The sequence below is a fragment of the Ochotona curzoniae genome, unplaced genomic scaffold (genome assembly GCF_017591425.1).
Source record: "Ochotona curzoniae isolate NIBS_2020 unplaced genomic scaffold, NIBS_Ocur_1.0 contig_1302, whole genome shotgun sequence".
In the NCBI taxonomy this organism is placed as follows: Eukaryota; Metazoa; Chordata; class Mammalia; order Lagomorpha; family Ochotonidae; genus Ochotona; species Ochotona curzoniae.
The window spans coordinates 7,181,813-7,325,991 of record NW_024465035.1 but is presented as its reverse complement, the minus strand read 5'-3'; the positions used below and the strand labels follow the sequence as shown (position 1 = coordinate 7,325,991).

At 39.9% G+C, this 144,179-nt stretch overlaps 1 protein-coding gene and 1 long non-coding RNA gene across 6 annotated transcripts in view; both read left to right on the top strand.

The window, feature by feature from the left end:
* Positions 1-20,631, top strand: part of LOC121146013 — a 23,329-nt gene extending 2,698 nt beyond the window's left edge. The window contains exon 3 of the long non-coding RNA XR_005882141.1: positions 20,601-20,631. This is a non-coding gene — a long non-coding RNA (uncharacterized LOC121146013). The remainder of the gene's footprint in view (positions 1-20,600) is intronic.
* A 19,837-nt stretch (positions 20,632-40,468) lies between these two features.
* SATB1 (SATB homeobox 1) lies at positions 40,469-133,521 on the top strand. Of its 5 annotated transcripts, none has more exons than XM_040963439.1 (13): positions 40,469-40,626; positions 63,757-63,991; positions 67,641-67,817; positions 68,567-68,693; positions 69,422-69,545; positions 86,707-86,818; positions 88,775-88,816; positions 88,966-89,420; positions 96,111-96,323; positions 103,853-104,008; positions 130,096-130,299; positions 130,879-130,974; positions 132,412-133,521. In XM_040963439.1, the coding sequence occupies exons 2-13, from the start codon at positions 63,781-63,783 to the stop codon at positions 132,913-132,915; spliced, it is 2,421 nt and encodes an 806-aa protein (XP_040819373.1). In that variant the 5' UTR covers positions 40,469-40,626; positions 63,757-63,780; the 3' UTR covers positions 132,916-133,521. The 5 variants fall into 5 exon arrangements, with proteins under 5 accessions (XP_040819373.1, XP_040819363.1, XP_040819400.1 ...); XM_040963429.1 differs by lacking the exon at positions 40,469-40,626 and adding an exon at positions 61,060-61,230; XM_040963466.1 differs by lacking the exons at positions 40,469-40,626; positions 88,775-88,816; positions 130,879-130,974 and adding an exon at position 64,278 and having other exon boundaries at positions 61,264-63,942; positions 132,418-133,521.
* Positions 133,522-144,179: the final 10,658 nt, after the last annotated feature.

Below are 144,179 nucleotides of genomic sequence, written 5' to 3'. Positions count from 1 at the left end.
ACATCATAAGAGTGGGAAAGCCTGGAAGCATGAAACCCCCAGAAGAACGCAGTAGTTCTCCAAAACCAGATAGCGATCTTTACGTTTCTTTCAGGAAATCTAAGAAATGCCTAAAAATACTTCAAAATAAGGATTGCAAGGCAGGCTAAGCAGATGTGAAAGAACACAGGCAGACAGCTTAAATAAGTGAAAAAAGCATACAATGACATGAATGAGGAATAAAGATAGAAATCACTGAAAAGAAGCAAAATGAAATTTGGGAGCTGAAAACTTCAGTCAATGAAAAAGAAAATATCTTTGAGAACAGAACAAAAGCAGAACAGACCAAGCAGAGGAAAGAACTTCTGCTCTAGAAGGTAAGACTTTGGCAACAACCCACCTCAGACAAAAATGAAACAAATTAAAAAGAATGAAGAAAGCCTACCTGGCATATATTGGATACTATTAATTGGAAAAAAAATCCCCTATCATAAGGACACCTTACATAGAATAAAAAAAGATGATGTGGGACATTGAGAGCCTACCAAAAAGATATAATGGTTGAAAACCTCTGAAATTCTGATATAAACAGTTCGGAGAAGGCCGAAAGGATCCCAACCAGAAGAAGAAAATGTAAGGAAAACATTTCAAGAAACTGTCATGGGTGACAATTTCTTGGGCAAGATCCTCAAAGCACAGACAACACAGGAAAATGAGACAAACCGAATTGTTCAAAACTCAGGAACTTCTTCCCAACAAAGGAAGCAATCAGCAGAGTCAGAAGAAATCAAACAGGAAAAACATTTGCAAGCGACCTATCCGATGACAAATTAATATTCAGGCTATATCAGCAAGTTGGAATGCTCAAAAATAAAACAAGCAACCAATCTAGGTAAGACATAGGCAAAGGACCTGAGTGAATTCTCAAAAGAAGAAATACAAACGGCCCACAAATACATGCAATATGAGCTCGGTATCACTAACTGTGAGGGAAATGCAAATCAAAAAACCACACTGAGATTTTGCCTCATTCCTGTCGTACTAGTATTGAAAAGACAGAGAGTAACAACTGCTGGTGAGAACGTGAAGACAGGGGAACTCTTACACATTGTTGATGGGAATGTACATTAGTACAGTGATCGCAGGAAACAGCACCATGGTGTCTGCAAGAACTAGGGAGTCGGCGTGGGTGGAAGCTCTCTCCCTCTGCTTCCGTGGCTCTGAGTTTCAAGTAAATAAGAAATCTTTAAAAAGCAAAAATGGTTTTGTTTATTAAAAGGCATTAACATGAGATACTAACAAGGGGAATGGGAAGTATATAAAAATTTTTATATTACCAACACAATTTTGGTTTGCAAAAGTAAACCTGTTTTGAAATAAAATGTTGTAAAATGACAAGAAGATTTATAAAACATTAGCAATCTGTTAAAATGTTGTTTGCCTGTGTCCCTTGTTCAATAAGGATTTCCAATGTTGCTTTCAAAACGTAAGTCCAATTATTTTCACTGTCATCTTTTGGTATTAACTGGAGGATATTCTATCCATTGTGAATTAAGGAAAGAATTCAGCAGGAGGTTGTGCAAACCTGGAGCGGACAGAAAGTGAAAATTTCACAGTATTGGTGAAAACTTTATTCACGAAATAAATTTCATACATCATGATATTCATCGATTTCCCCGTCAGAAAGCAACAGATTACATTGTGAGGTATACTACTTACAATGAATCAAACTTCTCTTCAAGTCCCACTTTTTCTCAAGTTTTCTCAGTGAATTTATAAAAGGAGTAGGAAGAGCTTGTGGTCAGTATCAGTAGAAAACAAAAGGCACGTGGTGCGAGAATAAGGCATGCTGGGTTCCTTTGCTTTCCCTGGTGGCCCTCTAACACAGCCCACATTTTGTTGATGCATTCCAGTAAAAGATACTGGCACATCATTTTTTAAATCTGTCCTATTTTTTAAATGCTCAAGGACAGCTTATTATTTAAAGGACTCCCCTTAGTTCATCATATATGTCTAAGTTCTAATTTTAGCATTTACAACTTTCCTAAAGCGTAGCACGTCAGAGCAGTATTCCGTCTCAGTATCAGTGAATGAGTTTGCTCCACCAGCATGTCAGGTTTCAGCATCTTGGTTTTGTATTTTGTTCTACATCACAATTTCAGAGCCTTTTTTTGCAACTACCTATTCAATTCTAATTTGAATTTTGCTGGGTGGGTTAAAGCTTTCAAGTCCTTTCTCAACTCTTCTTTAAGATGCTTAGTTTAGCACCTTACATCCCCCCCTCCCCGCCCCAACCCACCGCCACCACAGTTTTATTTGTGCATAATTCTTCGGCACCCCAGGCGGCAGGCTCTGAAACAGTTGTCGGGCTCTCTGTGGCCCCCAAACCAGCCCAAGGAATGAAGGAATATTGGCAATTTGGGAGCATCATGAAGGATTTGGTGCCTGGGGTAATGTGTGTTGTTTGTTGAGTGAATTAGCACCTCAGAAAAAAGATCGTAAAAAAGGTGTTCCGGATGGCATGGAGTGCAAAAACTGGGAGGTTTGTTCAATCTGTCTCAGCATTATCTGGTGCTCTGTCAGCACTATCCAAATTTCAGACTGTGGTTAGAAATTGATAATCTGGAAAAGCTCTTATAACCGGTATTCATAGTAAATAAAGATAGAATTTTCAAAGAATGTCAGCTGGAATCCACGGTCTTGGGGGCTCTTTTAATGTAAATATAGCTTGCTTGCTCATGGAGCGTTCACACGCCTATCTTGTTCTTTTGTGCTCTCTCGCTGTAGTGTGGAGCAAATTTCCCAGGCACCTCAGTTCCGGTAATTTTATTATTCTGCACTTTCACGATAAATCTACAGTGACTATTTCAGGATCTAAATAAATAAAGCAGGTGAAAGGACATCTGCGTTATTACGGTAGTAGCAATAATAGCCCAGTTATGTGAAAACTGGGACGCAGTCACAGTCTAAGCCATTTACATACATCTTGCCTTTATAATAACGCTACAACTTAAGTACTATTATCTGTAATTTACAAATAAAGAAAGTGAGCCTTTACACGCCTGAAAATACCATGTCACTTTGACTCCAAAGTCTAATTGTTTAACCTTACCCTACATGGCCTCTCTCCACAATGAATTTAAATTTATTTTACAAATACAGAACACTCTTTAAATGTTAGATGATACTTGTATCTTGGCTGCTTGGAAAAGGAGTCCCATTGAAAGCAAGCAGTTCCTCGGGAGCGGCAGGTGGATGCTGTTCTCACTTGGGAAACGAGGGCAGCAGAACTTCACAATCAGTGTTTCATAATGGCAACAACTCAGAATGTGGACTAGGGCCATGGAAGCGGCTTCTACCGTTTCCAAGATGGAAGAGCCCTGACTGAAAACAGCAAAGTAACTACTTCCAGGTGGATGAAGCCGCGCCTCGGCTCCTGCAGTGTCCAGCGGCAGCGGCAAAGAGATCGCAGGTGCTCAGCGAGCACTGCAAAGTGACTCAACCTTCTCGCTCCTTGGCAGATACCAGACTGGGCCTCCATGGCAGGTGTCTTGTTTCCGTGACACCACAAGTTACAGACAACGGCTTCCGTTATCCATCGCTATTATTCTGAAGTGAGATATTGACTGAAGGTCAAAGGTCAAAACTCCTGGAGCAGAAAACGCACTGTATTTAGGACTTCAGTTCACGCAGCCAGGGCATTTCAGTTCAAAGCTCATTGTTTTCTGGTACGTCTTCATGAAAAGAATTACCATCTGTCCGTCTTCCCTGAAACAGACGTAGCACATCATTTTTCCTAACAAGTGAGTGATTTGGGCAGCAGTAATAGCAAGTTACCAGTAATTGCTTTCTTAAGCAGAGATTTCAGCAATTTCTCTCCAGCAAAATGTTACTTTCATGGCAAGACCCTTTAGCTGAAAAGAAGAATTAATCTGTCGTTGAGGCAACCGAAGTGATCCTACTTACTGTTGTGGTTTTGGTCTCATCTATAGATTTGGAGAACTATTTTACTGATCTCAATGGATTCTTACATTTCAAGAATTCTCTCTGTCTCTCTCTGGGTGTCTCTCTCTCTCTCTCTCTCTCTCAGTTATGCATGAATCCTAAGGCCTAACCTAATGCAATAAACTTCTACTTAAGAATTCGCATGATGTATTCCTTCAACTATCATTAGTAAACATTGTTTTGGAGCAGGCACAAAGCAAGCAGCCTCTCGCTCAGCCAAGGAGTGTCAGGACACCCTGTGCCACAGGTAAGATACTGTGATCACGCACCTGCAGGAGGAACAGATGGGGTGTGTTGGGGCGAGAAAGGTGAATGCACAGACTTGGTGACCATCCAAGCCCAAAGGAACTCACTCAGGAATTGGAACGGGGATTGAGACAGGACTATCAAGCAAAGCCAGTCTGTCCCATTGCCGCCTCCCTAAGTCCTAGTTAGAAACAACAGGGAGGGGCGGGGGGACTCCCCAATGCTTATAAAACTGTTTCACATAATACAATGTTAATAAAGAAACAACAGGGAAGCTGTCCAGAGAGCCCTCTCTTAGCACTTGGTGTTTCATTTTTATTTTTTCCCCCCCAAAATCTATCAATATTCTTTTGGAAAGGCAGATTTACAGAGAAATAGAAAGCAAGCACCTCCATCCACTGGCCCACTCCCCAGCGGCCAACGCAGAGCCAATCCGAAGCCAGGATCCAGGATCCAGGAGCCTCCTCTGGGTCTCCCGCATGGATACAGGGTCTCACTGCCCTGGCCACCCTCTACTGCCCCCTCCAGGCCATAAGCTGAGAGTTGGATAGGAAGTGGAGCAGTTGGGACATGAACCGGCACCAAGAGGATTCATTCCACTAGGCTACTGCACCCGGCCCATTTGGTGTTTTCTGTTCCCCCATGGAAATCTAATTTTTATTGTATACAATTCTGGTTTGGTTTTTGTTACCATCAGTTTATCCCAATTTCTTTTGAATTATACTGTTTTGCTCTAAAGGGGAACCTTGAAAATTTCAGCTGCTGCTGAGGTTAATATGATAGAGAATCCATCAAAGATCTCATAACCTCCATCAGAACTGTGCCCAATAATGCAACGAGAGGAATCACAGGGTTCTGCAGGACACGCTGTATTTCTCTCATACATTCTCATGACGGGAATATAACTTCAACCAGTTAATATACATTTATCAGCTGTAAAACAAGGTGGGAAAGTCCCTAAACCATTTGTGACCAAAATAGTTAAAACCGAATTGCCTGGGCACCTTTGGCTTCGTACCCAGGCACATGCGGGCACATCCCCTAGGTCTGAGTAAGAAGGCAGAATGAGAGTTGAAAATTAAAACTGATAGGCAACATCTCAACAATGTAAGTGTTGCTTTTGCTTTGAATCTTAAAGCAGGTTTGAGTGGTTCCTTCTCTGTTGAAAGTGGTTTGCTCATAAATAATGAAGGATGGAACACAGCTCCCTTAGCTAAAGTCCCTTTCCATCCAAAAGGAAATTTATGCTGACTTCAAAACTCTAAATCATTTCAAACTGTGTAAAAAAAAGAATATCTTTACGAGTTATTCTTGATCGAAATTCCCTTCAGCCGGTAGAAGCATATTCGCTGTGAGGAAGGGTTATTCCTCAGCACATTTTCAATCAGATGATTTGCGTTGCAGGGGACTGCCCCATGAGCTTCAGCACACAGAGTACCATTCCTGACTTCTGTCCACTAGATGCTCCCAGCAGTCCCCACAACGGAGGTTCAAAAATGTAGCCAGGGGCCAGTGCCCTGGCCTCTAAGCTTCCAACGGCAGCACCACCATGCCATACGGGTTCCAATTCGAATCCCCGCTTCCAGCTCCCTGCTAATGACCTGGGTAAGCAACAGAGGATGGCTCAAGTCCTTGGGTCCCTGCACCCGTGTGGGAGACCGGGAAGAAGCTCCTGGCTTCAGATCTCGGGATTGAACCAGCAGAATAAAGACCTCTCTCCCTGTCTCTCCTTCTCTCAGTAACTCTGCCTTGAAGATGAAAAGAAACATAAATATTTTAAAAGGCATGTCCTTTTAGTGCCAACTGTCCTGTGATGGAGAAGAAAACAGCCCACCTCTTCGGATCTAAGAGTTTAATTGTGGTGTGTGTGTTAGGGAATGAAGAGAGAGGGTATGGTAGAGTTTCTTACTAGCGCAAACTAATTTAAGGGCAATTTCACCTTTAAGATGTCATTGTATTGTCACAACCTTGAGCTTCTCTCACAAGGAGTGAAGTGTGTTTCCCCTCCTGACAAAAGCTGGCCCTGGGAAGAACTGTGACACACAGGGTATGTTAGTGATGGCTACAGTGGGACGAGGCAAACGGCTACAACTGGAGTCATGCAAACAGGCTTCCTAGTGTCCCAAGCGATCCCACAGAGCACCCCAAGCGTGGATTTGCACACAAGTTCTTAGGATCTCATTCAGCTCAAATAGGAAAACAAAGCATTTACAGAGTAGCCACAGTGTACGAATTACAAAAGTGGAGAAGAGAGGGCTGTAGGTCTCTACGTGCTTTTCTTAAAATTATTTTTATTATTTTCCATGATACATTTTTGTAGGTATAGGGATTCCCCCGTTTTTCTTCCCCCACTTCCATCTAACCCTCCCCTCCCACTCTGCTCTCTGTATTATTTCTGCCTTTTGGTCCTCCAGCAACAGTTAGAGGTTCAGCATTCTTGTACCCATGTACGCCATGGCATTGTTCTACGTGTGTTTAAAGCAGGTTAGAACAAAATCTTGCCTATTGTCAAAAGAAACAAAACATGGTGCCCTAGAAAATACAGAAATATGGGCCTACCACGATAGCATAACAGCTAAAATCCTCGCCTTGAATGCACTGGGATCCCATATGGGCGCCAGTTCTAATCCCGGCAGCTCCACTTCCCACACAGCTCCCTGCCTGTGGCCTGGGAAAGCAGTCGAGGGCAGCACAGAGCTTTGGGACCCTGCACCTGCATGGGAGACCTGGAGGAAGCTCCTGGCTCCCAGGTTCGGATTGGCTCAGCTCCGGCCATTGACCACTTGGGGACTGAATCATGGAACGGAAGATCTTCCTCTCTGTCTCTTCTCCTCTCTGTATATCTGCCTTTCCAATAAAAATAAATAAATAAATCTTTTAAAAAATAGAGAAATATAATGAAGGAAATAGCCTTACATTTTTAGAACTGTATATATAAGTCACATTCAATCTGTTAAAAAAAATTAAAAATTGAAGTATTTGAGAAAAAAGAACTACATGTGGTACTTGGGTATCTGCCACTTAATTGTTAGACCTGGACTGGGCTCTGGCTTGAGTACTTGATCCATCACTTGCTCCCATCCTGTATGCGCAGAATCAGGAGCAGGGCTGGGATCCAAAGTCAGGCACTCTGACATGAGATGTTGGCATCCCAAGTGGCATCCTCAGTGCTGTACCAAATGCCAGCTTCTTCGTATGAATCAAAAACAGTTTTTGTACCAAAATTAATTTGGTACAAAAAAACTCCTATTCTCCATGAACCTGTTAAATGTCCCCTTATGTATGTGGATGTGCAGAAAAGGGCTGCAAAGAAACATGCCAAATTGTTTAGCCATGGCTATCTCTGCAAATTTCTTTTTGTTTGTTTTACTTTTTAAAAATATATTTTTATGATACAGTTCCTTAGGCTCAGGGAGTTCCCCTTCTACCCACCCACACCCTTTCCCTTCATTTTTATTTTTAAGACTTTCATTTTATTTGACATGTAATAGTCAGGGACTTCTATTTATGTATTAGTTTATCAATAAAATATTTATTGTACTTAAAAAAAAGAACTACGTGTGATAAACTGATAAAAACTTGTGGAAGTTTTTGAGTTGGCTACTGGAAGAATTTCCCCCAAATTTCCTGTCACTTACAGTTCCAGATTAGGGCTGATCAAAGGGGGAATTACCATGAGGCACTTGACAGGTAGATGTGAAACCACAACCATTCTACTCTGAAGATAGTTGGTTTTTGTCCTCCCCACCCCACCTTTGCTCACGTTTGCTTCCCAGTGGCTGAGTGGCTCACCCATGGCCACTCCAGGCCCAACAGCTCAGGCAGAGACAGCAGCTTTTCATGGGCATCTCTGCCAGCTCTCCTTGCTCATGCAACTTCAGCCCTTGGCTGTGTTCAGGTGTCATGGCAATACTGTAAGCTATTGTTTCTGTCTATCAGTAGTTTGGAAGATGGTTCAGTTCCTCATTCTGACCTTTCTGTAACTTCTCCCACAAGCATTTTCTAGGGTGGATTATGCATATCATGATACCCAGTGTGGCTTTTCTTCTCACTTGGACTCCGAAGGACACCAGGACACAGCAGTTCAGCAAGGAGAGGTGCAGAACAGGTGTTCTGTGAGATCACGATGAGCATCTCACCTTTGATTGTCTAGAGTCAATGATGATGGAAGAGCTCTTCCACGGCAACATACACACAGTACACTCATTCCACATCGAGTCACAAAGGCATAGGAAACTGTGATGCTCAGTCCTCCCGCTGGGTAACCGCCACTGTGGATGCAGACTTCAGACAAAGCAGAATGTTACACTGACAAAGCAGAAAGTTACAATGACAAAGCAGAACTAAGACACTTTCTGAAGAGATGAATATCTCATAGATCATATCAATATTAAAGAACAATAGCCAGCAACTTTTTTTAATCAGAAGTAGAGAAAAGGTAACAGTGAGCATTGTGCTGAAAATGTTTATGACATTTGAAAGAAAATACATCTTGGCAATCATTTAAATACGTTTCCATGCTCGTCATAAATGTCAAAATGCCACAAGAAAAATCTATAGGCAAATGTAACCTTGAGAGGTATAAATCAGTAAAGAGTAGAGAACTTTCTGTAAGACGAATTGAAATGTGTCAGGGAGAAATAGATGCTGTGCTGTTCCATACTTGCTAAAACTGAGCTTTGGACTTCTCAAAGTAGTATGAATGAAAAACATTAGATCCATGGTATACTCCAAAATGATTATAAGGAGGTCTGAAGTTATAAAAAATGAGGGTGCAAAACTGTAATTTTGAACTGTAAAAAAAAAAGTTAACCTCAATGGAACAAGTCAAGCAAATGTAGGCTGCTGATGTTCACTTACTTTTGTCTCTAAATGATTAACCCTGAGTCAAAGCAGCAGCTGCAAGCAGAAGTTAAGACCTATCCCAGTGCTTTCCAAATGTTAGAGTGCACTAGCAATCTCCCAGCAGAGCCCAGCGCCCTGGCCCAGCGGCTGAAGTCCTCGCCTTGCACACACTCGGATCCCATGTGGTGCTAATTTGAGTTCCAGCTGCTCCACTTCTCATCCAGCTCCCTGCTTGTGGCCTAGAAAAGCAGTCAAGGACACCTTTTTCTAGACCTAACAGAGTGAGCTCCTCTCTACTTTGAGAACATCAAATTAAATCTGTAAAATTTTAAAAGCATAACATGCTGTACTTTCCTGATGGACCGTTTGTGTTTTCCCCCAAGGAAAACGCAGGTACATTCATTGCATGCAGGCACGCACATGTACATGTGTGTATGTGTGTGTGAGAGAGAACGCCCTGTACTGGCTTCAAGTGTACTCTCAGACTCCTGGCCTTGGGGGCTTTGTTTCCCCTGCATGAAAAGTCTTCCCATGCCTTCTTCCATGAATTCAATCCTGCTCTCCCTGGAGACTCGGCTCGCCCTCCGTCTCATCCAGAGGCATCTTTCTGAAGTGCCACACTCCCAACTCCCGACCCTGCAATTTGCCATTTCTTCCTGTATGACCTTAGGGTGTTGGACATTCTTCTCCCTCAGTACACTCTGACACGGATCTCTGCAGCCCCTCTGCCTCCACCAATAACGTGAGAGTTCAATGAGGTCAAATGCCTCCTCCTATCTGATTCTATACGTTTCTGCAGCTGAGCAAATAATAGGGGTAAGACATATCTACGTAATGAGTGGACTTTAAAAACTGAATGTTGTTTACCATGCAGTAAATTCTACTACAGCATAACATTAGTGATTAAGTATTAGTTTCATGTATTTTTTTAAAAAGCCATTAGTTGTAAGCTATGGAACCGTGTCAAGAAAAGCAAACATCCTAATATTTCACACAATCATAGCAGCAAATGTGGACATCAACCCATAACTAACAGAGACGAGTTATATATAGTCAGTTGTGGCTAAGTCATAATGTGATTAGATGTTTTTCCCATTATACTGCAAGGTTCACACACACACACACACGCACACGCACGCACGCACGTGCAGACAGCGACGTCTTCTGACCCTTTCGTTGCCTCCTTACAGCACCGAGCCCAGAGTTAAACATCATCTCCATATTTCTCTTTGTATTATTAATAGGCACAATCTAGCACTATTCTTTGAGATAAGTGTACAGATTCTCCAAACTAAAATAAAAACACAAATAAGTGCTTGATTTCCAAAGATAAGGCAAAAATGTTTCCTTTCATTGACTCATTTATTTAAAATACATCTCCACTCCTTAATCAGCACTGCTTCTTGGGGGGGGGGGGTTACATTTGGTTTTTCTGCTTAAAACTTTTTCTAATTGTCTATTTTTTTTTCCCCAAAAAAGATCTATTTGTTTATTTGAAAGCCAGAGGCACACACAGGGAGAGGAGAGTGAGAGAAACAGAGAGATCATCCATCTACCGGTTTACTCCCCAGATGGCTACACTGGGCCAGATTGAAGCCAGAAGATTCTTTCAGTTCTCAAGTGTAAGTAAAGGGACCCAAACACCTGGCCATCTTCTGCTGCTTCCCCAGGCACAACAGCAGGCAGCTGGATTGAAAGTAGAGCAGTCAAGTTTTGAAGCCAGTTACAAGCAATGGCTTTATCCACTATAGCACAATGCCAGAGTCTTAGATTGTTTTTTTTTGTGTGTGTGTGTGTTTGTTTAGATTGCTTGTTTGTTTAATATTCCTTTCTCCCACTGCAAGTTGAGCTGTGCCACACCAATCAGACTATGATTATGAACACGAGTTTTTATCCCGGATGCCCCTCAAAAGAGAAATTAATAAAGAAACTGTGGTACATCTGCTCTATGGAATTCTACACAGCCATAAAAGGAACGAACTATCATTTGCAACCAAATGATCCCAACTGGAGAGCATTATGCTCAGTGAAAAAAGCCAGCCCAAAAAGGATAAATAGCATATCTTCCCTGATAGAAGACAACATTCATGTGAAACACAAAGGAAATAAATATACATGTGACCAAGCACATACGTATATTCCCATCAATGAACTGTATAATGGAGACTAGCATGCTGCAAAGTGAAGATACATTGCAGTATGCGTCTCTACTCCCCAGTAAAAGGAAGACTCCTATTGAAGGTTAAATATACCTTGGCTGTATGATTCTAGGTTTTCTACTATTGCCTATAGCTACAATGCCATGATACACTTAAATAGTAGGATATTAAATTTGTAAGTGTTGCTAAAGGACTAAACTATTGTGATAACATGGGGAGACTGGTGGAAGGGGAAAATGAGGCAGGAAGGAGAGAAAGGAGGAGGGAGGAATCTCCATATATAAAAACCGTTATCATAATGATAGTAATAAAAATTTTAAAGTGAAACTGGAAAAAAAAATAAAGAATTTGAGCTTCGCTTTTAGCTGACTTAAAACTCAGGAATTAGCTCAGGAAACTTGTACCTTCTTAAAAAATGACCAAATAATGACAAAGTAGAAGTATTCTTAGCACAGTGAGATAATAACCAGAAGTAATAAAAACAGATATCTTTAAATAAATAAAAGTGACAAATTATGTATTGTGTGGGGAGGGCTTATTCCAACAACTCCCAAATGAATATCCTAGGAAAGAGAGAATACAAGCTATTGTGCCTTGTCTGGTGCAATCAGACTGAATCTGTCATTCGTCCAGGCAACATTGAGGCTGCACTTATACCTTCAGAAAATAAATATTGTTCAAATAAAAGGAAACATACAGAAGGGGAAAGCATGTCTATGTTTCAAATGGAAAAAAAAGTTCATTAAACTAAAAAATAAGGACTTCAAAAATATTGAACCCCACGTTCATTAAGGAATCGCAGTCCTGGTTGAGAGCTGAGTAAATGCATTTAATCTTTTTGGAGGCATAATATCTGATTTGCTGGGATACATACAAGAAAAATTTTTTTGGAAAGAGGAACACTCACATCACAGACTCTCAAATGGGCATGAACTAATATGTCAATATAAATTATTCATAAACAAGTAGTTAGACTGATGTGACAAGAAGTTCAGACTATTTCAGGGAAGGTGCTGGAATAATGTTCATTTTGGACTTTGAGTAATAAAAATGATTTGCTAATTTAAGTAGGAGATACAATCAAATTTTCCTGTGAAAACAAACATCTTTTAGTAGGCTACTTGGGGCAATATTGTATAATCCCACTCCATTAATTTGCCTTCTTCATGTTTTCACTCAACTGTTTCTTGCTCAATGAGGCTCATTCTAAAAACTTACTTAAAATTTAAAATTGAAATATCCTCCCATCACCTTTTTTTTTCGCTTTTTTTCTTAATATTTCTTTCTATTTAAGTATATGCAATGCTTACTGCTTAGCCTGTCTTCCCATACAAGAATGCAAGTTCCTTAAGACTAGGATGTTGTACGTGATCTGTTCAGTATTATATCACAAGTGTCCAAAGGAGAGGTTGGCACAGTTGGTAAAATGAAAGATATGTTTTAGTAAAGTCTTCTTTCTCAGCTTCTAAAAATAAACACGAATATTGTTTGGTATCCATTCTGATACAAGTTTCAAGCACTTGCTAAATGGTATTGTAAATAGAATACTATTTTGAAGTATATTTTTGTTAATATAAGTATTCCTGAAACTTCCCTACATTAATCTGTGGAGCTACTTTGTCAGCTTACAGACTTACATACACGCACGATGAGAAAAATTGTTTTTGCAAGAATAACTTAACATAACATACAAGTTTGAAAAGACTGAAGTCAGAGGTTCCCTTTAGAGTCAGAATTTTTAATCTCAAATACTTTATATTAAACGTGGCATTAGGAAATTCCTGAAGAAAATAACTGAAAAAGTGTTTTCCATAATACATTGTTTTACACCCACTTCCTTGATAATCCAATCTATCCCCCTAAGGAGGAAGTTGGTGAATTGTTCTGCCTGTCCATCAGAATAATTAGAATATCAAGTCTAAGAAAAGCATGATGCGTACAGGGAAACTATTAATGTTACAGATAAATATGTGTGCGATTTTAAAATACCATAACAAGAAAGCCAATAAATTCCATCCAGGGTAGCAGGATGAAAGAAGATGAAATACTATGACTCAGTTTGTAGTGAGAAAGTGTGACAGTTTTTACTTCTTTTTTCTGTGGTTTGAGGTTTCTACATCTATGCTTCTAATTTTAAATATATTTTTAAATGGGACCAGAATGTGGCACAAAGGATTAAGCCATCGCTTGTGAGGCCAGCATCCCATAGTGGAGTATTGGTTACAGTCGCATCTGCTCCACTGCTGCTGTAGAGTCTTGCTAATGTGCATGAAGTCAAACAGTGACAGCCCAAGCACGTGAGCCCCCAGCACACATGGGAGTCTCCTGGGTAAAGTTCCTGAATCCTGGCTTCAGTTTGGCCAAACTCTGGCTACGCTGGCCAATTTGAGAGTGAACCAGCAGATGGAAAAGTGCCCTATCCCCCTCACTCTCTCTTTCTCTAACTTTCAAATAAATAAACATTTCCAAATTAAAAATCTAAAGGTACTTTCTTAAAAAAAAAAAAAAGATTTATCGTATTTACTTAAGATATAGATAGGGAGAGGCAAAGGCAGAAAAAGAGAGATCTTCCATCCACTGATTCACTCCCCAGATGGTCACAATGGCCAACAGTTGTCCACTTGAAAACCAAAATCCAGGAGCTTCTTCTGGGACTCCCGAGTGGGTGCAGGGGCCGAACCACTTGGGCCATCATCTACTGCTTTCTGAGACACATCAGCAGAAAACTGAATAGGAAGTTGAACAGCTGGTACTTGAACTGATGCCCATATGGGATGCTGGCATGACAGGCAGAGATTTAATCAGCTATATCTCAACACAAGCCCCAAAAGCTATTTTGATATTGCAAAAACAATAGCATGCATAATTCCATTATATAGATTCTGTTAACATTGCTATTTGATTTGGTCCAATATTTTTTATACAAATACTTTTTTGTAGAAAGAGAATCACCTCATTTTTAATCAGTTTCTCCCACCTTTTCTATGGCATTAAGTATTTCTCTAATATCACTTGTATAAGTAAGTATAACGTAGGCTTATTTTTATTCTCTTCTTGTCTCTACCAAAAACATTTCTACCAGAATCTTATAGTTACAATTTTCCAAATTATCAATGACTGTTTTTTTTTGCATAAATTCCCCCAAAGTAAAAATGCTGATTTTAAGGGTTTATGCAAAATTTCAAAGCATTCGACAGATAAGACCAAACTGCCTTGCAGAGAGATTTCTAACACTTACAGTCTCACCAACAGCGTATGACAGTGCCTCTTTCCTTACCATTTGGCCAACACAAAATATACTTTTTTACTCTTAACAAAATTAGTTTTCTAGATATCAGGTCTCTAAAACTAGATTTATCATGGAGCTAAGAATTTTTCCATTTTACCTACCTATTCATTTGTGTTTGATAAATGCCTAAACGCAGTCGGTTTGACTCCGTGAGAGGTAGAAATCAGAAAAATATTTATCTTCCTACTGAAGATTTTTTTTTCCCAAAGCTTTCGTTCTTTGCAAATCAGTTGCACTAAGAGAGAATTGTGTTTTGAAAATCTTGTTCCAACTGCCTCCAATGAATCAAATTATTAAAATTTAAATATAACTAAAAACTGCGCATTGGACCTTTGTGCCTTGGAGGAAGGTCAAGTTCAAGGCCCTTATTTAAAAAGACCTCTTCCTAAGAGATCACAAAGGAAACCTATTAACATTACATCTTGCCCCTTTCTTACTTTCTTTGTTCCTTTTGAAACAGAGCTAATACTAACTGGAAGCGAAAATTGTAGAAAACAACATCATGGCTTATGATATGTTGATGTGACATCCAAATTGAATGTGCTGCTAGTAAATTCACTTGACACAATTATTAGTGGGAATCCTTGATGAATTCTCCTTTCAACAAAGCCTCGCTGTGTTATTTCCTAAACAATACAGGAAAGGCCCCACTAAATATTGCTATCTTGGGCGTTTTGTGGTTTTGTTTTCAAATGAAAAACTCAAGAGTTTGGCATATAGCTGGAATTTAGTTACTGAATCTTCTATTATTCTTATAAAAGACAATGATAGATTTTCATTCAGGAATGCACTCAACTCCACACCTACGGAATGGTCTAAAGTTAAACAAAAGATATTTCTTGTGGAAAGACAAGAAGATGTTTGTTTGCCATCATTACAGTTGAGTAGAATACACGCAAATAAAATAATAATCTACTGAGGAAAAAGATGAAGATGGTGGTTGCAAATGGCTTTGCTGTGTAAACATAGCCATACTCTTCAAATTAATTATAATGACAGTGTTAACTCTCATTGTTCATTCTCATATAAAAATTTCAAAAATGTTACAATGATAAAAAAAAAGGGAGCTGAGCGAGATCAAAGAGGATCAAAAACAATTGAAACCTCTGGTGTCTTAGCAGTTATCAAAGGAAATCACGCTGCTCTCAAGACATCCAATACTTCTTCATTTCATTAAAAACACACCACTGCAACAAGCAACAAGAAAACAAAGCGCCACAGTAGCATGCTACTTTTTTTTTTTTTTTGCTCTGTAGTTTCATCCAGGATCTTTTCAAATATATAAAGACCTACCTACGTTGTTTGAAAAATAATTTTAATCTCTGAAACTAAATTTATATATTTTTCTACTATTTACCTGCACACTGAGCTCCAGTTACAAAAACTCCACATCAACTGTATCTGCTTCATTCTGTTTCCAGATCAGCTCTGTCAAAATATGATGATGTTGGTAGCTTCACCGGAGCGTCCCTCCTTGGAGTAGCGCCACGTGACAAAGCAGATGATCAGCCGTATGGAAATGTACAAAGGAAATGTGCGGCATCCTGATGAGAGATGTCCTGGACCCCCTCACCCATCACAAAGAGATACAAGTGTCAAGTTTGGGAGATGAAAGAGGAGTGTGTGAACAGCATAGCTTTAAAGAGAACTGCACTCAAGTCCAATTCCCAGGAGGGAGGGAGAGACACTCTACCTCTTTGCCCAAACCTGGGCAGACAGACTTAACTAGGATCTCTGCCTGACATGGGGTGGGAGACAGGACTCCTGAGCACTTTCCTACCTCGGGAAAGGAACATGCCAATGAAGCAGGGTGGGAGGGTGCGTTGCTGCCCTGGGAGCTAACGGTGCTTTCTCCTGACAGCGGGGGAAAAAGGCATCTGAATCCCAGAGCAGCAAGGTCACATCAGAGTAAATTTCAACTTCTTCCCCAAAGGACCTCAAAGCGAACCTGGGGACCTTGAGGGCGGAACACACCACCAGAGAGCCTGGGCGGAGGGGGTGTTGCTGCCCTGGGAGATGCCACCACATCAAAGGAGTTTCAGTCAGGGCGGCCCAGGGGAGGAAATACAGCTCCCCACCCAAGTGTCTGCAAGAGAAAGTGTCGCAGCTACATGTCTGCTAGAGCTAGAAAGGGCATCACCCTGTTAGCATGGCGCCTGTTAAGCAGGTTTTGTGAGTCCCCTCTGCTTCTCTGCTCCAACCCTTGATAAGAGGAGTGAGGACGGTTACTGTCTTGGTGTAAAGTCGGGATAGGGACAGGAACAGGCACAAAGTTGCTGGTAAGGATTGCGTCCCAAGTGTCTCCAAGGCCGCACTGATCTAGTGAGCTTCCTTTCCCAACAACTGCCAGTAATTTTTAGTGCAGTGAGAAAATGAATGGATTTGTAATCTCGGGATCTGAAACTCAATTCGGAATTCACACTAACCAGTTGAGTCACATCTTTTAAGTCCTTAAAACTCTTTGAATCTGTTTTTTTTTTAATCTATAAACTTAAGGAGCTAGAATAGTTGATTTCTAAAACTCTTTCCTGTTCTTACTCTTATTTTTCTGGTTTGAGTTCTGCAGAAACCACACCCGAGAAAAGGATTCTAATACAATCATGGAGGTGATCACAGGAAACTTAATGGAGAAGGAACAGGAGCCAATCAAGAACGTGCTATCACACCAGGTACCAGAGAGCAACAGGAACTCGGGGAGACCGTGCAAGACAGGGCTGTCCCAAGGCTGGATGGAAGTCTGCCTAACCGACAGCACTAAATCTTCAGTAGTCACACTTAAAATGGTTAGGAGGAACAGACCAAACTAATTTTAAGGCTGTATTTAACTCCTTAAATCCAGTATCTCACAATTCGACGTACAGTGAATGTAGAAATCACTTGCAAGCTTCATAACAACGTCTCAGCCATCCACATCAGGTGTATGCTTTGTGCTTGTGCTACAACTTATGTGGACACGCAATTTTTTATTAGTTTGTATTTATAGTTCATAAAATTGCAACTAAAAAATTTACATTTACACAGCCAAGTTTTCCCCAAACATGTTTAAAAGTTTTCTAAAAACCGAAGTGACTTCCATTTAGAAATTTTGGGTCGATTAAAGTCAAATAAAATGTAAAAATTCACTCCACCATCACACTGGTTACATACAACAGCGTGAAAAGCCTCACGCAGGTAGCGATTACCGCATCGCGCAGCACAGATGCAGAAGCAGTTTGGAGGAGGTACGACTGAGGGGCAAAGAAAAAAAAACTGGGGTGTTTATGCCTTTATGGACCATCCCAGGCTAACGACACTGCTGGCAGCTGTGCGTGTGAACATGCTTGCTAACCACACCAAGCCGCACGCAGTTGGCACAGGTGTTCAGAGCCCAGAGCCTTCTGCACACACGCATGGACAGAAATAGGGCGCTGGCTGTGGCTTTGTACCGCCTTCTCCTTCTCATCCAGTCCCTTCTCCTGGTCTCTTGAAAGCATGGGGCAAGTCAATTTCTTCTTTAAACACCTCTCATAATTAACATTTTCTCTTCGTTTCCATGAGGATGCTCCATCAGAGGTCCTGCCTTCTGATAGAACACACAGGTACTCAATTTACCACATTTACAGCAATTGCCCTATCATTTTTGTCCAATCATTTTGGCATGCTGTCACATTTAGGGGGCTGTCGTATTTGTGGTGTAGATACCCCTTCCCTATTATCTAGAACCTATTATCTGATTTTAGGAAGAAAGAACTAAGCCTCCACTGAAATTCTGTAGGATTTGACATTTAAGCATCTCGGCACTAGCTCAGCTCCGAGTTTGATCCTCACATCCTTATGCCCGAGAGACACATTGAAACTTGCTTAACTGCCATGATTTATCTGATTCTCTGGTCTCTTCCTCTGAATCCCAGCTTTATTATTATTATCTGTTTCCTAGTCATATGCAGACCACAGTCCAGGCAGCTGACTCGCCAGTCAGTAGAGGCTTTACTGCTTGTTCTAGAGCATTCAGATGCCATGGGGTCCTCCCTTTACCTCAGTGTCCCTAGGGATTTACTACCCACTGCCTTGGAATCATATAAAGCTAAACTCTTATATATTACGTTTTGTCTGCCAGAATAAACCTCCTCCTATCTTCTCCCTCCTGCCTCCTGCCATCTAACTGGGAGGTCATTGTCCTCGTTCTTTGCATCTGTCACCCTACTCTATACCAGTGCACTTAACCAGGCCACATCGTATCACAGCCTCAAAATAGGCTAGCATTTGCCTTTAAGACAAAATTAATGCACACCAGCTATTACCATTCTTCTTTCTAATCCATTCTGCACTATGTAGTCAGATTCATTTCTTCCAATCCTGTACTTGACATGTCAAAATTTGCTAAAGAAATAATTCATAACTGTCCTAGATGGAGTCAGGTGCCAGGGAGACAAAAGACGTATATGACAATGTTCCCAGCTTCAAGTAGTTTTCAAGCAAATTTGAGAGGCAAGATTCATATGCATGCTGGAGTTCACAAAGTATATGGCATGAAGATCAGCGAACTTCTTCTGTAAAGGGCCAGTTAGGAAATATTTCAATCACTCTAGATTGTATGTTCCTTATTCCAATGATTTGACCCTGCTGTTGTAGCACAGAAGTAGCTATAGACACTGTATAAGCAAATAAAATATACAGGATTTGTTTCAATAAAATATACGTGACACTGTCAGGGCACCAAAATTTGGATTTCACACCATTTTCAATGTCATAAAATGTTATTCTTCTTTTGATCTTTTTCAACCACTTAAAAAATGCGTGTATTCTCCACTTCCTGGTCATTAAAAAAAAAAAAAAACAAGCAGTGGGCAGTATTTGCCCGATTTTCACAGTTTCACAGCTCTTGTTGCAGCACAAAATTTATTGTGTAGTGAAACAGACCTAATAATAGAGAAGAGAAAGGAAGAGACAAATCATTGAAATCCTTCAGGGAGAATCCAAAACTAACTCAACACGGAAGACTTCAAAGGAATGTGGAAATGAAAGGAAAAAAGAATGTTACCGACCCACCAACCACATAATCCAAGAGAGGTGAGTGGAATGCAGTGGTTAACTAGTGTTACAATTACAAATGAAACAAAATTGCAAAGCTGCAAGGTGAACATTATTTCTCTTCTTCTCTATTCTACCCTATAGGATTTTTGAAAGCTTTATGTATTTTTTATTGGAAATTCAGATTTACAGAGAAAAGGAGAGACAGAGAGAAAGATGGAATGGTTCACTTTCTAAGTGGCCGTATGGCCAGAGGCCGCAGTTGAGCCAATCCGAAGCCAGGAGCTAACAGCTTCCTCCAGGTCTCCCGCATAGGAGACTCAAGGCCTTGAGCCGTTCTCTACTGCCTTCCTAGGCCACAAGCAGGGAGCTGGAAGGGAAGTGGAGCAGCCAGGATATGAACCAGCACCCATATGGAATTCCGATGCATGCAAGGTGAGGACTTTTGCCAATAGGCTACCACACCGGGCCCCTATAGAATTTATTTTAAAAAGTTAGTGAGGCTTCTTCTTCCAGTCTCCCAGGCTCTTAAACCATTCTCCAATTTTTTCCTCTCTATATTAATCTGTTTGTTTGTACAAAAGGAACTTTACTGAACCCCAAGGAGACATCAAGAAATACATAAGCAGTTTGTTGGACCTGGGCAAAAACACAAGGAAAACTTATTACTAAACATGACCACGACGCAGGGTTCTCCACACAGAACCTCCTTTTGCCATTTCTAATATTATTTATAATTTCTGAAAGTTGTAGAATATGTGCTTGATAAGACAAGCAATACTGCTTCTTAAAGAAATAATAAGTAGAAGAACTGATAAGTAATTAGTGAAGTCGGGTCTATATTTATTTATTTTTATTGGAAAGTCAGACTTACAGAGATGAGGACAGAGAGGAAGATCTTCTATCTGTTGATTCACTCCCCAATGGCTACAACTGCTGGAGCTAAGACGATGTGAAGCCAGGAGCCAGGAGCTTCTTCTAGGTATCCCACGTGAGTGTCCCAAGATCTTAGACCATCCTCAACTACTTTCCCAGGCCACGAGCAGAGAGCTGGACGGGAAGAGGAGCTGTCAGGACTAGAATCGACACCCATACGGGTTCCAGGCATGTTCAAGACGAGGACTTTAGCCACTAGTATTTTGTAGATACAATGACTTTTATTGGGAACTGAAACGTCACAAGCAGCTTTGTTTACATTTTGAAAATGCCTGCGTAGTCCATCTTTCATTCCATCTCAAAGTGTGCAACTACGCCTTCTTTGGATTAACATTTTCTTTTTTCTTTAATCTACCTGCTTCTGTCTGTATGGAGGTAGTGCGTTGGGAAAGCTGAGACACTACGTCCCTATCAGAATACACGGGCTTGATAACTGCCTGCGGCTCCTAACCCCTACTGATGCCGATCCTGGGAGGCAGTAGTCATGGCTCAAGCAATTGGATTCGTGCTTCCCCAGGGAAGAGAGGGACTGAATTCCTGGCTCCTAGCTAAGCCAAGCTCACTCTAAGCCACTGCGGGTATTTAGAGTAAAACTGAATGTAAAAATACTCTCTCTGCTTCTCGAATAAAGAAAGCAAAAAAAAAAAAAAAAAGTCCTGTGTTTTCCACTATCTCAACTATCCTTTGTATACTGATGTCACAAATTATTTTGGGGTATATCCTCCTCTTTCATTATCCTAGAAATATGTTTCTAGGTCTATCACACATTGTAAAACCTTTATAAGCATTAGATTTACAGAAGAATAATTTCTCAGCTTCACATCTTAGTTCAAAGTCATGATTTTCAAAAAACTTTACTATACCCCAGAACAACCTAGAGAGATCGTTAAAAACACAGATTGCTGAGCCCCACCCTGAGTTCCAGATTCAGCAGTTCTGGGCAAAGCCCAGGATTTTGCATTTCCAATACTACCACTGCTGGCCCATAGATCATACTAGAGAATTATTGGTGCATTGGCCCCATTCCAACCAGCTGCATCCACATTCCTGACCCGCAGTTCTACTTCATGCTGTCGAAGAGAAGTCCTTGCTTGCTCTTCATTCTGCATTCTTTCCTTCTCCACACCTTTGTTTCATTCTGTCAACTTATTCACTCTTTCATAATTCATTTATTCAACCAATAGTTCACTTTCATCAAATAGTTTAAAAGTTGAAATGGCCGGCTTTATTAAGTACCATCATGAAGTTTATGGTATCAGAGAAGAAAGAAAATAAGCTTGCTATTTCAGTTACAGAGTGTGTTATGATTTTCAAAGAGCTTCCATATGCAAACTGTCATTTGATCTTCTCCATCACTGCTAGCAAGGGAGAAAGCCAGGAAGGAGAAACAAGTGAATTCCAGCTTCCCTTGCTGTCCAAACTGAATCCTGTCTCTGAATCCCAGGCAAACAGCACTTCTTCCACAAAGCATTATTTGCTAGCCCTAGCTAAAAAAAAAAAAAAAAAAAAAAAAAATGTTGACCTCGGTCTAGAATTGTGGCGTAGCAAGTAAAGACACCACCTGCAATGTAAGGACCCATATGTAGAAGCTGGTTCAGATCCCAGCTGCCTCATTTCCAAACCAGCTCCCTGTTTTTGGCTTGGGAAAAGCAGTGGAAGATATTCCAAGTCCTTGGAACACTGCCCACCTGGAAGACCCAGATGAATCCCCTGGATCCTGGTTTCAGTATAGTTCTCTCCTGGCCCTTGTAGCCAGTAGATGAAAGACCTCTCTCCCTGTCTCTCCCCTCACCATGCAAGCACATGAAATAGATAAGTATTAAAATCACCATCTTTTCCCACTTATAACTAAGACAGTATTTTTTTCTCTACTAACTTTTCAAAAATAACACCTCCTCTCTAGAGACTCTGATTTCCATGAGAAATAATCAATACTGGGCTATCACTTTTGTTTCCTGGATGCACCCTTCTTAGTTTAATGACCTGTAGAGAAATGAATGAAAGAATAAAAGATGAAAAGATAAAGAATTTCATGACTTTTCTGAGCCAGTAGTTTTACTCGTGTGATAATTAATGAAGGATTATTTGGAGATAAACCTGGAGTTGTGTATTAATCTTTTTATCTATAAATAGGGGTGCATTAAGTGCTCACTGGGTATCGAGTGCTTGATATTTTGATGTTTTGCTCTCATAGCCAATACATGAATACCATTATTAGGTTTCTCAAGTGCAGGTCCTGGAGCCAGAGCTGTTTCGAAGCTCAAACACTGAAGGTTTTTTATAGAGGTTAAAATCCTATTTAACCTCATGTGGCAACATAAGACACATAAATCCACACCTAATTATACTATGACAAGAAGACATTGTCAAGTATCTACATAACAAAGTAATTCATGTATAATAAGAATGATCTTAAGATCACCTTTTGGCAATACTGTTTTGCACTTTGTCCCTTTTGGTCATTGATTCACTACTTGCTAAGTCAATCTTTGATCCATTATTTCAAGAGGGGGGAGGGATTTCATATTACCATATGCTTTTCTCATTCTTTAAGTGATCAATTATCACTGGGATTTACGTGGTAAATCTGTTTTAACAGGTCGAATTGTGCAAGCATATGCCTGTTAGAAATGACTGGAGGGGGCAGTTACCTGGTGCATTGGCTCAACTGGCTAATCCTCCACCTCCAAGTGCCGGGATTCCATATGGGCTCCAGTTTGTGTCCCAGCTGCTCCACTTCCCACCCAGCTACATATTTATGGCCTGAGAAAGCAGTAGATAGAGGATGGCCCAAAGATTTGACCCCTAGTACCCATATGGGAGACCCAGAGGAAACCCCTGGCTCTCAACTTCATATAGACTCAGCTCTGGTTATTGTGGCCATTTCGGGAGTGAACTAGTGCATAGAAGGTCTCTTTTTGTCTCTCCTTAACGCTGAAAATCTGCCTTTCTAATAAAAATAAATAAATTTTAAAAAAATGATTGTGTGGTGACCAGTACTATGGCTCAACTGGCTAATCCTCTGCCTGCAAGTGCCAGCATTCCATATGGGCACTGGTTTGAGCTCAGGCTGCTGTAGTTTTCATCCAGCTCCCTGCTTGTGGCCTGGAAAAGCAGTAGAGGATGACCCAAAGCCTTGGGACCCTGTATCATGTGAGAGAAAATGCTCTTGGCTTGTGGCTTCAGATCAGCTCAGCTCTGGCGGTTGCAGCCATTTGTGGAGTAAGCAAGCAGATGGAAGATCTCTTTCTTTGTCTCTCCTTCTCCGTAACATCTGTCTTTCCATCAAAAATAAATAAATCCTTTGAAAAATGACGATGGAAGGTGGGAATAAAATCTTGTGCTGGTTCATGGGGAGAAGAGGTTGATGGCCAGAAATGCTGCCAGGAGTAAGTCTGAAAGGGATAATAACTTCAACAAAAAGGGAAAACTCAAACATTCAAGCAATGTGTCGAACATTTAAGGAATCGTAGAGATGATACTTAGGGAGTTCAGTCTGAGGACTTTGTCAATTCATGTTGGGTAGTCTCGACACAGGCAGCTGAGGGGCAGACAGCATTGATGAAATGATGGACTCACTGCCGACTGTTCACAGGTGGGATCCACAGCTAAACTCCAACAACAGCTGAGAGCAGCAATATCCTGAAAGCGAATAGATACATCAATGATGATTGTTCCCGTAAAAATATGACCTTCCAACTCCTTATCTGACTGCTATTACGTTATTTTTCCCCATTAACACCTGTCAATTTAATTGGTGGGGGTTGTTGTAAGATCTTATTTTATTAACCATTAAGCAGCTAATTTTAAAATGTGTCACTTAAAATGTTTATTTATTTGAGAGGGAGAGAGAGACAGTGTGTGTGTTAGTTTCCATCTGGTTGTTCTCTCGCCAAATGAGAGAGGTCTTCCATTGGTTAACTCCTCAAGGAACCATAACAGCCAGGGTAATACAGGCTGAAATGAGGAGCTTGGAACACCGTCAGGGTCTTCCGCACGTGTGGCAGGGCCCAGGTAGTTGACCCGCCCTTGCTGCTTTCCCAAGCACATCAGCAGCTAGATAGATCACAGAGTTACTGGGACTCCAGTACAGGATGTTGTAAATTGCCAGCAGTGGCTCAACGGGCTGAGCCACACCACCAGTCCTTTCGCTGCATTTTCACTCCTCATAATTATCTTATTAGTTGCTATTATTATCTGGTAAATAGAACCAAAATGTCAATAGCGTGCCCAAGGTCACATGCCTAATAAGGGGTAATAAAAACTCTTTTGAGATCGCAGTCTTACCCAATTATACTCCACTACTTCTTAAATCTATAGATAATGATATATTTTTTCAATTTAACAAACACATACTACTAAAATTTTGAGCAATAAGAAAAGAAACTACAGTTACTAACTTATAATTGCTCCTATCCTTTTGGGATATTTTATTTCAATAATGTTTTATGTATATTTTTCATTTTGCTGTACTTCTATGGCTTTTATTTTTTTCCTTTACACATTATAGAACAAATATCTCCCAACTTGCAAAAAGTGTCCAGAATGCTCATTTTTAGTACCTGTAAACCATTATACATTTTGCTTATTTGGGAAAAAAAATTTCAACTTGTTAGATATTCAGTTTGCTTCTAAAAGGCTAGAGTAGATTATAAGTAGATGTGCAATGTCAGGCATTATGGCATAGTAGGCTAAGCTACCATTTGAGACACTCGTACATCGGAGCAGAGTGCCTGTGCTTGAGTCCCAGTTCCGCTTCCGATCCAAGTTCCTGCTGATATGAACCCTGGAAGATACCAGATGATGGCTCAAGTACCTGGGTCCCTGCCACCGACAGGGAAGACCTGCCTGGATGGAGTTCCTGGATCTTGGTTTTGCCTGCTGCAGCTCTGGCTACTGCAGACATTTAGAGTGATCTCTCTCCTTTTCTATTTCTTTCTCCCTTCCGTCCCCTCTTTCAAATACATCAAACTAAGAAAAAAAAAAAAACCTTAAAAATAGTTCTTTACATATCTTTTTTTTTTTTTGCCATAAGCATCCTTTCTTTTACATATCTTTTTGATTTGAAAAAAAGACAAAAGGTGAATACAGAAGCAGAAAGCCTGGTTCATATCCTTGTTTCTACACTTATTAGCTTTGTAATCCTTAGGAAGTTACTTGATCCATTGGTAACCTTGGGTTGTGATGAGAAATACAGACATTAATTGAAATAAAGCATTTGAAACATTGCCTGCAAGGAGTTTATTAATGTCATAAATGAGTCTGTTAAGACTGTCTCTGTGTGAGGCGATGTGCATTTAAACAAAATCACCTTCTTATGATCCATTCCTGGAGGTAAGATACAGATACACATCTTTTTTGCTTAAATTATTGATTCACGTTGCCAAAATGTTTCCCCAAAGTATAATATAGATTTGTATATTAAGAGAGAACCATTTTTCAATGACCATCCTGACTTCGGGGATTAACCTTAAATTCTTATTGCTTTGTTTTCCAGTTCTTCAACTATCTCTTCAACTATCTCTAATCCACTCATAAAGCCAAAGAACAGTACTCTTAACTTCTGTCAGTTTCTCAATTTTGCAATTTCCATTTGACACTTTTCAAAGTGATCAGTGATCAGCTGACATTTTCTATCCTCTGCGATTTCTTTATTGATCACAGATATTTTAATGTCCATTACCCCCATACATTGATCTCCTCTAGGTATGTTTTTGGTCATTGTATCTAGTCTATTGGAATGATGGTACTCCTACTGAATGCCAGACATCATTTACGAAATATTGCAGAGATAATTTGAGCGTCTGGAAGATCCTATCTTTGCCAAGTGATGGTTTATTTTAGTTTCTGATGGGCACTTAGGAGGTGAGATCTCTCAGGTACTCTTGCCCTTGGGAGTTTTGACCTCTCAAATTGTCTCCAAACTCCCTTTAAAGAAACAACCGGGTAGGCTTTATCCAGCTTTCCTACTTATCCTTGGAGAGTGAGTTGATCTAATTCCAACTGAAGTGTAAGTCTTTGACATTAATTTTAAATTAGTCAAACTTATTATAAATTATTTTATTTCAGTGTACATTTATTGAGTACTAAGACTGGGTATTCTTACATATGTGGATATATTACAGTTTGTCATTTGTAAAAAGTAATTTTGCGCTTACCTCAGGTATTAGATGTGTTTCTATTTTTACCTTAGGTATTGCTATTGTGAAATAATCATATTCGCACTATATTAGTTATTAAATTCAAATAATTGCACGTAGGCTATTGTTTGCTAGTTACATAGTTGTTTTAATATAACTGAATCTATTTTAGTGTTCATTTTGCAATTGATTACAATAGTCTAAGTCAATAAAACAAAATCCCGTTAGACTTTGAATGATTTGAGTTTTCGTCATTTATTATACATGTATGATAAGTGTAAAAGTTAATTTTTTTCCAAATTGTTAAACAGCTCATGTATTATAAAATGTTTTTCTTTGCCATTGATTTGTGCTCTGCCAGTATTAGCTATTTCATTCTAATATATAATTTATTTTGGTCACATATTTTGCCTCATTAATCTATCTATTTTGGTGCCAGCATCACATGGTTTTAATTATTATAACTTTATAATATATTTTAATATTTGATAAGACTAGTCTTTCCTCATTACTCTTTTTCTTCAAAACTCAGTTTCGCTATTCTTGCCTACTTTCTCTTACAGATTTCTTATGTCAGAATCACGTTTCCTTCACCGCTATCTGAAAAATCTAAAAAGAGAAAGACTGCTGTTAGATTTCCACTAAATCTATTTTCTGGAAGAATTGATGATATAAAAATGTTATCTTGTCGCATTAGCTTCTCATCACTATAACTTTAGGCAGCTAAATTTTATTTCCATGAGAAAGCAAAGAAACAGAGACAGATGGAAATAGATCCCCTATTTGTGGTATCACCCCTGAATAGCTCAGAACAGACACTGCTAGGCTAGACCCAAAGCCAACAGGTCTATGCATGAGGGCATCCATTGACTCACTGGGGTAACATCAGCAGGAACATGCATCAGAATTAGAATATCATGTCTCCCAAGAGCACTATAACAAGGCATGCAAGCATCCTGAGTGGTAACTTGAACCACTGCACCAAACACCTGCCCTGCAACTAACTTCATAAAGAGGAAAATGTCATTTGGCTCACCTTGTTGCAGCCAAGTCCAAGATCAGGCATCTGATGGAATGTGATAGAGTAGGATCTCATGGCAGAGCCAGTGTGTGGAAGAGCTTACATCACCAAATAGAAAGAGACCCCACGATCCCTTTCTGCCAGCATGCCCCTTAGGGACCAAGGGTCTCCCATTGGGCTTTTACAGACTGAGGGTTCCCCCAACCCCAATTACACCACTCTGAAAAACCCTTAATCATGGACTTTTAGGGGATATCCAAATGACAGCATTAAAAAAAAATTAAGTCAGTCTGAGTCCAGCATGGTGACTCAGTTGGCTAACACTCCCCTTGCAAGTACTGGGATTGTGACGGTGCCAGTTTGTGCTGTGGCTGTTCCACTTCCCATCCAGTTTCCTGCCGTGACATAGGAGAGCAGCAGAGGACAGCCCAAAGTCTTGGGACCCTGCACCCACATGGGAGACTTGGAAGAAGCTCTTGGCTTCAATGGGCTAAGCTCTGACAGTTGTGGTCATTTCAGGAGTGAATCGGTGGATGGAAGAACTTTTTTTCCTGTCTCTTCTTCATTTGTAATTCTGTTTTTCCAATAAAAATAAATTTTTAAAAAAAATAGCAAAACTTGAAGTCTAAGTTTATACATTGTAATTTGTCTAATTTCCTCCTTCAGGAGTTTAGATTAATTGTGAAGTTTTTCCTCTCTAACCTGATATTTATTTCTACAAAACACAAACTTTTATTATATTTTTGATTTCTTAGGTTTGTCTATTCTAGCTTTATAAAAACAATATCATCTCTCCTGCTGTATAGTTATAACTTTATCCTATGGAGGAATATTATAAGACAAAGTTTTTAAAAATACAGTTACTTCAGGGGAAATTGGATAGGAGCTAAGGAGTTTCAAATGCATAATACTAAGAAACTTTTCACTATTGTAATCTTAATAATACGTATATTTTTATATGTCTAAATGTTTTTAATTTAATTTAAAGATAAATCAGTCTATCAGGAGCAAGCACTTAGATTAGGGAAACAGCTACATTCTATAGCCTATAAAAGTGTACCTGGGATTGATTTCTTACTCCAGTTTCTAGTCAAGGCAGAGACTATGAGTCAGTGGGGATGGCTGAAGCTGTTGTATTCCTTCCATCCACAAGGCAGACTCAGATTGAGTTCCTGGCAACTGGCTCCAACCCAGGCCCAGTGTGAGATATTGAAGGCTTCTACGGAGTGAGCAGAGAGCACATCCTCCTTCTCCATCTACCTCCCTACTTTGCTACCTCTAAGACTCATCTTTTTTAAGTGTACTTTAAAAATTCATCCATGAATGAGCCAGCACATGAACTAAGCTGCTGCCTGTAGCCCTGGCATACCAGAGGGCATGAATTCATGTACCTGCTGGTCCACTTTTGGTCCAGCTCCCTGCTTATGGCTTGGGAAAGCAGCAGAGGATGGCTTAAGTCCTGGGGCCCCTGTGCCCCTGTGGGAGACTTGGAAGAAGCTCCTGGCTCTGGGCTTCGGATGGGCTCAGCTGCAGCCATTGTGGCCATTTGGGGAGTGAACCAGCAGATGGAAGACTTCTGTCCTTGTGTGTCTTTATCTCTGCAACTCTTTATTTCAAATAAATCAAAATCTTAAAGAAAATTTCATCCATGAAAACCAGTATATACTACACTACACATTACTGACCAACTAATGCAATACAGACAGGATCATAAATAAGGAGTTTCTAGGACCATAAAACAAATTGAATTACAGTTTAAAACTATCTATGGTAAAGAAAAGACTATCATGCTAATTGAACCACCAGCCATTGAAACAAATCCATTTTAAGATTTTTTATGAAATAAGTTGATTTTATATAAATAGATCCAGTTCTAAATAACCCATCATGTTAAAACTAATAAGAACATTGCAATGCAAATGAAGTGTCTTCATGTATTATGTTATTATCTCCAATTGTATTCATAAAACTTCAGGAAGTAGGAGACATGACTGATCTCCTGTGGATGCAAGCAGATTCTCCAGCGCACTTTATGCAACAGGGAATTCCAAAAGCTGCAAGGAGACCCAGCTAATCAGAAGCCCAATAGGAAAAGCAACTGTTTTCTTCCGTGTGCTTCCACCAAGTTTACTTTTCTGAAAGCCTACAAAGTCAGCTCCTGGTACTCAGAATTAGCAAAGGGAAAACAAGCAAACAAAAAGTCTACAAAGAACATCTTTGTGAGGAAAATGTATTTCAAGTCACCAGTGCACAAGGCTCAAAATGGCTTTAGAAAAGGAGCTTTATGTGTTTGAGGAAGTGTGGAAAAACGGTTTGGATCTAGAGTAACTTTCCCTCTGTTGGCACAGGAAATAGCCAAGCCTCGCCAGGGCCAGCACAGCTCAGAAGACTACAGGAGTTAGAGATGCAATGGTTAGATAAGCACATCCCCTCTTCTTCCATCACCACAATGTATTTTCTTCTTGCATTTCCATTGTTGAACTGAAAATTATTCCTCAGATGGTTCTGAAGATTTAAAAAAAAAATAAAAATAAAACAATTCAATGGAATGATGTTCTTAGACTACAACCCATTTGGTGTCTTTCCAGCAGTCCCTTAAATTGGAATCTTAAAATATGCTTATTGGGATGAAAACCAGCCTAAAAACGGTTTCTTCTTTTCCGAGAGTCTTTTTTTAATTCAATGAATGATTTTAAAAATTAACTTCATTGTTTTTTAATTTACCATCTGCTAACTCAATAAATACAAGTTCTTAAAGTTAACCTAATTGTCTTGGAATTTGCTGTTTTCGAAGTTGATTAAAGTTATTTAAATTAATTTTATTGTACATCCAGACTAGAACAAAGCATGTTTGCATTTGGATAGATCTTGGCTAATAATTTACAAATAAATGTGCCCATCTGTAAAATGAACCACTTTCGTTTATGGTCTTTTTATTATTTTTATTATTACTCACCATGTAAACAGACAGAGACGCTGATATTGGACAAAGAGCTAGCATATCAATACACCAAAACTTGAAGCCATCAAAAACAGTGACCAAGAAAAAAAAAATTCACAAATTTTATTTCATGCCTCATGAAAACATAGACATTAATTGTAATGCAATTTCTTTTCACTCCTCATCCCCATGGATGAAAAGAACAACTATGCTTCTGTAAATGTTGTTCCTTGGTCAGTTCACTGGACACAGTATGGTCACAGGACTCAAGTAGCCCAAGTGGGTTCTCCATACTTTGTTCTCTGGGTGGCTTGCCTGGGACAACCTGAGGTGCCGGAACAACGGACAACTGGAATTCACCGTGGAATCTGAGAAGAGAAAGAGCAAAAACCATCTTGAGGAAGGAGAAAGCAAAGGAGCTCTGGAGAGAAACAACTGAGCAGGTTCCTATAGCACTTCAGTGCTTTTGTTCTTCAGGCCCTAGCACAGCTCTTTATTGAATTTATTTTTAAGACTGACTTACTGATCTGAAAGAAAGAGTTACAAAGAGAGATGGAGAGATCTTCCATCTATTGGTTCACTACCCCAGATGGCCACAAAAACCCAGGACTGGCCCAGGCTGAAGCTAGGAGCCAGGAACTCCATCTGGGTCACTCAGGTGGATGGCAGAACTCGTCACGTGGGTCACTGTCGCTGTCCTGCAGTGATGGACTTGGTGCACGGAGCTGATAATAACACGCGTGGACTCTGACTGATGGTCAAAAGCCGAAGTTTATTAGGGGCATCAGACTTTATACTCTGAAAGTCCATATGGGGTAGGGGAGGAAGTATTGAGCTCATAAACAAAACCATCAACTAGATTGGAATTCCTTTTGTCTTGTATATCGTGCTAGGTGTTCTCATTTACATGCTGTTTACTGGACCCGTAGGAACTATCTCCCAATAGGTATACAAAAGGTAGCCATTTGGTTGTTTTCATGCAAATACTGCCCAATGAACTACAATCCTGTGCTGCTGGCCTTCCAGGACACAATGTCCTCCTACAGGTCACCTACTAGTTTCAGAGGCACATTAGTAGAGGACTGGATCTGAAGCGAAGCAGTGGAGACTCAAAATCAAGTTCATCTCATATGATGACATCACGGGCAAAAGTTTATACCACTGCAGCACATTGTGACTCCACATTCCTTACTTCATATTGCATGAAAACCCCTGTTTTAGCCTAAGCTTCTCATTCTCACACTGGTTTCCTTTAGACAAATGTTAAGGTTTTTGTTCTAAGATGTTATGTACCTTTTGTTTTCTCTTATGGCTATTGCAGTCTATGGCTTATCTAAGCAAACTCTATTTCTCTTCTGGTTATAATTCATTCTCTGAAAGCATTATGGCTTTAGCTTCTTTTAGATCAATGGAGAGTAGTTTATAAAGTTGGTAGAAATTTTGGTACAAAACTGAAATTCCCAAAAGTGAATTTCCTAATACACTGTGTCCATAATTTTTTTCTGAAGGCTCCTGCTGTCCATGGATTTGAATTTTTTGCATGAAGATAAAGCTACATTTTTACTCCATTTTTCAACAACTTTTTGGATTTCCTTATGTAAAACACTAAAATGAATTTGTATATCATGTTAGGGATGGATGAATGTTTGATCTTTTTTCCCCCCCACATGATAACTATTCACTGAGAACTTTTTTTTTCCCTCATTGAATTGCTCTCATGAAGATGAAATTTAGTTGGGGAAGGGGAACTGGGAAGTCACCTGAAACTAATAACTAGATACAAAAATAAAGAAATTTATTTTACTACTGTACTTCTCTGAACTCAAATGTAATGTACCTAAGACATTGCTGGTAACCAATAGCAATTGAATTTTGCTCAACATTTTTGCCTGCTTACTCTTTCATTGTCAACAGAATGCACATTCATTTATGCTCCAAGGACTTAACGCCATCAGTCAGCCTGAAATCTAGGCTGGAGCTTCCATCCATTCAACAGACTAGTCTTCTTTTGCTCAAGATGATTAAATAAGTCCAAACTGATAACCAAGTTGAGAAGTCAACTGATCACCTAGCTGGATAACCAAGTCAACGATTGGTCCTGTCCGTTTATCCCCCTTTTTTGGTACCATATCTGGAAATGGAAGTGTATAAAGCAACCCTGAGGTTATCTTATGAAGTTCCATTGGGAAAGAGGAATGCTTTTTTGTGCATTTGGAATTTCTACAGCAGATGAAGCCTAAGAAGGAAGTTCTGAAGGGGGAAGTCAGATTAAGAATGAAACGAAAACAGAAGGCAGCACAGAATAGAACAGAATCCAGAGAGTACTGCTGACATCACTGGGCAGCTAGATCTAAGTATGCCTGAAGCAGTCCTTTTACTGTATTTCCAATGTATGTGGGTGAAGGGGAGGGACAATAAATGAAACAAAACCAAAAATAAAGTCTTCCTTTGTGAGCTGGATTTCTGGCTCTGCCAAAATTGAATTTCTGGGCACACAGTCAAGGAATCTGCATTTTAAACAAGTACTACTTTTAATACCCATACACACTGAAGATTGAGATCTACTGATCCAACCTCTTCAGTTTGTTGCTGAGGAAACCGAGACTTACAAAGATTAAGTGTCTTTCCCAAGATCATTCAACAACACCTATTCATTCTAGCTTTACAGGAATTATCACTGAAAACAAAAAAAGATCCCTACCCTCATGGACATTAACTAACCACTTGATTAGTAGCAGGACAAGAACCAGAATTCATTTTAGTTTTTTATGACTTGGTGATCTGATTTCCCCAACGTCATGGCTTAATATCTTTTTCTTTATTCCAACACATTTTTGGTTTAAAATGTGAGCAATCACCTACGGCCAAGATCTAGGTAGGACTCACAGTATATAAAAATAAGAGTTGCTTTCAAAATGTTAAGGCAAATGTTACGTGTCGGCCTACTTCACTTTTGCAAGCATTTCGACTGGTGACAGAGAAGGCAGAGGAAGTCGACATAGTACCCGCTCCTACCCCAAAGTGGAAATCAGCGCGAGGTCTTTGATAAGTTTATTTTCTCTCAAAAATTCAAAGTGTTTCATTCAATTCCACTATATGTGTAGCTAATTCAACAGAAAAGCTGCTTCTAACATTTTTAAGAAAAAAAAAAAACAGCCAGGAATAATTATTTTTAAAAAAGGCCACGATTATTGTTTGACTTGTATAATCCCACACACACCATAAAGTCATCCAAGAAGTTCTTACTCAAATACTTCTAAGTGAATTCAATTTTTTATTCTTATTTATATCCCAAGATTTCTTTTCTACTAGCATCACAATGACAGAGATACCATTAACAGTAAGAATCAAAGCCGTTGAACACCTAAGGCTGCTTTACTTACACAAATTCATTTCCTCCAAAGTCCACTTTAATTTGCTCATGCTTCTTCACTGTGTTGAAATTCATAAAACACATCAACGAATTTATTGTATGTATAACAGACAATATGTCAAGAAAGTTGACTTTAAAAAAAGTTGATTTTTAAAATTTGTTTTTAAAGCAGAATTACAAAGCGAAGACCAATGACAGAGAGCTCAAAATTACAAAGCGAAGACCAATGACAGAGAGCTCTTCCATTTGTTTCCCTACTCTACCAGTGGCCGGATAGCAGCTGGACAGGGCCAGGCAGCAGCAGAAGTGCATGGCTTCTTCAGGGACTCCTGTGTGGGTGCAGTAGCCTCAGAACTGGAGTCCGCTTCCCTTGCTTTCCCAACTGCATCATCAGGGATATGATGGGAAGTGGAACATCTGGGACAGGAACCAGCACCCATATGCCATTCTGGGGTTTAACATGCTGTGCTACAATGTTGGCCCCAGGTTGAATGCTTTGTCAAGAAAGTTGAATTTTAAAAAAATAATCATGGAGCCAAAACGCTCAAGAAATTGAATGGTCTTAAAAATATGGATGTGCCCATGGCAGCAGGTCTTAAAGAAACCAGATTCCAAGGTTTGGGAATGGACATCCGGTGCTCCACATTTTAAAGTTTATTGAACGTGTGTGGGTGACGTAGAGAGACGAGTTGCTGCATTTCCAACTTTTGAGTGGCGAATAATGGCTTCAAAAGCAAGAGAGGACCTAGGGAAAAAAGTGATGAATGGACAGAAATTTTAAAATAATAAAAATCAAGTAGTCTCAAGATAGCATCATGCGATAGATTGGGCTAAAATATACTCTGATGGCTATTAATAAAGAGCCCTTTCTTGACTAAAACAAACATCTAACAAGCTACACAAAAGCTGGGTGCAGGTCAAATCAGTGTGTTACCAGAGCACTCTAAAATATAAGAAAGTTGTCAGCATCTAATATTTCAAATTTCCAGCTTGAGAAACTGGAATATTTGCTATTTGGCACCCTTGCTCCATACTATCTCATTTACACGGAGAGCATAGCCGTACCCTTGTCAATATCTCCACTCTCATTCACGGGTTAACCTTGATCTGTTTTGCTCACCTACCTCCACATTCCGCTGCTTCAGATACCAGGGCTCACAATATCTGATAGACAGAACAGCGTCCAAACCCGGATGGACACGTGCAAGGTCCATCACAAGTTACAGCTGTTCGGTTTCGGTCTTCACAAAGCTCCATGCTACTGAACTCATGTCTCATTAAATTCCTTCTCTTTCCCCAAACAGCTTGTTTGGTCTTCCTCGGTGTCTCTGTACAGGTTAGTCTCTCTTGGAGCAGCCTGCAACTTCCACTGCTGCCTAGAAGCCTCATTTTTCCTCGAAACTAAGTTCAAGTGCCAATTCTTCTATGGAACTTTATAAATCCTGCCAACTAGTTATCCGCTTCTTCCTCAATGTTCTCCTAACACTTTGTGCCTTTATGAGTACTGTAGTAGATTTTTATGTCTGTGTGCCCAATTGGAAAATGCACATTTTGAAAGGGAAAATTCTCGATCATCTCTACATCTGCATTCCTTAACAAAGCTCCTGACCTGTGAAACTCTAGCTGTGCAATGGATATTTAGTGAATGAACACAAAGTGGGATAAATGAATGAATCAGCACATCTTTCCACAAGAACTGCTTCTTTGCAGCATCATCACAGGAAGCATCTGTCGTTTACAATAAGGGAAGTAACAAACTGAGGACCAAGGTGTGGATTGTTGTTTGAAGACTAATTCTATTGGGAGAGGTAAAGTGATGCCGAGAAAGGGAGAGAAGGGCGGAACGAGAGGATAGAGTTCTTCCATCTACTATTGATTCACTCTCTAAATGACTGCAATAGCCCAGAGGCAGGTCAAGCCAAAAGCAGGTGACAGCAGCTCCATCTGCGTCTTCCGTTGAGTGTGTCAGGATCACAAGGACTCGGACTACCACCTGCTGCCTCTTAGGCACAGTAACGAGAAGCTGAGTCCAAAGTGTGAAACAGCGGACTTGAACCATCACCCTGATACAATATGCGCAGGTTCCAAGTGACAGTTTAAGACCCTGCACCGCATGCCTGCCCCAAATTTTTGAATTTTGATAATGATCACGACCTTTTCAGACAACAATTGTATAAAGTTCCTGCTTATTGTTACCCTTGCCAGAAAAAAATTTTGAAAAAATTAAATGTCTTTGTAAGTAAAAAAGATGGACTTAAATTGATAGGATGCCACAGTTTGGTGGGGGCTGAGAGTGGCTGTAGCTCTTCCAAGCAGTAGTGGTAAACCGGTTTGCAACTTTCCTCCCTATAAGCTGGAGGCCTGTCCGGCAGTACTTACCCTGAACAATGGAGGACTTGGGCCACATAGCAGCAGGAACGGACTGTTTAGCCAGGGTTCCTCCCTTATGGTAGTTTTTAGAGCTCTGCACCCCTGGTTCTCTGCTCTTGGGCACAAGACAAGTTGTTCTATCTGGACTCCTTGCAATGATCATATGGAACCATGCAACTAGTTCTGGTTAATTAGTTGTGGGGCCAAAAGCTATATGTCGTTTATGTGTCTTAGCACTTAAATGTCTGTGTAAAATTGCTTACAGTGATCTTAAGCTTTGCCATAGCAACATGTAACATTCAAGACAATGACTGTTCCTTAGTCTGGGAGTGAAAACGAAAACAAAAACAAAAAACCAAAAAACACAGAGCCGATCAGCTGATCTGCAACAGACTCGTAGTACAACCAAAAAAAAAACACAACCTACACTGTCATGGCCCACTGAAGACTAGAACCATTTTTTACTCCAGCAGAACATTATCTGCTCTGACTGAACACAACAGGTTTGTTCAGTTTTGCTGCAGACTAACAGTTGGAAGTTTCATGAATTCCATGGAACACAAGAAAAAAAAAACAATCTCTATAATGCAGTACAGAAAGATGCAATGAACTAATTTAGAAATTATGGTAAGTAATGTATAGCTAAAATCCTATCCACAGAAAAACTGTGAGTTCCCCCTTGCCTAAGATTGGTATTTTGGTTCCCAAAGATTCGATTGAATAAATTAACCCAGAGTTTTAGGAGTTCTCCTTTGTCTAAACAACACAAAATAAATCCGGAATCTATGTTGTCAAGGATTCCTTGGATTCAACCCTGTCACTGACGCACTGAGCCATCCTACTTTTTAATGTGGTCTCCCAGCTAAGAGCTTCCTTGAAGGCCAACACTACCCCATCTCTCTCTTCGCTTCTTTCTCATATCACTTAGCAGGCAGCAGTTTATTTCTTATTCCCCTAAGGAAATAATTTGTATAGTTTTTTTTTTTTGATACTGACATCATTTGTCTTTGGTGTTTCAGATTTACATGACAACTTGATTCAGATTTGGACTTGGGATTTATAAGCTGCAGAAATCCACTGCTCTCAGTTCTGAAGGCTGGGAGGGCCACAGTGAGGGTGCCAGGAGGATCCTGCCTCCTGGGTGGCACCAGCTGCTGTGACCTCATGGCCGAGGACGCAAGGGTGCTCCCGTGTGCCTTTCTATAGGGGAAGTGATCCCATTCGTGAGGGTGAGATCTGCACGAGCTCATCACTTCCCCTACTTTTAATAGTGTAATTTGTAGCCAATCTTAATATCTCATTAAGATCTTAACTCAGCAGTTATTGAATGAATCCCTACTACGTGTCAGATGAAGACTTTTACAAGTGCTTATGAAGCTGTATTCCTTAATGCACTATGCCTAGAATTACATAATTCTGTATTGTAATGGAGTTTATAATCTCTGTACTAGACCGCAATTCATGACAGGAAGCAAAGCGCTTGCCCTGTGTAACTCAGGAGCATGTTGCCCCTTCAATCCTAGAGGCTTTGCTGATTGGAGCAGTCAGATGAATTCTGAAGTGTTAAAGATAGAAAAAAAAAACCCTTTATAAAAATGTCCAATGTCTGTCATGCTCCATTTTAGGCTTCCAAGGCGTGGAATCTGGTGCCTACTATGACACACTACTACTCAGGATTAAAGGCCGAGAACATACTTCTTTCCCCCCCATCCCCCCTAACCATGGCAGACTTATTGCATTTGTTAGGCCACTCAGCATTTTGGAAGATTAAGGCAGAAGTATTTGAGCTCTTTTGGAAACAAGTGGTCCAGGAGGGAAAATGCTATTTTTTTTTTTTGTCAACTTCAATCATTCTTTCGACTTGACAGAACTAAGTATGGAGGTGAATGCTCCCTTAAAGGGGGTGTGTGTGACTATTTCCTTAAAGGACACTAATGCATGAAATTTTCATATTCCCTGGTATTGTCTCTGCATAAACTGATGAGTAACTGAAAAAAAATGGATACACATTCCTGATGAATTCAATATCCATTGATAGAAAAAAAGGGGGGGCATATCAGGAAGCAGCATGAATACACGAGCTATTCTGCTTTATTTAGAAAAACACACAGAATTACAGCACAGTTGATGTGTTTGTCACTAGGGCTTGAGAGCAGAATCAACCACTACGTACAAGATAAAACCAGACTGCACGGAGATCAGGATTTTCCCAGCGTGCTTTATTCACAGGCATTTGACAGCAGAGGATCCGGCAGAGCTTTTAGGAAACACTGACTTCTGAGCCCACAGTCACTTTCCAGGAACTTCCCTGTGAGCAGCACTCCGAGCAGGCGGGATGGAAGTCTGAGCACTCCTCTTGCTTTCCATCGCTGCCTTCTCTCCAAACACAGTTATTTATGAGGACTTGATGAGAGAGCAAGCCTGTGTGAAGGGAACCGAACAGAGTGCAGCTTCCAAAAATACGCCCAGGCAGCTCTCCAGTCATTGTTACAGTCCGACCGTTCGGCAGCGCGTGTCGGGAATCTAACAACTCCACTTCTTGCCCGACACACAGGTAGAAAGAAAAGTAGAAAGTATTTCACTTTCCCCCGCAATCCCCTTAACTCTGAGTAAACAGTGCTATGTTTTGCCGTCCTCCTCAGGGCAAATTTCCCAAAGACGACACACAGGAATAACAAAAGACTCGTTAGCTGCCTTAAAGCTAGGGGTGAGAGGTGGGGTGAGGGGGGAGGAATGCCCGCAGCAGGAGGGAAAAGTTGCTGCAGTTCCAGTTTTCCCTTAGCCCGGGGTCTTGAGCCCCCAGGCACTCTGAATTCGCCCAGCTCTTAAAGCTGTCAGAGTTTCCGCCTCCTCTCTTCTAGACCCAGCCCCCCAGTTCATGAAATCTTCATCCCTGCCCTCTTTGCCCCCACACGTTTGGAGGGAATCGAACCGCAGTTTAGGCGTCTTATTCTAGGGGGCTGAAAACTACAGGTGCTGACACAAGGTCAAATATTGAAGCACTTGGGCTGGGGTACACGGTGGGGGGGGGGTCTGTAAGACAACCCCTCCCCACGCGACAGACACCCTCCCCACGCGCCTCCTCCCGCCACGTGCTCCTCACTCGGGGTGCAGCGCTCCAGGATGGGGGGTCGAGTGGGACGAGGGTGGGAAAAAGAAAAATGCACAGGCCAGGCTGTAAGGGAAAGAGACCCTATAGAAAAGAAAATCTCAAAAGAACACTGACGGGGGAAAAAAAAAAAGAAAAGAAAAGAAAAGAAAAGAAAAGACAAAATCGGCCCACAAGCCTCTGGTGGGGAGCGAGCCACCCCACGTAGGCTGGAGGGGGCTGCGTCGGGGCCTCTCACCTGACTTCCTCCTCCAGCGGCACCCACACCACTGACACCCCCCTCTGTACCCTCCCCAAAGCCCAGGCAAACAACGAACAAGAGGAAGCCGCAGGCGGCAGAGGAGGGGTGCGCGTGGTGGGGCCCGGAGAGGTGAGGGGGCAGGGGCGGCGGGCGTCGGGATTCGTGCCGCGCACCCCGCGGCGCCCACTTACCCTCGCGGCCGAGGGTCCGGTCTTCGCCGCCCACCCCGGCCCGCCGGCCGCCGCCCCCACCCGGGCCGGCGTGCAGGGAGGGGGGCCCGGGAGCCGTGCGCCGCGGTGGCGGTGGCGCTGGTGGCGGCGGCGGCTCGGGCTCGGGCTCGGGCTCGGCTCGGGCTCGGGCTCCCGTGCCACCGGGGACTGGCAAGCGGCGGCCGGCCGCCGCCAGGGGGAGAAGCCGGGGCGGCTGCCGGGGAGGCGGGCCGGCACCCTCCCCACGCCCCAGCCCCGCCGGGCAGCTCCGGAGCGGCGCGGGGTCCGCCGGGCGCCCCGGGGCGCAGCGCGAGCGGGGCTGGGTGCGCGCCCGGGTGGCGGTGGCCTCCCGCGGGGGCGCCCGGCCGCCGTGCCGTGCCTGCAGGCTGCGGGCGCGGCGATCGCCGGCCCCTTCCCCCGCCCGCCCCCGCCGCCCCCTCCCCCTCCCCCGTTAACATCTTCTCCCTCCCCCCCCCCCCGCTCTCTCTTCCTTCCCTCGGCCCCGCGCGCTCGCTCGCTCGCTCGCTCTTTCCTCGCCTCGCTCTCCCCTTTAAACGCCCACTTCGGAGGGGGGGGGGGCGGGAAAGAAGGCAACTTGAAGTCAAGTTGCAATTAACTTCCGCGGCAGCCGCAGCTCGGCGGCGGAGGAGGCAGAGCCGCCGCCTCGGAGTCGGACGCGGGCGCGCCCGCCCGGAGCCGTTCCTGCGCCCGGCCGCACTCGACGCCACCGCCGCCCCCAGCACCCATGCCTGAGTGAGTTCTGCCCCTTTGCCTCTCTACCCCGTCACTCCCGCTCCTTCACGCCGGTGCCTGCGCTCTCTTTCCGGCAGCGACCCAAACTTCTCGGTAGCACGCGCCCCCCCACGGCCCCCCGCGCGCCCCTGGCCGGGCGGCTGCACTCACTCGCCGCTCGCGGCCGGCGGCCGGTCGGGGTCTGGCGAGCCCCTTTTCTCGGACCGACCCCCGGAGGGGTGGGCCGCCCAGGGGAGGGAGGGCAGAGAGGGAGGGCGGCGGGCTGGGCACTGGCAGTGGCCGTTCGTCCTCTCCCGGGGTGTGGACACGCGCGCACACACCTGCCCGGCAAACTCCTTCAGGTCCTCGGCACAGCCCCTGGAACGAGAGGACGCGGTCATGGAAGAGACCAGAGGACGCACACGGGGAAAGGTGCTGGCTCTCCGTGCGCCCCGGGCTGGCCGGGCAGAGCGCGCTGGGGAGGGGAAGTGTCCCCCGCCGGCCAGCGCAGCATCCCTGGCCGGTCCATCCCCGCCTCCCCAGCTCCGGCCGGCGCGGCTGGCCGGGAGCGGCGGCGGCGCGGGGCCTGCGAAGTTTGTGGCAACTTCTCCAGCCCGGGAGCCGCTCGGGCGGCCCTGCGCTCGCGTCGGGGTCGGGAGTTTGGAAGCCGCCACGCTCCGCACGTCCCGAGCCTTCGCGGGCCGTGGCGAGGCCAGTCCCCTGGGGCTGCGGCGCGGATGCAAGGTTAGAAGTTCGCTTGGATACAAGCGAGGAAGTGCCGGCCTCTGAGCGGAGATCGGGACGCTGGCACAGGTGCGTCCCTCTTCTGCGGCCAGGACGTGAGAGCGGCGGCCTTCTCGGATCCTGCCGAGACCCCCGGGGCGGAGGACCCCGGGCTTGGGAAACCCGGAGGATGAGAGGCGATAAACAGGCAGGTGGCCGGCCCGAGCAGTGACACACGTGCGTGCGGGAAAGTGGGGTGGGGGACATGGAGTGGAATTCCTTTGAGGTGACCCCAGAAGACCGGGAGGGTTAGAAGCGCGTGGCGTCCAGGCTGGTAGCTTTGGCTCTGGGGTCCACTAAGGCTTCGCAGATTTCCCCGTGGAGGTTCCTGAATGTCAACCACTTGGTCATGTCTTAGAGTGCTCTAGTGGGTGGCTACTCTGACCCCTGGGTGCATCCTGGGAGAACTTTGTCAGCCACATTCCGGGTTTCCGGACAAACGTTCCAGCTGGAACTCCCGCAGAAGAGTTTAACAAGACAAAAATCAGGGAAAACGGGAATATCCCCTGAGGCTGGGAGAGAGAGAACCTTTCAGACCTGACTCACTGGGCTAACAGGCTTGCAACCTTGGAGGCCTAGAGACCAGACATTCCCCAGGGGACAGAGCAGAGGGGAAGAAGTCACAAAGGGCCTCTGGTGGGCAGGTCCCTGAAGTTGGCACTGTTTGTGCTGCTGACAGAGTAACTTCATTGACATGTATACCCTATCAGAAGTGGATTCTTTTCTGAGATGTCAGGAGTGTGATGTTTATTGCATATTCAAAGGTAGCTGCAAGATATAAATAAATAAGTGAACCCAAGCTTTAACTCGGGAGAAAGCCGAGGCTGAAGGATTTGCTCTTAAAAACCTTTAGTCCCCTACGTGGTATTAGCGCTATGATTTAGCAGCCGTCCTTTATTTCTATTGCATATTATTTTAGTGAAACAGTAGTACATTCATATACTGGCTGCTCCAGCCGGCTGGCAAACATTAGCGTTCAAGCTTACATTTTTGACAAATGTGCAGACAGGAATAGCATGAATAGGCATCTTAAATATTAACAAGCTAAGCATCTGTTGTGAAACAAATTTAATATATTTACTCTGTTTTTCTCACATTGTTAGGAAAGGTTATAATAAGTGCAGAATTTCAACTTTAGTTAGCAGAAGTAACTGGCTGTATCTTTCACTACCTCTCCAAGTGTTTAATACAGCCACCAGACATAAATACTTTAATTAACTTGGCTAAGCACTTTATTAAATACACTTTAGACAATGTGCATGTCACGTATAATGTAACTGTAGCAAAATATGTATCCTATTTGTGCACATTTTAAATGACTAGACATTTTATAAATATACTTAAATATGTGTCTTTTTCATCTCTATTTGACACATCACTTCATATTTTTCTAATGGAAACAATATTTTAAATGTAGAGTTATTCGGTCCTATGCAATTCATAATATGTAAATAGTAGCTATAAAGTCCAAAGCATTGTTAAATTTGAATATGGCTACATATAACAAGATTATACAAGAGAAATAAAATCATTGCTCAATTTTGTATTCCTTTCTGAATAATAAATACAAATGATGGATGAGAAAGAAGAGGCTTCCCTCCCAAAGTACAAACTCCTTAAAATGTGTGTGCTGTGGGGGTGGGGGAGGGAAGAAGAGAGATAAAGACCTAAACAACTTCCAAAAGCCTGAATAGTTACTTCAGAACCAATGCATTCCTCACTTTCCCACAAGCTGAAATATGTAATAAATAATAGTTCTTTGTATGGAAAAGTATTCGAAAGGAATGCCTTTTGTCCAGTTGTTGTAATAAATTAATATATTCCTTGGTTAATAATCTACAAAACTAGCTCTTTTGTCTCCTTGCTAGCATCTTAAGCAAGAACCAGCAACACAGTGATTCCTGGCTTATGTTTGCAAAGAAGTCTGTTGTCAGCTGTGTGAACCTCTGTGTCACTATGATATGATCTGCTGGGTGATGACTAGGAACTCGTACATTGCATTAGCCAAGACTGAGCTCTCTGGAGGAGAATTTCAGTTATTTTTTTTTTTAATGTGACAGGTTGTGGATTATAAATTAGGCCTGAAAGGTCAGGTGACAGGCACCTGTTCCTCATTATTGTAAAAATCTTTTGGTTACAAACACTGTTAAGCTAAACACAACATGGATATACAGCAGGGACTCTGCAAGGCACACTAGTGATGTTTCATTTGCTCTGTAAATCTCCAGAAGGGCCATATATAGATATGCCCTTTATGCAAATACGTCGCTTCTTCCATACATGTTGTCTTGGATGACTGTAATTAATGTTATATTAGTACTTAGGATTGATGAAGTATATAAAATAAATGCACATGACTGAATCAATCTTCGGATTATGTCTAGGCATAGTCAAAAAGCATATTATAAAACTCCCCCTCCTTTTTTTTTTTTCACAAGCTATTGATTAATTATAAGCATTTTTGTTCTTGTTTTACATAGGAACCTCCCCAAATTGTCTGTTGTACCTTTTAGATGAGATGTACTCCTGTTTTTGCTGGGCAGTCATACTTAAGGATGAAATCAGTTACTCTGTATCTTCATAGCTAAGTGGCAGACACAGGAAGAAAGCCACATTTTACATGAAAGCTGCTAGAAAGGGTAGAGAGGATATCATCATTGTATCTTCAAGCCCCTGCCTCCGTCAGGGGTGTTCGTTTGGCAACATTTCCACTGGAATCAAGGAGAGTGGTTGGATTTTCATGAATGGTTTGCCCTTGGATATTTCAGAGAGTATAGTTAGCAATGCATGTTGGAAAGACCAGAGTAGCATAAGGTTGCCAAATATTCAAGGTGCCAGTTGCTTTTAATTAGTAAAGGAGAAGAATTCGGAGTGAATTAGATCACTTGGGTTATTAAACTCGGTGTTATTTAAATATGTTCTTTGTCTTTCTTGGTTTTGTGAGTTTATGGTTATTATGTGAAGCATTCATTTTTAGCATTTGTGATCAGATTACAGAGCATTCATTACTCTTGCTGTTGAAATTGATTCCGTTTTCAAACTCCAAAACTCTGTGATGATTTTTGCAAATTGGTTTACATTCTGACAGAACAGAGTTAAGTTAATTAATAGATCAGGCACGAAGAATCATCCACGGTGGGGTATATGTTCTGCTAAAATGATGAGCATCAGGCTTCAGTAATCTGTTCTTCGTGTGGAATGAACACTTCCTCCTTCGAGCTAGCAGGCACCTACTGTTTATTTACGCTGCATTAAACTGACAGCTCAGCAATCAGAGGAAAAATATTACTTACCTTCCTGAAGTAAATACCAGTTTATAGGTTAGTACATGTATTTATATTCCTGTCACCACTAAATAACGGCTCTGTCTATGTTTTAATATCTACCTGTGCTGTAATCCAGGGCTTCGGGCTCTTCCTGGTTGGGGGTAGGAGTCCAGAGGAGTTGTGAGCATTTTCCAGTAGCAACATTTTAGAGGAGAATAATCTCCTCTCCTTGTTTCTGTCGTGTGAGAACCAGTTGAGAGAAATGCTATGTTTTTACTGTGCATACGTCAAGTATAACATCAAACTCTGAGAGCGTCTAGATGCCACTTAAAATAGTCATCTTCCAGCAACCTCAGGACACGTATGTTCAGACTCGTTCAAGTGCGTGTGTGTGTGTGTGTGTGTGTGTGTGTGTGTGTGTGTGTTCCGCTAACTTTCTGCAAAGTTCCACATAGGCGAAGCTATTTGATTTCTTAGGTAATAACTTTGACAAAAAGTGCCCTCCTTGCCAGTTCTTGCATGGGTTGTTTCAGTATCTGATGGAGGTTTGCACAGAGGAAGAGAGTGTGAAGTGGGGCTCAAGGATTGATTCCTCCTCCTGCTTTTCCACAGAAAATACACCTGCCCCTCTCCAGGACTTGCCTGTTTATTAGTCTGTCATCCTTGAGATTTCTGATGTCTAAATGCATTTGTCGCTTTCTTTTATATTGAAAGTCCTTTCTCTTTCAAGAACCCCCCTTCGAACATCAAAATACTGATAAGGCTGAATTTCAGAAATCAGGATTGACTTGAGAAAATGACTATTTTCCTTTGGATTATCTGGGAAGCTCTTACACACATGGTCTACACACGCTTGTCAATCTCTAATCACATATTCTGCTGACATCAGAGTGGAATATGGTTTTAATACAGCATAGAAATCAAATCTGTTACACAAGGTTCTTCACTATACCAAAGAAAAAATGTCTACTATGGCAATTTACATATCGCTCCTAACTGCTGTTCTCAATGGTAAGTCTATTTAAACTTGATGTCTTCATAGAGCAAGATCAGCACATTAATACACATTAGTTCATACTTTTGAACCTATGCCAACTGTACCTTTTGCTGTTTATTTTTTAAAGTCTTTTTTAAGATTGGATATTTCATTTTAGAGTAAATAGATACAGATTGTGTGTATATATATATTCAGGGTGAGAGTTAGTAGTGAAGTGTTTTTCCAGCATATTGGCCTATTTTTACTCTTTCAAGTTGCACTGTGTCACTTGCATAGTTGTTGCTGTCTGGGGTTTTGTAAGATATTCTAATCTCTTCTTTCAATGGACTTTCAACGATGCATTTCTGTCTATATGGTAGTGATCTAGTGAAGAGAGATGAGAATGAGTTAACTGGTACCCCCCCCCCCCAAGGATTTATGTCCCTAGTTTCTGCTGAAATTTATTCATTCCAGTGATTTGACAATTGGTGGAGATGAGAAGTGTCTTGTAATCAAAAATTAAAAGTTGATTCAGCTTTCGGTGAAGGAAGGCTCTTGCGGGATTAAACATTTAACTGTACAATATTGTATTATAGTCGTCACTCATCCTAGAGCTGGCTTATTGTTGTATGTAGTTTTCGGGTACTTGGGGTTGCAGGTCCCCAAAACAAGGCTCGCAGAAGCTGATGCCAGGCTACACCTGGTTGAACCGTAGTTTGATTGTCTGTAGACCTATGTGGGCCCCCTCCTCTGCACCCCTTCCTCCCCCCCAGGTGTGCAGGAAGTGGAGGGCGGTGTACCCGGTGAAGTGGGTGGACTCAACCCAGAGCTGTGACCTGATTTGTCACGCACCCTCCGAACTGCAGTAATGGTCCAGCTGCTTCACAGGCAACTGGTTCCCACCTCATTTGGGGATGTTTCTGCCTTGCTAGCAGTGCCAGAGAGCACTTCATCACTGTCACCTCATCAGAGGCTACTGTTACCCTAGCCCTCTGCGGTAGGGCTAGATTCGAGGATCAGCCTTTGGTGTTTGGAGGGTAAGTGCCAGAAAAGTCCCTATAGTAAGCTGCCTATAGAGAATTGGGACTACAGCCACAGCGAGAGACAATTTAGTGACCAGGGGAGGTTCCTGTTGGGATTTTACTTTTTCTCAGGGATAGATGATTTGGGATTTGATAACCAATGAAAAGTCTTCAGTGGACATTCCTCTTTGAGGGGTGAAATGCAGGCTCCTAGGAGGGGAATTATTAGACATTCTTTCTTTGAGATGTTTAGAAAGAAGGCAGCCAGTCATCTGTGTGATGGGGAATTCTCTAGATGTGATTTTCCTGGAAGCTAGGCATGTAGTAGAGTTGATTGCTAGAGATTTCTCTCTAGTCTTACTCATTGATTTCTGATATTCTGTTAAGAGCATGTACATGACAAGTTTGCCTTTTATTGTTTATAATATTAAGGACTGTAACATAAGAGGTTTTATGTTATAAAAATTTTATTGTAATACTTATGATAAATAAAATGAAACCTAGTGTGGGCAGATGCCTTCTCAAATGGAGATAGACTTGAAGATAGTATACCCATAATTAGCTGTTTGATGTTGAATGTAATGAGTTTTCCTGTTTCAGTGTTCCAGACAATGGAAATCCATTTGGGATTAACAATCGGGCGATGGAATTCTTGATGTAACAAGTCTTTTTCCAGAGGACATTTCATCAACATATGGAGATCTAATATAAAATACTTGGAGTTTTAATTTTCAAAGTATCTATGGAGTTGATAAGATCATCTTAAGTGCTTTCTATTGTATTTTTACCAACTGACATGCTCCTGAGATGTGTTGAATGTTAGAGCGATTTCTGCAGACAGTGAGGAAGGAACGGTATTTTAATAACTGTGCTTTAAAGAAAAAAAAATTCTTGGAGGTGGGCTCCCTTTTGGGTGGTTTAAGAAGACTCAAAAAACAATTTAGAATGTTCTCTTAAAAGTTTAAAAATGACAGCTTTAGTTTGTATGGAGTCATTGTATTTTAATAATACTGTATGCTTATTAGTGTTATTAAAGCAGTAGACAGTTAATTACAGCCTTTTCTGAGACATGTTAACTGTATATTAACAATCATGCGAAAGAAGAATGATGTATACTGTTAACATGCAAGCTGATGCTTGCTCAGTTCTTAAAAAAAAAATTCTTTTAGAATGTATAGAGTCAGGTAGTTTTTGTCCAGAATCATCAAAGGTGCTTTACTAAAACATCTCAATTTAAATACTTTTCACTGGCTTAGACAGTTTTTCTCTCCTGCGTTTCTCTCGCTTGTATTTTTCTTTCTACAATTCATGTTGGCATGACAGCTTTTGCCAGTGGCACGAGGAATTGTCACCCCTCTCCGTTTGAGATTTCTCATATTGTATTTTGAGACACCCACATTTTCTCCGTGTTGACTACTTTGGCCAATATAAATGGTTCAAAGCTTATTGAGTATTGCTTTATAAAGCACCTCTTGCTACTACTTTTGCAGAAACCTGTCAGTTACAGTATAGAGACACGTTAGCCAAATTGTTTTCTTTGAATTCTCTATAACCAATTATTTAAAATACATTTGAGCATTTGTTCACAGTGGTAGTTCTAAGATTGTTTCATTGTCCAAATCTCAAGCCTGGTTTTAGCATTGGCTTCTGGCATGCCAAAACAGCGGGGGGACGGAACTAGCGGAGTTTGAGGCTGGACCTACCCCTACTTAGAGAATTCTATCAAATTGCGTGATTCCCTTGGCTAATTTGAATTTGTAGACCTTGTAACCTTGTAATATGGCATGTAGAATGTACTAGCATTCTTATTTTATGAGGGATTTAGGTGCTGTTATTTATTTCTGCTAAACACTAAACTGTGAAAGAAAATCGTGTAAGGTTCATACTTGTGTTACCTGAACTGGGAGGAACTACATAGATAGCATTCTGTGCCTTGTGCATAGTCAATATTGATTAAAGAATTGCTAAATTAAAAGTAAAATATTGAATGTAGTTTGTGCTGATAAAGATTTATTGGCAAAAGAGAATTGAACTGTCTGTTTTTAGTGGGGTTATCTGAATACTTACTCTACATATTGCCCTGTTTGATGAATAATTTGATGTCTTTCTCCACTAACTCCACGCTTTTGCTTTTTTCCCCCCAGAGTACCTCCAGGGTCTCTGTTTTATCTTCAATGTCTGACCTTCAGATTTAGGCTAAGTATCTCTACTAAGATTCATGGTTCTTTGGTGTTTGGGTGTTGTAACAAACCATCCTGGAGTCAACACAGGGCATGCCCCTGAATTCTTGGCAGTTAGGCTGCCATGCACTAGTCTTTTCCATATTCCAGGAGCAGAAACACTGGGCGAGTGGCCCAATTCTGGTTGACTTTTACCTGTTCTTTCCTACTGTGATTTCTTTTTCAGTATGCCATTAGGTAAATAAAAAGACATTTTTTTTTTTCAGTGTAGCTCTCTGCTTTACAGTATTCTTCAATTGGGGTTATGTATATTAACGAAGATTTCATTGCATTTCTTAAAATGTTTGCACAGCACACTGCATCACATTTTGGAAAGTTACCATCCTTTGCTTTAAAATTTGTTCTCTGTTAAAAATGTGTGCAAGCCTATTTCAAGGCAGTCCTATTTCATTACACAAAAGAAGTCTTCCCCAAGTGGTGTACTGCTGTGTGACCTATTACATTATCATGCACATTCTGTCTCTTTAAAAACAGTCTCCTCTATTTGCCCTATTAATTGTTGATATGTTGCCATCCACGAGACAAAAATTAGAGCTGTAATTAAATAATCATGTGATGCTCCTTAGTGCCAGTGAGAGCAAACTCATTTTTCCAGGCCCTGATGGTCACTGATTATTGTATTACTACTGGCTGGCTTTATTTTTTCAAATGGTTTTCTATCTGTAGATTACCTCACTACTGTCGTTTTTAAAATGAAAGAAAATAGAGAACATTCAGCCAGTTAATTGGTTGAAAGTCCTCAGGGATTTAAGGTAGACGTACCTTTTTTTTGCTCTTGGTCACCTGGTAGGCTCTTTGGGGGTGCTACATCAGTGGTGTGGTTGCCTGCCATTTAATTTACACTGGTGTTTTGGCTGGGATGGAGGCATATGGGGAATGCCAGGAGAATTACAAAAGGAGCTGGGTATTAAAATTCAGAAATGATTAAAATTGAAATAAAAGGATGCTGCTTCTTTGCCAGTCCTCTGGCAGTCATAATGACACCCAGAGATTAGTTTCCACCTTCGTCTTTTCCTTCTTTCTCATTTCCTCTTGTTTATTGTTGACACATTTTCCTTGTGTCTGTCTCCGTATCTTTCTGCACCATTATGCATGCCTACTTCTCCTTCCTTAAGCTTGGAGAAGCATACTTAACCTTATTATAACAATAACAGAATAGGTTATTAATATTTAATATGCACATGATTAAAATTTCTCTCTCTTAAACATAGGTCAGCTGTATTATTATTAACCGGCATGTAATTTTTCATTTAAAATATTCTCATTCTGCCCCTCGCTGTTTCTGAAATGCAGTGTACTTTACTAGTGATTTAACATGTAATGTTTAGAAAACTGTGGTCGGCTAGTGAGAAAAGAACTTACCAGTCATGGATAATCAATTATGCATGAATTCAAATGTAACAGATGGAATCCGGTGAGTTAAAGTTCCTCTTTGCCTTAGTGGTTTTTTTTTTTTAAATTTGTTTGTTTGACACCTGTCTCTTATATATAGATAAACATCTAACATAGCATGTGAGAAATGTTCTTCTGTGTTTTCTCTTAAGTGGACTTTATATTTAAATTCAATTTAAAAGGCAGAAGGTTTTTTTTTTTAATCAGGTCTAAAGAGACTGAGATTCTGTTCCATCCTGTGATGGATGCGGGACTCAAGGCTGCCTTTCTGATGAAGGCTCTCAACGTGACAAGTAGGGAAAGGGCAAAACTCAAATCCAGTTTATCCTTTTCCTACTATGTGATTTATCCTCTTGTTTATTTATTTGCCTATTTTGGGGGGTGGGAGTTGCTTAATAAGGGGAGTTACACCTTTATTAAGGTGTATGACTCTGTAACTGAATCCTTTAAAGGAGTTCTGATGAAAATTGTCACAAAGACTAATTTAAAATTTTATAAGATTCCCTTGCATAGCATGTAAATTTTACCTTTGTATGTGTATCATGCTATGCTCTGTGTATATTGCATACACATGTATTCATACTTGGCTATTGGCCAAACAATTCCAAGTCTCAAATCTATTGATAATGCCACAATTTTTTTTTTTGGTTTTATATCCTGAATTGTGGCACATGCCAGTCTTGAAGATTCATTTACACTTGCTTACGGTGTCATAAATTTTTGGTGACAAGAAAACCTTTGTGCAAAGTGAAATAAAATTTATTTTTGAGAACCTTGTAACTTCCTAGAAGAGATAGAAAGTTGAATCTTGATTAGGCATAATAGGAATATGTAAGATGTTTTCAATCCTAGGAGTAAAGGGAGAACAGGGGATATTGACTATGTTTAAGGAAATACAGTCTCAACAGTTACAGGCTGGTCTCAGTCAAAATGAACCATAAATATGTTTGTGTTTCTTTCCCAAATATATTTCTGTATGTGTATGTATATGACTATTTTATTTTGTATTATATCTATATTAATACAATACAAATTTAAAAGTATATAATATATTTATATATAATACAAGTTAAAAAGATATATATTACATATAATACAAATTAAAAATATATATAAAATACAAATTTAAAATAGTCTTTACAGAATGAATAACAATAAATGATTAAAAAATAGCATCTAGGCTCACTGGTTCTTTTTTTAAAAGTTACACTGCAGCATTATTTATCAACTTTTTGCTTCATATCAGATGAGATTTGTGTGTATATTTGTAGGTCATGTTAGTTACCTACTGAATTACATTTTACAATAGACACAGTAATAAAGGCGACACCTGCAAGAAGCTAACATGACATGCTTTGGCTACAACTGTCCAGGAAGCTGTTTTATAATTCTGTATATAATGCTTTCCTGTATAGTAAATATATTTTTTTGGTTGGCTTCACTTTGTAACAATAATCTGTAGTCTGGCTTATCAGAAACAGTACATTTGATTATATAGATATGAATATCAGTAATAGAATTTGTACATGAATTTCTAAGACATTAAAAAGTCCATCATTAACATAAAAGAAATTAATATAAAATTAGAAACAGATGATATGAAACAAATTGGACAGTATTTTATAGGCAAGGAAGATATTTCTAATTGTATGCAGAAATAAATGGTCATTGTTAAGTAACTGAACAAATTAAATTTGAAAGCCTGTATTATTTTTCTAAAAAACCATTTTCTTTTGTCTAAAAAAGATTCTAAAGGTTTCATTTACAGGCCACTTATAAACTGACATGAGTTACCGTAAACTACAACAGTTGAAGGTAACTCAAGTGTCATTGAGCTGTTATAATTCCTGTTTTGTTTATTTTGTGAAGAAAGCTAATCTTTACTCTTTTAAAAAGCATTTCAAACTATTTGCAAGTTTTCAGATTTCTTGTTTTTGTTTATGCTGTTTTCTCTTTTGCTAAGATATTGAATTGACCATAAACTAAAAGAGAACCAGCTTCTTATATTGGAGGAGCCTCAAATTGGGTGAGATGTTGGTCTCTAAGTATTAATACACATTCATTAATCTATGCCAAGCATTCATCATATGAACTAATTATCAGACATAGACTGGGCTGTGGTGGTTTTTGAGTATGTTCTAGCTTATTATTTTTGTGACTTTTACCATGGTATTTTCATAATATGTATCTACGGATGTGAGGAATACGTTAAAAATCATTTCATATTAGAATTTTTTTTAAAAAAATCTTTATTCCAGTAAATACATATAGTACAAAATGTACCATTTTGATGATTTTTGAGTTTTTAATTCAGTGGCATTATTGATACTCTGATTGTTTTGTATCCATTCACCACAATCTACTCCTAGCTCTTTCCCACGAACCCAAATAGAGTATGCTTGGGTTCTGCATTAAAGTCCTTCAATTCAGTAAATTTGAAGCATTATGGTAGTGTGATATCATTGTCCAGGAGTGGAGCATTTGTTGCTGTTGGTGGCTTTCTTTCCTACTGGGTATTCGCTGGTCCAGCACCCGCGACAGTGGACACAGCACTGCCATATCAGGTATTCCTTTTGGCTGGATTCAGGCCCATTGTAACCTCATCTCTTTCTCCCTCCGTGATGGCTGGAGAGAAAGATTAGCAAGAGGATTTTCATACTAAGGGAATTTGGTTGGAATCGCAGATTGATCGGGAATGGTTGTTGAACTTCATGGGAATAAGAATCCCTGTGCTTCCTGAAGTGATCAAAGGCAGGTGTGGCTGAGATGCTCTGCTCCTGGTGGCGCCCTCGGAAAGTACAACTAAAATACTTGGGTTCTGATCAAGTGCCATGTCTTAGCTGAAAATAAGTTGAATAGTTTCAACCTGTTAATGGAGAAGCCTACTTAAAGCTGAACTTTTTTTAGGGAGAGAAAACTCACATTCAATTATGCTGAAAAAAAAAAATTAGAGGAAGCTTGAATGGTTCTGGCTCCAGTAAATAATAGACTGGTTTTAGAACTATGCTTCCATGTGTAATTTTGTGGTTAGTTGCTTGTCTGTGATGATAAATCACGTTCCTGCACAGGATCTCTGGCACCCTGGTAAATCTCAAACAAGTGCCCAAATGCTAATTTATCATGGCTCCTCAAATTCACCAAATCAATGATTTAATGGTTTGCCTCTCCCTTTCTGAAACCCCTTCCTTCTTTCTTCTTTTTGGTTTTGTGACATTTTAGTTGTTCGAAACAAGTGACTTGTCTGCAGCATTTTAAAATTTAGGACTATTGCTAGTCCCTAGAATAGTCTTAACTTTGATCTCAGGAATGGGTTAAAAACCTCAACATGGGATATTCTAACAGGAATATCCTAATAGGAAATCCTATCTGATTTTCTGTCTCCTAAACATTTCCCAATTCAATAGATGTCAAACCTAGCTGTACATTAGCGTCACCTCAGGAGTTCTTCCAAGTGGTGCGCCTGGTGGCCAGCCTCAGCCATTCTGCGTTAATTGCAGTGGGCACAGTCTGGACACCTGGCTTTGCTTCCTCAGTTTGCCAAGCAGTGTTCCTAGAAGGACACACTCACATTACCGGTTTTGTGATTCCTTCGCTGTGGTGGCAGGCACAGTGAGTCTCTAGGAATATGTACTTCAGTGGTCCCTCAGGATGCTTACAGTCTTGCAGTTGGGAGGGGCAGACACACTACCAGGGAATGCGGCATTGCTGGCAGAACATAACATGTGGTGAAGCATTGGGAGGGAAGCTGGAAGAGGTTTTTGGATAGAAGTACAGTCAAGGCGTAGCTGCATGGGGTGGGCAGAAAGGAGATCTGTGCCCTCCCCGCCACCTGCGCCAGCCTCCAGCGGGGACTCAAGGTGCCTTGGGTAACAGTGAGGCATCCTAGAACTATGTTGGTGCGTTCTTTGCATCATAGATGCGGCCACGGCAGGAACCCTTCCGGTGTCGTCCCACTCAGTTTCGGGTCTAGGCCAGGGGTGCCACTTGTCATTGAAATGATGTATACTGACACCCGTGCAGGAAAGACAGCTTTTTAAAACGTTTTGTCTAGTACTTTTTATTTTTTTTAAGCCCCAGATACTTTGTCAGTTCCCAGATGCCAACTGCAGTGGCTACTCAATGGCAGATCTGGAAACTCCACTAGAGTAATAGGCTTTGGCTGGGAATATTATGTCCTAAATTACCAGTGGGTATTTATATCTACCCCAAAGTAATTAGGAAGCCACTGTGATGACCAGCATCCTGGCTATAACTGAAACCTAACGTAGTAGGGAAAAAAAAACCAAAACAGATAAAACCCCTTTAAACTTTGTATTTAGCGTTCATTGTCACCACTCCTTTATCTCCCCTGCAACATGTTCAAGCTTGTTGCCATATTTTTCCACAGTTCACTGTTGTTTAGGACCTGGATGCTTCCCACTTGACCTAAGCATGAGAGAACTTCCAAAAGTTCATGGGAAAATCGAATTAAGGGTTAAAGATATAAGGCCATGCACAGCCTTTTTTTAAAATTTATGTTATATTTTTCATGAAATTTTTCAAGACCCCTCACCTGTACGTGAAAGCCTCCAAAAGAGCCATTCATATGGGCAGCTACACCTGTGAAGTCTGGAGGCCGAGGGAGTGTGGGAATGACGCTATAGGATACTTAGATGCTCATGGAAAGAAGTGTTTGTTGTAAATGTATATTACTTCCAATGTGTTATGGGACTCTTTCGAGATGATATACGTCCAGAAATTTGTCTTAAATTTGTATCCAGCAGTACAGAAATCAGTCCACACAGCCTTACATCAGACTGTCTTCCCATCTGGGTCCTGCCAGCACTTAATCACGTTTTACAGGAGTTCTCCAGGTGGGAGCTGTCCAGAGAACTCTGCAAAGAGTAAGTTTCAAGAGTTCGCACTGTGACTAAGTCAATTGTAAATTTAATTTTAATTAGTCGAATTTAAATTCTATAACTACCCTCTCTAATCTTCCCTCTTCCTTTGGCAATCGCTAAAAAGAATTGCCAATGATTAGTACTGGAAATCTGCTGCGACCCTGTGAACTTTTTGCTCTTATTTGTACATTCATTAATGTAAATATCATAACGACACTACAGACGTTTCAAATAATACGACAGCAAGCAAGACACAGTCTCTGTTCTCGAAGGACCTACAGTCTAGTGAAGCGAACACTTATTAAATCAGTAACTATCCAAATTGTTAGCACTGTGATGACTGAAAATAAAGACAAAGACAAGATGCGGTGACAGTTACCAAAGAGAATGCAGGATGCTGGAAGAGTACATAATGGGGGCCAGGACTCTAGTAGGATAGGATTAGTCATAGAGTTGCAACAGTATTCTAATTATTAACTAAAAAAGGCAGAATGCAGTTGCCCTGCTGTAGGGCCGGCTGGGTCAGACTGGTAGCAGGACTGAGACCTCTCCAAGGAGGGAGCTAGCATGTACATGGCATGGCCTCCAAAGACACGGGCTCTGTCAGGTTAAGCTACTTGTACATACATAACTGGATATTTCTGGTCTTGAGCAAGTACCAATAAGCTCCTTACTAAAGTATATATGCAGCTGTGATACTGGTCACAGATAGGATGTGATAAGATGAGTGCAAGTGTTTACAGGATATTGCATTTCCTCTCCAGTGTGTTTTCACAAAGTTGTTTGGCCTGCAGCCCCGGCTTTTCCTCCCTGTTCTTAGAAATTGGTATTTCGTCCATTGATGAAACTATGTGGAAATCAGCTCTGACATCCCAGACAGACAAAATGATAAAAATCTATATATATATGGCTCAAATAGACATCCTTATATGGCCAACACAGACCATATTTCCAGAAATTCATGTAAGGAAAACGCCACCTGCAGCTAAAGCCAAAAACAAAAGAGTTGACATGACAAAAAGAGCAATATGCTACATAAACGTGCTGAGTGCAGAGATAACCAAACTCTATTTGAAATTTAAAAAGAAAAGAAAAAAAAAATCATGTCCTTAGAAAGTGATATGATGGTAGGCATTGCTTTGCTAACACTGTCACTGGCACAGACTTGGTATGTCTTAAAAGCATTTGGATTCTAAATGCTTTCTCTGTTTGAAATGTATGTGTTATGCAGAACTCTGAATGTGCTTTAAGGCTTTCGGATACCTGCCTGCATATTTATCTGTAATACGTGGCCATCTGAAACATGCAGTAATACTTTCATTAAGTTTTTAAAAATCTTACGTATCTGTTACAGTGTTTTGTCTTTGCTGCTTTTGCGCAGCAGGTAGGAAAGCCTTCTCATAGGACAGAAAATTGATTTTAACCTTACATCCACATGGTAAATAGTTCCTGTGTGTTGGTTGCAATATTTCATGCTCCTGGGATTTTGTATTTTACTAGTCAGATTTACAAAGTTTACCTTTTTCACCTCTTGCCTTCATCTCTGTGGCTGACTGTAAGATGCCTGGATAGAATCAGTCAGTGTTTGTCACCCATCACGGTAATCTAAACTCACAACTCGCATATGCCTAAGAAGCTGATGATATTCTCCTGCTTTGTTTTTTTTTTTTATATGGGTTTATAAAATGGGTAATGCGCATGGTTATAATGTATACTCTAGAGGGGTATGAATTATATATAAATACATATAGCGCTTTACATTAATAAGTGCAGTATACCTCTAAGACACAAAGCTCTGTGCCATTTCATAATTTGCTAACTTCTTACATAGAATTTTGGAATAAAGAATGTCTTGAGGGAAAATTAGTAGGTATGATTAATACATTTGTTGTACTATATATTAACTTGCTAATAAAGTCATTGTTAGATGTCTGTATGTTCACTTACTCTGTGTGTCATTTTCCAAGCTATATCCTTAGATGCTTTCATGTTTTATATTTATGAATATAGCTTTGTGATTCCTGGGTAAAAGGTGCTATTCACATTTAAAACCTGCTGTTTCAGTTCCCATGTTAATATGACCATTGACCAGGTCATTAAGGATCTAAGACAGCCAGGAACCATTCTTATTTATAGCCATATTAAAGGATGAGATAAATATATTTACAGGATTTTGTTAGAGTGTGTTTCTAATACTGTTCTCACTAACCTTTGTTAGTTTTTCTCTTAAATTGAAGCTGTTTTGCCCAATAGCTTTCTGTCCTAAGATAGTCAAAGTGAAGTTGCACGGGCAAATTCCATGCTCTTCTGTAGTCCACTTAATTTTCCTTTTATACTTTGCTGTTTAAATTTGTGCAGTATGAGGCTAGAATACACTCTCCTTACTTAAGTTTCAAAGAAAAACGTCACGCAATCCAAGTTTGCAGTAACTATGAAATTACCCTTATCAGAAAATTTAAATGTAAGAACCAACATTTCAAATGTAACGTAATATTGCCAAGTCTCAATCATTATATAGGTGATTATTGGTTTTAAAATCAAATGTCATTTTTGGTAAATTTGTTCCTTCACAATGAAAACTGCCCAAAGTACTCCATTCTGTGACTATTTGCATATTCTTACTGATTACATTTTGTATACTTTACTTCAACTGGCTTCCCTCCTAGGTCCCCACACTTCCCCCTTTTTAAAAAACGTGGTCTCGGTTGTGCTTTTAAGACAAGATTGCCTGAAATTTCTTGCTTTTGATGGGTGTTTTATTGTCACAGTCTTTGTTTTGCTCAAGGCATGGGTTTTTGTGTGCCAAGATTCATGGTCGCCTTCCTCGATTTTGACTAACCTTTCCGGTTTGTGGGTGAAACTTGGGTGCTATTAGGGTGACAAATTTTCACTGTGTTTCTCCTAAACTTGTCTTCCCCCAGGAGGCCATCGTTTCCTACACACTTCAACTTCCGCTTTACCTTCTGCTTTTCTTAGGTTTCTAATGTAAACAGTGTGTGTGACTGGACTGGTAGCTTTAAGGAGCTCGATTTGCATATTTCCCTCTCATTTCAGTACTTGTGCTAACTTGTTGCTTTTTAAAAATCTGCAACAAAATGTTTGATTTTTCTGTTTCCTACAAGTGTATTCTGAGAAATAATCCTTGTAACTTTTTTTTTTTTGCTTAATAATTAGCTGTCTTTCAGGGTGCTAGGGGGGTGCTATTGAAACCCATGCGAGAAATGATGCTTTTGTATTTTGTTCGAGATTGTACTATTCTTCGTCTTCATAGAAACCATATGTAATAGATTCTCTAAGTAAGGGGATTATCCTTACGTGATCATGACTGTTTACCAAATTCGGGGAATTTACCCTGGATTACAGCACAAGTATTTCTTGCCATAGCAGATGTAGCAACCCAAACTTTTCTGTCTTGCGCCCCGATTTTTTTTTAACAATGATGGCCATCTTAATAAGTCAGGATGTCTTTCTGGTGACCCAGTTTTAATTCGGACACTTACGGGCCACGTATTTTCTTCCTACAAAGCGGCGAGAAAGTTTTGAGCCCCCCTCGGACCTGTGTCCAAAGCTCTGAGTCCTCTCTCACGGTGTCTCCTGACAGTGAAGGGGCCACCCAGTTTGCGAACAGACTTAGGATGGAGCAACTCGGGACTAGTGGCCCTCGTGGCTCTGCAAATAATCCTGCGGTGGGGACACTTCCAGAAGTGTCTCCAACTTTCAGTGCCCTGTGCGCCCGTCTCCTGGGGTCCCGGGCATCTCCCCCACCCCTCGGGCCCCACCTGCCCCAGCTCCCCAAGTCCCCCCGGAGCCCGGCCGCGATGCTCCCCGGCGTACTCCTCCTTGCTGTGGCTTTTGCGGCGTGTGGGTGGTTCGTCCTCTGGCCGGCCCCCGCCCCGGGCCGCGCGCCCCGCACACCTGCCCGCCCGCGCGCGCTCTCCCGCCGGCCGGCCCCGGAGCATCCCTCCCCTCCCGCCGGCGCTCCCCTCGCGCGCGGCGCCCTGTTATTCCGGGTATTGTGTGTGTAATAAATGTCGGGCCGCCTCACTCTAATCAAGCTCATTACAAATTCCTGCGCGCCCGGGGCCGGAAATGGTGCGCTCCCCCCCCCCCCCGCCCGCCCGCTCGCTCGCTCACTCATTCACTAGTTACTTGTCTTCAGGCTTTTTTTTTTTTCCCCTTGCTCGCCGCCCCCGCCCCCTCCCCCAGTCCCGGCCCTCCAGCCCGGGTTTTAATCCCCATCCCTTTTCCGCCTTCTCCGTGCACCCTGCCCCCGCCGCCTTCCTCCTCCTCCCCCCCTCCGCCCGCCGCCGCTCGTCGCTCGCTCCCGCTCTCCGGACGCGGCGGAGGAGCCGGCCCCGCTGGGGAAGGCTGCGGGCGGCCGGGAGGAGGCTGCGTGCTCGGGGCTGGGGCAGCGAGCGGGTGCCGTGTATTAAAATGAGGAGGAGGAAGAGGAGGCAGCCAGAGCGGCGGCGGCGGCGGCGGCGAGCGGCGGCGGCGTGGAGGGCTGCAGCCCGGGCGGACGCGCGGGGCCGAGCTGGGCACGGCGGCGGCGGCGGCGGCGGCGGCGGCCGGGATGAGTCACTCCTGATCGTTTCATGGGGGCAGAGACGGCGGCGAGGGGGAGAGCGAAGGAGCGAGCGAGCGCGAGCGAGGAGCGGCCCCGTCCGGGGGCTCGACTCACACGCACACAAACACGCGCGCACGCCTCCCCTGGGCCGCCCGGCGAGCCGCGGCCTCGCCACCTCGGCGGCCGCCCTCGGACCCGGAGCCGGCCGGGCGACCCCGGAGCCGCCCCCCGCGCAGCCCGGAGCAGCTCGGGAAACTCCTCCTCAGTTTTGTTGCGGCTCCCGGGCTGCTTCTCCACCCCCCCCCCTCACCTCACCCCCTTCTCCTCCACCCCCACCCCCCCAAGTCCTAGTCCATTGTGGTGCTCGTTGTTTACCTCAGACTCTGGCTGAGTGAGAGCTCGGAGACTTTCGGGGAGGGGGCGGGGAGTTGGTGGCTGCCGAGACGGTGAGGTGGTCGGGGGGTGCCTTCAGAGCCCCCCTCCCCGCGCTCTTCCCCCCCTCCTCTCTCTCTCTCCCCCCCCTCCGTCGCTCACTCCGGGCTCCCCTGACGCTCCAGCCTCCCCCTCACCCCACTCTCCCCCGGTGTCCATGGGCAGGGACAGCGGGGTCCTCGGGGCTGTGGTCGGTGAGGGCTGAAGCCAAAGTGGCCTTGTGGTGCCTTCGGGGAGGGGGCTGCGCTTGCGACCCCTCTGGCCACCCCCACCCCCACCGCCGCCGTCCCCTGGTGGCTGCCCCGGGCCGGGGAGGGTGCGAGGCTGTGGGGAAAAGTTTGGCATTTGTTCCTCTCAGTCGCAGTTGCTGGGGGCGGGGGGCCAGGGGCCTCCCTCCGCGTCCCCGGGGCCGGGGAGGACGACGCTGCTAGTGACAGCCCCGAGTGGCCCTGGGCTCCCGCCGGCCGCCCTAGCGCGCAGGAGGGAGGCGCACGGACGCCCGGGGACCTCGCGGGGAGCCCTTCTCCGCAGTCATCCCCCCCCACCCTGGTTTTTCAAGAGAATCCTGTCACCACCTCGCCTCCCCAGTACCACCGTGCCGTGTTCGGCTCCAAACGGATTTTGCTTTGTTTTTTACGATTTCCCCCCAACGAATCACTTGTCAGATCAATTTTATCTTCTCCCTCCTCCCTCTTTCCCACTTTCCCCTCCTCCCTTTCGGAAACCCCATTCTCTGAGGTTAGACATTGTACAAACCATATATGTTGTTTTTCGAATTGTGATTTTTCTTTTTAGCCGCCCCCCTCCTCCCATGGCTACTCCTCTGGACGTTTTTTTCTGCCCTTCCCCCGCTTAGGGGGGCGGGGGTAGGGGAAGAGAAAATAATACAATTTCAGGGGAAGTCGCCTTCAGGTCTGCTGCTGGTTTTTTTTTTTTAATTTTTTTTTTTTTGTAATAAAAAAAAAAGGACATAGAAAACATCAGTCTTGAACTTCTCTTCAAGAAACCAGGCTGCAAAGGAAATCTCCTTTGTTTTTGTTATTTATATGCTGTCAAGTTTTGAAGTGGTGAGTTTCAGGTCGGTTTTGCTAATTTCACTCAGTAAAACTGCAGTGTTTCTGTTTCTAGATAGTACTTTGCTTCTTTGTCTCTTTAAAAGGCCACAGTGAAAGCTTGGCCTGGATCGTGCCGGCCCTATGGAATGGATAAGGGCATAATCTCTTCAAATGTGATCCTGGGGTTCTGTGGGGGCAAGGGAGGTGATCCGGTCAGGATGTGATGGAAGACATTGCAAAAGAAAAAGATTCTTAGAAGCAGAACCCTGGATTTGTCGTCCTTTTCAAAGGGAAATAATTGCTGTAGTTGAGTTCACTGTTTCAGATTTGGTGTTAGTTCATGCACAGGGACATGGGATTTGGAGAAAGTAGTTTGGTTTCTGTGTGCCAACTAGCCGTGACAATAAAAGGGGCCTGAAAATGCCTAACTCAAGAGAAAGTCTTGAGCCTGGCATCTGTTGAGACTGAAGTTTTTAGTCCCGCAGCTGACAGTGGAGCCAGGCCTGCTGGAGGTTGTTCTTTTCCATTCTAAACTGAGGTCTGGTGAACTTTAGCCTTGGGCATAGAGTTTAAAGGAGTAAATTGGGTGTTTTATGTGCATATAATTTTGCTTTATAATATAAGGCTTTTTACAGGATGGCAACGTTTAATAGACACTTATATGTGGGTATTCAGAAGATAGTTTTTGCATGACCTATATGATGTTTTCATTGTCAATACATTAACTAAATTATAATTTGTCACTTTCATTTGCTGTAAGTTTAAAGTGCTGTTAAGCCTCATGATTACTTAATATGTTTTGCGGCATTAACTTTTGATACTGTTGTCTACCCCCCTTTTTTTCCCTTCTTAGATTGCCCCAGGGTTCAAAGATTTTCTTTTTAAATACTATTTTGAAATTTGCCTTTTGCTGTAGGGTAAGGCAGTTTCAGGAAAGGCAGGTCCACATTATTATCCACATGAAACATTAAAATCAAGAGTTTTTAAAGTGAATAAATATCGTTAACTCTGGTTTTAGACTGCAGCTTAATATAATGGAGAAGAGTAATCTTGATAGAAAAAAAAGTGGTTGAAAACTGCACATTTATTGTTAATGAACCTAATAACCAAAAACAGATGGGGCCTCGATCAACGGTAAACCTTAGTCCTCAGCCTGCCACCCTGGAGTACAAAGATAAATAGCCTTTATTATTTTTCAAACTTTATATTTTTACAGTTGTCCTTCTTAAGGTTGCTTTTAAACCCCTAGATTATCAGTTATTCCCCCCCCCCATATGCAGAATGGAGCAGCAGTCTAATTACACAGAAGAATAAAATGCTTATAGAAAAGCCATACTTTCAACAATCACTACAGACTGGCTTTCCAATCCAGGTTGAGTGATTTAATATAGTGCATTTTTGGAAAAATACGGTGTTTGTCAAATTAGTAGACACTGGCATAAGTTTTCAGTTATCTTGGTCTGTATCTCTCCAACTATGATCCCCTTCGTTGCTGGTAGCCACAATCCTTTCACGTATTCTGCAAGTTCATGAAATAATTCCACTCACCTGTTCTTATCAGTTCTAGTTAAAGTTATATTTTGAAAGTAACTGATAATGCACTTATTTATTATAAATAGTATGACAGTGATGTCTAATATATAACTGAAGATGATTATATTTTCTAAGTTAATTATGATGTTAATTCCATTCCATATTGAGATTACGTTTGACTGTTGGACCTTGCGTTTTATCAATATCATCAAGATTTTTTAAAGTGAGCCTGGCATGTGAATATAGTGTGTAAATCAGCTTTTTGCTGCTTAAACCATTCTCCATTAAGAGCGTTCACAGACTAATTCTGAAACAGGAGTTTGAATGGTTTGGTATGGAATGTTTGAAGAGCCCCTCGAGTTTTCTTGTTTGCTTAGGGGTGAAGTGGTCCTGTCACCTGTTTGACACAAAACTGGACGGGGTATTTGACAGGTCATGTAACTCTTGAAACCTTGATTGTAGAAAACTTTCTCTACCCATTAGTTTCTAACCCCAGTGTGGAGTGTAAATAGCCATCTGCTTCTAAAATGTATTATTTTCCTTTCATGGAACAAAAATATATGTAAAGTATAAAAACTTATTTAACTGATATTTTAGTCTGTCACCATTGCATCATTTTAAAATGCTGCTGTTGATTCTGTAATGAGTTTCTAATTTTTAAAAGTTACAAAGACATAAACAATTTGCTGTTTTCTTTTTGGCTACATATTGTAAAAGAAAACCCATTTTCCCCCCATTTAGTTTTGCTTGTAGATGACAGATCACCTTTTTATTCATGTGTGTTGATACAGTTTCCGCAGATTATTCTGTTAATTTGAATGGAAATGTAATGCTGTTATCTAGACATACAGAAATGTCTGTATTATGTTATATCTAGGTAAGCAGTTCTCCAAATGTGTTTGTGGAGAGAAATGTTTAGCAGTAACCTTTAACATGGGGCACATACAGATATAGACCCCCCCCCAACTCAATTATAACATATCTTCTTTTTTTAAATTCTGGCAGGTGATCTTTAGACAGTGACTGAGTATGGATCATTTGAACGAGGCAACTCAGGGGAAAGAACATTCAGAAATGTCTAACAATGTGACTGATCCGAAGGGCCCACCAGCCAAGATTGCCCGCCTGGAGCAGAACGGGAGCCCGCTAGGAAGAGGAAGGCTTGGGAGTACAGGTGCAAAAATGCAGGGAGTGCCTTTGAAACACTCGGGCCATCTGATGAAAACCAACCTCAGAAAAGGTAAATCCTGGAGAGCCACGAGCTCTGGTGTGTACCCAAGTCCACCTTGTGTGGGGGTGGGGTGCCTGAACATGTCTGGTCTCCTTTCTTTGATTCTCTTTCTGATATGAAATAGCTGCATTCTGAATAGTAATGTCAGTCTGGTTTGAAGGTGTTGGCTCTGTGGCTTGGGTGGATTATCTTACCTGGCTATGGAATCATGGGACATTTAGGTGGTCAAGACTGAGTTGGCTTACTGTGGTCTTAGTTTGCACGAGGGACATTCCGGAAGGCCATTGTAGCCGAGGGTGTGTAGGTGGCTGTTGCTTCACTGACTCTGATCAAGAAGAGGAGATTTAGCTGGTTGGACAGCCACCCTAGCGTTTTCATAAGATTGTCAGTTGGTTAGGCAGTTTCAGAGAGCATAGAAATCTTAGGTAAAACAATGTGAAAGTTTTATGCTATCATTTTTTGTGATTTATTAAAAGCAAGCATGTTATTGAGTAGTGAAAAACCTGACTCCTCGATTTTAATTGTTGCTAACATGAGTTTATTTTTGATAAGGACACAGTCGGGTAGGTGTGTAAGAGGAGGATATGTAATAGTGTTGACTCTTTTCTACTGGTGTTGAAGTGCTCAAGTTCAGCAGCTCGGGCTGTGTCTGACTCTGCTGTTACTGCAACGCTGTGCCTGTGCTGGTATAATGTATGTGCGTCACAAGTGTCTTTATTTTATGTCTGAATAGGATGCCCAAGAATCAGATTTTCCGTATATTTACTAGGCAAAGTATAAAAATGCCTTCTTTTAGCAACCAAGAATATTAAGTAGGTAAAGTTAGAAGGCAGAGGAATTTCATTGTGTTTGATGCATAGCATTTATCATACAATCATTTATTTTTTCCTTGGTTTGGCGAAAACAAAGAATATATTGATCCTGAAATGAACAGACACAGCAGTCCGTATTGTTAGATCTTTATCTATTAAAAATGGAAAAACAGCACTTCAGCAAATTCTTTGGCCTCTACTTGTGATTACCCTATTTATTGATTGTTTGCCAAGAATGTATGCATCTTAAGAAAGCCAGGGTAAGAGCATTAAAAATATAATTTATTACAGCTTTTCAAACAGAGTGCATTAATATTGTACTGTGAAGCAGTGGGGCTGTATAAAAAAGACTTTCTGACGCCTGCAAACATATAAGTTCCATAAATTCCTAAATAGGAGATTTCAGCTGTCTCTGGTATTATGTGATATTTGCACAGCAAACTTTAATGCCAGGACAGTTTTAGACAAGGATTCTACAGACTTCACTGCTCCTTACAGCAGACGTGCTGTTTACACAGGCTCATAAACCTTCAGCAAAAGCTTCTCAGACTGCCTTCAGGTTTAAATCATGTGGTATTTTTAGCCTTGAGCAGTGACCAGTGCTCTCCCCTTTGGATGCAGGGAGGTTCTGAAGTTGCTGCAGTTGGAAGTCTTGCAAACACTACAGGAAGAATCGGTTCAGAGAAGGCTGCTCTGCAGCATTACTCCCCATTAATAGGAGGATCACCAAGACAGTTCGCTACCAGATTCAGCAGCTAGATTTGTATGTGGGTGAGCCTGCTGCTACTTTGTTTATAACCACGGTTCTTCTACCTGGAACACCTCAGAATTGGCTCCCTGAAGTCTGAAGTGTGAATGCAGTGTTTTCTGGTCATTTAGAAAGCCTACAGCATGCGGTGGGTCTGCGGAGCAGTTTGCAGGTGTGAGAAGTGGCATCAAGCACTGCACATGTTTCATCCTCTAGGAGGGAAAACGCATGTTTTTGTTGTACTAACACAACTCTTTGAAGACCTGAGGACAGGAGGAGAAACCAAAGCATAGTAATTTCACTTCCGTTTTTCTTTTTTTTTTTTAATAACATTGCATTCATAATGTCATTTTAAAAATGTGGTTTAAATGGAGAAGGATCTCTGTTTACTCCAGACAACAAATTACTGAAGCCTTTTGGTGGATTTTTTTTTCATCTTTTTTTTTTTCCATGTGCATAGTTTCTGTTTGACAGGTGCTAGATAAAAATTGTGGCTGAGATGAGAAAGCACGCCTAAGAAAAAAGGGGCTGAATATTTTTGTTTGTTTAGGAGATTTTGCCAAAATACCTTCAAGCCAAGGAAGAAATCACCAGTTTGCATATTGCTATTTTTGCTGTGGTCTCCCCAAGTCCTCCTCAGATCCCTGACGGCTTCTCTCTGGTATAAAACAGCTGAATGAATGACAAGAATATTGGCAAGCTCAGCAGCTTGCTTTTCATGCCTCGCCTATTGGTGCTTCCGAATGAGTTTATGCGCTTCTCCAAGTAAACCTGAAGGGGTTTATTTGTCAGGGCTAGGATCCCCTGTGAACAGTTCGCTAAAGCTTTGGTGAAGACGCACATGTAGAAAATGTAGCTCTTTTCCTGCCAGCTTTTGTTCAGCAGCAACAAGCAAATAGAGACTTTTTAAAGGGCCTCTCTGGTGTCAGTAGGAAATCCTAAATTTTAGTCATGGTTACGATTGCACCAGGCATCTTCGGCACTTGGTAGAATTCAGTAAGTCCGGAGAAAGGAGCATCCAGAGGCAATAATGATGTAGGACTAATTGGGGATCCTCGGTGCCCTGTTAAAGTAACCCTTGTCATCATTTATGCTGAAGATGATACCCTCTTGGCATTTTGCCATGGCAGAGTTCAGATGCATTTGCTTTTAACCCTTCTCTGTTGTCATTGGAAGTCTGGCAGTATAGTATATAAACACCTAGAGAATCGCAACATTTCATTCAGTTTCTAGAAGCAGCTTCTCTCTGATAGTAGTGGGTCCTGTGCTTCTTGGTCGTCAGACTTGTGGGTTTTTGTATTGGGTTAAAGGAAAGAGACTGTGTGAAATGTGTGTAGGTTCTGTTATCCCAGGTTATCTTGGTGAGGTCACTTTCCTGTTCGCTTGCTCTCTCTCTCTTTTTTATCATATTTACCGTAACAAAGATTGTTTATTCTAAAGACTTGCGGTTACCGTGTTATCTTTTTAATCAGGTTGATTAAATGAGTAGTCATAAAAAGAAATGTTATTTATTATGCACATATTGAAATGGTGTGTATTATGTAGCTTCGGTTTTGTGTTTCTTTTATGGAACCAGTTAGGATAAATGTCTCAAACAGGGAGAAAAATCATGGTTTTGCAGTTAAAGATCATTTGTTTGGACACAAACAGGGAGTTCATTATTACCAGAAGCCTGTGGGCGGCTGGAAGGTGGGCTTTCTGAAGACAGCTGCAGTGTTCCGTTCCAGGGCTGTGTTCTCCTCACGGCAGAGCAGAGGACACGTGCTGATGGTCAGCATTCTGAGCTGATCGAAAAGCTAACTCTACCTTCATTGCTTTCGCAAGATGCACCATTCAGAATGCAACAAGAGCCCAGATTACCTTAGGACCAAGTTCACATTCTGTGTATTTCTCTAAAAACTTTAGAAAACAAAAGAAGATGTATTTGTGTGTGTGGTGTGTGTGTGCACACCTGTGTTTCTGGACTCAGTCTGCCGCGGAAGCAGTCCTCCATTCTCTCACTGATGTATGGATTTATTTTCGTGATTGAGTTTTCCCTCCCCCACGCCTGTGTTTCTGAAGATTGTTGGTTTTCTGTCTTTTTCCCGTCCCTCGATAGGAACCATGCTTCCAGTTTTCTGTGTAGTGGAACATTATGAAAACGCCATTGAATATGATTGCAAGGAGGAGCATGCGGAATTTGTGTTGGTGAGAAAGGACATGCTTTTCAACCAGCTGATAGAAATGGCATTGCTGTCTCTAGGTTACTCTCATAGCTCTGCTGCCCAGGCCAAAGGTAAATAAGGCGTGTGTGGGGTTGGAAAAATTGCTTGGCATCCTTTGTTTACCTCGTGGAGAAAGCACTGACTATTTCTGTTCAAAGAACTGTGTTACATTGGTTCCTTATAGACTGTGGCTTTAAAAAATTGACTTAATTCAGTTTGGTTTAGTTAACACACATTTTGCTCATGTGGAATGTCGAGGTAGATTTTTTTTTTAAATTACTTCAGCTGAATCATTAGTATGCTTATTGACCTTAATAATCTGCTCCACTGAGGACCCACAAGGAAGTGAGGAGCGTATTTGAGCAGATGGACTGTTGAGAGTCAATTTGCATTTATGACTGAATATCTAGTTCTGTTTCTTTTATTCTGTTTCTGATGGTTTTATGGGCTGTAAAGTATTTTTCAATGCTGATTCCCACTGCAGTAGAGAATCTTATCTAAATCGTAAAGCCATTTAGAACTGGTTCAGCTATGTCTTATTAGAACTTCCTGTAAGTTAGGAAAATGTGGCCTTATGCAGAGATTTTATTGATGGGGTTTTATTTCCAAAATAATAAACAACCCTACAGTCATTTACATAATTTCACAATTTGGAAAGCTAAGCTGCGAATATTTTCATTGACCTGCCTTTTAGAGGGAAGGGAATCATTCAAACAGAAATAACAATATTGTTTGTGGAGGGGGTAAGGAGGAAAAATCTCCTAGGTGTATTATCGGAGGGGTGAAGGACTTAGTCACATATTCCGTTTATCTGTGCTAGGGCTCATCCAGGTTGGAAAGTGGAATCCGGTTCCACTGTCTTATGTGACAGACGCCCCTGATGCTACGGTGGCAGACATGCTCCAAGATGTGTATCATGTGGTCACGTTGAAAATTCAGTTACACAGGTGAGTCAAGATAGCAGGGCCAGGGAGCACGCTGCTTAGCTTGTGTTTTGAAACCTTCAGTGTTTCTTCAGAACAATTAACCCGAATCGATTTTGCTACCCTATCCCTTCTGCTTTTTTCCCTGACTTCAGTGTATAATTCAAAAGCAGCTCCACCCCCCCTCCTCAATTCTGTGGCTTTGCGCAGGTCATCAGAAGATGTTACGTTTAGTTGATTATGTGATGCTCTGAAAGAAGGCATTTTACATAAAGTTTACTTAAGAAAAAAATATTTTTGCATATCGTGAACAGTGCCATCTGTGTACATTTGTGAAAGATGCCTTTCTTGCTATTACTGCAATCTTATTTGGTTATATATACATATATTTTTTACCATCTTCGTTCATATGAACAGAGTAATGAGAGGAAATCAGTTAATAAGTTAATGTTTTTCACGGTGGCTCATGAGAAAGCAGTACACCTTAAATTGTCTTCCCGAGCGCATCAGAGCAGGAAGGTAGAAGTAACATGGAAAAATAGCCACCACAGGCAGCTGATGTATAATTCATGCATCGATACAGCAGATGTGTTGTATAAAGTAATTAACTAATCGGAACAATCAGGAGACCGAGAGCAATCTCCAGATGCATCTGTTTGATGCGCAAAATGAAATCTGTCTGTCTTAAAGGAATGTTCTGCAGCGGGATGCAATCTTGTAATAATCCCCTTTCTAATCTATGTCTCAAATAGTTGCCCCAAACTAGAAGACTTGCCTCCTGAACAATGGTCGCACACCACAGTAAGGAATGCTCTGAAGGACTTACTGAAAGATATGAATCAGAGTTCGTTGGCCAAGGAGTGTCCCCTTTCACAGGTACTTAGCATAGCATGTAAGAAATACGAAGACATCCTGGGCAGCCCCTTTCTGAGATCTGATTGGGCTTCAAAGCAACTGGTATCTGAAGCAAGAATCTGCAAAATGCAGAGTGGCTTGACCACTGGTGACCTTTTCAAATATGCCTGATTCATTCTGAACTGAGCCTTTGCACTTTTTCTCCCTTGGGGAAAAGAACGAATGACTATTTACAGGAAAAACAGACTAGCAGAGGGCTGTTGTGCTTGCTTTTTAGATTGGCCTTCAGCATGCTCTGAGCACGCTGTTGCATCTCCTGTGTGCCCTGTTGGGCAAAGTGTCTGGGGACCCAGCGTCCACAGAGCTCTGTTGAGTGGCAGTGGCAGTGTTAGAGTTAATGCACGAAACTTCAGCCTGTTCCCTGAGTAAGAGAACAGTATAGTTCTTGGATGCTTTGCTCAGACTGAAAAATCAAAAAGAAAACATTCAGTAAAAATAACTATAAAAGTAAGAACAGAAATCTTTCCTGCATACCTGACAGCTGAACAGTGGTTAGGATTTTGTAACCAGTTTTGTGGGATTACTTTGCTGCTGGTTTTTTTTTTTGTTCCTAAGATCTTTCTTTCTCTTCTGAGAGATGCTTGTTTAAACCACTGAAATGAAAGATAGATTCATTATTACTGCATTTAAACTTTTACAATGAACACCGAAAGAGGACAACTAAAACTCTAGAGACTGTCTTTCTCCAGAGATTTAATACAAAATGTCATTTTTGGGTAGTACCTAGTTGATTTCAAATAAGAAAGGAAAAGGAATGTTGTGAACCTGCTGTTACTGGGCTGCCCCTGTGGTCACTACATGAATGTGTTGTAACACTGTCTCAGTACCAGCCCCATGTTAGGGTTGTTCATGGCACAGTATCATTTAAGTGCTGCTCTAACTAGATTTTCGCTAAGCTTTTCAGGTTTTCTTTTATTGCATGTTTACAATGTTAAGTCTGGTTGTTAGTCTGCTGGTTGTTTGAACTTGAACTGTAGAACTCTGTTGTATGCCTGTGTGCAGTCGAGAGATTCTTAAAGTGTTAGTTCTACTGTTTTCTGAGTGGCCCACGTTTTATAGTACAGAGCAAACTTTTTGTCAATTCAGTTATACCTTCAGCTAATCTCTCTTACCTCTCATCCTTGGAATTGAGATGATATAAGTGCATAATCTTTGGATAAAAGTTATTTAAAATAATTAACCAGTGCAGTGAATAGGATGACATCATAAAGCAGGGTGATCCTTGTGCTGGGCTTTTATATTTGTACACAATTCCAGATCATATATCATTTGATCAGTAGCATTTGAAGGTTTGAAATAATCTTAAAGTTGTCATAGAAAATGAATTGAATACAGACTGTTAAAAGATTAAATAGAATGAAGGAATGAAATGCAGGACTTGGTTTTGTAGTCATACATTGAAGAATTTCTATAGTAAGGTCTGGTTTGACTGGATATCCCACTGTAGTTGCTAGCTAATGATGGACTATAATATCACCTTCAGTTATAATCTCTATTTTTAAAAAATACTTCTGCAAAAATTTTTTGGATAGCCTAGCAGTGGTAGCAAATATTTGAAAATCAATTTAGTTTTGATATTTTGAAAAATTTAACTGGTTCTCTACGTTTTATATTTGGCTATGCCATCATTTCTCTAGCATGAATCCATAAGTCTGATACTGAACTCAAAATGCTTTGATTATAAATTACTTTTCCCTTTATTTTTTTCTCGTTAAAGTTATTAAAACGAAGAGATATACTCTCCCTAAGTTAGGCCTTTGTCCACAATGCATGCTCTGTGAAAGCTTTCCTTTTCCGGTGAAGTTTTCCTTTGTTTCTGTAAGAACTTTAGCCTGCAGTTTGATAGACACATTTTTCTGTACATGAAGGGTTTTTGGTGCTTTATAATATATTCAAGTTTCAGGTGTGGCCCCTGTCCTTGTCTATCCTGCGGGCAAGCACATCTCTGTGTAGCTTAGAGATTAGCAAGAAACGGGAAGCCACCAGGAATTTGCCAGAGATGTTTGATAATGCCTACTCCTAGGGTTGTCTAACACTAATCAAATGTACGCTTAGACTTGGCTTTTAGAAGGGATTCTTCCCAGTTTCCTCCTTTGACAGAAAAGGAACCCGTGTCTTAGAGATTAAATTCAAGGTTAATGACTGATCCAAAAGTTCTGAGGGACTAAGCCTCGGTTGTTGCCCAGTGACAATTTTAAAGTAAGTTTTGGTTTAAAACTGAAAGCTAAAATCTGGGGGCAATAATGTTTTACTTGTTATTTGCCAAGTGTTCTTCAGCTGCAGAAATTTCCATAGGTGGCCCTGTGATTTAATTTACAGCTCCTATCTTTATTTGTGTAACTGCGTTCTTGTCATAAACTTGGCCAAGTATTTTGTTTGTTTTTGCAAAATGTTCTATGTTCTACTAAGGTCATACTAGATCTGAGGTTTAGTGTTTTGTTGTTGGCTTTTGTTTTTTTCGGTGGATGTGGTTAGGTAAGTTGGGTATTGCATTCTAAACTGCAACCAAAAAGGAAAGAATAAAACCAGGCCTGGGTACAAGAAGGTCTACAGGCTTGAGATGTTTGAGGTTGAGGATTTGGGAAATAAATTGGAAATTAAAAGGGTGAAGATTTTGATGTACAGTAAAATACTGGATTTTTACGCTAGTTTTCCCTGAAGCTTTAAAACATTTTATTTCCCTCACTTCCCCATTTATTTGAAAGGTAAAGATTCAGGTAGATCTCATACCTGAACTCCCTAACTGCCTGCAAGTGTGCAGCTGCTGTTGCCTCGGAGCCAGGAGCCAGGGTGGTAGCTCAGGTCTGCTCTGGGTGCAGGCATTCCATTGGAGCCATCCTCACTGTCTCCTGGGTCTGCGTAGAAGGAAATGGAATTGGTACTTGAACCAGGTATTCGAGGCAGATGCTTAGAGGTGAGATGCAGGCGATATAACCAGTGTCTTCTCCACTGTTGGGTCAAGTGTTTATTCCAGAAGTTGAGTATAAACACTGGATAAATATATGCCTTCTGCTTCATGGATACATTCATCTTCTTAAAAGGGCAAGTGTTGTCCTGGTGATCCTGGGGTGATTTCCATGTGCTGTGTGTGTTTTTACCTTTGCTCCACCACCACAGCCATGGACGTATGCACATGTGCACGCATCACACCTGTCATATTTTTTGTTTTCTATCTCGTTTCTCACCTGGGGAAAAGGTATCTCCAAGCCAAGTTCTACATAAAGTGAGAATCATTTTTATTTTAACGTAGCAAAAATACATATGTAGTAAACTTAAGCTTGTATATTTCATTTGGACATAGATAATTTCTTAATTTTTATTTGCCTGAAACATCTGAGACTCTAACATTTGTTGAAGTTATTATTGGCGAAAGAGATAAGCCCTGCGCTGCTGCAGCCTAGCCTTGGAAAACCAGGCTGATTCTGAACCTTCACAGTCATTTCTGTAGATGTTTGCTGAGGTGAAGTATTCACTTTAGTATTTAACGCTCAGGTTAAGTTTTTCAGTATGTTGTATCATTGACACTGGACTATCAAAAGTAAAATGACATCTTGAGATTTTTAATAAATCAATGTTTCTATATTTTATGTGGAAGAATATAATATTAAATTGATTCACATGCTCATGTATTTACTCGTTGAATTGACAGGCTGTTAGGTGCCAGGTAGGCCAGTTTCTGTGTAGTACCTCTTAATGGTTGAAAAAAAATAATAGTTAGCTTTCATTTAGAGCTTTTGCTGTATGAAGAAGGGTAGTTCAGTCACCATAAGCAGTAGATGTTTATTTTCAAATTAGGAGCCTGAGGCACAGAATTTTTAGATGAGTGCCAGTGGAAGTGTAGCCGCTGACGGGGAAGGAAGCCTTTCCTGTCATGGGAGTTGTACCACGTGCTGTTCTCGGTTGCAATCTGAGATAAAAGAAGCTTAACAAGAATATTTTCTCAGATTAATTTAATGTATATTCCTCTTAAGTACTTGTAGATTTCCAATTATCTTTGTGTTTTCCTACATCTAACATGTATTTTAATTCTGTGTCTTGTGTTGTTTATATGTTGACTTGTTTTTAAAGTGTCTTCGTTGCATGGCTCTAATTTAGAACAAGAGGGTGTGATTTACACCACTGGGACCGACTTCTGGGATAATCTGGCATTTGGGAACTTTCAGAAGATTTGAATAGGTGGCTCTGTGCAGTCATTTCTTTTCTGCACCCTCAAGATCAGTAGATATAATTGAGCTAATAGTCCTTTGTTTTAGGCCCTAAGGTAATGTTAGGTACTTTTATTAGAATTAGCAGGCAGTTGGATATCTTAGGTCTACTTGAAAGTAGAGACCTTGGTCATCAGACTGGCCTGATGTGATGGACAGGAGTGTAACTGGGAGCTCCATTTAAAAATAGAAGTTTATCATTTGAAATGTGCTTGGAGGATTTTGTATGTGCCACTTTCCAACATGAAGCTAACACATCTCGTGCCTAAACATGATATATTTTAAGGAAAATTTCGATGAAGGATTCTTACCCTACTGACCTTGGAAATCCAAGGTAATGAATATCTGCTTTGTCAGACAGTGAAGTACTTTGTACAAACTGGATGATGTGATGATTTTCAGCAGTTGTGTTAATGACAGATCTATAAAGAAAATGGCAAGCCAAACTTTTCTACAAGTAGTTAATGTGAATTATAAAACCTACACCAGATAATTTCTCTGCCTCTTTTTTAACCAATTATGACATCATTTTTGTTCCTGTTGAAACTTAGTCTGTTCTGTGTCAATATTATGATATATCTAATCTACAATAGAAGTGTCCTCCAAATTGCAAGTTTTCCTTTTGGAATCTAATATATCAAGCTCATTTTTAGCTGATTTAGATACATAAGGATTTTACAGTAGTTGGATATGAGCTCTCTGTAACCTTTCAGATATATTAATCAAAAAAAGCCAAACTTAATAATGCATCTAACTTAAAATGGATTGAACTCAAATATTTTATAGCTACCATATTTTCACAATAATAAAACATAAGAGTTTAAACCATGCCAATTTAAAGAGTACTTAGCAATGTATAAGTGCCCATTTTCACTTAATAGATTTTAGCCTTTGCCTTGTTTTAGATCTGAACAGGTTTCCTTTGACCTCAAAATCATTAACTCAATGAGAATTACCAAATTGTGAGAGCCATTCCTTTTCCTTTTTCTTTCTTTCTTTCTCTCTCTCTTTTTTTTTTTTTTGTCAGATGCATGGAATAGTAAACATTCCCAAGATTTAGGAGTGGACATGATCTGAAAGAAAGCCTATTAAATGCCGATTTCCAGTTTTGTAAAGAAACTCAATCAAATAATCCTAATCAAACTAATTTTTATTTATTTATTTATTTATTTATTGCTAAAGCAGAGCTGGTTTTAAAGTGTTTGAGATTTTTTTCTCAGTTACCACTTGAATTTCAAGTTAGACTCTGCTTTTTTAAAAAATTTGTTTTATTTCATGCCAGACACGGGCCCTATAACCCATAAACAACAACCCCAAAATAAGAATCCTAAATCCAGAATAATTCAAAATGGATACATACATCCAGTTTTTCCTTCTTTCATTGGAAACTGCTTGATTATAACATGCTCTGAGTATGAAAGACACGAGAGCCTTTAGCATAACAGGGGAGAGCCCCAGCCTTGGTTCTGCAGCTCATTGTCAATTCAAGTACGGAACGCTCTGGCTGTTGGGACTGTTAAATCTAGACTTAAAAGTTATTTGTTCTGTTTAGCATTTTTAGAATGATTCTATTAGGAATTGTATGTGCTTCAGTTTTAATTTTAACTCATAATGATTGTAAAGCACCCTGGGATGCTTGCATGAAAGGCGCTATAGAAATATAAGATTGTATTGTGTTCTAATATGTGGTATTATGGGGTGCTGGGTTCCATCATGGACAGTTGATAAGCTTGCAGGATTCTGCTTTGTGGAGAAGGTGGCTAACTTGAAGTCTTTATTTTGCCCTTCCCTCATTCTTTTTTCCTCATCAGTCGCCATCTTTTTCTTAAAAAAATATTGATTCTTTTGCGTTGTAACATTTTACTGTAGAAATGATAATGTGAATTAGTTTACCCAGAGGGGTTAAAGATGCAAACCAGATGATACATTGGAAGTTAAGAAGAGATTAAAGCTTTAATTCCAAGTACCATTTGAGATCACATTCTTATATGGATAACAAGACATGGTACTTCATTACAGGTTATCTCTGACAGTGCCAAGCTTGTCACATCTCACCAGAAAATCAGTATTTATTCCTAGGTAGGTAAGAAATACAGAGTTAACTGGAAATGAGTGTTAATGGGAATTTTTCCTGTGTTGAAACTCCTGAGTTGTGTTAACATTTGACAGAACTTGCTTTTACTTTCTAAGGAGACTTTGCAGTGCTGTGTGTGTTCAGTGACTTCAATTTGCCACTGTCTGTGTCTTGCTGTGTCATTGGGTGTTAGCAACATTGTAATTAGTAAGCTCCTGACCTCAAGTGAGTCAGGAATATGAGCTCTGCCATGAACTGCCTGACTTTTCTTCAATTTCATCATCTGTACTGTAGGAAGATACTGGTACTGATTTCTTAGTGTTGTGAAAATTACATGAGTAATACTTAAAAGCATCTGGCATGGGATGCGATAACTTCAGTCGCTTTCTAAAGTGTGGCCAGTGTGTGCCATGTGATCTGAGAAATTGTGTTGCTGCATAGGAGGTTTTAATGCAGTCTTCATTTTTAGTGGAAACTAAAAAATTATGAAAGAATGAAAGGATTGTGTTTTAAATTATTCTCACCGTTATGGGATTGTCTTAGTACCATTCCTAGAGTCATTAAAAGTTGTGTTATATTGTTTTAAAGTAGAGGGAAATTCAAGGCTTTTCCTTTAAATAAGTCAATTGGCAACTTAATCAAATCTGATTGCTTAGACTAGCAAATGTCAAGGGACATAAAGATGCTTCATGCAACTGTCATCAGGATAGAAACTTTTTCTTGATCTTCACCTCCTGCTCCCAGTACCCAAAGATCCATCCCCCCGATCTGCACCCGTAGTGGACACCGTTTTCCATGTTGCTTTCAAATTCTCCGTGTGATAACTAGACAGGTACACTGTAATTGTTGTCCCAAAGTGATTACATTTTGTTCATCGTCACACATAAAGATCCTAGAATGAAAAAGGAACTCGGGAGTATTTGATACACAGAGACAACTTTGTTGAATTTACACCATGCTGATTTCATGAACACAGGTCAGCAGTTTTGCTAGTATTGCTTTATGGATACTTGTTTTAGCATCTTCCCTGTGTTAATACTTTTCTATTAACACTTAATGCTGTGGTTTTCGGTTTCCCTAGCCAAGAGAAAATTCCGTTTTTTTTTTCCTACCAAAAAACCATAAGAACTAAACTTTCTGGTGCTTTTGCATATTTTATAATGTTTTTGGATACATGTTAAAAACTCACATTTGTAAACAGAACAGTAAACTGGGACCCACCATTTGAAAATTGATAGCAAAGACTGCATTTTATGTCACAGTTAAATGCCAGTTTTAATTATCCACTTATGGCCTTTCTATGCATGTAAAAAATTTTTTTTTCTGCTATTAAACATGTATTTCAGCCTGGCTGTTGATTATATTTTATCTCAATTCAATTAAATTTGAGACCTACACTTTTTGACTATCAGTTCTGCTTTCCCATTTTGTTTCTCATTTAAGAGAAAAATTAAGAGGGAACATTCAGAATGATTTTATAGACCAAGATCCTGATATTGTCAGCATCCCAAGCTCGCTCAGCTCACTCATACATAGTGCCTATTCCTCAGTTTCTGTTCCAAAAGCCACGTTGACATCGGATGCTCCATCTAGAGCTATCACCTGCGGTATTTTCTATCTGCTGTGTATAAAGGTCCTGAGTCACTTGAATCAGAGAGTGGCAAGTGCAGCTTGCCACCGTCCAGCTCTTCCAAAACAGGCTTTGAGCACTTGATTTGGGTACTCAGCCCCCACCTGCCCATCACGTGTATCCCGGGATGCATTGAGCTCTTTGGGAAGGACATTCTTGTCATTCCACTCTAACTTCTAAAGGGCTCCTTCCCAGAGGATGATATTTTCCTGGGCTGTGAAGGATTTTCATGATGCTAATTGAGGTGAAGACAGATTCATCTGAGTTTTTCCTTATAACTCAGTCTGGAGGTGACGTTATTTTATGTACAGTTTTCTAGTATTCTTGGAATTCTTGGTTAGAAGGTAACAGTGGCAGTATCACAGAAATCAAGACTAGGAGTTAGCTCAGGACTTCCCTGAAATCTTGGAACAGATCTGAGTGTAGTCCATGGACCCTCTGCTGGGCTTGCTAAGGCTTATGTAGACCCTGAAGATGAGGGCCAGCCGCTCTGTGGAGTACATCAGGCCATGGCCTACGTGGATTCTGTGGCTTTCTGTGCCACTGTACAAAGCCACGAACCAACACCTCACTTCTCTTCTACGCCACACTCCCCTGATTTGAGGCAACATTGCTTAAAACCTGATAGTGTTCATTCACACAGAGGTAGCAAAATGGGAAAAAGTGGCTACTGTTCAGAGTTGCAGAGCCTACTTCTAGTATTTGTTTTAGGAAAATTGAATTTTCAGTAGTTCTTGCGTAGTTCTTGTTTTTACCCTGGTATAAAATTTATTCAAAATGCTATTCTTTGGACATCTACAACATCACATAAATTTTTTTTCTTCTACTACTTCTAAGCAGATACAAGAAATTTTAGATTCTGTAGAAATGAGAGATGTAACTACACAAGGGCATCTGAGAGTTAGCATTCCTCAGATGTCTAAGTTGGAACAGTGTGCTTAACATGTTCTTTGGACATATTGCTGTAAAATCAAATGAAGGCCGTGTAATTCAGATTTATAGGATGAGCAACTTCTCAAATGTTTATATTGGCATGTTTAATTTAAGCATATTTTTAATGATAATATTTATAAACAAGGTAGCTAAGGACTGTCACTTACCTATAAGTGCCTACACAGTGAGTGTCTGGAGAGGAATGATATGTATATATCATAATTGAATCTCCATTAGTTAATTTCATCGACTCTAAAGCTGTTGAAAAAGTTGGTGGGGATCAATCGTATAGTTGCATTCTCTTTGAGTATTATGTTACAGCCTTTGTATGCATTAATTTGAAATACTCTGTTGTTAACAAGTTCCTACTAACATTTTTTGTTTGAATTTGTGAGAAGAGATTTACATGTAGAAAAATCTAGATAGCTATTTACAAATGATGAAACCTGGTCAAAAAACACTATCAGGACATTAGATAAGATTACCTTAGAGAACTAACGTGTCGCTTTAGAAGTTATGAATTGGATATTTAATAAAAGTAAAAATCTGTGCTTTGAAGACACTTTTTCTTGACTTCCCCTTCTCCCCCCACGTTTCATATTTAGGAAATATAGCAGAAAAATTGGAAGAGTTGGAAATGTCTCTTTGTACTTGGTTTTGTATTCCTTCATTGGGTTTTGTACTGAGTTTCCGTCTCAGTGGTGTGCCCCTTTTCAGGCCCTGGAATTGATCAAGATGACCAGTCATAGCTAGGACAGCTGGAGTTTAAGTAAAATTTAGAAGTGATTAGTCTGTTCTCAACAAATTGAGATTCGGAGTATGCTGCAATTGTATTTCTCAAGAGAATAGCTTAGAAAACGAGAGTCCAGAGTGAAAGACTTGGGGAACATAAGCTAGCAGGAGCAAACCGAGTATTACGCTTTGAAATCCTGCCATGCACGTTTATCAGTTGACGCCCATTCCCATCCTTCCTACCTGTTAATTTTCAACCTCAAATGCAGCATTTGATGCCTTTCAATATCTCATATGTAGTAATTGATGTCTTTGGGGATTAAAAGAACGCTTCATTTATGGAGAATCTCTATTAAAACTGTATTTGAATGTGGGGGTTTACTCAGTTGTATTTGAATCTGAAGTTGATCCAAAGTTAAACTTTGACACTTGACTTTCCTTGCCGCCTATGAAAAACTGCCTGAAAAAGTCAGGTCTTACGCAAACAGGTCTTGCATAGAGGTGAGAGAGGTCAAAGTGTGTGATATACTTCCCAAAAAAAATCAAGATACAAAATGATAAAAAGCCAGTCTTTTGACAGATTGCTCAGTAAATGCTTATTTTATTGAAAATTATTCATAAGTACTTAACGCTCTGTGCCGTTTAGCAGAGTCCATGTGGAGGGAACTGGTGAGGTTACTTTGAGCGCTTGATCTTAACGGTGGGACTTCCTAGGTCAGGCTGCAGCAACTGAGAAGTTAAACGTTTTCTTAATTCACATTTTGTGTGTGCAGGCATTTGTTTCAGAGTAGTTATTTTAGATTTTATGCCAGTGACATTAGCAGCAATACACTTTCGGTTAAAACATGGACATCACAGGTATGCAAACATACCACAAGCAGGTAGAATCATGACATTTGCCTTATAGACTAAAACCTGTGCGAGATGATTCCCTTCGCTGCCTTAGGGTGTTCGAATTCAAAACATACATTCCTTCCTACAGGAAAAGATATTCGGATTCCTTAGTTGAAATTAATTAGCATTCAGAAACCGGATAGCATGTTTTTGGGTATTCATGAGATCTCTGTTTGAAAAAAAATGTTTTTAACTTGTAGAAATGTGTTGCAACACACAGATGGGAAGAAAAAGAAAAAAAAAAATCTCTTTAGCAAGCACTGTGTGTAAAAGGAATATTACATTTTGCACGCTCCTGATTGCTCTGTGTAAACAGTTTTTGACATCTGTCTTTATAGTTTTCGAGGAGAGGAAGACTTTGTTAAAAGAATCATTTTTATACAGCAGTCACCATTTCAGTCTTGCTTTACCTGTATTATGAAAGCAGATGGTCTGCATGTCTTTTGAATATTTATAACTATCAAAAACAATCTCTTGCTATTCACCCTTAGGCTTATGAGATGTCAGGACTGTTCTGGTTGAAAAAAAAAATCATCTTGGGTGTTTACAGAAAGAGGATTACATTAAGCTGAAATGACTATACATTTTCCAGTTTAATATTTGTCCATCAGCTGTTTAATCGTATTTAGATAATTGTGTAAATAAGATGTTGTAGCCCTTGCCCCCTCTGCTGAGGGAGTCTTCAGGCTTTGAATATGGGTGAGCCACCATTTTGTAGATCTCTTCCTACCTGCTCCTGCTTGAAGTTCCCCTGCCAGCAAGGCCTTAGCAAGTTGGACCATGGTACTACAGTTCTGTTATTCAAAACAATCAAAAATAAAAAGTAATGCGCAAAAAGCAAGCCAGGGAGCTGCTGGCTTCTCGTGCAGGCTGTTTAGTTTACTGGAGTATATTGTACTATGCAAATAGAGTGCAGCACTCCAGTCCTCCTTCAAAGATGGCATGGCTTTCCCTTTATCCTCTGTGAGCATGCAAAGCTCGGAGGGCATTTTGGAAAACTTTTGGTATAGTGGGGGTTAACTGGTTTTTGACTGGAAGCTGAGCAATCAGAGATAACAGATTTTGCTGTGGTTGGTTGATTTGGCAGAAAAGCATGAACAGTTTTGGTTTAAATGATTGAATAACCTGATTAGCATTGTTTTGGGGTGGGTTTTTTTTTTTTGGTTGTTGTTAAAGGCACAACAAAGCAATTTTAAGAGTAATCAGATCACTGCCTTTTCCCAGTGGAAGAATTCATTTTGAGATAGTATCACCCCTCCCAAAACCTGTGTATTCATTGGTTAGAGATGACCAGCTTAAAAAACCCAAACTCTCATTTTCTAAATATGTTATGAATGTATATTTCCACTGCATATGATATTGCATTGGGGGTTTGAAAAAATATAACATTTTAAAAATTATATAACAACCAATTCCTTGTATTTTTTGTTTGTTTTTTTTCATATTTAGGGACGTGGCAGATTTTAGAGCAAAGATTCAGAATGTTCTAACTATATCTAAGTCAGGCTTTAGGGAAAAAAAAAACCCTACCCTTACCTTTTTGCAATTAGAAAGGTTATAAATAATGTATCTGGCTGAGAAGGAAGCTCAGCCTGTGGCAGATGGTACCACTCCAGAGTACTGGGGTTTCTGTGAAGATGGCGTTGGTTCAGATCGGAACTTGAGCAGACTCGGAGAGAACTGAAGCTCCTCCCAGGGACGAGATACTTGCTTTATGGATCTTAGAAGCGCTTACAACTTGGCTCCTGGGATGAGAATATTGTGTCACAGCGGGGTTAGGAGATCCACAGCCAATTTCTGCCTACTTTCCCATTGTAGTTCCCAACATGGAAAGCCATGGCCTTGTTGATTGGTGAGTGTGCTGTACAGTATTTGAACTTGGAATTTCAGCCACTTGGGTTTTGTCAGTTTGATTGTTTTATCCCTGAACATTGATTTTTGTTCAGACCGACCGCTGAATAGGAAACTCACCATACAAGTTGTGTCTTTTTTTGAAGTGCTTTGAAGAGCCCATATAAATAGACACAGAGAAAACTGGAATAACAAGAGCACTGCAGCTCAGACATCTGTGTGGATATATTTTGAAAAACCTGGGAAGGGAACTCTAGCAAATTACTGAACACAGGTTCTTGAAACTGGTTTCTGTCATCATGACAGCCAAAAGTGATGGGTTTTAAAGATTCATGTGACAATTAAACTGCCATTACCCTTCGCCTTTAAAGAAAAAAAGAGGTATATGTTCTGGCCTGCAGTGATTTTCAGTGCGGCTGTATCCATCACCTGCCCTGTGCGCTGGGCTGTGCAGAGTCCAGTCCGGTGAGAACGCTTGACAGGTGCTATGGTGGCTCTGTCTGCAGGGTGTTGAGGAAGTTAGGAAAGGCATGGCAGATGAGGGATAGGCAACTGCTGGTGAGAAAGAGCTCGCCGCCTAGCCTCCGCATTAGAGGAGTGGTACCTGCCTTCCTGGTGTCAGACACACGCGTGGGCCGGCTTCAGAAAATGCCACTTCCTTGGAATATGAGAACAAACGGGAATATTTTCCCTTGATAGTTTCTGTTGCCATCCCTTGACTCGACTTGTGACTTAATAATTTAATTAGCGCACTCTTCCTATGGAAATTTGTGGCTTAAAGTATAACATTTGAAAATGTTATTTGCTGTTCTTATTTGAAGCATAGTTGACTGATCTGAAATGTGATCATACAGCGAAAAGCCCATGAAGAGGAGGCAGAGGGTTGTCATACTAATTAACATCCTTTAAGTTTATATTTGATAGATTCCAGGTCTGTGCTAATTGCATCACATCCATTATTATTGTCTGTCCAAGGATAGATAGTGTGTCTCTTCAAGTCATTATTTTCCTTCTGACTTGTCCAGTGCTTAGTAGGAGTTCAATGGATATATATTGAATTAATTTTTAGAAAGGCTTAAATGAGTAGAATCCCAAAACAACCCTGTGAGGCAAATACTGTTGTGTTTGCCATATAGCATAGTGAATTGTTATCAACTGATGTGTCACAAAGTGACCCTTTCTGCTTTGATTCTTCAGATAAACATTTAGTGTATGTTTATATATGGCAGGCATCGGGCTGGAAAATAACACAAGCTCCAGACCTACATAAAGTAGTGCTGCTTTTTTACTGGCCTGAGAATCACAAGGCTGTCTTTCTCTGTTTTTGAAGATTTTTTTTTTTCTTGGAAAGGCAGATTTACAGAGAAGGAGAGACAGAAAAATCTTCTTTTCATTTGTTCACTCCAGGTGGCCACAACAGCCAGAGCTGAGCTGATCCGAAGCCAGGAGCTTCCAGATCTCCCACATGGTGCAGGGCCTCAAGGCTTTCCCAGGCCACAGGCAGGGAGCTGGATGGGAAGCGGGAGCAGCTGGGATATAACCAGCGCCCATAAGGGATTCCAGCCAATGCAAGGCGAGGACTTTAGACACTAGACAACCGTGCTGGGTCCCAAGCCTTTCTCTTTTAAAATATAGAAATTGGTCTACCCTTTCTACACACATCACCTTAAAAAAATGAGCAAATCTTCTCTTTGTCCTTTTTGTAGTACCAACATCATGAGTTTTTCTCAAATTTCTGATTACAACATAGAATGCGATCTTTCCAAGCTCTGTGCACTATGGGATTCAAGAATGCATCTTCACTGTTGTACACTAGTGTGCCCAGTTGCCATGCACAAGCCTTCAGTAGAAGCTGCAGCATGAAGGTGCATAAAGGACTGTGTGAGCAATGCCATTTGCATACTACTGAGTATTCCAATAGAAATACAGGTGATCCCAGGTTACCTGAGTTGTGGGAATATTTCCCAATCTCCCAAAGCACAGGAAGATAGGGAACCCAGAAAGTTAGTTTGGCATGCGTTGTAACCTGTTGGATAGCCTTTTAAGTTATGTCTTGTTTAGGCTAATGTTTACATTAACCAGAGATTCCTAACTACATAATGGTTGACAGAGTAGAAGATATTCAAAAAACTCAGGGGGCGAGAGCCTACCCATTTAGGGTTAAGCTAGGGCAGGGTTATAATGAACTATATGTAGCACTATTACATATGGGCTCCAGTTTTATAAAAATATTTCAGACGTTTTGTTCACATAAACTGTGAGTCCCCCAGCCCACATGCTCCTGGCATTGGGAAGCACACGTATTGCAATGATATGTGCAGGTAGCCATCCTGTGGATAGGTTAGCAAGCTTCCTTTAGGCAGAGGTGGTCTAACCATCCTTGTATCCTTTATCCCAGTGAGTCCTGTAGCACATGTGGAATAAAAAGCAAATGATAGCTCATATAGCTGTGGGCAGACTGAAGTAAGTGAATACTTGTCACAAAAGCTCAAGTTTTGTCCTCTAAGAAGGAGGACCTGTACTGTGAACAATTCTTACATAAGGTCCTTGGAGCATTAAATTAAAAATAATCATTGTGTTCCAAAAAAATTGAAATTCATGCAGTGGATCTTTAAAAAGTTTAAGGAAAAGTGCATATTAAGAAAAATGTGAAATATTTTAATATATATTAAATACATTGAAATAGATATACAAATTAGGTGAATTTCAAAATATTTGGGAACCAATAAGCTTAACTTGCATTTTTCTTCTCTTTAAGCTTTTTGAAGTACCCTGGTATATGCTTTTATATTAACACTTAAGAAACTGTCAGAAAGTCTAGCTAAAGATGAATAATTTTTTTTTTAAATTGGACCAAAGTGGGAGAACACCAACTGTCATCCATTTGCAGAATCACCATTATCTATCAGCAATCTTAGTAGTTTTATTAGTGTCTTACCTTATTGATCCATTATTACAGTATGGTAAGTGAGATTGGAGCTGAAAGATTGTTAACTGGATCAAGTAATCTCACTCTGGCTTTGGCAACCTTGCTGAGTGTCTTTTTGCACTGTGGACTGGGGAGGCTCTTAGTGAAATTGCCAGCTATTGGATTAATGGCAGAGTCAGGAACACATTAAGAATGTCTTTTTAGGGAAATAAAAGGTGAAAATGAGTATAAAGATGAAAGTGTCAGTGTTCTCGCCACAGTACCTTGTAGGAAAGATAGCTGTGTTTCCTATAAATAATACAGTTCCAGCTATCCTCCATTCGAATTCCTTCAGCGAGCCCTCAGATGTATGTTTATAGAAAGGGGTACATGATAACCAAAAAGAGCTCTATCAGAAGATGTAAAATTACTCCTGTCTCCATACGTTTTATTATTTCCCCTACAAATTCAGCCTTCTATAAACTCTTTCCCCTAAGAGCACCTGAGGTCTGAAATGGAAGATTGCTTATTTTTACATGTATGATGATGGGTGGATTGGTGTTATAATGTCTGGTTATTTCTAAGATTCTATAGGAAAATATTTAGCTATAAGAGAGTATGGGTATTATGATTTAAAAAAAAAAGCAAAAAATAATGCCACTGAAATTACCCACGACCAAAATTTATTGGGAATAAAACATTTCCTGTTGAAAATGACTTTGAAAAAAACTTTCTCCCAGTAATACACTGAAATCATTTTATTTTTCATTTTTATATGTTAAACGCATCAGTGTTTTCAAGGCTAGAATAAAGAAAAGTGACAATGTGTTATTTTCTGTGGTATCCTGGAAATATTTAGTAGGCAAGAAATGTCTATGTTTAAAAATTTGTATGATCCGTTTAACATTCAGAACTGAAGCTTTACTGTAGAAGAAGCCAACAGTAAGGTTCTAGAATGTTCTTCTTGCTGTGTGAATAAGTTATTTCTTCTCACATGCGGAGATGTGTAACCTTCGTACGGTTTTGCACACCTCTGTTGAAGTCCAGGTAGATTGGAAAGTGCCAATGATATTTCTTAAACTTGCATGTACATATGGAATCTTGGTAAAATCTAGACACCTAGGTTTGGGCTCAGACCTAAGATTCTCTTTGTTTTCTTTTAAAAGATTTATTTGTTTGAAAGCATTAGAGAGAGAGAGAGACAGAGACATCTTCTGTGTACTGGTTTCCTTCCAGAAGGCCGCAGTGACCAGGAGCTTCATGTCAGTCTCTGTCCTGCCTCTTTCCCTAGGCCATTAACAGGGAGCTGGATGGGAAGTATGGCATCTGGGACATGAACCAATGGCCAGATGGCATGCTTGTGCCACAGGCGGCTTAGCTGGCTATGCCACAGCACTGGCCCCAGTGTCCACTGTTTCTGTCCAGTGTCTAGGTGATGCCCATGTTACTAATCCCCCGTGCATACTTTGGGCAGCAAGGTTGTAGAGTTCAGTCACCAAACCAGGAAGTAGTAGGTGTTTTTAAAATATATCAAAGTCATCTTCAAAAGTCTGGATTTATTGGAGTTAGAGAAAGTTTGTCAGCCTAGGAATAGATGACATTGATGGAGATTTGATAAATGTTTAGCACAAAATCTGTGGCTTGATAGCTTTTCCTGGTCTCAGTGGACTATTAGCTCTCGACTTAAGTCAGTGACTCATGGTGTGTGTAATGAGTTTTGAGTAGTCAGAGCTTTAGGCTGAAGAGTGAAACAAATGTGTTAGTACTCACTTGATTCCAAAAATCTATGGTTGGATTTAAAGAAAATACAATGTATGATTCTGTGTTCCAGCTTGTGTTTCTAAGTATTACAAATGTCCTCCCTTCCTCCCCGCCCCCGCCCGGCCTTCATGCAGAGCATGATCTCGTCCATTGTCAACAGTACTTACTATGCAAATGTCTCAGCCGCAAAATGTCAAGAATTTGGAAGGTGGTACAAACATTTCAAGAAGACAAAAGACATGATGGGTAAGCAAAAAACTATTGCACTGGTGGCTACATACCATTACATGTCATTTGGGGTTTTATCAAAGTCACATCTAAAGCCAGGTCTTTTGATTGCCCAATTAGAGATCAATTTAGAATGTTTCTTTGGGGGTGGGGAGTGGGTATGAGCATAATGAGATAATTAAATTCAATAAATGTTTGTGTTTAAATCAGCCAAACTGACTTGGTTGTCAGACATGCAGGAAACCGAGGCGTGAGGAGGGGAGCTGTCAGTTTTGAACATCTCAGTGAAGACCTAACCAAGCCTTGAATAACTAATATTAGCTGTGATTTCTCTCAGAGATAAATCATGCTTTTAAGCTTTCTGTTTTCATTTGAGAGAATTAGAATCTATTTTTACATACAATTTTTAAGGAAATTAAACTGTATTTATAGTTTGCGCAGTGGATCAAGTGATTTTGATGCTTTTACCTCTGGTCTCTATCAAAGAGAGACTCTTGGTGGGCATGCTTTACCAGGAAAAATCATTGCATCATTTCTAAATTCCTAACTCCAAAATAACATTCCATATTAACATATCATTTTAGGTCAATATTTTTTGTTCCATAGGATGCTCATTAAAATCACCTGCTATGTAAAATGACAGTTTAAAGATGTATATTGGATATGAGCATTTTGCAATATGGCATTTTATTCCTGTTTGTTAGTAAAAGCAAACACTGTGATTAAGGTTGATGTTTTAATTTCCATTAATGTTTTCTCTCACATACTTATACCTCCAAATAATGTATTTTACAATAACATAGGAATGCTATGTTTAATATGCATAGCATTATGCCTTGCTTTGCCTGTTTCTGGTTAACTCCATTACATTTATTTAATAACAATAGCAATAACTTTTCCTAAAAAATTTTAAGAGCCAAGAGAACCCAAATTCTGAACATGTTTTAGCTTTTAATATTTGAAGAAAAGCCATTCATCTACCAAAACAGATTGCTAGCCTTTTATAGCTTACGACTATAATGAAGGCCATGTATCATTTTTGGAATAATGGCTTGAACTACAATTGTCTGTGAATGGTCCACTTGGGCTGATATCATGGTAGAAAGTGAAGGTTTCTTCCCTAATTCTTAGTTATATTTTACATATGTTAGTGACAATAGCAATATGGTAAGTTCCTGTAAATACAAAACCTGCATATTTAATGAAAGGAGAAATGATGACTCAGATCAAACTAGAGTCTGCATGAGAAGGGTTGTGTGGTAATGCAGTTTGGAAGGACGGCTGTTTGCAGCTGACTCCATACTCCAGGTGAAGAGCATCAAACCAGGCTCCTCCTCCTAGCAGCAGAGCACTTGCTGCACTTAGAAGCGGACTCTGAGCCAGTCTACCTGAGGAGAAGCATTCATTATAATATCATCATAGTATTGCTGTGTGCTACATGACTCCACTCTTTCCTCACAAAATTTATCTTTGGCTTCTGACGCTAGCAACTGAAAAAAAACAAAAACAAAAAAAAAAATTGGATTTCAGCAACACTGGCCATACAGTCCTTTACTGTCTTCTTAATGGTATTTGCAGAAATACCTCCTGCCCATGATGGTTATACAGTATACTTAGCACAGTATACTGTTACTACTAGTTACTGTATGTCCATTTTTATTTATTGCTTTATGTTCATTGGTTCATTGTTATGTAAAAATTGAACATTGGAGATGTTTTCTGTCATCTTTGATAGTTTTTGCCTACCATAGAAAAGTAAATAGAAAATATTTGTAAATTTTCTTTATTATCATAAGTTTGTTTTCTAGAAGTTATTTGAAAATACTGTGAACAAGTGTATTGTTGGGGTAAAATATAAAATGAATAATAGTTGACCCTAAAACTAGCTGCAAAGAATTTGTGTATAATGGATTTAATGCCTTAAACCCTAACATTTAAAAAAAATGAGATGAAGGTGTTCTTCTAATTTTAAAGTTCATGGAATTGTTCAGAAGAGGAAAACACCCATGCAGCCTGGTGAGTTCCATCTTGAGATTGCTTTGGTTTCCTTGGTTCATTGGTATGCTCTGTGCCTACTATCTCCTCTCATCAATCAAAATTATTAAGAATCCGTATCGGTGTCCACTATTGTTCACTGAACACGATTTTACTTTTTCTCCATTTAGTCGAAATGGATAGTCTTTCTGAACTATCCCAGCAAGGTGCCAACCACGTGAACTTTGGCCAGCAGCCGGTCCCAGGGAACACAGCCGAGCAGCCTCCGTCCCCCGCGCAGCTTTCGCATGGCAGCCAACCCTCTGTCCGGACCCCTCTTCCAAACCTGCATCCTGGGCTCGTTTCCACACCTATTAGTCCTCAGTTGGTCAACCAGCAGCTGGTGATGGCTCAGCTGCTGAACCAGCAGTATGCAGTGAATAGACTCCTAGCCCAGCAGTCCTTAAACCAACAATACTTGAACCACCCTCCCCCTGTCAGTAGATCCATGAATAAGCCTTTAGAACAACAGGTTTCAACCAACACAGAGGTGTCTTCCGAGATCTACCAGTGGGTACGAGATGAACTGAAACGCGCAGGAATCTCCCAGGCAGTATTTGCACGTGTGGCTTTTAACAGAACTCAGGTTAGTTTCCTTATTATTATAAAATTTTCAGCTCCCTCTCATTTCTATTTGTGAGTCCAGTTTATGCTGTCTTGTCTTTCTCACCATGTGATCATGTTGCCTGTTGCTGGCGTCACTGACGTTTGATTTCGTCTTTCCCTCTCTTGTGTCTTTATCTGCGATGTGCAGATCGATCCTTATGCACGGGCCTTGAAAGGATAAATTAAATATAAAACGTATTTCACACTGACTCTACCCTGTGCTTTCGTAAAAAGAAATCATAAACTTAGCAGTAAAAACATCTTTGTCCTCTTGAGTAAATTCCTGTGAAGATGTTGAGAGGGACAGGGGAAAATGGGAGATTGATATGTAAAAAGTCATGAGATAATCAGCCTGGAGCCCTAAGAAGATTGATTGTATTAAACGGTGAATGAAGGGTTTTTTGTTTGTTTGTTTCTTGTTTCACAGAGCAGAATGCTATATATTCTTTTTGACCAAGGCATACTAAAGCCCTAGAAGATCACTTAACTGTAATTAGGATGACATCGCATCGTCATCTTAACTTTCTTAACACTGTTCTTTGTTTTCTCTATTTATTTATTTGGCCTGACCCATACTTTCCCTCTCGTATTTAGGCTGTTTTGTTTGTTAGTTGATTATAAGAGTGAAAATCTGGTACAAAAATAATCTAGTAATAATTCCTTGTTGGTAGAATGTCCATACCTAAGAGAATCCCAGCTCTGATTTATTTTTGGCTTGCCTTAACTAGATTGGGAGTTAGGGGACCTGTCAAAGCCTCTAACTCAGTGTTTGTTTTTTTTTTTTTTTTTTTTTTGGTATGTCACTTGTTTTTACAAGAATGGTTGAAGAAAGTTACGTTTCAAGTTAAGATCATATGGTTTTGCCCAGTTCTGTATTTTTTTTTTTGGCTGAAAAATGCTTCATTATTGGCTAGTAATTATAATATGAAACCTGTATTCAGTTGGGGAATAATTCCTAAAAATATGAAATTAGTGGGTTGAAAGGAAAATCTATAGAAATCCTATAGATCCTTTCTTTTTTGGAAGTCGCTTTATTTTTGTGATTGTAGTGACTAGTAATATTTATCAGTACTAGGCAAACAGATAAATCTATACATCACAGCCTAGCAGTGCTTGTCGAATTACAAGCCCACTTACCAAGATGGCAGTGACGTGGACCAAATGACAGTGCATTCCAGCTGCATTTTCTTTAACTGAGCAGTTAGTGCTTTTTCCCAGCATCCAGGACGGTGTACTGTGTTAGATGAAGAATGCCCAGAGAGTCCTGACTGACCAGTGTTGCGGTTTTTCTTGCTTTGGATTATGTTGATACAGCCATTACTTTGAAGGGTTGACCATGTGTTCTGCCTGCGGTTGGTGCATAAACAAATTACATGAATATCTGTAGGATTTTTCATGGAAAAAAAATAACTTTCCCCTTATTTTTAATACTGTATTTGTTTCTGTAGGAAGATAGTTATTTCTGTAGTTAACATCAACAGCAATGACTTCATTTCTCTGAGAATGAAAATCTGGCATAACTAGATACGGAGAGCTCCTTAAATAACGACAGTCCATTTGGGGAAAATAAAAAATCACTACCAAGCATTCTTCTGAGTCCTGGCTTGTAAAAGGGATTGGTTTTAAACCTTGATGTTGACCATTGCTGCTTCTCAGTAGCTGCAATGCAATACTTGAAAGCTGTTTGAATTTACATGTCTATTTCAGTGTTCACTCTTTGAGAACAAGTATTTGCACACGCAAGCATGCATGTAAAAACCACACAGACACGCACACACATACACAGCTGCATTTATTTTAATGATTAAACATTCATAGGAATGCATGTAGTGTGTTTATTTCAAAGTCTATGCATTTCAATAAAAGCAGGTGCAGAGTGAGTATGGTGTGAGTGTGGAGTATGAAAATACACACGCTAATGCATATGCATAGGCAGAGAGCTCTGCAGAGTTCAACTGCACATCACACATTTGTGTGCACGGATTACAATGTGCCTTTCCAACTCCTACTTAAAAAAATTAATCTAAAATATGTACATACAAATGCAAAGTTATATGATATGATTGCATAAATATATTGTACCCTATAAACAGTATGTTAAGAAATTGAGAGATGGCAGTGTTATGAATTATTTTAGTCATTGATAGCTCTTTATACCTTTAAAATTCTGGATTTCATGTTTCAAATCTTAATTCAGGAGTTTCTTATGTGACTAGCGTTGCCTAATTAAAACATAACCTGCTCAAAACTTTCACATGTTACTATTTTTTGAAATCTACCTTTTCTGGAAATTTATGGTGAAATTTATGCAATGACTTGTTTTAAGGAATTTTCTTTCTGAATTGATGGGCATATGTTCTTTAATTGCTATTGAACACATCAGCTTTTAGCATATGTCATTCATTCAAAATGCCTACTTGATGTCTTTTTAATGGAAACCTATGGCGAAAAGTAATTGCCAGAGCTTCCAGATTTATATTTTTTCAATTTACCTCTCTGTAAAACTGCTATTTAAAGGTTATGGAACAAGAAAATACATTCTTTAATCCCCTTTGCTTTTTTTTTTTTTTTAAATAAAATCCAGAGTTTAATTCTGTTTCCACTCTGGCATTTTTCCCTTCTTCTCCCCCTTCCTCTGGTCTTTGGCACACTTTATTTTCCAGTAAAATAAAGAATGAAGATGGATTATTCAAAACTGATAACGGTAATGGTCCATCATGTAATGTTTTATTGAATTTGAGTTCTGTAAATTATGTGGTGGAGAGAAATTTGCCTGCTTAAGTCTAACAGAAATTGCTACTGTGTTCCTCTAATTCTTCACAGTGTAATTTAAGAAAAGTCCATTCTCCATATCACTATTGAATAAAAGGTAAAAAGGTGCTATTACCCCCACGTGACAGCTCTCGGTGGTGAGCTAAGCCAAAGACAGAGATAAATGGGGTTGACGTGGAACTTACCTGGCAGGAGGCCAGCCTAGAAGGGAGAGTTTGAAAATAGTCTTTCACCTTGACATGTGATTAAAAATTCACAAAACAGCAGAAGCAGGCCAACTTAAAGCATATTCTACCAATTTTCTTTTGAAGAGGGAGGTTTTATCAAATCATATTTTCTTGCTGAGGGCTTTGAAGTTCCATGAGGCTGATAAAAATCTATTTGAATCACTGATTATGTTCAAAGAGGAGACAAATGGAAGGCCAGACAGGCTTTTTGTTCAGATTGGCAGTCTCTTTTTGCTTATCTGCTGTTTTAAAGAATTCATAATTAGCTTTTGGGAGTACTGATAATATTTATTGAAGGATTCTTCTTTTACAATTACTAATGAATTTTACTTGTAATAACTTGTAAACTGTTTCTGGAGTATGAGGAATAAAGGTTTAGGAATTTGTCAGGAAATTCATTTTTTAATTGAAGGAAAATTATTCTCACTTAACCATGATGTAACAACAATGTGAATTTATTTTATGTTTTTATGTCTACACCGCGCATCTCATTAGTTTTAACATTTGAAGTCCTAAGGAAAGGCAGCTTCTCATTTCCAATAAAATTCATATTTATGAGGTGGTGGTAACTTCCTATGTGTCATACAAATTCTCAGATTTTTTTGAGAAGCAAAAATGACTGATGACTTTGCTAAATTCATTCAACAGGTTAATTGGGCAGCTGTTAGGCGTGCTATTGATGTTACGTTTTAACCCTGGTGTATCAGTGTATTTTATCACATAGCAAGTAGGACACATGTCTACCATGACATAACTGTTTTTCAGCGTGAGAAACAGTTTGTGATAAGAGATCTCTCCCACTGCCCACCATGGAGAGTTATGACAAATTACCATAACCTGTACTTTCGTCTTTTGGAAACAGGAACCGAGCTGTGTACGTCTTGAACCCCCAAGTGCGGCCATGCAGTTAACGGCGTGAATGGAATTGAAACTTGTATTCTTTGGTTGTGGGAGCAATCATTTTGCACACAGAATCTCTCTTAAGTGTCATGATTTGTTTTGTTTTGTAATTAACACTAATCAAAACTTTTAAACAATTTTTTTTTCAAGCGTTTCCACAAGGGGGCACTCCCCTCATTGAAAGCTCTGGGCCAAGGGAAAAAAAAAATCCACAAAAACCCCAAAGGTTTGTAAAAGGCAAGAGACGGTCTACACTGGCTGCTTCAAGCTCTTGGAGGAGCCCCAGTGAGTGAGATGTCTCTTCAGCTGTCAGCATACTCCAGGCAGATCAACTGCCTTCGCATCCAATAGAAAAAATAGATGAAGTGGAAATAAGCTTTGTCCCAGCATCATTGGGATGCTCAAATGGGATGTCATGCCAATGTTGAAAGATGGCTGGAGAGCTTTCTACATTCTCCTCAGGCCTCCCGAAGGCTTCTCTCCACCTGTACATGGATGACTTCATGTCGCTTTACCGAGACTTAATATTACTAGACATTTTTCGTGTGTGTGTGTTTTGCTGTGTATCTCCTCCTCTGCTGCCTCAGGAAACATTTGATACAGAACAATATTTCATGATTCTCAAATGTTTCATTTCAAATTTCCAAGATATACTCTCAGTTATTCATAGGGTATCTTATACCTTCATCTGTTTTTTTTTTTTTTAACTTATTCTACAATTATTGTAATAGATCTCACGAAGTGTAACTTTACATTGAAGGCCCTCCTGGGTACTACAATCACTGACTCTATCCATGAGTTGCCTATCTTGGTCTGAGGTTTCTATTACCTAGCTGTAATTTTTTTTCCCTTTTTGGGTCGTATATTCAGTGATATACAGCAATAATAAGTGTACTCAAGGGAATTATAGCACTGTATATATACCAAGGGTTAGCATCTATTTCCATGCTGTCAATTCTCATATTACTTTGGCAAGCACATTTTTAAATATGACATTTGTTGGCACGGAGTGGAGAGCATTAGATCTATTTTAAGCTTTTTTGGGGGGATCAGTGTGATTTTGATTTCAGTATGTCCCATCAGGAACACAGTCACGTTGACTAGTTGGTCTTATATAAATTAAATAGCTGGATGGATGATTGAGTCCCTGTTGAACTGAATTTTAGTTGGATTGACAAGCTTTATCTTGGATAGACACAGTTATAGTAGTCCTTGTTATCATGAATGAAAGGATGTGACTTCATTCTTCAGTCACATTTCTTACGGTGAATCCAAAAGTTTAGGTTCAACTTCCATCCTTTGGTTGCAGTAGGACAAGCAAGAGACTTCCTTCAAATGGACTCTTAACCTCTTACTGTGTAGGTGGTTCTATCTTAATACTAGCTCGTAAGTCATTTTTGGAAAGAATGGAACTTTTAAACTGCTTGCACTCAGTTGTTATACTTAGACAAGATGATACATTATCCTTGGGAAATCGAAAACAAAACCAGGTTGGGCTTCTAGAAATCAATGAAAAACTTCAAATGTTGGGACTTTGGGCTCCATTGTTTTAACAAGACATTGAACTTCCTCTCCCTGAAATATACCCTATAGCCATTGCTATAGGGTTATTGGAAAGCAACTTTGCAAATTTAAATAGAAACCTTGCCAAAATTTATTTTGAGGTATGTTAAAGGAAGCTGTTACCCAGCTAAGTGAAGAAGGCATATTTATCTTGGCATTCCAAAGCATTATTTCATAGATTATTTCAAAGATGACTTAGTCCCTATAAAATAGAAAATTTTTTCAGATACTTCTATTTCATATTATAGCACATTGGGAAAAACCACCTGCTTTTGAAAGCACTCTGCTAAATGTTAAAATAGTGGAAAATTTAATGCTGTATTTTTTAGGGAAGAAAGGCACATCAAAGGAGTCGTTTAATGGGTTTATACATTTCTTCTATCACTACTAATGTTTTTATTCCCCAAGAAATTTTATAATTGCAGAATTTAATGATATTTATTCCTTGACATGCTGTGATGGATTTTTGCAATGTGGAAGAGTGGTTATATATTTAGGATTTTATGCGGTTTTAGGTTCAAAATTTCATCCTGATATTCAGTGAAATAGTAAAGCAAGAGTATATTTTGAAATATTTGGGGTGGTCTGTGTGGTTACCTTTAAATGCAAAAATTGAAGGAATCACCTGGTGTCATTTAATGCATAATTTGAAGATCAAAACATAATTTAAATATTGACTGTGAAAATAGAACATAAATCCGAAGCGATGCTTTAATAAAATGATTTTTTAAATATTTTTTCTTTATTTGCTGCAATTTGTTAATGATTTATTTTTTCATACTTTGTGTGAAAGTTCTGCTTACTCTCTGGTAATGACCGTCTTTACAGATGAGGCTATTCACCTTCCACCGCCTTTGTCTAGGCAGCCTATGAACTGTACAGCTCAGTGCTGCTGTTTTATTGAGGGTTTCATTTATTCTGAACTTCCCCAGATCCCCTGTGAAAGAATTCATGGCAAGTTAAGCTACTCAAAGGAAGGAGACCAATTAAGCAGTTTATCTTATATGTAAAGCAGATGCTTAATAAAATGAAGAATACAATTGTGGCTCTCTCCTCCGCCGCTTCAACTGTAACTATATTTTGATGCAGGATTAATGCCTCTGGCTGTTCGTTTTCTAAAAAGTGAAGAACAACAAGGGAAGGTCCACTGTTGGCCAGGCCAGGCCTGGGCACAAGCTCACCCACTCTGTGCTTTTCCTCCCCTGCAGGGCTTGCTTTCAGAAATCCTCCGGAAGGAAGAGGACCCCAAGACTGCATCCCAGTCTTTGCTGGTTAACCTTCGGGCTATGCAGAACTTCTTGCAGTTACCGGAAGCTGAAAGAGACCGAATTTACCAGGATGAAAGGGAAAGGAGCTTAAACGCAGCCTCTGCCATGGGTCCTGCCCCTCTGATAAGCACGCCACCCAGCCGTCCTCCGCAGGTGCAGTCTACTATACTTCCTAGTGGGGGGAGGAATTTCAACCAGATATTTGATAAACATATGTTTTTGTTGTTGTTTCTTTTTAAAATCAGGAGTCATCTGTGTAGATACTGGTCCCGAATCAGTAATTTTTGTAAAAACGTAGTAAGGTATTAAATGCAGGAAAGAACATAGCTTTTGGGCTGCTTTATACTGTGGGTGTGAAAATAGTCCCTAAATGAGATACTTGGGTCTATTGTGATTATTAAATAAAGACATTTTAAACTCAATAGGAAAAAATAAAAGGATAAAAAAATAAATATTTTGTCCCTACTAGTTTTGGAACCATCATTTGAATAGTAAATAAATAAAAATAAGTAATTCCATTTGTATTTATGGTTTCCAATACGGACTGCAGCTGGTACCAATTACATATCTCATTAGTAATCTTTCATAATTAAGTTTAATACAGTCCTGGAAGGCAGGTTTTAAATGGGGCTGATAAAGAATTCCTTTCATAGTCCCAGAAATGGGCACTCATTTGTTTCTCCAAATTTTCACACCTTATAGCAAGATAAAAAAGTCTCCTTCTGGATGTTAATGTGTTTCTGTAGTGTCCCTTTTTAAATGAAGTTTTAAAATAGTTTCATAACTATTGTGAAAATTCAGTAAATTTATTTTCAGTATGAACTAATGGCTAAGCGTGATAGTGGATTAAACTCATGCCACATGTATTTTCCAACATTTAGTAGGTGGTCTGCACAACTTTTCAAAATAGCTAAAACTGGGTGAAAGTTGAATATGGAATACAGGTCAGGTTTTGATCGCACAATATCATGATTAATACCCTTATGTTAATTTCTTTTGATTAATTCCATTAAGTTCTTTTCATTAATAGTAAAAATTGTCTCATGATCCCAAATATTGAAATCTTAAAAAAAACCGTGTTGAGCCCTGAAGAGGCTGCTCTAGATCCTTTATAAACAAGGAATAAACATAATAGCCAACTGCTTTTTGAAAGCATTAAACTGTTCATCATGTTCTAAAATTAATTTTTTCAAAAACGTCACAAAAGACAGTCTCCATTTTATCTAATGAGAGTGGATCAGGTCTTTATGGCTACAAGAACAAGACTATAAGTGATTAATTGCTGTAATTCAGAACCAAAAAAAAGTCGTTCAAGAGAGAATGGCATCTCTTTATGTGTATATACACGGTTATTGACTTTGATCTCTAAAGCTCTCTATAGAAAGTTTTCATGATAGGGAATGAAGAGGTCTTACATACAGAGAACTTTGTAAGGCCAAGTGATTTAATGCTGTTATACTGTTCAGCGTTAACACATACACATTATTAGAATAAGTACAGACATGGTCCGTAGTTGCCTTTGCTTCTTTTATCACTACGTAGGGGCATGTAGCTGAGTTACTTCCCATTTAATCTGCACGCTAGTAAACGAGTATCTTAAGACCAATATGAACTTCAATATGGAGCTTTTTTTTTTAATCTACCCTAATATTTGACTTAATGGTTCCATAATATAACTTTCATTATCTTATTTTTCAAAGATTTTGTTTTCCAAATACCTTTTTTGCTCTCCTTATTTAAAGTGCTTTCTTTAGCCAAAGGTATATTAACTCCTACTAAATTCTTTTCACATAGTGTTGGATAGTGTTCCTATAGGTAAGTGTTTTAAGATCTTGTCTGCTATGATAAGTTGAGTTAGAAGATAATATGTAGTTTACTTTACCTGAATTATTGGGTAACTGGTTCAGCTACCTTTTGCTGCACATACTTGTTCTCAAGATAAATTGAGACGAAGCCTTTAGCTGCAGCATCTGCTTACTGAAATATGAAGTATGTACAACTCTTTCAAAGGAAATGTTTCCTATTAATGCAGTTTTCCTATCTAACCAAATACCGAAATGATTATGTGATATGTGTGTAAGTAATTTTATTTTACTGCTGTAAAATAAATCTTAAATTGTCTTGTTTACTTCATAGGAGAATCCCTTTGCATTGCCTTATATTATTATAATAGGACTTACTTCCAATTAGATCACATTTTATCTTTTGACAATGGCCCATTAAATTAGATTTCAAGAGTTTTTCAATGTAGGTGTATTTTAGATTTAGAAAAATAGGCTTTAGAGTAATTGGCTCAGCCCTGTTCTGCATTAGTTGAAACCAGAACTCTAAACTGGAACCAGTATACTATATAAATGATTTTTTGATGTTGCTGGTTTTGCAGTTTTTAAAAATTACTAATTTTTATCTACCTGAAAAATAGAGGAGACATGGAGAAACCTCCTGTCCTCTGGGTCATTCTCCACATAGCCACACCAGAGAAGGCTGGGCCAGGCAAAGGCAGGGACCTGGAATTCTACATTGGAATGCAGGTCTCCCAAGCAGCATGGCAGTTGTTGGGTAAAATGCTAAACCCACAAAATGTACTTATTACAAATGATAAAATGGAAATTTAAAAAAAAATGGAGAAAATCATGATGCGGAGGTTTTAGCTTTGTGCTTTGCCACGGAGGAGTGTGTGAAGTCTTGCTGCGTTTCTTTTGCTGCTGAATGAAGAGATGGGGAACACTCTTGAGCAAGCCTTGTGCTTGGACGAGCCTGGCTTTCCTCCTAAGGGCTCACGTGCCTGCCGCGCAGAGGTGTCCCTTGGGCTCACGTGCCACCGTGCCAGCGTGCATGCTCTTCGTCCTCTGCCTCTGACAGTGGGCTCTGACCCAAACCTGTTTGCTGGTTGTGTGTTTTAACATCTTAGATGCTGTCATTGAAGAAGTAAGAACACCTAGCACTTTTTGCTGATTGACAATTTTCTGAACATCTTCTCATGTATTAATTTGTTGAATCCTCATCCCAGGTTTTTGCTGGGAGAAAAATAAGAGAGCAGATCTAAGTTTAATCAGTTTTTAAATCTGTTATTAAGTCTATTACTCTTTTCTCTACCTCAAGCTACCTCTTCAAAATAGAAGACTTATTTTAGAAATGGCATAGCAAAACTAGGAGAAATCTTCTATTTTCCGTAGAGGGAAATTCTGTTTGGCTGAGAAGAGGGAAATGTGGTCAAATGATGTCCTCATGGGATAAATCAAGTGTTTGACAGGTGATCCACCAAAGGAGGCTTTGCTGTGATTTTCTGAATTTATGGAGAAACTAGCCCTTTGAAACTTCTAAGAAAGTTTCTTATAAGAAACCATTCTCTTCAAAGTTCCCTGGTCTAAAAGATTTTTTTAAAGATTTATTTATCTGAAAGGCAGAATAATACAGACAGTTCTTCCATCTGCTGGTCCACTTCCAAACCAAGAACTTGCAATTTCACCCGAGTCTCGGGTGGGTGGCAGGGTCCCTCGCCTGGACCCCTTTCTGCTGCTTCTCCAGGAACGTTAGCGGGGAGCTGGAGTGAAAGCAAAGCAGGCACAACTCAAGCCAGCATTCTGATAATGGTGTGCCAGTGTCCCCAAAAAGTTTCCTATCTAAATATGATTTGCAGGTTTTTCTGTTGAGTTTATTAGAGAAATCCTAGTAATGATAAATTATGATCAATTACTGGTGGTTTGTTCAATGTGACAAACCAGTTTTAAGATCCGTTCTACCTCAGGTGCGTGCTTTCAGTTTCCATGTCTACTTTTGAATGTGCAACTTGTGTAATTAACTGATACATCTCAGGTTCCGTAAGAACAGTTTCAAAGGATATAATTACCAAATTCCACCTTTTACAAGAATTGTCTTTTCCTTCGTTTTTTGTATCTTTATATAATTCTCTAGTTTCTTCTAAAGTAGTATGTGTTATTTCATAATAGTGCTTTAGAGAATATGCAGAGATCAAATAAGGAAAATTGATGTGGCAGCTGCACCCTTCTGCCTCTTTGTAACATTTTCCTTGGTAGTATGAGACATAGATTCATGTTGATTTTGGGTTCAGGTACAGTCAGGAACTTAGTGTGCTTGGTACAAGTTTTATTTATTATAGATGCTGTGAACAGCATCGCTAAGATCTCACTTTATATGCTTGTAATATGCTTCCAATCAATTGTCATCTTTTACACGTAGATTTGGAAAATAATAAATATTGTTTGTAGAAAAAGATCAAACATTGGTATGATAGTGTTAATTGTAGAAATTTCTTAGAGTAGGGGCTACTTGCCATCCCCATTAAGCATGCCACAGAGGGTGCGTTTCATATACAGTACCAGGAAAGCATTTGTGATTTACATGCTTGCAAAAGCAAACTCAGGTAGGACTTTTACTATTAATTATTAAGAGTTTGGCTACTACAGATTAGACATTAGTTTAGCAAAGGGCTAAATCTAAAACTGGGCTGGCACATTTTTAGAAGAATATTTTCCAGAAGATCCATATAACATCATGAGCTCATTATAGCTCCAGTATTCCTAAGACAAAAACTAGCATCAGACAAACTTAAGTTCCTATCGGCCTTGCCCAAAGACAAATTCCTTAACATCTTTGTTTTCACAGTTCTCTCAGCTTTAATGTGGGGTGATGATAGACACAGAGCTGTGGTCGGTGGTAATATACACCAAACATAATGCCCAGCATACAATAAACAACTAATAAATGTCAGCTTTTATTATCATAGTTTTTAAAACTACATAAAACTTGAATTTTGCATATGTGAGAGCCTTGTACTTGCAGGCAGTTCCTCTTGCATCCAAGAGTAGCACATTTCTCAATGAAAACCAAAGTTCAGATTTCACTTGAACTTGAAAGTATGAGTTGTGAATTTAGCAATCTATGTAGAGCCAAAACGAAATGTTTATGGAAAAGTTTAGTTTTCTCCCCACTATCTTACTGAAATTTTTTTTGTTTCCTGTGCCCTTGCCCCACACGGGAGGTAAACAGTGGAAGCTCCAGTCTTAACTACTTCCCTGGCGCCGCTATAATAATGGAGTAGAACAGTCTACCTTGATAAAAGCTACTCGGAAAGCAACTGCCTTTATTTTACCTCCTGTGCTATTTGCAGAGAAGAGCTGAAGAGTAGTTTGTTTTGCCTGGAATGAACTACTTTATGAATTTTAATGTGTGATATAATATTAAAAGCTAAACCAGGATTAAAGAAGATTTTTTTTGGACTAAGCTAAAATAGTACTTAGTAGAGTGAGGTATAAAAGATTTTTGTTTCCATTTTTACCTGGGGAAAAATTCAGCTTTCATAGTTTTTGAAAAGCTGTCCAAGTCAGTTCCCCTTAAGCAATAGCTTCTGTTGAGGAAAAAAATGTGATTGAAGAATTCTAATAGCTTATCTATGATAAGATACACTATCTGAGCCAACAAGATGATAAAGAAGATCTTTTTAAAATATTTTGGAAATGAGTAATACAGCAAGATACTCTGTAACTTTGTATTTTTTAACTCTTTGCCACTTCTTGCTGCTAAAATTTGCTTTGCTTTTCTGTGTTTACCACTATTGTCTTGATTGTGTTGGCTCCTAGGAAACGTTTTGAACTTTTTTTTGTAATTTAGAATTCTATTGTTTTAGTTCAAGTAGTAATTGCTTCGAATAAAATATTTAGCAAATGAATTTTAGAAACAATCATAGGGTTTAATAATTGTGACCCACCTCAAAGATAAATTCTTAAGCATACATTTTTTTTTTTTCCCCCAAAGGAATGAAAATCGCTTTAAAGATAGACCAAAACCGACAAGTTTCCAAAACCTACTCTTTTTAGCAATTTCTAAGCACTTTTCCACCAAGGAACTGTTTCTTCCAGTGAAGTGGACTTTGTGCCCCCATTTCCATAACATTCAATTTTCAAAGTGATTCAAAAGGCTTTTCTTTCTCTTTCATTTAAGCGGTGAGAAAAATAGGCATTAAAGGAGACCCCCTGGCATGACCACATCCACCCCTCTTCCGCAAAGCAAGACCACCTCAGAGCAAAGTTTTGAATCTCACCAAAGCAACTTTATAGGCGATTTATGGAACAATGTGATGTTAACTCTTTTGGCTCCTAATGTGGTGTTTTTCACTCCTTCTTAGTGGCCCCTGGTTCCTATAGCTTAGTGAATGAATTCTGGAGATTTGTCCATCCCCATTTCTGGCTGATAGCTTAGCAGAGGAGGCCTGTCCCGGGTTGCCTCTTGGTCCTGCCTTCTTCATGCCTGAGAGCTGATCTCTTCACATCTGAATTCTTTCCTTGCTTGCAAGGTTTCCTCTCTGAGGTGGAGTGATCTGCCTACCTCCTCAGGAAAACAGAGATTTATTGTCTTGCCAACTGGCTAAATGCAACAGGGTTTGCACAGTACATCTTTAAAAACTCAATGATTCTTAAAGTACAAAAAAAAAAAAAAAAGGATTGTTTTAAGGTTTTAAGTAACTTTTTTTCCCTCTCTTCAATTCAGATATTTTGGGAACAGAAAGAAGCAAGCCTGAAAGACTTGCAGTGTGTGTGGAATTGTATCTGTGTCATTTAATGCTAAAACAATACTCAGCTGCACTAAACATTTTTGTTGTTTATACTTTATGTGAGAGAACACAATATAATGTGTCCCAACATGTGTGCTGTATGGATAGTAATTTTTCATTTATATTTTCCTTAAATTCTCCTGTAAAAATTAAAAGGCTACATTGTTCATACATGAATTTTCCAGGCTGGCTCATACAACTAGACAATAAAAATTAGAGTTTAAGCATTAATAATTGAATGAATACATTTTGAGTTTCCCCCCCAAACCTGTGTACCATTTTAACTGCTTAACATTAACATCAAAGTCATTATTGCTAAATTTTCTGTTAAGATTATGTGTCTTGAATATGTTTGGAGAGTCACTGGTTATACATTTTCTGTAGCTTACAGGGATGTTCTGTTAAATATTGTGAAATATTTCCTTATTGTCTGGTCCCACAAGTCAAAAGGAAGTTGTTATACAGGGGTGCCAGGAAAAGATGAAATAATTATACAGAACAGCTTGGACATGCAACCAGCCTTTATGATAATTAAGCAAGGCACTCTACCTGTTTCATGGATGGGTAGAAGATTTAAATATGCAGTTCTGCAAATGGCTTTGTTATGGAAGATTTTTAAAATGAAACATAAGAGGGAAAGGCATAAAAAAAGAATCTAAAATTAAAAAGGCCATAGTATATAATAGCTATTAGTGATGCAGTTGTCTATTAGGCATCATGCACCCAGAGAAGATACAGCACCGCGCATTATGATTTTAATTGTGAATTTCCTTTGTTAGCATTGCAATGGAAGGTAATTGGGAGACAATTAGTTTAGGGTTTTCAAGTCTTTGAAACTATTTCGTTTTCCAGAAAACTTATTTTATGGCATGATAATTCCTGGTTGTCAGCTGGCAGTGGCTGTCATATTACAGATGCAATCACCTGTGACAATGTGACTTCCTTAACGTAAGCAGTCTGATCTCAGAGTAATAACTAATGTTGAATGACTTCACTGTTGACCACCTTGGTCATAAAAGGAGCAACAGTGTCCAGTTTGGATGCTGAGCCTGAAAAGCTTCAAAACAATTTTGCCAATGAAAAATGACAGCCATGTTCAAAATGTTTGTAGGTGAAAACAGCTACTATTTCTACGGAGAGGAATGGGAAGCCAGAGAACAATACCATGAACATTAATGCTTCCATTTATGATGAGATTCAGCAGGAAATGAAGCGTGCTAAAGTGTCCCAAGCACTGTTTGCAAAGGTTGCAGCAACAAAGAGCCAGGTAAGAGCCTCTGCTAGGCTTGAGGGTGTTCATCTGTGATGCCTGTAGAACTTGCGTTGAAAGTGATGTCTGTTTTCAGCATGAATTTGCATCACTGTGCGGTTAAAATTTCTAGGATTCTGTAGAGCACTAGGTTGAAGCAATGATCAGATTCAGATTATAGATGTTCGCTTTTTCCTCCAGCAGATACACCCCAAATCAAGGATTTTTTTTTTTTTTTTTGGTAAATCCCTAAGTTGGTTAATAGTTGTTTTCGGAAGAACATTCTAAATCATGGAAAGTTTCTCAGTATAGTCTACTGTGGTAGAATAAACATCTTGAATTACTATTGTTCATTATCACTTAGATGACTTTGATTTCCATCCTAAAATACTACAAACATTACAATGTTTCTTCCAGCTTGGCTACCTACAACTATTTAGTGCACCTGTTAAAGCAAACTGATACGTACAGGAACAGATATTTTGACCCGTCAATGATTTTCATTTATACATGTATAAAAGTCACACTAATTGAGTCACAAGTAGGAAACTTGTCCACCTGCTGAAATACAGGTGAATATTCGTGAACTGGAAAAGTTGAAGATCTCTGCTAAACAAGATTAAAAAAGGATCAGTAGTGCAGCTTTTTATCAGTGTAATTCTGGTAAAGCAGTCGTTTCTACTCATCAAAAATAGATTCATCCAAATGAACAAACTGACCATTTTCTCTAGTTTTCTTCCACTGTGCAACAGGACTTGCTAACACTCTCAAGGTAAGATTTCAAAGGTGTGCAAGGGCTCCAGGTAGGATTCTCACCTTGAAACTGCATCATGGTCTATGTCCATGATCATTAATGATCCCTCTTTTGTGAAATAGCAGACTCTTATCAACCTCTGATACAATGGGCAACCTTGGGAGTATAAATACTTTTTGGTTTCTCAAACTCTTACTCTGTGGACATTAATAGTGGGTCTTGATGGGGGCTTTGCTTTAGAAAAATATTGTTCTTGTTTAAGTTATAGGTTGGATGAAATACTTAAGGGATATCTTGGAAATGTTATATAAAAATAATTAAACTCAAGCTGTGGAGAGTAAAAATTATAGCTTTATAGGCCACATGCCTGCCTACCCTTCAATCACTGTCAAAGTGATAATTTCTACAATAACATGTTTCTTTTATTGTGAGATTCTAAACATCAAGTGCTGTTTAAACATTAAACTGAATTGTTTATGTTAGTGCTATGCTCAGCGTGTCATACATCGGGCCACCGTAATCTCCCATGGAATGTAAAATTCTGTCATGAATCATGGCTTGTATATCGGAAATTACTGTAATTTTGATTGGAAATTACAGGGCTCTTGAAATGTTTCTAATTATGATAGAATGTTAGAGCTGCTTCAAACCTGTGTGCTTCTTCAGATGTCTTCATTTACATGCCAAGACTGTGCATGAAGGAGAGATGTCCTCTTCTCCTCTCCCCACCCTCCCACCCCGTGTGTTCTTGTTTTGACTGTTTAGTCTAATTATGGTGAAGATCTCGTATTTAAGTAAATAATATCTCACCTTTCTTCCCAATCCTGCATCTTTTTTTCCTAACCTGTCCAATTATCAAGAATAACAGACTGCATTCCTATAAGGGCCAATCCTTTTCCCCAAATCCTGAAAATGGAGAAATTTAGACATGCATTTATGATAAGGGTCGGCGTTGAAACGCAATTCCTATTAAAACTTCACTGATTGCGCTTTGGTTGCTTGTTACTGTCAGCCAGTTCTGTGTAGCTGCCACACGCCAGCGCTCTTTGTGAATGCAGTGTAGCACTGTGTCTTTAACAGCCGCTGTGTTGCCTTTGACTGTTCCTAGGTAGTACCCCAGACGGTCCCCATCTCAGTTGGGCTACTAGTTTGGGAATTGTTTAGGAAGTAGCAGTAATTAGCTAATAATGCAGTCCAAGGATAATTCTGGAAATTTTTAAACATTCTTGTTCATTGTATCCTGTGTAGCTTTTAACCTAATTTCCTCATTTTGGTTGAGACAAAATTCAGGTGGCTTGTTGTGTGTAGACTGTGGGATAGAGCAAACTTTAATTCCCTTTAATATTATTCCTAACTTCTATTTTATTTTTGACCTTCTGGCAGATTTTTTTTTGTAGTGTTGTCCTACTTGTTCAGTTAGATGTATGACTACCCTTTTTATGAAAATGTGCTAAGTATAAAGGTTGATAATTACTAAAAAACAAATGTTCAAAACCAAATGTGTATGTATATCACAACAGCAGATCTGACTTACTTAGGTTTTGTTTTTCTACCATGGTAGTATGAAAAAAAAGAAGCAAAAACTGGTAAATAAGGAAAAACATTCTCAAATTGGCCTTTTCTCCTGGTCACAATTCTGAAGCGGTTCTTTCTTGCCTCAGATATGCATGCCAGGGTGGGTCAGGATGAGGCAGTGCTCTCCCCAAGTTGAAGTGTAATAAAACTGGAAAACCCAGATCCACCGTCTCTCATCCACTCTCTCTCAGCTGCTCTGCCTCCATCTGCGCTGGTGCTTCTCCCTGGTTGTCTTGGCTATCATAATATGAATCACCTTTTTCATGCTGTTTCCTATCATGCATTTATTCTCTAGATTTAATTTAGTAACCCTGCGATATAACATTATATTCCTTATTTTACACATGAGGGTTATTCAATTAATAAACGTTAGCACCAACTCTAGATTCTCCACATCTCTTCTGCTATGTTAGTATCTCTTCAGAGTTCAAGGCAGTATCAGTCTTGTTCAAGGAAAGAAGGATGGGGGTATTGGACTAATTGATAGCAATAAGAGCTTTTCCTTCTTCATCGATGTATTTGTGACACTTAGGTTCTTGCAAACAGATTCCAAAGCCTTGGAATCCCAGCCTTCTCAAGCCTGATGCCAGTGGAGGTGGGTATCCATGACTTAGGAGTCAAAGCAGGCTAGCTGTGGCCCAGGCTTCGTCACTGGCATTATGATAAATGTATGTTTTTTCAACTTTTTGGGTCTAAGATTTTTTTTTAAACATGAGAAGTCACATGCTATAATGTATGCAGAAAGGCTTTAAAATGATGTGTCATGATTCAAAAATGGGTAAAATTTGATGGTGGCTAATGCAAAAGATTCAATCCTCCACATGGAATAAGAAGGATTAATTATATACTTGTAAGTTGCTAGAATTTTCCATTGTAAAAGGTAAAGGATGTTCTGTAAGGCTAATGCAAAAAGTATTTTCAACTTAAAAAATCAACTTGTAGTTTCCACCATTCTGCATGTATTATATTATTTCTTCTCTCCTTTCAATAATAGAAGTGAGCTTGTTTTTAACTAATAGAAATGTCTGAGTAAAACATGTAAGTAAAAACTGAAGTCAGGTTACTTGTTGTGCTTGGTTAGCCTAATGCAAACTTTAAAAAGATGATGTGCTTTAAACATAACGTGTATAGCTACAAATGAGTACCCTTTCTATTCTGAGTAGGCAAATAAGCAGTTTTTCCATGTGAATCATATTGGAATTTTATCAAACGTTTAGTCTGATAATATTGAAATAATTATGAGAGCAGAATTTGCCAATTTTGCTGTTTTAAAAAAATAGTTGATTTGGGTAATAACCATTACAGTATCAAGGTTCAGTTACTGCTCATTGGTTATAGTGTTTTCATATGGGAGATGGAAATGGAATTTTTTTCTTAATAGTGGCAGATGTTGGAATCTAATTTTATTCTGCAGCAAACCCCCGGAGAGCTTTGAGACTTAAGGTGTGTGTCCAGCAAGGGGACATTAGCAGCGCCGCAGGCCTTGCCACGTACAGCAAGTTGTTGGATTGTTTTGCACACTTGCAGAGGTGGGGCTCGGAGGCACAGCAGTGCAGTAAGAGAGTAAAGGACACTCACCTGGCAGCCCTGCGTCTTCACTGTGTTTAGAATATTAGTCTCCTGTGCCTTGCTGAACAGGATATTTCTTTTGGGTAAACTTGTTCACCATACTCTTTAGTATATCTTCCGCTAAGTCTCCACATGTCATAGAATCCTTCCGCCACTCTGGCTTCAGTTCATTGATGGGTTATTGTTTTGGCACTTAAAAAAAAAGAAGATTTCAAGTATGCAAAAATATTTAGTAGGAGATTAAATACATTTGCTTTCTCCACTTTTGTTGGAATTTAGGACCTGTAGGATGAAAGAGGAGATAAGGAGAAAGAAAACGAGCTTCAGTGCTCCTTGGTGAAAAACAAAAAAACCGTCATTCTAACCTTTGGAACTTCTCAGATAGTGTAGGTGTGATCTCGTCACACGTCAGATGGCCTAGAGTCTAATATTTCGTTGCTGGTAGTTGAAATCTGTAGTTGTAAGATCCAGGAATAAAGAAATCGTAAAACCACTGGTTTCTTATGTGTGTTCCAGCGGGCTCATGAAGGCATTTTTAAAAAATGTGTTAAAGCTGTTACACGTCATAGAATTTGCAGTTTGAAACCGTGCTGAATCACTCTTGAAATGCTCATGAGCAGACTTTGCTGCCACACGAATTCACCTGTGCAGCCTCCTATTTAAAGCTCCCGGGAGGCTCTGCAGATGTGACAGTCACGCTTCTGTCATTGCTGGTGCCATGTCCTTTGGGAGCAGCGTGTGAGAAGATGCACCCTGTGTCCTCAGAGCCCTTGGGTCTCTCAGGCAAATGACTTTTTTTTTTCAGCCAGAGTCTGAAAACTACCCCTGGGACAGATACGACTTTGATTTCTCTGGATCCTTAAGCCTTGGAGTGGAGGGGACAAGGGGAACTTGTGGCGAGAAAAAGGAGAGAAATAAGACACCCCATATCATACTCCCTACAACTCAGCAGCCTGTTAGTCTAACGAGTGCTTTTGGAGGCCCTATGTGCTTGTTCTTAAGAAAAATGCCATTCATGGTTGTGTTAAAGATGTCGATGTTCATAACCGCTTGCACAAATCTCTCGTGGCTAAACACTGGGGATTCATTCATGATCTTCCCAGTCAAATGCCCAAAAACCATTGAAATCAATGGTCTGAAATATTAATATACTCTGATAGTTTGAAGGGTATCATTGTAAGTTACAGGATTTTCCAAAGATAAAATTTATAGATCTGAATATGGTATTTCCAGATTTGTGCATTCTAAAAATATAAGTGTATATTTTAGTAAAACTGCAGTTGGTCAAGGAGATACAGAATTACTAAATAAAGTCATAGTTTTGGTTGAAAGTCATGTGAAAGTGGTAAATATACCCCCGGACACTTGGTGTTATCTGTGTAAACAGATTACCTTCAGTTACCCTGTATGTACTCTCAAATAGCTTTCCCTCTGAATATAAGATTGATTATTGAGTAACTGAAAATTATAAATACATTTTATCTTCAATATATTTAACCTGTTTAACTGTAAAAATATACTGATTATTCTTTCTGAGCCCATCTCTTCATCCTTAAAAATTGACACAATCCACTTTATACATGATTTGAAGAGAAGGCTCACACACAGGCGTGGTCGCACCACAGCAGTTCCATGTGCATGTTCTGAAGCATGGGCATGCCATTTACGTATTTATAGAACTTGCTTTAGTTGTCCTAAAATGTTAACATAGACTAAGAATATTCTGTGCAAGTTCCTCTCTTTTAGAATTGATTCAGATGTTATCATTTGAGTTAGTTTCTCCCGGACAGGATTAGGTAGCTAAAAAGTAGCACGAAAAAGAGCAAACTAATGGGGTTTAACTCATAATAGGAATCGATCACAAAACGGAATCTCATTCACTCAGAATTAGCATACAGCTTCAGCACTGATAGAATTTTTTTTTTTTAGCAAACTCGAGTTGGAACACGAAGTGTTTTCTCAGATTTCTCAATAGTTATCTGTTTTTTGATAATAAAAGTAGGTTTTAACTTCTTTTTTTTCTCACACGAGAAATGGAAAGAAAAGCCTTGTGAAATGAATGAGCAATGAAAATGTACTTCTGCAAATTGACAATAGGAAAAATAGCTTTGAAAGGAACTGTACATTAAAATTTCACATAGAGGAAAGACGCTAGGAAAACTGGAAGAACATACGTCCGCGATGCTCCTGTCGCTCCAGCACAGACTCTCTCTGCCTTGAGTGTTCAGAAGTAACCTCAGAAATCACTCCTCCTCCTGGGACTTCTGTGCCTTTACAGATGGCCTTCTCTTAGCAAAATGATAAAATTGAATTATAGATCACTCATCGAAAAGCATGTCTATATTGTAGGGATGAGTAGAAATTAAACCATTGTACAGCTTATTATCAAATACCTTGCAGAAAGTACACGCTCCAATCTGTGAAGTTGACATACTGTCGTCAAACGGATGCAAGTTGTCTTTCTACATCTTGATCTTTTTTCTGCTCTATGTTAATAGAAAATTAATATTCTTTGGTTTCTTGACTCAACAATTCTCATTGCCTCTGTATTTGTTTTAAAAACAGTTTCCTTTCAACCAGTATGCTCTAGGAATTGGGTTTAAACACACTGTTTCATAAACTGCCAGCCGCCTCGGCCGCCTCGGTGCCTCTGATTCGGTAAATCAGATCATAGGCAGCATGCTGTCATATAATAAGGTGTCTGATCCTTATTACCAGTTTGTTGATGCACAGACTCCTTCAAATTGACCATTGCAACACATGGTTTCCCCTGAAACTAGCTGTGATAATTAGCGTGGTTCTAATGAGACAGAATGTCACTGATCTTGTGCTGAACTGTCGAGTATTGACGCTACGGATGGGAACTGTCAGAGCCTGCCATCTGTGACAGCGCTTGGCATATTCCAGTGGCAAGGTAGAGCATGCTCAATAGAGTATTTCCAAACAAATGGCCCATTGCTTGACGATTGCTCTGTGTTCTGTTCAACTGGAAAGAGTATATGCCCCAACTTTGTCCTACACTAGACACAGTGTGAGATCCAAGTAAGTGCAAAATTTTAAATCTGTTAATATGTTATTTAAGAGGGGACTCCTTTGTTTAGCAGGTGAATTTTAAGTGACATTCCCTCCCCTGTTGTTTTTTTTTTTTTCCTCCCAGTTGTCCCATATAGCCAGTTAAGAGTAGAGCAGTCATTTAAGATACTTTTCCCCAAACTTAAAATTGCCTTGTTTAGAAGAGATTTGTTGGGGAGCTGGGGGTGGCTCCTCCTCGTACGGCACTCTGCTTTAACAGAGGGAAGGAGGAACTGCGAGGAATCATTTAGGATACGTGTAGGAATACACAAGTTGAACGGAAGAATTAAAATGGACAGGGAAGTTAGATATGTGGGCTCCAGAGGGAAGTAGAGATTTCGTGCTGGAGTAAAAGTCCAGCACTGCTTATCATTCCAAAATATGCTTTGTTGCTTTTTATTTCCTCCTCTCTGGCAGACCACACAGGGCTTGTTCTGAAGAACATTTTCGCTAATCTGATCAGGCAGCCAAATACGCCGGGAAAACTGCTTTAATGATCCCACTAATTACCTCAAGTCAATATGAACTGTATTATTAGACTGAGGGAAAATATTCCATTAGGTCTCCCCCTTGGGAGTCTCTCCGCTTTGTGATGTCACCGAAGCCTTCACCCTCTCGCTTGTAATTAATTTTATTTACACACGCAGGCACGCACAAGGTCACACCTGCACAACCGGCGCTGGCCAGGGAGCTTGTGGCACTCCGGCTTAATCAGATCTGTCATAATTACCATTCTGCATGTTTCTGACACACGCTGTGAAATATTTCAATTTAACTGCCGCTACCAGCACAACCAGATGTAGTGCGAGTGTGGCTGCATTGGAAATATTATTCCTCAGGATAAACTCTCTCCTCCTCCTCTTTCCTCCCACCCCCCTCCCCTTTTACAGCTAATGTGGCACAGAAGCCAGTGTATCCTGTAAATCTTGAATGCAGCGCTAGATTGATAACAGGCGATTAGACAGTTTAACCACAAACAGCTTGTTCATTTTTCACAAATGAAAACCACATGTGGTGTAACTAAAATTTCAGGCCCCCCCCCCCTTTTTTTTTAAGGGTTGGGATATGTGTATGTTTAAGATGTGCTTAAATAAAAATAAACTACAGTCACAAGAAGTTAAGTGCCTAGAAAAATGAAGACATTGTTTAGTGTTTTTCAGGATATTTGATCAAAATTGTCATCAAATTCTTTTATTGCTGTTTTACCAAAACTCAAATGAGCCCAAGGTTGCATTTTGTATTGGGCTTTCCATTTTGTTTCTTTTAAAGTTTTTGGTTGTTTTTCTTGAATGAGGCGAATCAGGGGGATTCTGTGCTTTTTTCAGAGTTAAGACTTTTATTTGGACATAAATTCTAAAAGGATTTCTAAAACTAGGCATATGCAGTTTTTCTTTTTCTTACATGATAGCTGGTTACTATAGATTTTATGGCTAAATACCAGACAATCCAAAGACATAAATGGCACCAAACAGGAAATGTATTTCATGAAGACACGTGTTGATTTGCAGGATCATTTTTAAAGGTACAGTTGAAAACCAGTAAGTTGTGTTTCTGTAGAAGTGTTGGAGATGAAGGCACAGGCGCAGTAGGCAACCGTATAAGGCCAAAGTTATCATCAGTCTCAAAAGAATTTAGCCATAAAAATTAAATTATTGGAGCCATAAGAAGGCAAATAAACTGGTGGAAAACCAACTCTAGCAGCAGAGAAAAAAAATAGAACTTCTGGTGATTTAGAATCATACCTCTAGAGAAGCTTCGGGACAGTCCACGTCAGAGAACTTTTAAAACATAGCATAGCTAGAATTCTTTTAATGCCAAATAAAATACACTCCTTTTTCTTTTTATCTTTGCTTTACTACTTTATTTATGAATTTAGCTTAGAAGCTTTCTAGAATTCTGCCATGATTCCTGGTCTTTGACACGATGCACTCTTTCCCAAACACTAGTGAGGTTCTTTGTTCTCTTACTTCATTTTTACTCCTGCTTAGGAAGTGTCTCACATTTTTTTTGGGCTTGAATATCAGTGTAAAGGGAAAACAAACTATTTGCCTTTTAGTTAAAGCCCTTCTAAGTTGCTACAAAATTCAGATAGTTAATATGGGTCATTGTTTACTACACAGTCTTAGTCTCCCTTTGTGGGTTCATTAGATGTTTAAAGAATTTTACTTTTGCAATCATTTTGCAAGATGCAGTTGTATCAAGCTCATCTATACCATGTATTTGCCTCCTGAGTACAGATACCACCACTGTACTTTTTTTTTTTAAGATTTATTTTTATTGCAAAGTCAGATATATATAGAGAAGAGGAGAGACAGAGAGAAATATGCTCTGATGATTCACTCCCCAAGTGACCACAATGGCCAGTGCTGCGCCAATCCAAAGCCAGGTGCTAGGAGCTCCTCCAGGTCTCCCACACAGGTGCGGGGTCCTAAGGCCATCCTCGACTGCTTTCCCAGGCCACAAGCAGGGAGCTGGGTGGGAAGTGGGGCTGCCGGGATTAGAACCGGCACCCATATGGGATCCCAGCGCGTTCAAGGCATGGACTTGAGCAGCTCAGCCACGACGCCAGGCCCAGCCTCTGTGCTTCTAAACACAGAAGTTGAAGGCACTCATCGGTAATTGGCTACCTGAATGCATACTGGTTGCAGTCACCTGGATGTTAGGATTCCAGAGAAAGTGTTTGCTATCCATGGCATATTTTGTATGGATAAATCCAAGAAATAAGAAAAAATGAAAGTAAATAAAATCTAAGACTGCATTATTGCTCTGCTTACTAACCCTAAAGTTTCTAGTAGTTACTGCAAAGGAAGAGATAAAACTTGCCTGCAAGTTGAGTCCTGTTTTGTAATCACTGGTGGAGACTGCCATGTAAAGCAGCTCTGAATTGTTCCTTTGCAAGTGCAAGACTGCACTTTCAGTGGGGAAGAAAATCACCCTGCTTACCCACACCCTATCTGTCCTATTTCCACACTTTGGTTTTTGTGTATTAGACTTTAGTGCCCGTCACATCAATTTCTACAAAGGAAAGCCAGAGGAGGATTGCTGTGTAGTGACGCTGGGATTATGAAGGTGTTTGTGAATATTCACAAGGCAAGAGCACATCTTTTAAGTTTGGAAATTATAAGAATCTACTTTGTGAAGGGAGTGTTCGAATTTTCTCTAAGGACCAGCTTAGATTTCTCACTTAATAAAGTGATAGTTTCCATGTGTGTGTTAACAGATCACAAGTGAAGATGAATGGACGTATAGTTTGCAAACCTCATCCTGCCCAGCTCTGCTCACCCCTCAACCCTCCTGCAGGCATTCTTTCTCCAGGCTGGCAGACCCTCAGAAGATACAGGGAGGGAAACTGACTGCTTAATATTCTGCAATTTTGGGGGCTCATTATCTTAATTTTTTTTGTCATTGAAGTAATCAATATTGTTTGAAGTGTGGCTTGTTTTATTCAAAGCGGCAAAAGAATTAGCAATGGCTTCTGAGTATCTACAACCTATAAAAAATAAGATGATGCTGGCTAACTTACAAGCTTACAGATTTTTTAATATAACCACTAGTATATGAAGATCGTCTTTTTTTAAGATTTATTTTTTTATTTTTTATTGGAAAGTCAGAAACACAGAGAGGAAGAAACAGCCAGAACTGAGCCAATCCAAAGCCAGAAGCTAGGAGCCGCCTCTACATCTCCTAAGCAGGTTCAGGGTCCCAAGGCCTTGGGCCATCCTCGGCTGTTTTCCCAGACCACAAGCAGGGAGTTGGATGGGAAGTGGGGCAGCTGGGATTAGAACTGGTGACCATATAGGATCCTGGCGCATACGAGGTGAGGACTTCAGCCACTAAGTCACTGCTCCAGGCACTGAACATTATCTTTCAGAGAGAACAGTCAAAATTGCAGATTGGTGGGCTTGCATATCCACTGCTGACATGCTGTGTGACCCCACCTTAAATCTCAGGCTTTGAGCTTCACAGGAGGAGGGAGAAATAACTTGGGTAATATTGGGTCTAGTAGTCCCTGCAGATCCAGGTGCTGTGAGTCTGGCTGAGACAGGTGTACAAGTGTGACAGATAAAGCCATTTGGGTTGACTGCCAGCAGTCTAGGAGTGCATCAGTGGGGAGGTAAGGTTTCAGGCATTGAACCAGCTATTATCGCATCTGTAGCCAGAAGATTGTTGGGTGGTGTATGAAGAGTGGAATTGATGTTAGGATTCAGTATATGAACTCTGTATTCCATGGTATGAGATGAATTCAAGACTGATGTAGACTTCATCTGAGACTTGCTGATGGCTGATTGGAGCATGGCCCTTTTATTTTATGGGAGTTAGTACACTGTAGACTGTGAGATGAGCTGAATTCACTTGAGGAGTAGACTTGACTTAACATGGAGTAGAGCAGTGATTGACAGTATGGCATTTGATTTGAAGATTAAGTCTCTACCTTAAGTGTGTCTCCTTTTGTTTTTGAAATGATGCCTGAGGACCCACCCTTGATGCTTTTTTCTCTCCTTGAATGGATAGAAATTTTCGGAGATAACAGATATATCAAAGATGGAGAAAGAGGGCCATGTGAGAACATTCAGTCTTTGAGAAATTCCAAGTTTGGAAGAAGTTAGGGAGATGGAGAGTAACTACTCATTTGGTTAAGTGTATTTAAACTCGTATTTGCAAGTTCATAAATTGGTAACTGTGGTATTTTAAAACTGTAGAGAAGTATCTGTTCCCAAATATCTCCGTGAAACCCTTACTTTTTTTCTTACAGTTCCAACTGTTTATCCTGGGTGCTACTTGGCTGATTCTTTGATGGAGTATTTGGTAGTTTAAATGAAATGCAGATTAAATAAAAGTAAATTACTTTCAATAAGGTCAAGGAAGTGAAGGCTGTAAATAAAATATACATTCAAAAACAGACAAATGCTATTAGGAAATCCACTTGGTTCATGCCAAGCCGTTACTGCTGTCTAAACTGCTTTCTTTCTTCCTGGCTTACAATTAATTTTAGAGTTTGGGGGAAGGGTAATAACTTAGTGAGTGCTTGTTTTCTTTTAGTATTTTGATTAAAGAGACTAACTTAGATCCTCGATAACCATGAGGACTGCAGTCCTACCCATCAAGCTTAATTTTCAGGTAGAAGTTTGTATTACTTACTGGATACATTTAGCATTGAGCTGTGCGTAATATGAAATAATAAAATGAGTATATGCTGTTATTTTCTACATGTATTCTCTCCTTACCATCTTTCCTATTTTCCTCGTTTCATCCTTCGTTTGACTAGCTGCCCACTGCCTTGTTCTTTATCATGAAAGCCAGATGCTTTTGTAGCAGTTTTCTCTCTCTGAAGTGGTAAGAAGAGCAAGCTCCAGTGTTTGATAACTGCTTGTTTTACAGTATTGACCTAGCCACTGTCTCGTTCCTTACCCGGCCTCCATCTTGGATCTGCCCTGCAACCTTTCTAGTTGAGAAATCTGTTTGTCTTTGGGAAAATTTCTCACAAGATACTCTGTGTGAGTAGCAACAAGTAAAACTTGTGTTTAATTTCTGAGTTTTGAATGGCATGGTATTAGTCAAATCAGAATGGGAGTTCTTTTATTTAAAGGTCAGAAACCCATTTTAATCCAGAATCAGAAAATAGGTATTTATGTGCTAATGCAATTGTCAGTCAAAAAATGTAAGTCGTGAAACCATTGTTTTATAAATGACATTTGGAATTGCAAAAAGCAAGTCAGATAAATGTCTCCTATTTTGATTGACCTGAGGATCAGGTGGGCTGGGAACCTTCTGATCAGCTCCTACCCTCCCCTTTCTTACCTTACTACACATATTGCAACAGGAGTGGTACTGAAATATCTCTGATGGGAACCTGGGACTGCTCAGGACACGTCTAGGCATTGTCCTAGTGGTTAAGTTTTTCTTTAGCCTGTCTCTGGTAGGGTCTTTATTGACAATTATGATAACGAAATTTGTTTCATGAAGTCAGAAATGCCAGGTTATTCTGTCAACAAAGACCTTATTTGAAATAGTTCTAGAAAAGTGATTAATGTTTATGTGCATTTGGTATATGTGGTTGTATATGCACACTCAAAGAAGCATGCCCTTTTAGGTGTTTTTTATTTTGTTTTGAATTATTTGTTTTATCTGAAAGGCAGAGTTACAGAGAGAGAGGGCGAGATAGAAAGATGGAGAAATCTTCATTTACTGGTTCACTCCCCAAGTGATTGCAGCACCACAACTGAGCCAGTCCAAAACCAGGAGTAAGGACCAAGCGCCTGGACCATCTTAGGCTGCTTTCCCAGGCTCTCATCAGCGAGCTGGACCAGAAGTGGAACAGCGGGAACTCAGCTGGTGCCAGGTGGAATGCAGGCAACACATGCCGAGGATTAGCTTGCTATGACGTGGTTGTGGTCCCAACTTTTTTTTTTTTTAAGATTTTTAAATTTTTATTGGAAAGGCAGATTTTACAGAGAAAAGGAGAGACAGAGAGATCTTCCATCTGCTGGTTCACTCCCCAAGTGGCCACAACGGCCATAGCTGAGCCAATCTGAAGCCAGCAGCCAGGAGTCTCTTCTGAGTTTCCCATGCGGGTACAAGGTCCTGAGGCTTTGGGCCATCTTAGACTGCTTTCCCAGGCCGCAAGCAGGGAGCTGGATGGGAAGTGCAACAGCTGGGACACAAGCTGGTGTCCAAATAGGATCCTAGCTTGTGCCAGGCGAGGATTTAGCACCCGGCCATCGCACTAGGCCCTCTTCAGTTATTGTACGGTCTGTTTCCAAACAGAAACTGGTAAACCAAATCAGGTCTCTCCTTCCTGAACTGCATTTGACACTAATAAAAATTAGCGTCTCATATCACAGTTGTTACATAAACCTTAAAAATCAGTTTAGCTTGTCACTGTAGAAGTCTAATAGCACTGGTTCTGTTACTACTTCTTGCTATTAAGTGTGTTAATAACACATATGCATTATTCTTTCACAAATAGCTACATTTCAGTGTAATTGGTTGTCCTTGTAATATTATCTATTATATTTCAGGCATAAAACATCATTCTGAAAAGGCATCCATGAGTTCCACCAGACTACTAGAAAGTTCTGTGGCTCTGGAGAGATGATGTAATTTAGATAAAATAATTGGACGGCAATTTTACTTTAAAATATCAGCAAAGAAATCCTAAAGTTTTACTGGAAAATCTTAAAATTATTTTATTTTTAATGTGTTTATCCTTTACCCTAAAGTCGAGGTGAGGAATGTATGTCCCATGGACTGGATCGGACCCATGAAATGATTTGGTCTGACCCTGCTGAGAGTCTGCAGAATGATTTTATAAATATCCAAATGAACCTTGGCAGAAAGAAAGTACCCCACTCCTGCTGAAGGGATTTAAGCAGGAATTATAATAATATATAAAACAACCGAAGCAGAAACTTTGTGGGTGGCCTTCTCAACCATCATAGATTCATGTATAATGCTGGACTGTGAAACCGTGCCTTTGCTTATGGAGTAAAAATTCTTTACCAGTTGAACTTTACTTTTAATGTCAACTTAAATATGAGCCTTAAGTGATTCTTACCTTGTTGTAGCAAAAGTGTTGCAAGAAATTAATTGCTGTTACGTCTTTCACATCTCTGCATTTGCGTTGTAACCAGCCTCCTATGTGGCTTTCAGTAATTATTTGTGGGAAGATGGAGAGACTTAGGAGCAGATGTCATCAACTCCTAGTATTGTCACAAAAGCCAGTAGGTCTCTGCAGGAGCCACCCTGGGGCAGTGGGAGAGCATCAGAGACATGAGCAGGGTAGGACAGACTGGGGCCACACGGTACTACTGCCGTTCTCCCCCCACTGGACCCTTGGGAGTTTGCTTTTCCCAGACGTAAAATGCGATCTGTAGTACGAAGAGTAACTGAGACAGGCTGTGCAGAAGCCCAGCCTTCCCAAAGCCTGCATTTTCATTGGCACTTGGAACTCACATAATGCTTCTAGAAATATTAACACTTTCTTCTAATGCCTACTTATGACTCAGCAAGATTTGGGCTTCTGAGATTAAGCCAAGTTCTGATGATCAGGTTTACATAATGGGTAAAATGATATGGTTTGACCACAGAATGGGTGTTGTTTTACCAGCAAAATCACAAGTAAGTATGGAATCTATAACGACCCTGCTGGCTTGTTCCTCTTAGGATAGGATTCCCATAACTTTTACAATCCCTAATTGCCTTCCCCTGGTTTCAGAAAGTCTTTGTTATTTCTCCTAGAACATCATGGGAGGGGAAGATTTAAGTTTTTAATTCCAAGCCCCTAAATATGCAAAATGGGGAGAATAGTTCCTCTTAGGAAATTTCTGCACTGTTTCTGAAACTTTTACATAGATAACTAAAAATGCAGTTGCAGAAATGCTTGGTGTAGCCAGTCGGGTAATGAATTTGCTACCTCTCAGGTAAATTGTTTCCTAAAAACAGCTCATTTAAAATTTTTTGTGTATAGCATGTTATGGATATTTGCCAGCTTTGTGAAATTTTCTTTAAGATTTATTTTTATTTATTTGACAGAATTACAAAGAGAGGAGGAGGGGCGATAGAGCGATAATAAGAGAATCTTCCATCTGCTGGTTCACTTTCCAAATGACCACAGTGGCCAGTGCCAGGACCTTTGTCCAGGCGTTCCACACATATCCAGGAGCCCAGGCACTTGGGCCATCTTCTGCTACTTTCCTAAGCATGTTAGAAGGGAGCTGAACAGCAGAGTTCAATAACTATCATGAAAAACCTGATTAACATTAGCTCATGTAAGAAATATTGAGGAACTGAACTTGAGTGATAGGAATGGAAAGACGGATCAATTCAAGAGATTCTAAGGGATTAGAATGAACAGAAATCCATGATTGTTTGGTTATGGAGGAAACAGACAAGATAAATTAGGTTTTAATCATTGGCTATATGTATTTTTTGATTACAAAAGCAGTACATGCCATTGTAGAAAAAAATGAGAAAATATAAGGAATATAAAAATATAGTCTCAATCATCTGGAGATAAACAGCTTTAATATTTTGGCTTATTCATATGTATCTCTGTATGTAAACATATAGTACTTTAGACGGTTCATGGAGAAATTGAATTAAAAGACAAGCTTATTTTGATAAGAACATCTTTGAAATCCGTGCATAGTTTTTTCATAATGCTCATTTTATATGAACCTTTTGAAGAGTTTCTTGTGTATGTATGCATGCATTTATATGTTAGGTTCACTTTAGTACTATACAGACCATTTAATTATATAGAGGTGTTTTCGTTATATTTAGGTTTTATTCAAGTTCTATTGCAAATGGTGCCAACATAAGCATTTTTTCAGTTAGAACTATACACATCTTTAATATATCATCTTATTAAGATCACCTTTGAAGTGAAATCATTGGAGCAAAATGTTTTATTCTAAAAACCATTGTTAGTTATTTACCTGTACGTTCCGCATTGTCCTGCATGAAGTTACCAGTTTGTACCTCGACACAGCAGCCTTGCGACTTTGGTGATTGGGTTGGTAGTCATGCTGTTCATTGAGCTAAGTACTTAGTAGGTGGAACCTGGTTGGAGAGCAGTATACTAAATTCAGATTGGAATGTGACAACTGAATTATATTCATTAACTCTTATATATTTAGATCCATTTGGAATGAAGCAAGTATGATAATGACAACAATAATAAACATAATAATAGCTAACATTCATCATACTGTTACTGTATGCCAAGCCCCTCCATGAATTATCGTATTTAATTCTCTTGGTACAGTGAATTAGGTGGTAAAATTAGATCCCGTTTTGTAGAGGAGACAGTTGAGGGCCAGAAAACTTGCATTGCCTGCCCAGGGTTACAGGACTGATGAGTGATGGAGAACCTATTCAAACTAAAAATAAGTCTTGGAATAGATTGGGCTTAATAAATAGATCTCGCAAAGTACAGTATAAAGTGATGAGATCACAGTAACTTAGTTGTATTCTCAAGAAACTATGGTAACGGGTTAGCAGTAGCAAAAGAGAGATGTTAGGTGTAATCAGTTCAAAAGTAGCTGCTGTACCATTTTTCCCCCCCAGCACTCAGTTCTTTTATTCATTACTCTCCCTCCAGTTAAATTCTCAGTTCTCAAAGCCTGCCCAACACCAGTGAGGACTTGTTTGAACCACCCTGGCCATCTTCTCTTCCTACCTGCTCATCACTGCCTTGCCTTACGTGCTTCCTTTTGCATAGTTCTTTTTGAATGTCAGAGCATGAGTCATTTAGAGTATTTTGTAATGCCTTTGGTAGTTATGCACCAAGCGTGGGGCTCGGTCTGTTCTGTTTTGTTGACGTCAGTCTGTCCTGTGAGAGTAAACACCGTTGTCACCTCGACCTCATACAAGGGAAATCTGAGGCTTGGAAATGCCATTTGCTTAAGTTCACAGAGAAATGCCCATGCGAGGTCAGACCTTTTGTTGATATACAGAGGACCTTGACCATAACTTAAAAGAATTTGGATGGGTAGGAAAAAAGGAGGAAAAAGCTTTCTTGTTAAAAATATGTGATGAATGGAAAATAGAATCCGGGCAGTGTTGGGCAGTAGATCGTGAAAAGGCCAGTGAGTTAGGACATTGAGTGACAATACAGCTCTGGAAAGTTCAGCTTCTTCTCCAAATTGGGAAGCCATTGGAGGGATTTTTGACTAATAGAATAACTGGACTAATTTTGACTAATATTGTTGACTAATAGAATAACTGGACAGCTTGAAAGTAGAAGACGAATGCTAGATTCCATCCCATGATCCCTTTGCCAAGGATATTTCTAAGCTAGTTCATGGGATTCAAGAAAACGTACAGTTGTTTATTTACCTATTAGAAGCTTGCGTAGACTGAATTAAACACCAGATCAGATTGCTTTCTGTAGGAGTCACGTGAGCTCTGTGTGAGAACAGTGGCTTGCTATTCTTTGCAAAGCTGTAATCATCATGGCTGTGCTGTTCACCCCAAGTCACAAGGGGAAAAGGAATGGATTACCCAAAAGCATTCTTGTTCCGAAATCAAAACACTTGTTCACTGCGGTAATTGGAGTGTGTGGTATCTGAGAGGGTCGTTCCAGGAGGAGGTGCCCCCGTTCTGGCACCTCAGTGACCGGCAAGGGAGGAGACTTGCTCACCAGGCAAGTGTAGGCTGGTGTTGATGCACTTGTTGGCATCAGGCCGGGAAGGTTGGATTTTGTGTCTGTGTTGTTTTTTTTTTTTTTTAATGATACCAACTATGACAAGTGAGGAAATTAATATTTAGGACTTGAAGGCAAAGTGCATAAATGTTAAACAGTAGCCAGATCTTATCACTGATATTTATGGAGTATCAAAAATAGATGTCGGGCCGGGGGAAGAAGAGCAGCAAGACATTGTGTTTAAGGATCTCTGCAAATGTCAGTCATCTGGGCCACAATCTGATTTGGTTTCAGCTTGAAAGAAATTATCCACTAGATAGGCTCAAAAAACTTTGAGTGTGAAAAAGCAAGCTTTGTTTTCCAAATGTTTTAAAATCCAAAGTTTCATTCAAAATTCTGTATCTCAGTTGAATTAAATTATCCACTTGCTTGGCACTTCACTGTGTTGTCTAGAATTTTATAATTTTATCTTCCTGTTTCTTCACCTTGTCAAATTCTCCTAAAAGTGTTATTTAATGTGAGGCTCCTTGCCTGACAGTGTTCTTCAGGAAGAACCAGTTTTGTCTACTCTGGTTGGTTGGTCATGTGATAATCTTGTTATGGAATGAACCAATTTGTAGCAAAAGAAAAACCACCCTTTGTGTGCCATAGAGTCAGTGTCCTGAAGAAAGCAGAGGGGAGGTGAACATAAAAAAAAAAGTAGAGAACAAATGACTTTGACTTCATTTGATTAAATTTTAAGCAAAATTGAGAAACATCATGTACTAGTGATTCTAAGTATTACCTCTCAACTCACTAAATCTTAAAACTTTTACACAAGTGGCATAAATGTAACTTCTTTGGCTATTTACAGATGTCAGGAGTTCTGCTAGAATATTCAAACTCTTAATGACAAAGTGGTAAAATTTACTTACGAGAAATTTCTGGATAGCCATTTTGTGTCCTCTTACAGTATGAAAACCCATAAGTTCTGGGGAAAAATTTTTTGATGTTCTTAGATAAACTGCAGGATTTGGAGGGAGTTTTTAAAAAGTAACAGTTGAGAAGTTTAAAAATAGGAATTTTTAAAACTTAAAAAAAAAGATTACTACGTATTCTCTTTGCCTTTCAGCAAACAAAGTGTCAGAAACCACACTTTCAAAATAAATATTTTGGGGAACACATTCTCATATTTGTCTTTTGAAATATGTTCCTTTGTAAAACCGATCTTGGAATAAAGTGGTTGTGAAAATGCTACTTTTAAAGTGGGAAATACAGTTACTGCTATGTCTATATTCATGTTTATTTCTCATGTTTTCCTTAGACCAATGTTAACAGGAAGTGCCTGCTAGGATCCTCTATACAAAATAGATGTTACTAAACCGGAGAGAAAGACGAATGGATTTTCGACTAATTCCGTAGAGGAGACACATGTGTCTTTATTAATGTTAATGGTGGGGGCCTCTCATTACGTTCTAGAATAATCTGCTTTAGCAAAGGTTCTCCTAAAGAATTTCATAACATCTAAAGGTTAATATGTTAGGTAAAGAACAGCATCTTTAAGCACTTGTATTACAGGACATGATGGGATGCTTTCTATTAAATTATGTGATGATTTAAATGAGGAAAAAGAGAAAGTACATCACTTTTTGCCCTCAACTTTAATGCCTTTAATCAAATAATGGCCTTCTGGAAAATAGTTAATTTTAAGCATTTGGAAAGATCAATTCCACTTTGCCACCAAAAAATGACCTAAATGATGAAGTTTGATGTATTTAAAGTATCATTTCACCCTTTTAACCTAGTAAATAATTTAAAGTGCCTTCAGTGTTGCTTTGCCACTGCTGTGTTTCTCACTGTTCAAGGGGTTATGATTGTTTATGGAAAGCGGCTGGAGTTTGGTACCTGAAAAAAGCATCAAGCCTCATGGCCAGAACTGGGGTGCTTCCTCCATTAGGTTTTTGGCATCTTTGTCCCAAGTGTCCCCCACAGTATCTTCACCAAAAAAAAAAAAAACTCATTTGAAGCAGGTTATACATAAAGCAGAGAGATGTGAAAATGAGATCCTTCTCTGATGTTAACAGGGTGCTTTAAAACATCGTTAGTCACTTTGCATCTTTTGTGATATCTTTAAACCTTTATATTAAAGGTGAAGGAATCAGTAGCTCTGACAATTATAATCCATTTTCCCTCAGCTTACAGAACACTGATATGAAATTACCCTTGAGTGCCGACAGCTTTGTAAATAAAAAAAAAAATTGCCCTCTATTAGCATGTTTGTGGGCAGATTAAAAACTGTCTTCATTAGCATAAGTAACACTTACAGATTCTTTTAAAAGTAGAAAATTATTTGCTGAATGATAAATTGCTGGCTTTATAGTTAGTTGTTGAAAATGTACTCATTCAAAATGCCTCGTGTAGTTTAGTCTACAATGCCGAATTTTTTGTTAGAAGTACAATTTAATGGATTATGTACTTAATCCTTGTTCCTACTACTTGCTTAAATGTAATTCATGCTTTCCACTAAAATGTTTGTATCAAATACTTTCCTATTTAGATTGATTTCTTTTAATATCATATATTATTGTACTCCATGCCCCAGAGATTAGAACAAAATACTCCCGCAAATAACACATAAAAGATGAGGGTGAAAGGGGATAAATAGAGACTATAAAATGTTGTGCTTTTTAGAACTCCAATTACCATCCTATTTTTTAAAATGTGTTTTTCCCTCTTAGTCTCAGCCAGGATTGCCATTTTCCTTTTTATAACTCTTAGTTTTAAAATGTATATGTACATACTGGTAATATATGCATGTTGTATTGAATTGCTTTTTTTTCTCAGAGAATGGTGAGGTCTGTTGTATTAAATACATTCCAAAAAAAAAGTCACAGAGACCAGGCCCTGAAAGGGTTCTCCTTACAGGTGCAATAATTCCATTAAAATCCATGCGCTGCGCCCCCGGTTCGTGGAGATGTTAGAAGTGAATTGACTGTTCTAAAAAGAGCCGAGTGAAATCAGAGATTTCGTTTGGTTGGAAATTAGCAGCTGAGAGAGGAAGGTGCCAGGATTTTTATTTGAATGTGGTACAACAAGATCGTGTCAGTAAAGCACAGCATTAGAATATTGAGTTTAAAACTGCTAATTTTTCCTTTAAAATGAGCATACAGTCATGTGTTTCATGGACCATAGTAAATTGCCATTGTGTTGTCATTGAGTTTGTTTTGCTTTTTTGCCGTGCTGGTTTGGCAGTCATTCTGTATTTTCTCTTTGGCTTTTTTTTTTCTCCCAATTTTACATTTCTTTAATAGATCTCTAACCAGAACCAGTGAAAGCGATGTTATTTATTTCCGTCTTAGGTTTAGCGTCTTTTGCGCTGTTTTCTTGCTTACGGTAGCAAGACATTTGCAGATGGTTCTTGGTTACTATAAAGTACATAACAGTATTTCCTTTGTGGCAGATGGATTTAAGACTTTTAGTTCTCATAAAATGTAGGTTTACAATACATAACTTTACAGGATTTGTGTTGTATATAACAGGTTTGAACATATTATCCTAGAATTCATCTGCATGGCATTTTCAGCTTATTCAGGGTCCATGCCAGTTTTTTTAAGTAATAGGGGGAGTGCTGTGATTGATAGCAACAGCTCAAGGCGTGATTTTGAATAGAAACAAAGGGTTTAGAACAGAAGGTGTCAAATTAAACTTTGTCGGTTTGAAAAGTAGTAACATCCTGGAAGTTTTACCAATGTATTTACATGTGGCCACTGTTTATATTTTGCCCTCTTTATATGCAGCGTAATGTTGGTTGGCGAATTTACTACATTTTAAAGTTTAGATCATTCCTAGTACCATTTTAGTTTTCTGAGAATGCATTGGTCTCAGGATTCTGACTCCGTGTCTTTTCTCCTGTTCAGAACCAATTGCGATCAATTTAATTTTGAGAGGAAGTCCCTACTTCTGCCTGTAGTCTTAACAGTAAATCAAGTCGCATATCCTTCTCTTTCAGATGTAATTATGTTCATTCACATTTGGAAAAAAAAAAAAACAGCACTGCCTTTCATCCCCCATCTTTCATTTGAAGTAAATCTATACCATTGTCATTTAAAAACCAGTGCAGTACTTTGGGGAATGATGATTTTTATTTGTCAGATATTGCATATATTCTGACACACTGTTTATTGCACTCCAAGGTCACTTGCTGTGACAATAGCACTTGTGCAAACTGACCTAGAAAAAAAGGCATCGAGAAATTAGCACTGGGCTTCCTGAGTCATCCTCTATGAAACAGGTCAGATTGCTGTCATCATTAATAGAGTCACAATCGATTGGATTTGAAGTAGGCAAACTACTCCAAGACATTAAAGCAGTAATAGTAGGGTAGACGTTACTTCTGCCCGTGTTGGTTGAGCGTGCCACTCCTCTTCTACACCGAGGAAGAACAAACGTACAAATCTCTGTTATGCTTAAGAAAGATACACTTCAAGAACTATATTCACACACACACACGTCCACGCGCCTTGTTTTGCGGAGTGCGCTGGTGGAACCAACAGTCCCCAGACGCATGCTCAAATGTTTTTCTAAGAAGTATCTGATTTCGGTCTCTTGAAGTCAATTATTTCTCATGCGAGACTAGCGGAGACATGCTTCAACTTAAAATTCATCCAGTTATTTTTAGATAAGGAATTAGAAGTATTAATTTAAGGGCAGAGGTTAATAGCAAACTACTGGAAATGTTATGTTAGTCATGGGCAATTAATAAAAATAAGAATCTGTCTCCTAAGTATGGAGATGCAGAAGCAAGAATACAAGCAAAATATTTGTTGAATGAGTCAGGGCTCTTTTTCTGAAATATTTGTTAAACCAGCATGAATGTGATTGTTTAAGAATTAGCTATCATTATTAGCCATTTTAAAAAAACTAATGATTTTCTTTTTCAAAGAACATCTGTGATCCACATGTTTTTTTCACATACATACACCCACCAGCAGATCTGCATTACTTTAAAAAGTTTCTAAAGGATGTGAAAAATCACTGGGAATTTTTCAGCTCTCTCCAAGCTTTTCTTCCATAAATTATTCTTAATTGAACATTTTAGCAATTTTTAGTTACAAGCATTTTTTTTTAATTTGTAGATGTTTACTGTTTAATACTTTTTGCCATAGAGTACTAGACAAGTTGAAAAAAAAATTCTCTGTGGTTTATGAACCTTCTGACTTCTCTTGAAAAATAAATAAAATGATGTGCTTTGCTGTGTTGAGACATAGGAGCCTTCTCAGTCCTGACTGCTGAAACAGAAAAGGTGAGGCAGGGTGACAGTCACTAATACAGTATCCCGGCTTACAGAAAGATGCCCTCCTAACACCCATTCGCTAAGAACAGAGTGAGAGTGCTAGAACAAAGTAACTTAGATATAGGAAATATATATGACTTTTTCATGGCTTAATCCAGGTAGTAAATATCTAGTTGCAAAGGAAAAAAAAAAAACAAAAACTAAGCATCTCCAAGGCATCGTAAGTGTGAGTCTGAACACTTCAGCTTAGTTGTTCTGGAGCTGACCTTTAAGCTTTCCATCCTCTGATGAGGCGCTCAGAATCCTCTGCTGGCCTAGATGAGGTGGCTGTCCTGCCTCTGTGTGCATCTGGGCATGCTGACCATTGCACAGGCATTAGTGATGGTGGGGGGGCTCAGTCTCAACTCACGTACTGTAAGGCTTTACCACATATATTATGATTTTATGATTTTTCCCCCCTATGGCCAGGATTTGAGTCCTGCCGGGCTGACCTCAAACTTTATTTTTGTGTGCACCAGCCAGTGCAGGATCTGGTACAATCTGATCTGTCAGCTACACCAGCCAATGCACATACCCGTAGATGCAGCTGCCTGGTCAGTTCTACCCCTAGCCCCATCACTCATGAGCTGATGGGTCCTGCAGCCTAGCCCAGCCCATCGTATACACCAGCAGGTGCCTAACCTTTTAGGAGTGATGCCCAATAACCCCTAAAAGGTTCGCACCCAGCCTTGGAAGCAGCATATGCTGCAGACTAGCCTGGTCTATCCCATTGGGCTTTCATGTACACCAGAGAGTGCAGCAGCCTAGCCCAGCCTGGCTTGCCCCCAGACCAGCCTGCCTCCAGTCCCAACTCTCACACTCACCGGTGGAAGCAGTAATCCAGCAAGGGAGTCCCTGAAGTTCCCCTGTCAGGCCTGTACCCCGCCCTTGGTCTTACTTGTGTCAGAGAATACTCTGACCCAGTCTGAGCTCTTACTGATGGGTTCAGCAGCCTGGTCTAGCCTGACCTGGCCTGGCCCATTCCCGACCATCATGTGAACTGGTGGATATTGCAGTGTAGCTTGGCTCACACATATGCCAATGCATGCTGCAGCCCCAAGTCCTTGCTCTTGTGCTTGCCAGCGTGAATACTGCCTGTTCGATAACTGGATTTTGTATCTAGTGGCAGTGAATGAATATATCAGACCATCCTCTTATATATATTTGTCTAATTAAAAGATGCTGAGTAGAAAGTTGGAACTCTTAGAAAAATTCAATCTCAAGAGATTAGCAACAGCTAACCATTTGCTAGGAGGTGGACCTTGGGAAGTTCATATATCAGTTTTTCATCTTTGAGAATCTCTGAAATAAGCAGTATTGAGGAAAACAGCCTATATTTCTTTGTACTGTATACTGCATTCGGAAGAAGCCTTTATCGGGTAAAGCAAAGAAACCCATGCTGTTCTCTACTTTCACCCCTAATAACATAAAAACTTTCTCAATTGAGTATAATAATCATATAATAAACTGGGTTAATTTTCTTCTTGTTGAGCTAATTTACTTAATTTCCAAGAAACCCCATTGTCTTAGGATACTGCAAAAGCAGAGCCTGGGACTGAGATGCTTATCTGATAGAGGTCTTAGAAGAAATGAGGGGATTGGGAAGAGTCCAGTGAGAAAGTGGTCTCAACTCAAATCCAACTTCATAGAGAAGGTAACAGGAAGAGTGGGGATGGTGACCACTGGAAGGTTGAGGAGTGGAGTGAGTTGTCTATATTTTGAAGCAAGGGTCAGGGATCTCCTAACACTGAATGACCACACCGAGGGCAGGCATGAGTAAGGAAATAAAGGAACCTGCCCAGCATCTCCAAGTAGTTGGCTCCACGATACTCTTGCAGAGCAGAGCACCACTGGGAACTGTGTGCAGGTTGCACAGTAGCTCGGAGGCACATGGTCAAAGTGGGACAACCTACCCTTTGTCAGTGTCTAGAGCATGACAGTGGAGGTGAAGACACGAGATAGTGGATCAACAGTCATGCTCTGTTGGGCTGCTTGGCTCTTGATAGATAATCCCAGGATTAATTGCTGGCTTTCAGAGGTATCAGAAAAGGTTCAGGTTTTGTTGTTCTTTGCACACGTTCTTCTCTGTCGGCCTGGGAAGCCGATTAAAATTCTGTTCTGATAAGGCTTAACACTTATAACATGGTAGAGGGAAATACGGGATTGCAAGGTCTCTTTCTGGATTATTCTTTGGAGAATTACCATGCTCACTCTCGTTGCACCTTGTATTGGGCAGGGTTCTTGTCTGACACAAGTGCTGCATGTCCTCTCTCCCTTACACAAATATACACATAGTCTGACTTTTAATACAAGAATTAGGAACTTAGGAAATACTTTTAGGGAAAAAAAATCTAGTCTGTTCTACCATTCAGACATCTTTTCTTGTCACTCACCAGTCAAGAAGCACCTGTTTTGTTGTTCTGCGTATTGCTGAGTCCATGACAAGTACTCTCCTTCAATATTTAATTCTGAGCCTCTGTTGAATCAGCCCACCCCCTTGGTAACAGTTATCCTCCCTCAGCATGCTAAGAGAAAAAATGTAACACAGATTGGAGTTTTCGAAGTTTTTGAACAAAGTTTATTCACATTATCTTACCTTTTTAGCTTCTAGTGGGAGATGACAGCTCCTTCCTGCAGAACCCCTAACACAAACTAACCTGTTACGCCCTTGTCTTAAGGGATGGTTGTGTGAGCTGTTACGCTGGAAAGAAGATCCTTCTCCAGAAAATAGGACCCTGTGGGAGAACCTCTCCATGATCCGTCGGTTCCTCAGTCTTCCTCAGCCAGAACGGGATGCCATTTACGAACAGGAGAGCAACGCAGTGCATCACCATGGCGACAGGCCTCCCCACATCATTCACGTGCCAACAGAGCAGATTCAGGTTCGTTCACCTTGGCCAATTCCATACAGCACCAAGTAAACAAAGCCGTAAACCTAGCAGGGAAGTGAATGTTTCTCTTTTTCTCACCAGTCTAAACTAGGCCTTTGAACAAGAGATAACAGTAGAAATGCGTTGCCTTCCTGCTTGGGAGAATAAAAGAAATATTAACGTACTTTTTGCAGTATGTGCATTCTCTCTCCCCTCGTCCACCATCCCCGGAGTGATAGGATCCCCTTTTTCACTTCAGTTTTGGCAAATATGTCTTAGCTCATACTGGGCTTTTGTGTGAGATCTTGGATTTTTTGTGAATGTTTTTTAAAAATCAGACTTTGAAACACCACCTCCTTCTTAGTTAATACCGTACTGTCCCTGAGGAAAGGAATTGCTGCTGTCTCTGTAAAGGAAGTTTGTGGAATCACAATTTTTATACCTGGATTCTGTCCAAAAACAGAATGGAAGGGAAACCTAACTGAAATCGTGCTGTGTGCTCCCTGGCTCTTCCCTCACCTTGTAGCAGTGTCCCCATGCCCTGATGGAGTGTGGCCTAGGGCGAGTCATTTCTGTTTGTCTTTCCTTTAGAGCCCCTCCCCCACCAGCTTTGGCAAAGGAGAGTCTAGAGGCGGTTTCTTACCAGGCCTGCCGACCCCTGCACCGTGGCTCGGTGCTGCTCCCCAGGTGAGCGGGACAGGTTACCAGTGCCAGCAGGAAAGGGAGGCAGAGGGGTGGCATCAAACCTGCTCCCTTGGTCAGGATTTTCCAGCTTGCACAGAACAGTGCTAACGTGGGCGTGGACAAAGACCACCTTGCCAGCAGATTCAGCCGTGTGCGTGGTTTGCCATGCCATGGAACCTACTTCCATTCTTCCACCTGGAGAACTCTCCTGTGAGTTTGCATTGGAAAGTTGCGAGATTGGGCACTTTGTTGGTACTTGTAAGGCTTTGATTGCTTAGGAAATATGTTGTAATTGAACTTGAGTTGTATTGATTTGTTTCTCTTTTAATGTTCTTAGATTTCTGTTTTAAGGGAAAATTCCATGGTCTTTCAGAGTCTTAATTTCCTATCTTGGTACAATCACCTACATTATTTCTTGATGACTGTGTGTAGGGAAAGGGAGGATTCCAGAATGTCCATGTAGCTAAAAACAATAATGGAGTTATCTGTCTACCAGGAAAAAAAAAATCATTGCATGTTATTAAAGACAAACCAAATTGAAAAAAGAGAATCCCTGAGGATAGCAGGCACTAAAATAATGGGAAAAGCCTGAAAAACTTAACTATTTTAGGAAAACAAAAAAGAAACATACATTAATATTAAAAATATTACTTGTTTGAAAATGTAAATTGTTTTTAATAAAGTTGCTTCTTAAGGGGATAAACGAAAACGCTCAGGCCCTATGCAAGCCTCCTTCTTTGCTATTACTGGGTCGATTTGGTTTGCTGATAAGAATTATGGATATCAAGTGTTTATAGCATGTTCACATATCACGCATTTGTAAGTGGAAATTAAGCACATACTAGCTTTGAACAAATCACATCTGGGTTTGTGATAGAACAATTTAGTAACCATCATGTGATTGATTATGCCTTTATTTGTTAAGAAAAAAAATTTGGGGTGGCCCCCTAGTGTAGTTTGAGAAATCTCTCAGAAGCCGTTTGGCCTCAGACAGGCTAATGCTCAGAAAGAGGGGTTGCTTCTCTGCACGCTCCGTATTTGAGCCATTGAGTTTTAAGGGGTCACACTCCAAGTTCTGTCCTCAAGCTCTGTACATCACCTTTCTAAAACGTCTTTGCTTCTCAATCTTGGTGATAAACCTTTGTCATTCATTTCCGTCCTGGTTTGCGTTGCCATCTTTGCCATTGCTGGGTGTCCTGACGAAGTTGGTGGCTCACGATCTCTGCTCAGTGAGCATGAGAGGCCCCCAGAGTTGTATGAATTCATCCCTTCCCACGGAGGATCATCCTGTTTTCTAACTGCCCTGCCTTTTCATGGTGAATCTTTGTCCCCGCAAAGAAGAGGCTGTATGTGGGATTCATAACCATGTGCTTCCCAGTTCTAGATGGCTTTGTGTGAAACATGCAAAAGCACAACTCTGATTGATTGTTTCTCTTGCAGCAGCAGCAGCAGCAGCAGCAGCAACAGCAGCCGGCACCGCCGCCCCCACAGCCACAGCAGCAGCCCCCGGCAGGCCCCCGGCTCCCGCCACGGCAGCCCACCGTGGCCTCACCTGCCGAGTCGGACGAGGAGAACCGGCAGAAGACACGGCCGCGAACAAAAATTTCAGTGGAAGCCTTGGGAATCCTGCAGAGTTTCATCCAAGACGTGGGCCTGTACCCCGACGAAGAGGCCATCCAGACTCTGTCCGCCCAGCTCGACCTGCCCAAGTACACCATCATCAAGTTCTTTCAGAACCAGCGCTACTATCTCAAGCATCACGGCAAACTGAAGGATAATTCCGGTTTAGAGGTGGATGTGGCAGAATATAAAGATGAGGAATTGCTTAAGGATTTAGAAGAGAGTGTCCAAGATAAAAATGCTAACACCCTTTTTTCAGTCAAACTAGAAGATGAGTTGTCGGTGGAAGGAAACACAGACATTAGTGCTGATTTAAAAGACTGACATTACAGTATTATTTTCATTCATCAACGCCCCCGGTATTTACTGACAAGATGAAAAGTCCACATTGCATTCTCAGAAAACCTTTGTTGGTCATTGTTTGCCCAGTGAATCTTCAGAAACTTGCACAAACAGGAAAGTTGGGAAAGGCATAATGCAGACTGCACTAATGTTTTACAAACTGCTTGGCAGCCCCAGGTGAAGCAAGGATTGTTTGGTATGAAAATCTGTGTTCACGGAGCACACCACGGTGTGTACCCGTAAGCATGAGACCCGTGCTTTTTTATTCTTTAATTATTATTCTGGAGCCTCAAAACAAGCATTATAACTTCTGTGATTATGCTTTCCTTTCCTTTAATTATTTCTGTAACACTCCACACTGATCTTTGGAAACTTACCCCTTATTTTGAAAAAAAAAAAGGAAAAAAAAAAGAGTTTGTTACTCTATTGTATGTTACAAAAGAACTATAGACTGTGGAATGCAGTTTAAAAATGACATATGCCAACAAATGCCTTGTATTATATGGCACTGCCGTAATTCAAATTTGTTTTTATTTTGGAAATAAAAGTTCACTGTAATTTTTTCATTCACATTGTTACATGATTTTTTTTTTAAAAAAAAAAAGAACAGAAAATGTGAAACACAGTTTAGTCCTCATTATTTATTTGTAGATCCTGCCGCATCATGTTGTAATTAATTTTTAGAAGTTTCCGTTAAATGTAATATTGCTTCTCTTGTTACCATACTGATTCTTTTCTATTTATAAATGTATTTTGATGGGCAGTAAAACAAAGTGTCTTAAAAGTTTTAAATAGAGAAAATGTGCTTTACACAGTTGCCTATAAAAAGTGCTCTATGTTATCCAAGCAGTTCATACTATAAGCTTCACTCTTATTGTTGTATGCAATTTTTACTATCATGCAAATAAGCTTAGGTAAATAAAACTAATAGATCACCTTAGAAAATTATGCAATTAATGTGAAACAATTGATGTTTGCAATGTGTCTTCCTTTGGTTTACAATCAATTTTAAAGCTACATCTGTATAAAATTTCTGTATAAAGGTGTATTTCTTTTTTATGAGTTTATGGCTATGAAAACACCAGCTATTTTGTTACAGCTGGCTGTTTTTATAAGTGTATCACAATTTTCTTTATGCAGAAATGTTCTGATTAGGAGTGGTTATTGACTGTAACTACACAATTAAAATTGTTTGTATGGTATGACACGGTAGGGTTTGTCTGCTTATGTAAACTTACCTTGAAGAAGGAACCCGAGGCTGGTCTTCTCCTTGAAGTGCATGTTAATTCGTACTTTCTTGGTGATATTTGATTTTAAAAAAGAACAACAGAAAAAGTCACCTGAAACATTGTAAATTTGAATCTCAAACACATGCTTCCTTTTAGAGTTACAAAATCTCATGATGAAGATGATAACCATGTTTTCTGGTTGACGTTTTGCTTAGTAAACAAAGGATGATGAGCAAGCCTCAACAAAAACAGACATCACTCTGCTCGTTACTGTTTAAGATTGGTTCATCTGTTTTTATTTCACAGTACTTCAATTATAGCAACATTTTTTCTTAAGCCGAAGTGTTAGTATTTTTGAAGGGCATTAATAGTAGCAAAATGAGTAGGTGAGGAAACGACCTCCTGAATCAAAACCCCATAGTTAGCACTGCTTTTTTTTTTTTTAAGAGTCATTTATTTTTGAAAGATTTACAGAAAGAAGGAGAAATAGCAGTCTTCCATCCATGGTTTCCCTCCCCAGGTGGCCACATTGACAGGGCCTAGGCCAGGCTGAAGCTGAAAGCCAGGGGCTTCATACGGGTCTCCCACGTGGGTAAAGGGCCCAGACACACATATGCCATCTTCCACAGAGCATCAGCAGGGAGCTGAAAAGGAACTAGGGCAACAGGGACATGCACCAGCGGCCATATAGGACACTGGGATGTCAGGAGACCACCCCCCCCACACACACCCCATAATTTGCCACATCCCTTTATACATATGAGTGGAATAAGTCAATAACTCATCTCACTTGTTCCTGTCCTAACTATAAAAACTACATAAAGAACATGAGTGTCACACAACTTAAAGCAGCCTTCAAAATTCTTGCAACACAAGACTTAATAAACTTAGCCAGCATATTAAAGGAAGTGTGCCAATGGTGCCAGGAGGACAGAGGCCCATGTCGTTAGCACTTAGTGGAACTGTCTCTTTCTCTCTTCGTGTTTGTTCCTCTTGTTTTTCCAGATGTTAGTGGAGATCTCTGGGTTTCTTGAGATCTGGCTCCACGGTCACCATTTTCCTTTGCTTGCCGTTTCTGCCAGTTCCTGATGAGCACAATTGTGGGCAACCTGGGCTGCTTTAATGTTGAACCTTTTCGAAACAAATGGAATCATTGAAAGCTCCCTCTAAAGCTTCAAGTGCTTGCTTACTTTAAAATAGGTGAGCTACTCTAAAGGCAGCTGGCATGCTTCCAAACTTTTAAAGATTTATTTGTTTTTATTGGAAAGATTTACAGAAAGAAAAATCTTCCATCTGTCCACTGCTTCACTCTCAAAGTGGCCCCAGCAGCCGGTGGTGAGCCTTTCAGGAGCCCAGAGCCTCTTTCGGATCTCAAACGCAGATGCAGAGTCCCAAGGCTTTGGCGGTCCTCCATGCTTTCCCAGGCCACAAGCAGGGAGTTAGATGGGAAGCAGGGCCCCTGGGATTAGAACCAGGATTAAAAAGGGGAATCCCATATGGGATCCCGGCACAGGCAAGATGAGGACTTTAGCCACTAAGCTGCCACACTGGGCCCTTCCCAACTTTTTGTTAACAAGAGAATAACTTGTTCAGAAGAATTCAGAAAATTATGAATCAAAGGTAAATAAGGAAAATAAAAACCAGATTTCGTGTATTTAAAAAATAGGTAATAAAATAAAATAGAAACTCTTAGGCTTTAAGTTTTTTCTTTGCCGAAGCTTAAGAAAAAAATGCTGCAGCAGAAAGTCCTTTTTTTTTAACAGCCAGTCCAATGTTGCCTAAGGTGTCAAATCAGTATGAATTTTTTGGTAATCTTAAGGGGACAAGAAGTTGGGTTGCAAATAAAATTTTCCTATTCTCATAACTCCTCAAATTCTTTTAAAACAGTACTTTGGATGAAATGGTGGTTGTATGTTGAAAATCAGTTCTGCCAACAAATTTTCACTTAGCAGTTAGAGTCAGCATGATGTTGCTAATTTCCTATAAAGCAGAAATGAATCACTGAGGTGAATAAAGGAGTGAGGAGACACATCTTGGAAAAGACTTATCCAGTTGGTCTTTTCTGTCCCTGGTCCAGTGTCTGTCACTGCCCACGTCCTCCTTTTGCCTGTAGGGAGGATAAAAGTTATCTGACAAAAACAAAAGGCATGCCATAGTGCTTCTTGCTATTGCAACCTTCGCAGAGTCAGGCCGTTTACGGGTAATATTTGACCCTGCGCATCTGAATCTGCTATGGATTCCTTCACTCAGCACTTTGCCACTAATTTGTATTACGCGCTGTGGCCATAGCGTACTTGCACGTTATGCAAAAAATAATGTTGATAGTATCTGCTTGCCACACATAATGCAGAGTTGACACCTCACCTTCGAAAACCAAGGTGACAAGTAAGTCTGCCCTGGTCGTGTGGCCCTTGGAAACAAAATCTGTACATATTATGCAATTAAACATGTATTAGTATTTAATACCAAGACATTCTGAGCTTAAATGGGAATACTCTATTGTATAGTCGATAGAAATACAATTATTGTGTTAAAACAGGCTGCAGATTTTCATTATGGTGTCTAAAATTACTAATATCTATCAGAGATGATACCAATATTATAGTCTATAAGTATTTTTTCTTTTTTTTACTTTTTAGGAGATTATTATATGGCTTCAATGTTTCTCCTGAAGCAATCCTTTCAATGTACATACTATTTGCATGTCTTATGACAGAAACTAAATTACAATCTATTAACAGTACACATTTTTTGATAAAATATAAAGTACTCAACAAAGAAATGTGGTGGAAGGTGTATGTCCAGGAATACCATACCTGTTTTAACATTAAGAAATGTTAATAAAGTAGTTTGAAATTAATATTTAAAAGATGAGCAACATTTTTAAGCCTTTCTCATACTACCCAATTTACATGACACGTGTATGTCTCCGAATTGAATTTGACCAAAACTCAGTTGCTGCTTCTTACCTTGTACTCTTTTTGCATCAATGGTTCTCAGCCACTAATACAGGTTTTGTGATTAAAAGCATTCGACATGGCCCCTGTTCTCTATGATAAGGGTTGGTGAAGTGGTGAATGAGGGAATGCAGTATATATTACTGTTATTGCTTCGTGAACAGAAAGAGACTCAACAGCGTACTTCCTCCTAGTTTCAAGTTGAACAGTATTTCTTTTGTGTTAGTTGCCCTGGGACTAGTTGCCTTTGGGGTGCTGACAGGTTTCTGAACGTGACTGAGTCTCATGCAGACCCTAGCGCCTCTGCCAAGGACACGTGCTCTGTGAGCTCGGATGCCACACTCAGCATCGGTCCAGGAGTACCTACTCAGTGAGACTGTTGACCAAGGTTCAGACACTCAGAACTCTCCATCAATTCATTAAGCCATTAGGAGCTGATGCAAAACAAACATTTGTGTAGAGCATAAACCTGTCAAACCACATCTTTTGTTTCCAATTTAATTTCCAAATATTTGTTTTGCTAGGTCAAGTACAAAGGCCTCTTTGCTGTTGAATCTCCATTCTTACTGTTACCTCCAATGTGTTCAAGACAATAAGAGCAGCATTTGTAGATGGCTTCAATGTATGAAGCACTGACACAAACACTGCCTGCTTTAAAGCTCTTCCTACAACTAGGAGCTACTTCATGAGAGGCACTTCTAAGAAAAGGAAAGAAATAGATTAACTTGTTCGTTCAGCTTTTTTTTTTTAATTTTGATTAATTTTTGTTTCTTTGGAAGATATACACATAGAAAGATGCACCTTCCTTTGGTTCACTAACCATTGTCTGCAATAGCCAGGGCTGGGGCCGGCCAGCACCAGGCGTCAGGAACCCAACCTAGACCTGCCACATGGGTGGGGAGGCCGCAACTGCTTGAGCTCGCGTCCCAATATGTGCATTAACAAGAAGCTGAATGGGAAGCTGAAATCCAGGCACCCTGATAGGAAACTGGCGGCCCAAGAAGTGGCTTCATTGCTGCACAAACACCTCCTCTCTCCAGCCTTAAGTGACCATGACCAAGACCCAAGGTGTCAAAACTGAAGGGTCTATCTTCTTCTCAAATATAAGAAAAGCTATTTAAAATTCAGCTTTTCAGAAATGTAGCATATGTTTTCCTAATTTGAAACTGTTGGTCACTAATTAAACACGTGAAATGTTTCATTTTGAAACAAAATTCTACTGCAAAATTCTACTGTCCTGATATAGATTCTTATGCACAAAATATTTTTCAAAGAACAAGCTTTAATTATAGAAATTCTTGAACACAAAATAGCAGAGAAAATGGACACCTGGTTACCAAGTGCAGCATCTTTTCCCATTACCAGGTGAAATTAGTTGAGATGAAACTTCTGCAAAAATGCCCAAATTATTCCATCATGTTTTGCCCACAATCATGTTGTGATGTCACCTTTTACAAAGGGATGCGTCCTCCAACTTCTAGAGAAAATGTTAAAGTTTTCCTCAGAGATCTCTAAGGCTCTTCAAAAGCCAAGTTTTAGAACCTGTGAGAATTCCACAAATATTTGTGACATAGAAAAAGAGCCAAGCCTGCCTTTTTTATTTATAAACAATACGCGCTTTCATATCATTGTTGAAACTAAAGTACATAATTTTCAGTTATGCATAATAAAATATGTAATTAAACAACATCCCATGGTGGATTAAAGAATTAAAAGCTTCAGGTGTGGAAAAGAATTTGTTGGCATTTTCTTTTTCAAGGTGGTATTTTGAGGTGTTACTTTTCATTTTCCTTTGACATCTTATACACAAATAAAAAGACACAAACAGGTGAGAAGCAGAGAAAATGAAGAATTGGCTTTAACACAATGGATTTGAAAGACACAGTAAGGCAGAATATTTGCAAAGTGAATTTTAAAAGGACAGAAATCGTACACAGGGGAGGGAAAAAGAAAGGAAAGAACCAGAGATGTGTTTCAAGAAATTGAAATGAACATAATAGGAAGTTACCTGGATTTGGTAATTCCTATATTTTAAAGTACAATAAATCCACACACCAATTGGTAGAATCCAGTGAACTTCTTTTTAAGATTTAATTAATAATTCTGCACTATAGATATTGAAGTCAGGAGAGACTTTTGGCATTTATCCTATTTCTGAAAGGGTAATACATCAAATAAAATCAAACTACTTAAATGTCAGAATGTGTCAGGATGATTCTGAAAACAAATTATTCTGAGTGTCTAAGAAGAAAATAATGTGACAGAGATGAAGTTCTGCATGAACGTCAGGTGGACTGGTGACCTAGTGTTTCACAGAGCGCTTAAACCACCGTGAGACTCACCCACGTCGGACTCGATGAATTCAGCAGCAGGTGCATGCAGTACTCAAGTCTTGCCACAGAAATGTATTTGGTAAGTGAATGAATGATTGGATCAGATGATTTAGAAGAAATGTTGGGCAAATTGAAAGGAATGAGATCCCATCTCCCCTGGGCAATCCTTTTGGCAGTGCATTTTAAATAAACATATGTAAAAGAAAAGCCCTGCTTGTTCATCTTTGAAGTAAGTACCCTCGTGGCCCTTTAGAAGAGTGGCATTGTTGCTGATGGCATAGAATCTAGCGTTGGAACACCACTTGGGCTCCCTGTAATTTCGTGCTGGAGTGCTTGAGTTTTATTCCTCGCTTCACTGCTTGGTCCAGCCTTCTTCTGTCGTGCTCCTGGGAGCTGAGTGGTTGAGTGGTTGGGTTGCTGCTGCCCTCGGGGTGCACCCCCAGTGCGGGCCTGGCTCTCTGTTTTGGCCAACTCAGCCCGGGCTGTTTTGTTAGTGACACAAAACATCAGATAGGACATAAGTGTTTGTCTCGCCGTCTTTTAAATAAATAGAGAAACACATATATGAATACATTTTGAAAGAGAGAATAGTTTTAGGAAACCAATTTGCTAAGACTTTCAATTTTTTTTTTAAGATTTATTTATTTATTTATTTTTTTATTGGAAAGGCGGATATACAGAGAGGAGAGACAGAGAGGAAGATCTTCCGTCCAATGATTCACTCCCCAAGTGAGCGCAATGGGCCGATAGCGCAATGGGCCGATACTATGCCGGTCCGAAGCCAGGAGTCTCCTCCGGGTCTCCCACGCGGGTGCAGGGTCCCAAAGCTTTGGGCCGTCCTCGACTGCTTTCCCAGGCCACAGGCAGGGAGCTGGAAGGGAAGCGGGGCTGCCGGGATTAGAACCGACACCCATATGGGATCCCGGGCGTGCAAGGCGAGGACCTTAACCACTTGCGCCACCGCGCCGGGCCCTACCACTTTCATTTATGTTACAATAAACTAGGGTAAAATTTATGCAAAATTTGGATGGAAGCTAATATAAATGAAAAGGGAAGCTTGATATGTTCTGAGATCCTGTACAATTTATTAGCGGGGTACCCAAATTATTGAGGTCTAGTGGACATACAATAAACTATACGGATTTAACATGCACAAATTCAGACATGTATCAAAAATATTTATGCCATGTAATGTATGTACACACACAGAAACATGAAATAGTCATTATCCCAGCAATTTCTTCACGACTTTTTATAATAACCCCTCCCTCACACCTTTCCATTTTCATCTATGACGAATGCCATCAAAGTGCTAATTTATTTCCGATCACTACAGATTAGTTGGCATATTCTAGAATTTTCTTTCCATAAAATTATTCAGAATGTATCTACATTGGACTGGCTTTTTTCACTCAGCATAAAAATAATACCCAGCTATATATATGTCTTCCTTCTTCTGGTTTACTAATACTCCCTTTTGTGGATATAGTGTAATTTTTTTACCCATTGAGTATCTAGTAGACATTTATTTGTATTTTGCTTTTTTTTGTCATTACAAATAGAGATGCTATAAACATTTTTATGCAAGCCTTTTTAAGAACATATACTTTTATTTATCTTGAATAAGCTCCTAGGAGTACAATAATTATTCACATCAGAGATATATGTTTTATATTTTTTAAAGAAAGATTAAGTTTTTTAATTGGAAAGGCAGATTTACAGAGGGACAAACAAAAGCATCTTCCATCCACTGCTTCACTCCCCAAATGGCCACAATGGCCAGAGCTGAGTCAATATGAAGCCAGGAGCAAAGAGCCCTATCTGAATCTCCCATGTGGGTGCAAAGTTCTAAGAATATAACCCATCTTTAACTGCTTCCCCATGCCACAAGCAGGGCGCTGGATGGAAAATGGAGCAGCCAAGACACAAACCAGCACCCATATGGGATTCCAGTGCTGGCAGGGAGAGGATTAGCCAGTTGAGCTATCGCAGTGACTCCAATTGTCTAACATCCTAAGAAACCAACAAACTTCTTTCCAAAGGGATTATGTTCTCAATGTTGCCACCAAGAGTGTGTGAGCATTTCCACTGTGGCACATCTTTGTCAACACTTGATGTGGTCGTCTTTCTAATTTTAAACGAGTGTGGGTGATATCAGCATGTTGCATTTCCCTAATGAGTCCCATTTTCTTAGTTGGATATCTGCATACATTGGCTGCTACCCTACGTGTGTGTGTGTGTGTGTGTGTGTGTGTGTGTGTGTGTGTGTGTGTGTGTTCTGTAAGTATCTGTTCTTTTTCCCACTTTCTACTGGGTTGCTTGTCATCTTAGAGATTTGGGAGCCCTTTACATAGTAGAGTTTCAAGTCATTGATCACAGATGTGATTTATAGGTATTTCCAGTCTGCACTTTCCATTTTCATACTCTCAGTAATGTCTCTTGAATAACAGACGTCTTTGATTTTGGTGAGGTCCAATTTTTTCTTTTAAAAGTTCTTGTTTTCAATGTGATATGTAAATAATGTTTGCCTAAGCTAACAAAGATTCCCTCATATTTCTTCTTGGAGAAGCTTTCTGATTTAACGTTTACACTGAGCCTCAGCATCCATTTTGAGTTATTTTTTGGAAAAAGCTCTGTATCAAAATTCTTTCTTTTTTATCACTCATTCTTTCTTTTGTTCTTTTTCTCCTCCTCTGCGTCTCATTCCCTTCCTTCTCTTCTCCTTGCATTGTACCAGTACTTCTTGTTTAAAAGATTATTCTTTCTCCACTAAATTGTCTTTACTTCTTTGTCAAAAATTCAAGTTACCATATATGTGTGTGTGTGTGTGTGTGTGTGTGTGTCTTAAGTGGACTCCGCGTCGATTTATAGCTCTTTATTTGTCTTTCTACCAAGACCACTCTGTCATAACAACTGTAGCTTTGTAATAAATCCTTAAGCAAGGCAGTCCTAATTTTCTAAATTTATTACTGCTTTTTGGATGATTTCTCTGTGAATATTGGAATAAACTTGTTAGTTTCTGTTGAAAATATCTGCCAATTTTGGTTGGGATTGTTTAATTCCATAGATCATTTTGGGGGGAATTTGCCTGTTAACAATATGAAACCTTGGATCCATGATCACAACACAATATTTTTTAGATCTTTTGTTTATCTCAACAACATTTGATAGTTTTCAGTTTGAAGTTTTAGCACATCTTTGTCAGATTTATCAACACATTATTATGCCTTTTATTTAATTGTATTTTTAAATGTGCTCTCTAATTGTTTATTCTTTTTTTAAAAGAATTATTTTTTAAATTTTTATTGGAAAGTCAGATATACAGAGAGGAGGAGGGACAGAGAGGAAGATTTTCCATCACTCCCGAAGCGGTCGCAATGGCTGGAGCCTAGAGCCTGGAGCCTCTTCCAGGTCTCCCACTCAGGAACAGGGTCCCAAGGCTTTGGACCATACTCCAGTGCCATTCCAGGCCACAAGCAGGGATCTGAATGGCAAGTGGGGCTTCCAGGACACAAAGAGATGCATGCAAGGGGAGGACTTCAGCCTCTAGGCTACCATGCCGGGCCCTGCTTATTCTTGCTATGTGTCTTGACCTTTTATCCTAGATCTTTGTCTAACCTTTAATACTTTATTGTAGATTTCACCAGGTTCTCTGTCTAAACCATTTTGTCTTCTTCAAATAAAGACAATTTATTTTCTTCTTTCTAATCCTTTATATTTTATTTTCTATATTGTCCAGTGTTGAGTAGAAATAATGGCAGCAAACGCCCTTGGTTTATTTCTGAAATTGTGTGCTAATACCATTCTAAGCCCTACAAGTTTGTAGCAAATTGTAACCACCATGTAAGGTTGGGCTACACTCTTTAAAGCCTGTCTGACCTCCTGCGCTTGAACTTCCCTTACCACTGGGGCTTCGTTGCTGCTCAGGTTTTTAGGCTCGCAACAAAGTACTCTCAAAACAAAATTGGAAATGTGGAAAATGGAGTGTGTGTGTGTGGGGGGGGGGAGGATAGTGTGAAAGAATAAAAGGAAGGGAAGAAGATAAGAGAGCTAGGAAAATGAAGTTGGAAGGCAGAAAAGGCAGACGGTGATGGGAACTAGTCAACAAGAAAGCATGCTCTCTGTACATTTCTGTATTGTGAGTTAAAAAAAAAAACATCTAAGCCTCACATGGGAAATTGATCTCTGAATTCTAGACATGCTACTTATTTATAAATTTTGAGCTTCCAATAAATACCCTACTTTTGGATAAAGGACATATTTGTATATATGAACTCACAGGGAATAGAGCAATAACGTCAGTGGCGTCCATCAGAAATCAGCAAATCATGGTCCAGGACCAAAGCTGACCTGCCATCTGTTTTGTGAACAAAGTTTAACTGGAATATTGCCATGCTCATTCATGACATGTTCTCTATGTCTGCTTTAAAATGTGCAGCCTCAGAGTTAAAGCTGCTGTCAAAGAGATCATATGGTCCACCTAACCTAAAACATTCAGTCTCTAGTGATTTACAGCAAATACTTGTGGATGTCTGCCTTAGATAATGAAGCTGTGCCTGGGTTTGCAAAGGGAAAGAATTTAAACAGTTTTCTGGATAGATTACATCAAAACAAATGAATCATTTCAGTGGTTTTTTTTTGAAAGAGTTGGAATATGTATCAACAAGAAATTTTTGATTTTCATGATGTCTTTGTTTCTACTAATTGCCTTGACCTACACAAGAGTC

What these genes read in the sequence shown, in the direction of transcription:
- SATB1 (XM_040963439.1), top strand. Translation starts at nt 63,781, where the DNA reads ATGGATCATTTGAACGAGGCAACTCAGGGGAAAGAACATTCAGAAATG. An exon ending in CTCTGCTGCCCAGGCCAAAG is followed by an intron (nt 67,818 to 68,566) that starts GTAAATAAGGCG and finishes TATCTGTGCTAG; the next exon opens with GGCTCATCCAGGTTGGAAAG. An exon ending in GAAGACAAAAGACATGATGG is followed by an intron (nt 86,819 to 88,774) that starts GTAAGCAAAAAA and finishes CTAATTTTAAAG; the next exon opens with TTCATGGAATTGTTCAGAAG.